Source organism: Zingiber officinale, chromosome 8A (genome assembly GCF_018446385.1).
Source record: "Zingiber officinale cultivar Zhangliang chromosome 8A, Zo_v1.1, whole genome shotgun sequence".
NCBI lineage: Eukaryota > Viridiplantae > Streptophyta > Magnoliopsida > Zingiberales > Zingiberaceae > Zingiber > Zingiber officinale.
In genome coordinates this window covers 135750475-135894653 of record NC_056000.1, presented here as the reverse complement: position 1 = coordinate 135894653, position 144179 = coordinate 135750475, and the positions used below count along the sequence as shown (strand labels likewise).

The following is a 144179-nucleotide window of genomic DNA, read 5'->3' as shown; positions in this document are numbered from 1 at the left end:
AGTAGGTGTTGCATTTGGGTATACATACCAATATCATTCCAAAAGTCTATACTAATTACCTTGGGATAGACTGTTGGAGCAATCCTAATGGTCTGTACGACCATATGTTTTGGTATTTGGGCAATGAGTTTAAGTTAGGTTCACCCTTGAATTTGATATGTGTATATGAGTGTACAAGTTTGTAGGATACACATATGACTCAGCTTGATGGCTTCGGGTCCAGTGAAGAATGGAGCATCCGAGGGATTGTGGACAAGGCAGCTGAGGGAAGTGACTTTGAGGCATACACGAATGATGACATTGGGAACGAGCCACGGGCTTGAATGGATTCGAGGGATGAGAGCCAAGAAAGTAGGCTTGAAGGCAAGAGGTCAAAGCTGCTAAGAAGAGTCAAGTGAGTCGTGAGCGTCCGAGTGTGAGAGAAATGTACTCGGGAAGGGAAACCCTAGGTTTAGGATTATGTCAATCGACTGGTACTGGGACCAGTCAATTGGGGGTGAGCACAGAGAGTTTCTGTGCTCGAACATTTTGTGCTTAAACAACATAGACTAGTCGACTGGTGCAAGGACCAGTCTACTGGTAAAGAGCCGTTGAGAGAGCCGTTGGCTAGGCACCAATCGACTGGTAACGGTAAACAGCCTTGTTGTTTCTTCCCAAGCTCTGTAAGATGGAGCTTAGGATAACTGGCTAAGGTGACAAAATTAATGGTGGTTAACCCTAATTAGTAATCAACAAGTGCTCAAGAGTTCTTTGTGTTTCAAGAGGTCTTGGTTGGAGTTGTGGTGAGGTTTCTCCACCTACAAGGAGACTTGAGCTAGCCGGAGTTCCGGAGCTTGATCTACCGAAGGATCATAAGGGTCGTCCATCTTACAAACAACCATGGAGTAGGAGCAAGTTATCTCCGAACCACGTAAACGAGCTTGTTAGTGGTTTACATTTCTTTTTTAGTCTTTGGCTTTCTTATTTATATTAGTTTATATTTCTGCTGCGCAAACTAATTGAATTGGGGGCAATGTCTATTCAACCTTCCTTCTAGTCGGTCATATAAGATCCTTCAACAAGTGGTATATCAGAGCTAAGGTCGCACTTCATCAGACTAACCGCCGAGAAGAGTAACGCTTAAGAAGATGGCCGACTTGATAGCACCGTCGAAGAATGAAGGAGGAAGCCTAGGGGACATCATATTTTGGATGATGGAGATGGAAGTCTTCTTCGATACTGATTGGGACACCATGATGGTGGTCAAGGAGCCGTTCGAAGTCCCAAAAGATCATAAATGGAAGAAACTCTAACCACGACATTAGACGGAAGAGTAAACCTCACAATCGGAGGCAAACTAAAAGGTAATATCAATCTTAATAGATATATTGCCATCTAAAATGATAAGTGGTGTAGGTGAATATGAGAACACCCACGATTTATGAAGCAAAGTGAAGATGGTTCTAGGGGAAGAACCTAAACCTATATAAGAAGAATAAAAACCTAAGGAGATGAGTTTAATTGCTCAAGTTGAGGAGGATCAAACGGAAATTGAGTCATACTCAACATCCGAAGAGGAGAAGGATGAAGAAATGTCATCCATAAGTGTGGATGAGGAAACATCCTCAAGGGTTAAATAAGAATCCAAGACAAGCGAAGAAGAAGTCTTAGAAGTCAACTTTGTGAGCACCTCCATTGAAGTTAAGTCAAAGGACCACATTATTTGCTTTGGGTGCAATGAGAAGGGACACTACAAGAGTAGGTGTCCATTGGGTAAGAAAGAGGTAACTCTTAAACTCAATTCAATTACTTTAGAATCTAATTTGAGTTGTATGAAGAAGAAGGAGAAGAAACACATTAAATGTTTCACGTGTAATGAAAGAGGGCACTACCACACCAAATGCCCAAGGAAGGGAGAGCTCAAGAAGTTGGAGCATTTGAAGAAATGAGAGAAGAAGTGTAATGTCTCTAATCTACTTTAATTCAAAACGCCTCTTCCTCTTTAGTATATGTCTTTTTATTTATTTATTTAATTTCTAATAATAGGAAGAAAAAAGGTACATGAATATCCCGAGAAAGCCGACTAAGTCATAAACAACTAGTAGTTCTTATAGAAAATTTACTGGACTAAATCTTTTATTACCTCATTTCAATTAAAAGCGGAAACATAAACTAGGGGGGTCCATGGGTTGTGTTGCCGTCATTCTGAGCTTACTTGATTGTCAAAGCCTCTTGTCTCATCGGTTCCGCCTCCTGTATTAAACAATATAATGAGTCTAAAGACCCAGTACATTCAAACCATAATAGCCAATAATCAGATCCACTAAATTAGGTTAGACAACGAAAGAGATGTACGTAGGTCGAAAGCTTGCATGCCATAAACATAAGGAAAAATATTCTAATAACAAAATTAACTTAAATGCTTCCATGACATAAATGTAACAGTTCTAGTAGAGTTTATTTCAATGAAAATGACCACGTAACATAACTGTTTGATCAAACATTTATCCTAGCGCTAGGTTGATAGGAATTCGAACCTCGGAACGAACCCACTATCCATACATAATTTGGCAACCTCCCCGAGCGTAGGTCCCCGGTTCATAACTCAACCCATACATAATTGGGTAAGATCTCCGAGCGTGGGTCCCCGGTTCATAACTCAACCCATACATAATTGGGTAAGCTCCCCGGGCGTAAGTCTCCAGTTCATAACTCAACCCATACATAAACATATATTGGCCACAGACAAATCACATTCCTCATAAGAAAACATGTTTTTTTTCTTAGTAACATCATATATACATGCATACATAATTCTCATAAATCTCTAACATGCATATTCACTAACACAAAACATGGCCGAAATAAACATGTTATAACTTAGCATGGATCCCATTTTCAATTTGCATGATATAATCATAGTAGGTACATCTCATCTTTATACCACGTTACACAATGTTTTGTAGAGGAAATTAAATACTGTGTACCTGCATGAACCTCCCTCCATATCCGTGGGGCCGGCACTAGGGGGCCGCTAAGGTAGCGGATCTACCTTTTTGTAGAGGAAATTAAATAGCCATATATGGGTGGGTTGACGCATGATGTATAGGAAGGAATTGAATTAATGCATCGCTTAACCCCACGTGTTTTATCTTTGATCACCTTCCAAATTTGCATGATATTTTCACCGTAGACACATTAATCGTTAAAGAGTTATATCATGGTAAGCAAGGTTCTATACAGGAATTTAAGTAGTCATATGGGAGGTTGATACATTAATATTCGACATACAATCAACCCTTAGAGCCTTACGTTCTTTTTTTTTAAAAGATAATTGGGTTCTAAGTTCTTGAGTCCCAAAAAAAACCATAACTAGGAATTGGTAACGACATTGCATGTATCAAAATATTAATGTAACGACTTTATCATATCAATAGAATTGGAATGTACAACATCAAAACAAAGGAACAAATTAAGGAAAGAAAGAAAATGGAAGTAAATTAAGAAACAACATATGATTTGTAATGCTTTTAAAAGTCAGACTTCAGGAAACCCACTCGACAATGAAGAAAAATCGACGCATCGAATCAAGAAAAATAAATAAAGAGGTATTGAACGTATTCTAACTAACGCATAAACAACATGGAGGGAAAATAATGCATACACATATTACAACATGGATTCGGCATAATTCGTAATCTGTTTGGATTATAAAAAAAATGATCAACCGTGGAGAAGAAACAAAGCATAACTTTCTTTTCAAACTAGTATTGAAACATCATAACCTTTATCTCCTTCCAGCAATCAATCAATCTAGAACTCTCTCTTTTGAACAACCTATTTTAATAGATTAATTGTTGAACTAAGATGGTAAGAACGTACTTTTTTTTTTCTTTTACGACTAAACTCCACGACACTCGACGGCTCTTCTCTCCCAATAGCGGCTATCTCACCCTCTTCCTCTCTCAGGGTTCTTTCTTTTATAATTGTTACCTATGACTTGGTCCAACCACTAAACCGTTTATTTCCAAATCAAATAATTCATTATCATATTTTTAAATATATTTATGGCTCAAAATGTTTGTCCATGAATTAAATCTACTTTTTATTTATCTCATGAATCAAATAATCCATTACCATATTTATTAAATCTATTTATCATTCAAAATGTTTATTCACAAATTAAATATTTTATCATCATATGTATACTAATTCTAAACTGTGCACTTCCTTAGCGATGTCATGTATATAATTAAATTGATTGCACATGCAAATATTAATTAAATTCTATTCATGAAATTAATTTGTCATGATATGGGTGTATTCAATTTAATTATTATTTTTATTTACTACCCTACCTTAACTGAATTATTAATCCCTTCCTTATCTATATCATTAATTATTTTAACTTAAAAATAGAAAATGAATTTCAGGTGCTACAAGAAGAGAAGCAAAAGTCAAGGGAGACCTTTAAGGGTAAGGGAGGTATATCGTAATTTGAATTATAACTCAAATGTTTATTCTTCCATGCATGCTAGAAATAATTTTTATTATTTACCCATATAAAATTTCAGATTTAAATATCATGATAGAAATATGATCAATATACATCATAACCCTAGAACATCTATGCATGATAAATCTAGAAATGATAGACCTAAGGAAAATCAAGACATTAATCCCAAGAAGGGAGACACATGCCTAGAATGGGTAGGTCTAGAAATGTCCAAGGTGGACATGTTGATTCTAGGTTTAAGGATCTAGAAAGAGAAAATTAAACTTTGAAGGTAAAGTTTGATCATTTGGAGAAAACCCTAGAGATATTCAATGTTGGATCTAAGGGGTTATTTATGGTGTTAGATAGTCAAAGATCCAACAATAGTAAATCAAATTTGGGATACCGATCTAAGGTCTCCAAGGCTAAAGGAAAACCTTATGCTAGTTGCATATGACTATAGCAAGAAGAAGTCAAGAAATGACAAGGGGAAGCCAAAGGTAAGGATAATTTAACCAAGGACAAAGTGTCTAAGGTTAAAAAGGTTAAGTTTGTAGGCCAAGTGTCACCGGAGGTGCACCGATGTAACCTAGCAATTATGGATGAGTCACCTAGGGAGGTAGCTAAGGTTAAGAGATCTAGGGGGAGCTCAAAGAGTCAATTTGGGACCCATAATCAATGGATCTCAAGTGAGTATTACTTGGGATTCTAGATGGGTCATGGAATGTGCCAAGGGATTTTGGAGACGGACTCGAGTCTCAAATCTAGGGATTTGACACAATTAGATTGTGGTTCATGCTTGAAAATATGATATTAGGGTCATATGACATGACAATTGATTTAGATGTATAGATGTCATATAAATCAATACTAGGGATGCATTGTGGTTTAATATGGGCAAATAAATCAAAATAAAGTCAAAACTAGGACTTTAGGTCAAGGTTCAATTGAACAATTTAGATAGTTCCGGGGTTTGTGTCAATCTTGGGATCCGAGATATGTACATTTTTAAATATATTTTTTCCAAATAGACTGTGAGACTTTCAAGCCATAAAAATCATTTTTTACGTTGCGGAAACCTCGAAGCTAGCCACGGATCCGTGTGAAGATAAATAAAAATTCATGTACATGTTTGTCTACACTAGATCTACCTTAGGTCTACATGAAAAAGAAGTATTACCCTTGTAGCGATGCCCTACGCTTATCCCGCTCGTCCAAATGGTTGCCGAATCCCGTAGAGTGTCAAGTGTGCACTCCTCTACACGTATCCACACGGACAAAAGGTGGAGAAACCCACTTAGAGTGTGCTAGCACTCTTGAGAGGTCTCGACAATGGAGTTGAAGGAGAGAAGAAGAAGAGAGGAAGAAGAAGAAGCCTTGAATTGCCTTGATTCAATGTGGCCGACCACTTATTAGAGCTCTTATATCTCCATGTAATACCAAGAGTCATGGCTCTTGGTCTTCCTCATGAGGTGGCACACAATGATGTAGCCTTGATGATGTGGAACATCATCATTGGACGACCCATACCAAGTCACAATGAAATGACATTTGGTCAAGTCAAACTTGACCTTTCATCTTCCCTCTCAAGTGAAGTCAAACTCGTAGGTCCACCTCGCCCTTCGTCAATGGCCTGCTATTTCTCAGGGCCTGCACATTAGTACAAATGTGAGAAGCACATCCGGTATCTAATGCCCACAATGAAGAAATAGAAAGATTAACTTCTATAACATATATACTTGAAGTAGAAATCTCATTTCTCTTATTCTTAAGATCTTCCAGGTATCCTTTGCACTTCCTCTTCCAGTGCCCGGTCTGACCGCAGTGGAAGCAGGTAGCATCCTTGGCAGCCCCTCCTTTAGGTTTCATTACCTTGCCTTTGCCCTTGGCTTGGAACTTTCCCTTACCTTTAGGCTTGCCCTTGCCTTTATGCTTTTGCACCATCAAAATGGAGTTGGGCTTTACCTTCTTAAGGTTGAGCTCAGCAGTTCGCAACATACTTAGCAGCTTAGGCAGTGACTTATCAATTTCGTTCATGTTGTAATTTATGACAAATTGACTGTAACTTTCTGGCAGGATTGCAAGATCAAGTTAGTGGTCAGTTCTTGGTCAAGTGGGAATCCCAACCTATGTAGGTTCTCTATGTACCCAATCATCTTGAGTACATATGGACCTACGGGAGTCTCATTTTACATCTTGCACTGAAACAGTGCCTTAGAGATCTCTAATCTTTCGTGCCTTATTTGTCCTTGATATAGTTGACGAAGATGTTCAACCATATCATAAGCAGTCATCAACTCGTGTTACTTCTGAAGCTTAGAGTTCATGGTTGCAAGCATGAGGCATGATACATCTAATGCATCATCTGGATGCTTCTTATAAGCATCTCGGTCGGCTCGCGTGGCAGTGGCAGGAGGTGCCTCCAGAATAGGCTGCTCCAAGACGTACAATTTTCTTTCTTGTGTGAGAACGATTCTCAGATTCCTGCACTAGTCCAGGAAATTAGCTCCATTGAGCTTGTCCTTGTCAAGGACAGAACGCAGGGAGAAAATGTTCATGTTCGTCGACATGGCAATCTACAACATAAATAAAACATAAAGTAAATATCATATTCCTCTTATCATTTAATTAGGCCTTTAGTTAAATGATGCTCCCACTGAATTATAGGGCTTTTGTAGAATCAAGTCATAGATGTGGTCAAACCACACTACTAGATTCATACCAATTAACTATAATTCTCGTGGGACAAGATCCACATCATACTACGCCTTGATTTAGTTTTGGCTAAATCGCCCAAGACTTAGTATGATCGGTAGATAACTAATTATCAATTACATCTTTATGCAACTCTTGTTTATAAGATCAAGATAAATGTGATCTTTATCCTATCTTCCCAACCGTTGGAAAATGCCTATAGTTTTACCCGATCCAATTGAGTTAACTAGTTATACTCAATCTAATTGAGTTTGTTCTCACTCAAGTTTTGATAAGCAGGACCAAGATTATCCCTCCACATTCTACTAAGATAATATGCGTTGCTCTGCTTTGGCAGATTCAACAACAACAAATGATCGAGGTAGTGATGGGTATCAAAACTTGGTAGGCATTTCGAGTTGACTTGATTAAGATATAATCTAATCATGAATGTGTATCATATACATATTAAGGCACTAATTACCCTACATTAGCATGCATCACACACACACACACACACACACACACACACACATATATATACATAAATATTGATTAATCAATTTATGATGAGGTCATTGCCCTACTACGATCTTCTGAAGCCAATGAAAAGATTGGACGGTCAACCTAGGGTCAACGGCTTCTTCAAGCGCCTCCTTTTGATCGTCATGTGTTGACAACACCCTCCTCGTAACTCCTTGAGTGGATCTTCCACCGCTTCATTTTGTACATTACAAATATGAAACTCGAGTTACATTCGAGTCTAAAATCTATTTACAATAGGAACATAATAAGGGAGGCACGATGCGCAGGTCGCATAACGTATACAACACGCACAATACAAAAAATGGCGTCAGGCCATATTATGAATTACAATACAATTTTAACCAATAACATTGGGATTTTTGGGCCATGCACATCACAATATCATACATAATTCTAAATTATATATTTTACATAAATTTTTATAATTTTACTACTGTTTTATCAATTTTATGAGTCACAACTTCTCGGCGGTCCTGTTTAGCGATTTTCGGGCGCGATCGCGAGACAATGCTCCTTGCGGGGTTCGGGCAGCCCCCCTTCTCGCGAAATGAATATTGCGAGTGTCCCAAACTGATCTAATAGTGCCTTAAGCTGCTGCCCCAAAAAAATAATTTTATTTGGGCGAAGCCTTGCCATTTCGAAAGGTTTTTCTTGGTATTTGAAGTCTACAAGTGTCCAAACACTTGTTACTTCGCCTCTACAAGAAAAACACTCACAAAATCTATAAATATAGAAAAATTACAGAAACTTACAAATCTGAAACCTTTTCATAATAACAAATACAAATATGTACAAGCTTCGCACGTGGCTCTGATACCACTGTGAGACTTTCAAGCCACAAAAACCACTTTTTGCGTTGCGGAAACCTCGAAGCTAGCCATGGATCCGTGCGAAGATAAATAAAAATTCATGTACATGTTTATCTACACTAGATCTACCTTAGGTCTACATGAAAAAAAAGTATTACCCTTGTAACGATGCCCTTCGCTTATCCCGCTCGTCCAAATGGTTGTCGGATCTCGTAGAGTGTCAAGTGTACACTCCTTTACACGTATCCACATGGACAAAAGGTGGAGAAAATCACTTAAAGTGTGCTAGCACTCTTGAGAGGTCTCGGCAATGGAGGAGAAGGAGAGAAGAAGAAGAGAGGAAGAAGAAGAAGCCTTGAATTGCCTTGATTTAATGTGGTCGACCACTTATTAGAGCTCTTATATCTCCATGTAATACCAAGAGTCATGGCTCTTGGTCTTCCTCATGAGGTGGCACACAATGATGTAGCCTTGATGATGTGGAACATCATCATTGGCCGACCCATGCCAAGTCACAATGAGGTGGCATTTGGTCAAGTCAAATTTGACCCTTCATCTTCCCTCTCAAGTAAAGTCAAACTTGATCTCTTATCTCCCATGGTTGATCAAATCTAACATTTGATTCAAATCAATTTAATTTAATGAATCTCTATTCATTGGTTTAAATTGATTCAATGAATCATAGTCTAAATTAGACTTATTCGACACATAAATCAAATTGAGTCCAACTCAATTAGTCTAATATGGATTACTCTTAATCTAATTTGGTTCATCACATGAACCTAATCCTCTTGGTCCATCATATGAACCCAATCTCCATCTAACTTCCCTTTGTGTGTGACCCTATAAGTTCTTGTAACGTTGACAATGCTCCTAAACCCATTTAGAAACATAAGTAATGAGCGGTATCTAGCAACACATCATTACTACCCAAGTTACAAGAATATTGAGATCCAACATCACCATTGTGACTACTAATTGTGACTCTCACAATATGTGATAATGTCATTCTATCCTTGACATCTAAATTGATCAATTGAGGCATAGACCGTGTCATCCTCTAATCAATTTATGTCTTGAACTCCAAGTAGACTCACTCTAATCAAATGAGCTCAATATCTCATATTGACCTATTTGGGCATGGCCATGCACTTAGTGGTCTCACTCTATCAAGAATCATGATGTCACTCCCGTCATATAGGAGGGATAGATCCCATCTACATCACTCACATCCCTTCGCATAATTTGTTATATACCCAGTAGTCACCTTTATAGTCCACCCATTTACGGGTGACGTTTAACGAAACTAAAGTATGCAACTCCTTATGTAGGGAACCATGGTGACTTCAGGTCCAAGGACTGATAGTCATACTAATAGTCACATGAGAAAGTATATGACACTCATATAACAATCCATGATACTTTCTCATGATGGATCATTCAGTATACATTCTCCAATGCATACCCATATGTCAACTTGATATCTAATATCCATAACTTGTGAGATCAAGTCATCGAGTTGACCTACATGCTAGTCTCATCGCATTAACATTGTCCCTGAATGTTAATATTTGACTAGGAATGATTAAGAGTAGTTATCTCTATATCATCTCATTATCAATTCAATCAATCGATTGATATAGATAAGAATCTTCTACTCAATGACGCTATTATACTCAGTTATTTGACACAAATACAAGTATAATAACCATAAAGAAATGTCTTTATAAATATATATAGGAATATGATACATCAAGTCCATACAACAATCATCACATGATCAGCTCTAGAGCTCTCACTAACATAGGCATGGGTAAAACAGACCTCTCCACAGAATTTGAGAATTTTTAGATGTCTGTAAAATTATTGGTGCATTTCTGAAATCAGGTTCAGAATGTAGTTTGGGCTGGAAAAGGGTACCATTCGACTATCTTAAGAGTGAGAAAGTTCAAGCCATATAACTTGTATTTGATTAATACTGTAAGACAAATAAAGAGTTTCACAACAAACACACATTAATTTCACAATTAAATAAATATTTTGTATTGCCAATAAATTAAAGATTAATAAATGGAGTTGATTAGTTGCTCATAAATTCATCAAAAAAGTATCTCAAGTTCACAAGCCATAACTTGTATATGATTAATTAATGATGCAAGACAAATCGAGAGTTCAAGAACAAACACACATTAATTTCACAAAATAAAAAATGAATAAGACATGATTCAAACAATACTCAATTAGGATGTTCTATTCTTCTTATGCCACAGCTCGAAGTCAACTGTTTCTTACAACATATCCAACGAATCATTTAATTTGGCGAAGAGAACTACTTGCATTGTTGTATTTGTTCTGTTGTTGTTTCTTTATTTCTTCATAGTTTGTCCGCCATCATTTCTCTTCTTCTTCTTTTTCTTCTTCTTCTTGCCGCCGGTGTTCCTCTTGTTTTTTTTCCAGGTATCGTGATAACTAGAATGATTATAAGCAATTATTAGCCATGCAATATAATTTGCCTTGATAACATTAATTGAGGATATAAATCTTGATTTGAGTTTTTTGTTTTTTTTTGGGTCATTTTCAACATTTGCAACTATACTTTGATGGTCAAAGTTCCAAATACAGTCAATTGATACCGATCTGAAACTATTTTTCAGTACTGATTTTGATTAAGTTAACTCGTTTAGGTATATAAGATCCATGAGGGATAAATACATGAGTTTATGGCCAGTTTGATAATTAAGTTTTCGATAATTGAGATATTGTTGAAAACTTTTTAATGTTAGGTAAAATGGGAGAAGTAAGATTTAGTTGGAAAAACTTTAAGTGTCTTTGTGTAGGAGGAGTTTTGTAATATGTTTTTAAATATCTCTGTGGTAAAATTCCTAACTTAATGGAGAGCTTAGGTGTAGGGGGAGCCTTGGGGCAGGTTCCAATGCTTGTTTGCATTTTTCATTCGGCGGTGTAAGTCCAAGTTGTGTAGCCTTTGCAACGTAAGTCCATTCGGCGATGTAAGTCCAAGTGTGTAGCTTTGGCAACATAAGTCTATTTTTAGTATATTGTTTTGCTATTATGTTTTCTCAAACTTAAGCGTATTGTCAAACATAAAAAAGGGAGAGATTGTTGAAGCAATCCTAATGGTCCGTGCGACCATGTGTTTTGGTGTTTGGGCAAAGGGTTTAAGTTAGGTTCACCCTTGTATTTGATATGTGTATATGAGTGTGTAAGTTTGTAAGATACACATATGACTCAACTTGATGACTTCGAGTTCAGTGAAGGATGGAGCATCTGAGGGACCGTGGACAATGCAGTAAGGACAAGGGCCGAGAGAAGTGACTTCGAGACATATGCGAAGGATGACATTGGGGACGAGTTGCGGGCTTGAATGCATTCGAGGGACGAGAGCCAAAGAAAGTAGTCTTGAAGACAAGAACTCAAAGTTGTCAAGAAGAGTCAAGTGAGTCGTGAGGGTCCGAGTGCGATAAAAATATACTCGGAAAGGGAAACCCTAAGTTTAGGGTTGTGCCAATCTACTGGTACTGGGACCAGTCGACTGGGGGTGAGCACAGAGAGTTTCTATGCTCAAACGGCAGTGACCAGTCGATTGGTGTAAGGACCAGTCCACTGATAAAGAGTCGTTGAGAGAGCTGTTGACCAAGCACCAGTCGACTAGTAATGGTAAACAACCTTGATGTTTCTTCCCAAGCTCTATAAGATGAAGTTTGGGATGACTGACCAAGGTGACGAAATTAGTGGCGGTTAACCCTAATTAATAGTCAACAAGTGCTCAAGAGTTCTTTGTATTCCAAGAGGTCATGGTTAGAGTTGTGGTGAGGTTTCTCCACCCATAAGGAGACTTGAGCTAGCCGAAGTTTCGAGGCTTGATCCACCAAAGGATCACAGGTATGGTCCACCTTACGGATAGCTGTGAAGTAGGAGCAAATTATCTCCGAACCACGTAAACGAACTTGTTAGCAGTTTGCATTTTTTCTTAGTCTTTAGCTTTTTTATTTATATTAGTTTGTATTTCTGTTGCGTAAACTAACATTGTCGAAGTAATTGAATTGGGGGCAACATATATTAAATCCCCCTCCTAGCTGGTCATACAAAATCCTCCAACATAGACCACCTTTATGTGTATCAACATTGAGATAAGAAGTGAATAATCTTTAGGGTGTTAAAAATCATTGTGCCAAAATCAAAATCTTAGAATTACTCCCTAAAGTTGATTTTCTCCTAAGACTCCTCTTTCTTTCTTAATTCATTTTATTTCTCTAACAATTCTCGTAATTTTGATTGTTCTAGATAGCCTATTTTATGATTTTAACTAGTACTCAATTTACAGTTCTTATAGGACAATCTAGTTACGAGTTCATCAAGAAATGAGATTGATGCCGATGGAAAAAGTTGGTGTAATGAAAACTCAACCTATGCAATTATGAGATCCCAAAAATTAGGTTCAACGGGACAACCTACTTACACTATCTAAGTCAATTACTCTAGGGGAAAACCTAATAGATCAATCAAAGGATGAAGGTTAAGCATATGACTTTTAATGATCTAGTGGAGTAATGTGGATTACTTTTGAGATATCCCTATGTGAGGAAGAAGTGGAGCTACTTCAAATATAATTAAAAGATATAATTCTTAGAACTTCTCATATAATCATGCACGTTTATAACTAAGAACGAATATATCCATGAGAACTGAGTTGTATTAGAAAATCTTAGGTGAAATATATCAATACTTACACAAACGACAGAACATTTCAAAGATATTACGTCCATTGTCAGCTAGTAAACAAACATGTCTTCAGAAGAAAAAGTTCAAAGGATAAAATATACTCATCCTATATTGGACTCAACAATGAATACTATCTTATACCCTATTTCCATTCATGTGAGATTGTTAGAAAAAATGAATGGAAAAGAGTGGTGGATGGAAGAGACTCCATTGTGAATGAGAACTTTAATTTCACATTGAGAGTTTTAAGGAATGATTACGATTTATATGAAATCACAAGCAATCAAGTTATGAAAATATGCATTGGCAAAGACTTTTTTTTCATGAGCACCTGTGTAGGAGAGTGCAAATTCAGGCCCAAATTGTGGTGAAGCAAATGTGACTCGTGTGCAAGCATTAACTACGCGCGTCGAATGTTGGACTGGTCAAGAAAAATTCTCAGACAGTAATGGCTGACCATTGATGGCCAATAATTGTCATGAATCCTCGGGCATTGAATAGTCATTACTTGACCATTTAACACAACCAAGGGTTAGCGCTCCTATATAAAGAGTTTGTGATCTTGAGTAAAAACAAGTGAAAGAGGCATAAGCAAAAGAGACAAAAAATCCATCCACTTCGGTCCCCTCTTCTTCTTTTTCTCTGCCATGTATTTCACTCGATGGAATTTTGGTGATAAAGTTCGAATACACACTCAGCTTATCACGAACAACTAGTACTTGGTTATATACATGCTCATCTTATTATATCTTGGAAAATATATGCCCATTGTTGTTAGGGTGCTTGATGCAGTATGTGCTTACACGTTTTGCAAAACATGCAGCATAAGCAAAAAGACGATAATAAAATTAATTTTATTACAAGACATACACCACACTCATGTAGGATACAACTCATACAGATATAATCGTAAAATAAAACTAAAGAATGACAATTATTTTAGGTGTACTTTATGGATAATGTGAAAGGAAAAGAGAATAAACTTAGTAACATCCATGGATCTCGCCTGTATTCATATCCACGCTAAGATCTTCAAGACAACTCTGATGATCAACAAGGTTAGCCTTTGATTGGTACTAGCCAAGTATGGAGGTGATGCGATCCAAGAGAAGGAAGAAGAAGCAAAAGCTTGAGGAAGAAAAATTCTTCCTTGATCTTTTTGTGAGCGCCGACAAAGAGAGGAGAGGATAGGAGAGAGAGGAGACTAGGTTTCAAAAACATAAACCAATGAATAATGAATTGGTTATTTTAATTTATCCCTTCTATATCAATATATAATTTCTCTTGATGAATTGGATTAAAAAGCTCAAACCCAGGCCCAACCCAAAATTCCTTAACCAAATTTTGGCTCATTGACCTCTTAGTTTGGTTCACAACCAAACCAACTTGGTTTAAATTAAACTAATTTGGTTCATTACTAAACCAAATAGGATCTAACTCTTCCATAAGAGATGAGACTCATACACACTTCTATTCCAATAAAATCTCTTCCATATCTGTTCTTCATGTGGTCTAACCAAACATCTTATTTCCTAATCTAAAAATCAAATTCTCAAAGTTGTTTTACGTCTTTTAGATACTCATAGTACGTGTGACCCAATAGGTTTCTGATTTATCTTAGCCACATATAATTAACTATTTAATAATGGATCGATCATGAGTGACATTGTTACGTGAAACCGTAAGCGTATGGTCGTCGTCAAGTAATAAAATTTATATAAATCGATCTCATAATGACTAAAGATTAAATGCTAATCAGTTTTGCACTTTGAATTTAACTAAACAAAATCGATAATTATTTGTATTGAGTTTTTAACTAAGATGTGAAACAAAAATAAAAGAAGGATAATTGAGGAAATCCTTAATTAAGAAGATATTCTAGGCCGTTAGTTTCATTGTAATGGTGGATATTGTGCAATGATTTCGTTCATTCTTAGTTCTCCACTTGTATGTTTACAGGATAGTCTAAATTACTACCGAATATCACATCGTGACAGTGTATCAGAGTACTTTCTCTTAGAGGTGGTAATTTTTGACCCGACACAAAAACACGACTCGAACCGAACACGAAAAATCAGGTTAGGGTTGGGTAGTTTCGGGTTCAGATCGAAATCGGGTCGACCCAATTGACCCAATTAATAAAACGGTCGGGTTCGGGTCAACCTGAAATGACTCAATTACAACCTGCGAACCCGTTTATAAATAATTATAAATTTAAACTAAAATTACAAATTTAAAAAAGTTAAAACTATAAACATAGAGATATGCTATTGATTGCAATGTTGCCATGGCTTATCATTTATGATATGGATTTTCAATTTGTGTAGATAAATATTATTTTAAAATTTTAATTTAATATACAAAATTTCTTTAATGAATTCAGGTCATGTTCGGATTAAACGGGTCAGGTTCGAGTCAAGTACAAATAAACAGATCAAGTTCAGATTGAATAATTTGACCCGAATTAATAATCAGGTCGGGTTCAGGTTGCCATTTGCCAACCCACCAACTTGCCAACCCGAACCCGTCAACCCAAACCCGAACCGAATTGCCACCCCTACTTTCTCTGCTAGTAACCAAGTATGCATCAAGTGAAGAAGTAACTTAGAGAGCCCGAGTTTACAGTAGAGAACCTCTTGTCACAAAGCTTCCCTCGGGTGTACGTCTCTAGATTACGTAGGTCACTTGCATAGTATATGGTTAGATAAAGCTCATTAGGTTAAGTGATAGACTTATCCATACATAGAATTGTTCTCCCTTAGGAGGTTACATTCCATATAAAAGGATAGTTGCCTTAGATACTCAACGTTAAACAAATATTCTAAGACTATGCCGAGCTATATCGGAGCACACACTCAAAAGAGACAACAATTTATGCATCAATTTAATGAAAATTCAAGTTCATGTCGAGACATAGACACACAACGATATATATAACTCAGAAATTAGATCTACGTATACAAAAATATAATCTAGATAGATAAATTCATGTTCATAAGGAAAGCTTACTTGCTAGCATTTCATCAAACAGAACAAGTGTCATACAAGTTTCATCAACACAAGGAAATTGGCAATTCAATAGAGTTTATAATATCCACACATTAAAATTACTTCTTACGTCATAGAACAATAGAAATCTACTCCATAATTAGAAGAACTATAATTCAAGAACTTAAATACATAAGAATTTTAAGAACCCTAAGGAAGGGAAGGAAAAACTTATCTCTGATGTCAAGTGAAACCCTTAGATGCAGATCTTAGAGTGCCAATGAGGATGGAGCAGTAGGACGGACTTAGATCTCCTAGATGATTCCTTCGAGTGCAAGGATTTGACCTAGATGATCCCTTCTTGCCTTGGATCCTCCTCCTTTAGTAAGGGGATAAAGTGCCCCTTTTATAGAGGTGAGGGCACGGGGTGGCCGTGCCTTGGAACATGGTCAAACCGCCCTTTAGCTTCTTGGTCGTACCATAAGGTATGGCCAGACCCAATTTGCATCTAAAATAACTTGACCACTCTAATCCTTGCTTTTCTCTCCTTGGGGTAGACAGGGTTGGGTCATGATCTTCTTCAATTGATCTTATTTTACATTTTTAGATTCCTTTTATGCTCTAAACTACTCCTGAAAGTGAAAGCAAACACCAAGCAAATATTTGGATGTAAAATAGTAATTATGTTGAAATTATCATGATAAATGGTGCAAAAGCATAGATCATAGACAATAAATATATAAAGTGATCCGGCGGTACAGACAGGGGACCCCCTTTGAGGGGAATCAATGCCATGTGGAGGGCAAAAGTCAAGGGCAGTATGAGGTTAAGCCGACCGGATAAGGGTTGGGTTAACCTGCCGAACGGATCAGTACAGAATCAAGGACAACCCGGCGGGGAATCGGGTCTCCGACGCTCAGAGTGAAGGCCGAGCGGGCTACCCGCTTGGCCACGACATAAAACAGCAATGTTGCGGACAATCTCAGCCGAGCCGAGCACGCAACCAGGCATCCCACCCGCTCGGACCGATAAGGTTCTTGCCGAGCGGGGGGTGCTCGACGCGGGTAAAAGAAGACAAGGACAAGGGGACATCGGGGAACATTTTTTGACAACAGGCATATTCAACAACCAAGTCATACGCAGAACCTTACGACAGAAGGTTCTGCCGTCCCATCAGAGAGGTGCTCGGACTGTAGCAGTATGGTGTCAGGCAAGCTCCTCTGACAAGCCCATACTGAGGTATGGTAAGACGACACATGTTCGCCTCGGTATGTGTGCATGAGCCTCTTCACAGCTCTATATAAGAGCCCTCAGACTTCGCCGGAGGTACGCAATCTCTGAGATTGGAAGCCACTTTATAGTTTTCTCTTGCCTGACTTGAGCGTCGGAGGGTCGTCGCAGGGAACCCCTTCCCGGCCCGACTTCTTTGCAGGTTCACCGGAACTCCATACGGCCGATCAGAGATCCACGTCATTGGTTCGGAGAGCGCCACGTGCCCAGTGTCCATCGATTCAGCGTTCGGACAGGATCAAATTGGCGCCGTCTGTGGGAGCACACCTGCATCCGAGCGGAAGAGATGGACGAAGCTGGACGACCGCACACCGTGATGCTCTCCCAGGAGGAGCTCGATGCTCTAATCGAGGCAAGAGCAGCTAAGCTCGTGGAGCAACAGAAACAGAAGGCGCAATCCGAGCGAATGGAGTAGCAAGCCACGTCAGCATCAGGAGGTCGAGCGGAAGCACCGCCTGCCACGGTTCCATTTCATCGGGCCCTATTCCGTACGCCTCCTGAAGTCACAACAGTTAACCGTGATCGAGGATCTTCATCCGATGAGGCGCCCAGGCGAGACAACAGAAAAGGCAAGGCTCCCCGAACGGACGCCTCCCCCGAGCGGATCAATCGACAATTTTCAGAGGTCGTCCTACGGGACCCCCTGCCAAAGCATTATGTTCCACCGGCGATCGGGGAATACAACGGAACCACCGACCCAGACGACCATCTGGGTAAGTTCGACAACACAGCTACACTACATCAATACACAGATAGAGTGAAATGCCGGGTGTTTCTTACCACCCTCTCGGAATCGGCGCAACGATGGTTCCGGAGGCTGCCGGACGGATCCATCACCAGCTTTAAAGAGTTCCGCGTCGCTTTTCTCCATCACCTTGCAAGCAGTCGGCGCTACCAGAAGATCAGTGTTAGCCTATTCACCATCAAGCAAGAGCCCAGGGAGCCTCTCAGAGCTTACATCCAGCGATTCAACCGAGTGGCCATAGATATTCCAACGGCCACCTCAGAAACGATGATGAATGCGTTCACGCAAGGCCTCGTGGACGGTGACTTCTTCTGCTCACTTATTCGAAAACCGCCCCGAGACTATGATCATATGTTACACCGGGCCAATGAGTATATTAATGTGGAGGAAGCCCAGACGACCCAAAGGAAAGAAGCTCCACCAGCCGCCCAGAGGACCGCGAGCTGAAGTAGCCCACCCTCAGCAACATGTAAGATCCCATGCCATCCAAGAGGTATCCGCCGAGCGGCCCAAACCAAAAAAGAAGGTATGGACCCCCATGTTTTGCTCGTTCCACCGGACCAACACGCATAATACAAGAGATTGCCGAAGCCTTCCCCTGATTGCCCACCCCGTTCCTTGGAGTGGCCGCCGTCGATTGCCATCATCCGACAGGAGACAGCGACACCGTGAAGCCGGTCGACGACAGTCTCCCGAGCGGTATATCCTCAGAGGCACGAGGACAATCCCCGGGTATCTAAGGTGCGGCCTAGGCCGTCCGCACGGGAGGAAGAAAATAGAAGCAACACGTCCAGCGGCGAAATCAACATCATCGCTGGCGGGCCGACCGGAGGTGACTCCAACAGAGCGAGAAAGGCAAGTGTCAGCCAGCTCCAGATCCATGCGGTCGGCTGCAGTCAAGAATGGGCGAGCGGGCCCGAAATCAGCTTCGGGCCCAAGGACCTTGAGGGAGTCGAAGTGCCACATGACGACGCCCTCATCATCAAAGCAGTAATAGCTAATTATATTATTCACCGCATTTTCATTGATACAGACAGCTCGGTCAACATTATATTTAAAAAGGCCTTCGACCAACTGCAAATTGATCGAGCCGAGTTGCTGCCCATGACAACCCCCCTCTACGGGTTTACGGGCAATGAAGTTCTATCGGTCGGACAAGTCAGACTGGTTATTTCATTGGGAGAAGAGCCGCTCAGAAGGACGCGGACCGTCAACTTCGTCGTGGTCGACTCTCCCTCAACATACAATGTTATCCTGGGGCGACCAGCGCTCAGTGAGTTCCGAGTGGTCGTCTCCACCTTCTACCAGAAAATCAAGTTCCCGGTTGAAGATAAAGTTGGAGAAGTGCGAGGAGACCAGCTGGCGGCTCGGCGATGCTACGTCAAAATGGTCCGAGCGGAATCTAATTCTGCGCGAAAGATGCCACGGATTGAGGTGAACGCCATAACCCAAAAACCATCCTCTTTGGTTTATGAAGAAAAAGAGGAGGTGCAGATCCACCCGACCCGATCAGAGGCCACCACATTCATTGCGACCGATCTGGAGGCGAGTCAGAAAAAGGAAGTGATCAAATGTCTCCAACGAAACTGCGACGTCTTCGTTTGGTCGACGCATGAGTTACCGGGAATTTCACCAAGTATAGCACAGCATGAGCTTCACGTCCGACCGGACGCTCGGCCAGTGAAGCAAAGGAAGAGGGACTTCAGCGTCGAACAAAATGCCATCATCCGAGCGGAGGTTGAGAAACTCCTGGAGGCCGGCCATATAAGGGAAGTCCAGTTCCCTAGTTGGCTCGCAAATGTGGTGCTAGTCTCCAAGCCGGGCAACAAGTGGAGGGTTTGCATCGATTTCTGGGATCTCAACAAAGAATGCCTAAAGGATTTCTACCCTCTACCCCAGATTGATCAACTTGTGGACTCCACTGCCGGGTGCGAGTTAATATGCATGCTGGACGCTTATCAAGGCTACCATCAGGTGCCGCTCGCCCGAGAGGATCAAGAGAAGGTTAGCTTCGTCACAGCCGACGGCACTTACTGCTACAATGTAATGTCGTTCGGATTGAAGAACGCAGGAGCAACTTACCAGCGCTTGATGAACAAAGTATTCAAGGAGCAGATCGGATGCAATTTAGAAGTGTACGTGGATGATATTCTCATCAAGTCCGTCCGAGCGGCTGATGTTTTTAAGGACATGGAGGAGACCTTCCGAACGCTGAGAAAGTATGGAGTCAAGCTGAACCCTTAGAAATGTTTGTTCGGAGCAAAAGGAGGGCATTTTTTGGGCCATATAGTGACCGAGCGGGGCATAGAGGCAAATCCCAGTAAGGTAAAAGCGTTGCAAGATATGCCACCCCCAAGAAATCTGAGGGAAGTACAATGCCTGACCGGTCGGATAACTGTATTGTCAAGATTCATCTCTAAGACTGCTGACCGGAGCCTCCCGTTTTTCAAGATCCTGCGCAAAGCTACTAAGTTCCATTGGGACGAGGAATGCGATCGGGTGTTTGAAGAACTGAAGACATACCTAAACTCTTTACCCTTGCTAGCCAAGCTAGTTGTAGGTGAGCCGCTCTGTATTTATTTATCTTCAACCGAGCAGGTAGTAGGCTCGGCATTAGTGAGGACGAGCGAAGAAGAACCCGTGTACTTCTTGAGCCATATTTTAAAAGACGCTGAATCTCGCAACACTAGGCTCGAGAAGCTGGCTTTTGCTTTGGTCCTCGCCACTCGGAGACTTCGTCCTTATTTCCTAGCACATACAATCATCGTCCGGACAAATAGCCCATTGGGAAGAGTGCTGCTGAACCCAGAAGCGTCCGGTCGGCTCATCAAATGGACAACGGAGTTGAGTGAATTTGATATTCAGTATCAACCCCGTTCGGCGATAAAAGCGCAGTCCTTAGCAGATTTTGTTACCAAAGTGCAAAATCCCGAGCCCGAAGCTATGTGGAAAATATTTGTGGATGGATCGTCCACTCGGCTCGGGAGCGGGATTGGTATGTTATTACTCTCTCCCCAAGGAGAAAGGATGCACCTATCCGTCCGGCTGGACTACAAAGCCACGAATAATGAAGCGGAGTATGAGGCGCTCATAGCCGGCTTGCAGGCCGCCCGGCATGTAGGGGCCGGTCGGGTGACACTCCATTCAGATTCTCAGCTGGCCGCCCAGCAGCTCTCGGGCACTTTTGAGATTAACAATGCTCGGCTCAAGCTTTACGTTGAGGCCTTTGAAAAGCTCAAGACCCACTTCAGAGAAGTCATCATCCAGAAGATACCCCGAGCAGAGAACCAGGCGGCAGATGAGTTAGCCAAACTCGCAAGTTTAATATCACTGGTTGTCATCCAGCAGCCAATCGAACAAGTATCCTTGGTGGCGCACATCGACCGGATGGAGGGCCTCACATTCCCGAGCGATTGGAGGACAGCCATCATGGAGTTTCTGCGCTCGGGTGCGACACCGTCCGACCGGGAGGAAGCCCATCTATTAAGAAGGAGAGCCGGCCGATTCACACTCGTTGGAGACCAACTCTACAAGAAGGCTTTCTCCCGCCCACTTCTGGAATGTGTGAGCTCGGAAGACGCAGCGTACATCCTCCAGGAAGTGCACCAAGGATCGTGCGGGGGACATCCGGGCGGACGATCGCTAGCTAGGAAGATCCTACTGGCTGGATACTTCTGGCCAACAATGCAAGAAGACACCGCTCGGACCGTCACAATGTGCCTCTCCTGCCAGAAGTACCACAACTTCTCCCACCGACCGGCAGAGGAGATGAAAGCGTCTACGGTATCCTGTCCGTTCGATCAGTGGGGATTGGATATCGTGGGTCCTTTCCCTATAGCGACCGATCAGGGGAAGTTTCTACTGGTGGCGGTCGACTACTTTTCCAAATGGGTAGAGGCCGAGCCGCTGGCGAAGATCACCGAGCAAATGGTCAAAAAGTTTATCTGGCAGCATATAATCTGTCGGTTCGACATTCCTCGCCGGCTCATATCTGATAACGGACGACAGTTCGTCGGGAAGCAGCTCGAAGAATGGTGCAAAAGTTATGGCATTGAACAACACTTCACTTCCGTGGCATATCCCCAGAGTAACGGCCAAGCGGAAGTAACCAACAGAGAAATACTCAGAATTCTTCGGGCTCGACTTGACCACATAGGAGGAAGTTGGGTGGATGAGCTGCCAGGCGTCTTATAGGCTATCCGCACGACCCCAAAGGAGGGAACGGGCGTCACGCCATTCCATTTAGTGTACGAAGGCGAAGCAGTTATCCCGATTGAAGTCGGCGTCGAGTCCGTACGGATCCAGAACTATGATGATGACAACGCTGAGCGGAGGAACCTGGAGTTGGACTTGATCGACGAAGACCGAGTCAAGGCGTCCGTCCGGCTGATGGCATACCGACAGAGGATGAAGCAAAACTACAACCGGCGCGTGATCCCCAGAACATTCCAGGTCAGCGACCTAGTGTGGAAGAAAGTAAAGCCGGTCGGGGACGTTGGCAAGTTGGAGGCTCCATGGGCGGGCCCCTTCAAAGTCATCGAAAAGCTCCGCTCGGGTGCCTATTATCTGGAGGATGAAGACGGACGTCAACTGGACGGACCATGGAGCGCGAACCACCTCCAGCCTTACCGGACGGGGTGAAAGGTGCGCCAATGTAATATATTCTGTATACTTTCCGTTCGGCTGTATATTTGAAATGCAGGAGTAAAAAATTGGAAAATTAGCGCAAGTATAAGGCATCGTCAGCCGAATCGGAAGACCGTCGAGCTCCGACGTTAAAAATCGAGAGTCGCGCCGGCGACTATAAACCCTCCGGCCGGAAGACCGTCGAGCTCCGACGTTAAAAATCGAGAGTCGCGCCGGCGACTATAAACCCTCCGGCCGGAAGACCGTCGAGCTCCGACGTTAAAAATCGAGAGTCGCGCCGACGACTATAAACCCTCCGGCCGGAAGATCGTCGAGAAAATTGAGAGTCGTACCGGTGACTATAAACCCTCCGTCCGGAACGAAAGACGTTTGAAGATAGGCGGCAAGGGAAAGTAGTGACAAGTCGAATGTCACCCACGCCCGCTCAGGAGGCCTAGTTGGCCAAGTTGTGTGTCATAGACTCCAACCAATCACCCGCAAGCATACAAATTAAAAATGAAGTTGCACAACGCAGATAAATTTTTCATTAAAAATCAAGGAATTAAGGCCGAGCGGCCTAATTACAAAAAAGGTAGTCTTTAGCCGAGCTGCCGAATTACATAAAAATTTCTATTCTAGATAATCGTAGAGGTCTTTCGGGATGGTGCCGAGGAGCGTCGCTTAGTCTTGGGCCGGGATGAGGACGGAGTCGGGAAGATGACCCTTGGACTTCAAATAAGTTGTGGTGGCCGTCATAGCGAGCTCAAAAGCAGTATACATCCGCTCGCATACTTTTTCGAATAATTCAATCGAACGGATGTAATTCAGCCTCAAGGCGGCGACCCGCTCTGGCTCAGCATCCTGGTATTCTTTGAGGGCCGCTCGGGAAGTATCGGCTGCTGCCTGATGTTCTTGCAAGGTAGCCTCAAGCTTCTTCACTTCATCCGATCGGGCCGCCTTCTCGCCGGCCAGCTGATCCATCAGCTCCTTAACCTTTTACTCCAGGCCCCGAGCCTCGACATTCTTCTTCTCCAGATCGGAGATAGCCGTTTTCTTCCGCTCGGTGGCCAGGCTTATTTTGCAATCCAGGGATTTGTTCCGGCGATCGAGTTCGGCCAGAGTGTGAGCCTGGTCGGCCGTCTTCTTCTGCTCAGCCGCCAACAAGTCTTGGGCCTTTTTGAGCTCTTTCTGCAGCTCGGCATATGATGGACCTTGGGAGCCGGACGGGCCACCCGGAGCCTTCAGCCTCTTTAATTCTTCGTCCACCATGGCCAGACGGTTGCATACGACGATCTCCTCCACCCAGCTCTGGCATAAACAGGATTGTTAATGGTCGATCGGAAAGAATACATAAAAAACTTCGAAAGAAAACGCACTTACCCCTGTGGCCTGCTGTATGTGGCTATTGGCCAGGTTGCTGAGCGGAATCATCGCGACGCGCGCCCGAGCGTCGACCCACATCTCGGCTAGGGGCCCCTTCATTGTGATCATATGCTCGGGCGCGGTTGGCCGATCGGATTCAGGCATCAACTCTTCGGTGGGGAGATGCAAAGAGACCCGGATGGTTCGGTGCCGACCAGGAGTCGTCTGGGCGGAAGCCGGGGAAGGATCAGAGGCCGGCGCAGAAAATTGGGACAAAATGGCCAAACGTTCGACTCGACGGGGAGCGGGCGGAAGGGCGCTGATTGGAATGACCTCGAGAGGGTCCGCCGACACATCCAGCTGGGATGGGGTCCGATCGGACGAAATCGCCTCGACCGCTGGAGCTTTGCCGCCAGAATCGGCGGTGGTCCGTTCGGTCGGCTGGACCGCGGAAGTGGCCGAGCGGAGTGGTGTCTCCGTTCGGCGTCTTTTTTGTTGAAGAGGGCGCTCTTCCTCCTGAGCGGAGCCTTCTTCTTGGACTGTTGGTCCCCCGCTGGGGGTGGCTCCTCTTGCCGCGTCCTGGGGAGAGGCCTGAGCGGCCGACTCCTCGTGAGTATCGCTCTCTCTCCTTCATGTGAGCCGACCGGCTCAATGCCAAGCGCCTCCATTTCTTTGGCAGCCGCGGCCTCGAGCGCCGTCGCTTTCCTTTTCAAAATGTCGGCCATCACGGACTCCATGATGATGTCCGCTGCAAAGAAAAAAGGAGAAAATCAGTTAGCAATCAAGGTAGATGTACGAGTAAAATTCTTACCGAAGCCGCTCGGGAGGGGGGTCATGATTGGACTCAAGCCGAATATGTACATTACCCCTTCTGGTAAGAACTTGTTGATGTCGACCCTCAGACCGGCTAGCATGTTGGCGGTGTGAAGATAGTCCGGTCGGGTCTTGAACCTTTTGAGCTCAGGGGAGACTGGCGGTCCGACCTGCCATTGGGTTCGGAAGGAGGCCCGTTCGAGAAGACGGAGGTAGAAATAATATTCTTTCCAATGCTTATTGGAAGAAGACAGTTTATTAAAGAAAACTAAACCGGGTCGAGCCTGGAACATGTAAGTGCCCAGCTCGGACTATTTAGGGTAGTAGAAATAGTAGAAGACCTCCGGTCGGAGGGGAATGTTGTGGATTTTGAACAGGACGACAACGCCGCACAGAAGACGGAAAGTGTTGGGGACTAGGCTTCCGAGCGGAATGCCGAAAAAATTGTAAACTTCAGCGATGAAGGGATGAATTGGAAATCGCAGATCGGCTGTGAACTGGTCGCGGAAAACACAAAAAGCTCCGCACGGCGATTTGTGTGGCCGAGCGGAAGGGGAGGGTAAGATAAGTTCAAAATCAGAAGAGATCTCAAAAGTGTCCATCAGAATATCGACATCGCGCCGATCGAAGCGCGACTCCATGGTAGTATACCATGGGCCGAGGGCTTGGTCTTGAGGTTGAGAAGAGCTAGCTATTGTCCGAACGGATGAAACAACGAAAGACAGAGGATAGAAGAAAGAAGATGGCAAACGAAACAGTGCCCCGAGGACCAAAACTCGGGAAAGAAACGCAAAGAAAACACAAGAACCAAAGATAGAACAGAAGAAGAACCTTACAGAGAAGAATGAGGATCGACGAGGAATGCGGAATCGCCGGAAAGAGAAGAAGCAGCAACGAGATCACTGGAGCAGGAACGACAAGGAAGCTTCTGGGCACGCGAGAGTAGAAATGCGGTGAAGGCGGAGAAAGCGAAGGCTTTATAGGGTTGAGCCCGAGCGGCCTCCACCATCGGATTCAGGTCGCAAGAACCGGAGCACGCATCGCACCGTCCATTTCAAACCGCCTCGGTCTCGTCACCCGCGGCGCCGCCGCCGTACGATGACGGTAGCAATGCCACGTGGCATTCCACCATGGGAGAGCATTTAATAAGCGCCTTAACGAGGCACAGAGCGTGTGCCTGGCCTTAATGTTGAATATTGGCGCAAATTCTGAAGAGATCCGAGGAATATTGTCGTTGATTGAACGCCGTAGCTACTCACATGGGGGTCGAGCGGAAGATAGTTTCACGGAGACGCTGCTCGGCGCAACTAACGGTCCAGTCAGTCGGACTAATCGCCTCCTTCGACTAGACTTGAAGGGGAGGCAAGTGATCCGGTGGTACAGATAGGGGACCCCCTTTGAGGGGAATCAACGCCACGTGGAGGGCAAAAGTCAAGGGCAGTATGAGGTTAAGCCGACCGGATAAGGGTCGGGTCAACCGGCCGAACGGATCAGTACAGAATCAAGGACAACCCGGCGGGGAGTCGGGTCTCCGACGCTCAGGGTGAAGGCCGAGCGGGCTACCCGCTTGGCCACGGCATAAAACAGCAATGCTGTGGACAGTCTCAGCCGAGCCGAGCACGCGACCAGGCATCCCACCCGCTCGGACCGATAAGGTTCTTGCCGAGCGGGGGGTGCTCGGTGCAGGTAAAAGAAGACAAGGACAAGGGGACATCGGGGAACATTTTCTGACAACAGGCATGTTCAACAACCAAGTCATACGCAAAACCTTACGACAGAAGGTTCTGCCGTCCCATCAGAGAGGTGCTCGGACTGTAGCAGTATGGTGTCAGGCATGCTCCTCTGACAAGCCCATATTGAGGTATGGTAAGAGGACACGTGTTCACCTCGGTATGTGTGCATGAGCCTCTTCACAGCTCTATATAAGAGCCCCCAGACTTCGCCGGAGGTACGCAATCTCTGAGATTGGAAGCCACTTCATAGTTTTCTCTTGCCTGACTTGAGCGTCGGAGGGTCGTCGTCAGGAACCCCTTACCAGCCCGACTTCTTTGCAGGTTCACCGGAGCTCCATACGGCCGGTCAGAGATCCACGTCATTGGTTCGAAGAGCACCACGTGCCCAGCGCCCATCGATTCAGCGTTCGAACAGGATCATAAATATATACATTAAACAATACAAAATAACATATATAATTTACGTACATAAGACACCTAGTAGTACATTATGATCCTTAATTAATAAAAAATTCACAGTTGATTCTAAAACTATTTCTGAACCATTCAGCAGCTACAGTGAATCATGCTTCGTTCCTTTCACTTGTCTTATACCCACTTGGTTCAAGACATGGTCTATGTGTCTATCCCTATTAGGCTGACTACATCACACTTAGCCCAAGTAATATTAACTTATCATGTGGATTCAAATTACTCCTACATATGTCTAAGAGTCCCATACCCTTAAGATGTGATACTTAGCAAAGACTTTAAGTAACAATCCTAACAAGTGGTTATAGGATATACGTCTCCTCGCAAGGAGCGGTGAATTCTCTGTGGGTTATCCAAACACCTTCTGATACTTTGACTTATACCTAATTATCTTGGGTTTACATCTCTAAGGAGATGCTTTGCTTATGATGTCAATGTATAATCGAAAAGAATTTAGATATCTCCACAATGATATGATATTGTTTACTTTGGGCCTAAGCTTCATGGTTTTGCTTTTGGACTCTACCCAAAAGGCCTCATACCAATGGAGATATATTTTCTTTTATAAACCCATGATCTTTCCCACGTGTTTTCAATGTGGGACTATGTTTGCAACCTTGCAACCCCAACAATCCCCCCTCAAATAAAGGACTACAGGCTTCCCACATTCGATCCTTGACCCATCAGGTCTTCCTGTCCCTCGATCCACCCGACCTACTAGGGCTTCCTTGCCTAGCCGTAACTAGGGCTTCCTGCCTAGTGTTTGGTCCTCTTAATCCGAACATAGGAGCCCCCACTTTCTTTATTCAAGGTCAATATTGTACCCACATGACTCAATCAGACCATAACTCTTGTGCACAGTCGGCGGTTAAATCTTCTGGCAGTCTAGACTCTGATACCAATTGTAGGATCGAAAAGAATTTATATATCTCCATAATGGTATGATATTGTCCACTTTGGGCCTAAACCCTTATGATTTTATTCTTGGGTTCTGTAGGACCGTTAGATTCGATAGAGGGGGGGTGAATATCGATTCGACAAACACGAGTATAAGCGCAGCGGAAAAGTAAAATAGGCACAGTTGTTTTACTTCGTTCGGAGCCTGTGACGACTCCTACTCGAAGGCCCGTGGTCCTTGACCACTTTCGTTGGGCAATCACTAGCAATTCGAAATAATGATTACAAAAGAATCGTACAGTGAATGCTAATGAAAACTAAAAACAAAATACCGACAAGAAGGGAAAAGAATGGAGCGTAGTGTCGGAGCTTTGTTGGCGTCGCACTGAACGTTGGCAAGATCGTGAGAAGAATTCTCACTTGATTGATTGATCGAAGCTCTGGGGCTTCTTTTATATCTTGTTAAAGGCGCTGGATTCCTTAGCGCACGGAATGTGGCTGCACAAACCGTGATGCTCCACGTGGAGCGACTCGGTGGATATAATTTGCATTCCGGCGCCGGATCCCTTCCGGCCGGACCTTGTTCGAAATCTCCTTTTCTGCAAAACAAAGTTAGTCAGGGCATATATATCCTGCAAAGCAGTTATTAGCACATTTGTAATAGTATGAATTAGCATAAGTTAGTATGACTTAGATTACGTCTTTCCGGAATCTAGTCATGATCTCGACTTAGACATCCGAAGTGGATCTAAGCCGGATCGACGCCTAATGTCCCCTTCCCGGGAACGCGTCCTCACAGTCACTCCCCTCCAGTGACTTACCTCACTTACCTGCCAGACGTCCGGTCAGCCCGTCGACCCGTCTGGACTTCTCGCCAAGCGTCCGGTCAGCCCGTCGACCCGCTTGGACTTCTCGCCAGCTATCCGGTCAGCCCGTCGACCTAGCTGGACTTCTCGCCAAGCGTCCGGTCAGCCCGTCGACCCGCTTGGACTTCTCGCCAGTTATCCGGTCAGCCCGTCGACCTGTCTGGACTTTTCCTGCACACTTGATCAAAGTGTCAGACAACAACAAAACTAACTTAACCTATTTGTCATTCATCAAAACCTGGGTTAGACCGTTAGTGCTACCCGCACCAACAATCTCTCCCTTTTTGATGGAATGACAACTTGGTTAAGTTAGTGAAAACATATGCAAGAAGCAACATGTATTTATGTGGTTTTTAAGTTAGTTTGCATTTTCAAATTGATTTAGCTAACTTAACCACCTAACCCTTCTCCCCCTTTGGCATTCATCAAAAAAACATGAACAAAGGTAAATAATCATAGTGAAGAGTTACTGTAACAGGTAATCAAATTTTGAAAGATATCTAAGTTTGGTTCAAAATTTGAACGATAAAAGTGCAATTTTTAACACCAAGTAAAAAAAATAGTCAAGTTGACTTGGGGGAGTTTAAAGTTTTGAAAACTTGTTTAAAGCATTAGCTTTTAGCTTTTAGAAAAATTGCTAAGTTTAGATAGTCTAATTTTCAAACATAAGTGTGTAAGGTCTAAATTTCAAGATCAAGTTTAAATTTTCAAAACAAGTTTCAACTTTGAAACGCTTTTCAAACATAAGTTTTCAAAACCAAAATTTCAAAACTAAGTTTGAAAAAATTTATTTTTCAAAACTAATTGAAAAATACTAGAAAAATTCAGTTTTCTAGAATACTAGAAAAGTACTAGTTTCAAAATCATGGTTTAAAATACTAGAAAAGTTCAGTTTTTAAGTACTAAGTAAAAAGGATAAAAAGTTTGTGATTTAAAACAAACAATTTTGAGTTGAAAAAAAATTTCACGATTTTAAGCAAGTTGATTTTGAAAATTGATTTTTAAACTTTGATTTTCAAAATTAAGGAAAATGATTTTGAGAAGCTTAGTTTGTAAACTTAAGTTTTGAAAAATCTAATTTCCATAATTTTCAAAACTAAGTTAAATCTAATTTTTAAAATCAATTTTCAATAAAAAGTAAAACCCAATTCTTAAAAACAACTTAGTTTTCTAAGAGTTAGTTTTCAAAAGTAGGTTTAAGAAATTTTTAAGAAAATATTTTTCAAACAAAATTTAAAATATTTTATATAAAGGAAAATTTTTAATTAATTCCTCCCCCTGAACCTGACACTTAACTTTAACCAACTGTCTAACCAATTAGATACTAATTAACTATCAGAAGATAGTAGCGTTCACTTGGTTAGTCAGATTAAGTTAATTACAACCAGTCAGTGTTTGACTTGACTGATGAACTTTAATCTGATTAATATCTGAGTTGTATTTAACGTCCAGACTTATGTTGATGCACTGAAATAAGCATCTTAAGTCCAGACAGTTGGCCTATGCATCTCACCCCTTTCTATGTTTGTCAAACACAAGCAAGGTAAACCTAGGGTGTTGGTGAGATGCTCAAAAACTAGTCCTATGGGTACATGCTTTCTAAGGATTCAAAACTAGTCTAAGGCCAAAACTGTTTTTGAAAATCTAAAAATGGAAAGTTTTGAAAACATACAGTTTTAACTTATGAGTTAAAAAAATTTATTTTAAAAATAGTTTTAAGACAATCCTAGTCTATTAGGCACATCCCTAATTTTCGTCGTAGGTTGCTAAATTCACTTTCAGGGAGTGATTTTGTAAAAATGTCAGCTAAATTTGATTTGGACTCAATGTACTTGAGTTCAATATCACCTTTAGTAACATGATCCCTGATGAAGTGGTGCCTAATTTCAATATGTTTGGTTCTTGAATGATGCACAGGATTCTTGGTTAAGTTAATTGAACTTATATTGTCAATTAATACTTTTACATTCGTGATGTTTAAATTGAAATCTTTTAGAGTATGCATCATCCATAATAATTGTGCAACACATTCGCCTATAGCTATGTATTCTGACTCAGTTGTAGATAGAGCAACACAATGTTGCTTTCTACTAAACCAGCTAACAAGTGATGAACCTAATAATTGGCATCCACCACTTGTGCTTTTACGGTCTAATTTGCATCCAGCATAATCTGAGTCAGAATACCCTATTAGTTCAAAATTATTTGTCCTAGGATACCAGATTCCTACATTTGTTGTTCCTTTAAGATATCTAAAAATTCTTTTAACTTGTGTCAAATGGGATTCCTTAGCACAAGTTTGGTATCTAGCACACATACTAACTGCAAATAAGATATCAGGTCGGCTTGCAGTTAAGTACAGTAGGCTATCTATTGCACTTCTATAGTATTTTAAATCAATTGGTTTTCCATTTGGGTCACTGTCTAAGATTGTGTTTACTGCCATAGGTGTTTTTATTTCTTTTGTATTTTTCATTCCGAATTTTTTAAGTAATTCTTTGGTGTATTTATGTTGATAAATATAATTTCCTTCATTTGTTTGTTTGATTTGTAATCCTAAGAAATAGGTTAATTTTCCTACTAAGCTCATTTCAAATTTTTTTTCCATTAGATTAATAAATTCTTCTAAAAATTCTGAATTTGTTGAGCCAAATATTATATCATCTACGTATATTTGTGCAATAAATATGTCTGTATTTAATGATTTAACAAACAAGGTTGGGTCAATTTGACCTTGTTTGAATCCTTTAGATGTTAAGTAAGATGTTAGCCTCTCATACCATGCCCTGGGAGCTTGTTTAAGTCCATATAGTGCTTTCTTTAATTTAAAAACATAATCAGGGTGTTCTAGACTTTCAAACCCAGGAGGCTGACCTACATAAACTTCTTCTTTAATTAGTCCATTGAGAAAGGCAGACTTAACGTCCATTTGGTATAGTTTGAGTCTCTTATGGGCTGCATAACCTAGTAACATTCTAATGGATTCTAATCTGGCTACTGGGGCATATGTTTCATCATAGTCAAGTCCTTCAACTTGACTAAATCCTTTGGCAACCAGCCTAGCCTTATTTCTAGTAATTTCCCCAGTTTCACTTAGTTTGTTTCTGAATACCCATTTTGTTTCTATTATTTTCTTGTTATTAGGTGGTGGAACTAGGTCCCAGACCTCATTATGCTCAAATTGGGCTAGTTCTTCTTGCATAGCTATGATTCAATCTGGGTCTAGTAGGGATTCATCCATAGTTTTGGGTTCAATTTTTGAAATTAATGAAATTTGACTTAGGTTTCTAAACGATGATATGGTTTGAACTCTTAATTCTGGGTCACCAATTATTTGATCAGTTGGATGATTTGGGTTAACCCTTATTGTTCTAGGAGGTTGATCCTCCTGATGTTGTTCCTCTTCTTCATGACTTAGAGTTTGGTTGGTTTCTGGAACAAACTCAGGTGTTTGTGTAGATCCTATGTCTTGTTTAGTTTCTTCAAATTTTACATTAGTAGTTTCTTCAATTTTTAAGGTAACCTTATTGTAAATTCTGTAGCCTCTACTATTTAGGGAATACCCTACAAAAATTCCATTTTCAATTTTAGAGGTGAATTTTCCTAAGTGTTCTCTTGTATTTAAGATGAAAACTGGGCACCCAAATACCTTAAAATATTTTATATTTGGTTGTTTATTATAAAACAATTCGAAGAACGTTTTGTTATGAGTTTTATTTATTGTTGTTCTGTTCTGTACGTAGCAGTTGACCAAAAGTATTTAGGTAGGTTATACTCATTTAACATTGTTCTAGAAGCTTCAAGTAAGGTTCTATTTTTTCTTTCTACAATTCCATTTTGTTGGGGGGTTTTAGGGCATGAGAACTCATGATGGTAACCGTTTTCTAGACAAAAACTGTTAAAGTGGTGATTTTTAAATTCTCCTCCGTTGTCACTCCTAATTCTTTTAATTTTAATATCTTTTTCGTTCTCAATCTGTTTGCAAAAATTTGTAAAAATTTCAAAAGTTTCATCTTTATGTTTTAAGAATTTTACCCAAGTAAACCTAGAATAGTCGTCTATAATTACTAAACAATATAAGTTTCCATTTATAGATTTGACTCCATGGGAGTCAAAAAGATCTAAATGTAGAAGTTCTAAGATTGAGTTAGTTTGTGGTTGATTTGTTTGTTTGTGGGCTGATTTAGTTTGTTTGCCTTGTTGACAAGCATTACATATGGTTGAATCTAAGTTAGGTAGCTTTGGTAAGCCTTTTACAAGTCCATTTAGTTTACTTATATTTTTAAAGTTGGTGTGAGACATCCTCCTATGCCATAACCAAGTTTCTTCTTTTTGTGTTAAATAACACTTAATGGGAGAAATGGTTAGGTTGATGGCATAGATGTTGTCTTTTCTAAAACCTTTTAAGCTTATGGTAGGATTATCTAGATGTTTGATTAAACATTCTGTAGTTAGAAATTTGACCTTATACCTAGTATCACACAATTGACTTATACTTAGAAGATTATATTTAAAATTGTCAACAAGTAAAACATTTGTAATTATAAAGTCTAATTTTAATTCAATATTACCTATACCAATTACCTTGAGTTTGCCGTTGTTTCCAAAGGCAACTGTTCCTAGGCTTTTGTAAGTGAGTTGAGTGAACTTGGTGTGATCTCCAGTCATATGTTTGGAGCAACCACTGTCCAAAATCCACTTGGTTTCCTACAGTAAGTAGGATTTAGAGTTAGTCTTTTGAGCATGCATTATTTAAGTGTAGAATTAATTTAAGTTTAAAATTTTGAAATTAATTTTTAAGTTTAAAATTAAAATTTTGAAATTTATTTTTAAGTTTAGAATTAAAATTTTCGAATTAATTTTTAAGTTTAAAATTAATATTTTGAAATTAATTTTTAAGTTTAAAATAAAATTTTGAAATTAATTTTTAAGTTTAAAGTTAAAATTTTGAAATTGATTTTTGAGTTTAAAATTAAAATTTTGAAATTTATTTTTAAGTTTAAAATTAAAATTTTGAAAATAATTTTTAAGTTTTAAAATTAAAATTTTGAAATTAATTTTTAAGTTTAAAATTAAAATTTTGAATAAAATTTTGAAATTAATTTTTAAGTTTAAAATAAAATTTTGAAATTAATTTTTAAGTTTAAAATTAAAATTTTGAAGATAATTTTTAAGTTTAAAATTAAAATTTTGAACATAATTTTTAAGTTTAAAATAAAATTTTGAAATTAATTTTTAAGTTTAAAATTAAAATTTTGAAATTTATTTTTAAGTTTATAATTAAAATTTTGAACATAATTTTTAAGTTTAAAATTAAAATTTTGAACATAATTTTTAAGTTTAAAATTAAAATTTTGAAATTAATTTTTAAGTTTAAAATTAATATTTTGAAATTAATTTTTAAGTTTAAGATTAAAATTTTGAACATAATTTTTAAGTTTAAAATTAAAATTTTGAAAATACTTTTAAAATTAAAATTTAAGCCTTATTCATCTCACCCGATCTATATTATCAATCAGGGAATCCTATGATTTTGTGAGATGAAATTAGTTTGATTACAGAGTTTTGTTTTAACTTATGTTAGATTCAGACTTAGCTTTGGTTTCCACAAATAGACATTCTTCGGATAAACTTCTAAGCTTAGTGAGTCACAAGGACATCATTAGAAGTAACCAACCTTTCGAGGTTTTCCGAATAGTCCTATCCACGGAACTTAGTACTAAATCTTGGTCTAACTGGTTAGGATTCGTTTAAGGGTAGCTTCGGTCAGTTCTACTTGGCCAAATGCACCAGATCGAAACCATATCTTTCTAGACATGCGATGCCCAAGTTTCCCTAACGTACTATCATCCAAAAATTTCACCAGTACCATGATTCAAGTTAAACTTGATCTCTAATTCTAATTGCCCTGCCGGGTTTGTTAGTTTTGGAGGTGCCAGCTATTCTGGAGCCTCCCCCTGAATTATTGGCCATTAATTTAAGTTTTGATTTTAGGCTTGTGTCGATTCTTTTTATAGTTATAGTTAACTTGGTGATAATTTTGTTGTTTTTTAAACTGTTTAGATTTTGAATTTGATTTAGGTTTGTATTTTGGATTTTGGTTTGGTTTATTTATATAATGTATTTTTTCTTTAGGTATATAATATTGATTAAGTCCTACTTGCGTGGTTAGACACGCTTTCGGAACCCAAGCTAGATTGGTTGACTTGTATTGGGTTAGTAATGATTTGAAGGTTTTATTTGAATTCGACTTATATCCTAGTCCGGTTTTATTATAACATGCTTTTTGATTATTTAGGATTAAGTCTAAATTTTTTGATCTTGTTGTGAATTTTTCTAACATCTCCTTTAAATTGTTTATTTCATTTTTTAATGATAAATTCTCCTTCTCAAGTGTTAGATCTTGAGTTGGATTTGAATTTTTTAATTGTTCCTTGAGGTTTTGATTTTCCTCAAGAAGTAATTTGTTTTCATTTTCTACTTTGGTTAATTTGCTATTTAAACAGGAAATAATTCTAAAATTTTTTTTGTTTAAATTAAGGTATACCTCATTCGGGCCTTCGGAAACGAGTACGGACTTGTGGCTTGTTTCGGGTTCAGACCCGTCTTCATCTTCCGACTCGTTATCTGTTTCGGCTTCGCGCGAGGTGGCTCTGATGTTTCTGCTCTTCTTCCTCCGATTCGTCCGAGGAGTCGTCCCACGTTGCTTTGAGTGCCTTCTTTTTGGTTGGTTTTGGTTTGTCGAACTTTAGTTTTGGACATTCGTTCTTGTAATGTCCTTTTTTGTTGCAGCCGTAGCAAGTCACGTTTTTTTGTTCTGAGGGAGAGCTGATCTTTTGAAGATCCTTTTTGCTGAAGCTCCTCTTTCTCCTGGTAAACATTTTTCTTACCAAGTTCACCAGGTGTTCTTCGTCTTCAGAATCTTGATCGGAGTCTTCTTCAAGTTCAGGCTTGCTTTTCTTTGAGGAACCTGCAAGTAAGGCTACACCTTTCTCGGCTCTAGCATTAGTTTGTTTATGCAATTCTAATTCACAGAAAAGCTCATCCAATTTTAATTTAGAAAGATTCTTAGAAATTTTGTAGGCATCCACTATTGATGCCCACAAACTATTACGTGGAAAGGCGTTTAATGCGTACCTTATCAAGTCTCTGTTCTCCATCTGGTGGCCTATCGCATGGAGCCCGTTGAGGATGTCCTTGATCCTCGCGTGGAGTTGATTCGCTGTTTCTCCTTCCTGCATTTTTATATTAAAAATTTTATTTAAAAGCAGGTCTCGTTTTGTTACCTTAGCGTCGCTCGTTCCCTCGTGCAGTTCGATCAGCTTGTCCCATAGCTCTTTAGCGTTTTTGTGTGGACCGACTCTGTTCAGTTCTTCTCTTGTCAATCTGCACTGTAGAGTGTTGATCGCTTTATTTTCTGTTGATGCTTTTTTCTTGAGATCTGCTGTCCAGTCTTCAGGATCCACTAGATTCCCGACGTTGTCCACTGGAATTTTGTAAGGTTTCGTAATGCTCATCCACTGGTCGAAGTCTGTTTTGAGGTAGACCTCTATGCGCTTCTTCCAGTAAGGGAAGTCGTCCCCGTTGAAGAGTGGAGGTCGCACTGTGCTGAATCCTTCTTGTTGGGACATTCTGTGCACAGGTAAATAACCAAAAAAATATCCCAAGACTTGGTCTTGGATTAGTAGTGCGGGAATAGAAAAAAAATCTAGATTCGTGTTGCACTAATTTAAATTGATTAGAGAAATATTAAGTTAACGAAACACCAGTTTTAAAATAAAAAAATGAAAAAAAATTCACCTCCTCGATTGGTGGTTGCACCAAAGCAGAGCGCTTGCTCGATACTAGTTGTAGGACCGTTAGATTCGATGGGGGTGAATATCGATTCGACAAACACGAGTATAAGCGCGGAAAAGTAAAATAGACAGTTGTTTTACTTCGTTCGCCTGTGACGACTCTACTCGAAGGCCGTGGTCCTTGACCACTTTCGTTGGGCAATCACTAGCAATTGAAATAATGATTACAAAAGAATCATGCAGTGAATGCTAATGAAAACTAAAACAAAATACCGACAAGAAGGGAAAAGAATGGGCGTAGTGTCGGAGCTTTGTTGGCGTCGCTTGAGCGTTGAGCGATAAGATCGGCGAGAAGAATTCTCGACTTGATTGATTGATCGAAGCTCCTGCAGGGCTTCTTTTATATCTTTTTCGGCGCTGGATTCCTTAGGCGCTGGAATGTGCCTGTTGTGATGCTCCACGTGGCGACGACTCTGCTGGATATAATTTGGGCGCCCGGACCACCTTGTTCCAGAAATCTCCTTTTTCCTGCAAAACAAAGTTAGTCCGAGGTAATATATATCCTGCAAAACAGATTATTAGCACATTTGTAATAGTATGAATTGGCATAAGTTAGTATGACTTAGATTCCGTCTTTCCTAGACCGGAATCTAGTCACGATCTCGACTTAGACATCCGAAATGGATCTAAGCCGGATCGACGCCTAATGTCCCCTTCCCGGGAACACGTCCTCACAGTCACTCCCCTCCAGTGACTTACCTCACTTACCTGCCAGACGTCCGGTTAGCCCGTCGACCCGTCTGGACTTCTCGCCAAGCATCCGGTCAGCCCGTCGACCCGCTTGGACTTCTCGCCAGCTATCCGGTCAGCCCGTCGACCTAGCTGGACTTCTCGCCAAGCGTCCGGTCAGCCCGTCGACCCGCTTGGACTTCTCGCCAGTTATCCGGTTAGCCCGTCGACCTGTCTGGACTTTTCCTGCACACTTGATCAAAGTGTCAGACAACAACAAAACTAACTTAACCTATTTGTCATTCATCAAAACCTGGGTTAGACCGTTAGTGCTACCCGCACCAACAGGTTCTACCCAAAAGGTCTCATACCAATAGAGATATCTTTTCTCTTATAAACCCATGATTTTTCCCATGTGTTTTTAATGTGGGACTATATTTACAATCTTGCAACCCCAACAGTCAAAGTATAAGCCTACATGACCAAGGTGACTTGAATACCTCAAGTCGAAGGGAACTTGTACTCGAGTTGTAATAAGAATTTCATAGACATATCCATATATGTAAAGAATCATATAAAACCTTACAACATGTCATTCCAATGAACTAGTTAACTAGCATCTACATTTAACTTTCGCCATCTTAATGTTTCCAGCTAGTGAATTACAGCTGCTTGATTAAATTAAGGAGTATCACCCGTGCTAGTTTTATAGAATTTATAATGTCTGATACATTAATTCATTGATTAGAAAATATTTCAATACTTTTATAATTACACATGTAGAGACACTCACTAGTTGAGATTCAATCACATGTTCTCTCATGTTATGAATTATATTGCAGACATCCAGTAAATGAGTTTAAGACCATTAAAATACATAGACAATGTCTAATCAAATAGTGAATATTTATTTATTAAAATAAATAGTACAAACTATGAGGCTATTGCCTTACGCCACCTCTCAAACATAACAATCATAACTTCGAAGCACCACTAAAGGAGACAAATTTATTTTAACGAAACTACGTTGAATGTAGATATTGACTTCTCTATTTTTGAGCACTTAGAAATCCACTCGGATTCAGGATTACTTCTCTAGCACTCTGCGTTGATTCTTGACCAGCTAGACATCCTCTAGAGTACTGCGACTCCATTCCCGAGCACTTGATACCCATTCGAAACTCGACCACTTCAGTATTTAGCATTTGCTAATCAAGCACTCGACGTCTTGACTCGGCAATCCACTTGGCTGGTTTAGCATCCTGACTAGATGCTCGACTCAATCAACATTAGCAGTCAGGTGACATCCTGACTTAGACTGGACTTCCCACTTGGACTCAAGAAGCAAACACTCAGGAGCACTCGTCGCTTAGCTTCCTACTCATGCCCGAGAAGCACTTGGCAATCAGCTAGCGACATCTCATTCATGCTCGGACAACCCGACAACTCATCTTTTCGACAAGTTTGAGATTATCAGTTTAAGCCATCTAACAGATAAATTTGAAATTGAATTTATTATAATTTTTAATTAAGAATATCCCTTATATCTCTAATAAATATTGTCCAACACTTAATACTTGGATGTTAGCGATGTAACCAAGTTTCCCTTTTCCTCCTATCACCAACAAGTCAAATTGAAACTATAAAGAAAGTTTTACAATCCAACTTATAACTTGTGATACGCATCATTTTCCAAAGGGACGTTGAAAGTGCTAAATGAAGATAAATTGTTACCATGCTAGTCTATGAGCTTATTATTGGAAGAGAAAGGAAGATAACGGGAAAAATAATGAGTGATATTTGTTTTATGACTTTGATAGATGAAATTGAGTAAAAAAAATAGGCATCTATATCTATATAGATATAGACACACACGTAAAAGAAAAAAAAAAGAAAATCATTAGGTAGGCAGACCATAATATTTAGCTAAAAAAAAGAATAAAGCAAAAATTATTTAAAATAAGAATAATAAAATAAAAAAGAAATAACTTCATCTTCTTCCAAAATAGAGTCAATGTTCTACTAAATATTCTGAATATTCTAACATGCCACGTGCTCTCTACGTGGCAGTAGCATAGCCTGACGACAACCTCATGCTTGCCTATTTACAGCAATCTTGTAAAGACCTTAAATTCATAATCATCGTGATTACTAGACTGCGATTGCAAGCTCGCATTGTCAATATATGCGACCACGCGTTTTAGCTTGACAGCGACGCTGCGAGAATTTAGTGGGTTGGGATTAGGATCAGAGATCACGTCTTTTTAAAGGATGAAAAATTTATTTGGCTTAATTTTGGATAAAAAAATATCAAAATAAATCCATTGAATACTGGTAGATAAATTATGGATGCATATTGAAATAAATAACTATGTAGGTACAAACTATGCCAACACGTGGCAACAAAAATAAATCCATTGCAGGTACTAAATATTTATCTTTCTTTGATTTTTTCACTAGGTAAAAAACAGAGAAATGACTTTATTATAGAGTAATTTATCTTTTCTCCAGTCAACACTAGCACTAACCGCCCGTCCCGTCCCGTCCCGTCCCGCCCACACGGTCCGAATTGAACGCTATTTTCATGTTCGTAGCGGTCAGAGGAAAGATCGGCAGGCGAGGACCGACCCTCCACAACCGGTCACCACTAACATTGAGCACGTGCTCCTCTCGTGCCGCGCCGACTCGATTTCCCTTTCCCTTCCTTTCTCCCTGCAGGGAAGACTCCACCGCAGGTCTTTCGACGCGACATCGCGAATCAGATCAGGCGGAGGAGGCGTCGATCGGAAGAAGGAAAAGCTCCTCCGTTTCTCTCACGATTCCTCTTCCACGCTTCCCCTTTCTTGTCTTCTCGCGATCGTATTCACGTGTCCTCCCTTCTCTGTTTCGTCCCGATTCCTCCATGGAGCAGCTCGTCAATTTCATCATAAGGCCCCCCAGGTGCGGAACTGTCTCACGGATGTCTAGTTCTTTATTCCTTGTATTTATTTCGTGCATGAATTGATTGGATAGGGCATCTATGCTTGATTTGTTGTCGAGATTTTTTGATACAGCATGTTGGAATCAATGATTCTCGATTAAATTTCACTCTGATTTTTTCTCCCCCTTTAAACCTACAATTTATACTGTGAAATATCAATTGCTTTGATGCAAACATATTCCTGATAATGAAGTCACCTAATCTGGATTAACCGATCGTATTATGAGATTAACCGTATTATGAGATTAACCGATCTTCTGCTGTCTAATCTGAACTGATTTAACTCAGACATGATGGGGAGATAAGGGGAGGGGCATCATTTCAACAGCTCCAATCCTTGACACGACAAATTTCCAAATGTTCCATACTGTCTCTGAGCACCCAAAAAGGTTCCATAACCCTACGCTAGCTCATCTATGTGTTTACTTATATTAAACACATTCCTTTTGGTATTCATTGTCTTTGTTCCTCGAGAGAATAAAGATGGTTTGTTCATTTGTTCTCAATAACTCAGGACATGTATTACCAATCCTAGTTTTATAATATCTTTTTTAACAAGGTCCTCTTAACTCAATAACTAATCAGATTGGACACTAGATTAAAAATCCAGCTTATCTGACATCTTTTTAGCACTGGATTAGGCAGTAATGTATCAAGTCTCATGTCATTGGATTAATGAAATTATGAGTGCATCCGCAATGTGCATAAATGAATAATTACTCAGAGTTAAAAAGGGTTAGAGATATCAACTAAACTTTATGCTTATCTTGTTAAGCCTTATTATTATTATTAATTTTTGCCTTTATTTGGATTAACACATATTATGCTACATCCACTTTGATGGAGGTTAGAGAGAAAGAAGAAGGTCCTAAGAAGGGATAGAAGTTAGGATAGAGGAGTGATAAAATATTGCCTACTTGGATGTGGTGGTAGACCCGACTCCGGTTCGGAACCTCCGGTTTGATGATTTAAAAAATGTCAACCCTTAACCTTCAAAGGTGCATACTGTTCATGGTTTGGAATTGCTAGTTATGATTCGTTTTATAATTCATGATGGTTCAAGATATATATATAATATTAAAAAAAGATGTAAACTTATTTAAGTTGTCTATCTATCCACTTAGAGTATATAAAGGAATTAAAACCATGTAGTTCGTTAGTTCATTTGGTGTCAAAATCTTCCATTTCATCCTTTGAAAATTGCATTCCTTTTATTCTGTTTATAGATTTTGTCCAATCATCAAATAGTGCTTGAGCTTCTAAAAAGTCTTGAGTCAAAGTAGATTGAGAAGAATATTATACTAAACCCTAAACCTTCTTTACTTTTGATACTAATGTTTTTTTTAATGTAACGTTAACATTATTATATTTTAGTGTGATGAGATATTATTTTTCATTAATTTTGTATGTTCGATGATAGTATTCAGTGTGTGTGTTTATATATATATATATATATATATATATATATATATATATATATATATATATATATATATATAATGTTATTGTTGAGCAAATTATATCCATTGACAAACTTATTATTGGATATATCGAACAAGTCAAATAGTCTCTATAAACGCAACGTTGAATGATTAAAAATAGAATAAGTCAAATGAGAAACCTATTAAGAGTTAAATGAGATTAATAAATTTAATGAGTTAAAGTCTCATATTAGAAAATTTAAGACAAATAGGTTGAAAAATTGGCTTCAATGGAAAGGTAAAATAATCCTACATTGAAAAATTTAAAGCAAATAAGTTAATTATATTGAACCACACCATTAATATCACTAAAATATTATAAATAGTATTAAATAAAAGGCTTTCAATTGAAAAATCTAAAACAAAATTTAAAGTTTTTAAAAATAAATACTAGTGAATTGGCAGTTAGCCGTTGGTCAGACCACTGGTTCACCTATTCACTTGGGGCCCGACCCTTGGTTTGTTTTGAGATGGATCGGCTAGCCTATTGACCGGTTCTGATTTCAAGCTACGTCTAGTCTAAATCGGACGCAGCTTGTGGTCAGGTTTATATAGAGGAGGTTGATGTGCAAAATTCGTAAGTGCACGATTGACATCAAGTAATAAAAAATTGAGAGAATTATAAGAGAAAGAAAACAAATTAAGAAAGCATGAAGAGTTGATGGGGAAAACCGATTTTGGGAAGCGATTATAGGACTTCGGTTTCACCACGATGATTGTTGACACCCTAAATATAGTTTACTCTTTTACCTCAGTGTTGAAATGCATAAGGTGGCCTATCCCGAGGTGCCTGATATCTTCTTTTGGAATGATACTAGTGTGCCTACCCAAACACGACGTCTACTTTCAAGGTAACCTTACTAAAGCAACTGCTTTATAGGGAGACTCGATGCCCCACGGTCCTCTAGGTGCTACCCCTACTTCGTGACTTCGAATCGGGGTAGACCCATTAACCTCTGTGATAGCCAATGGTGTCCTCGAGAGGTTTTAAACTACTTTATTGAACAAACCCTCTAACCTTGGTCTTTATGAGTTAGAGAATTAGGCTTACCTCTCGGTCCTTCCTCGCATCCCTATGGTATGAAAACACACGCGAGTATCGTAGTCATGTATGCATAATAAAACTAGATTAAGAATCAGCACATCATGCGATAAAAAGAGATAAACTAATAGAAAACGAATGTCAACAATGCATCGACTACTCCCTTATTCTAGAATAAAAAAAACTACTCCATGGAGATGGAGTTAGGACACAAAAACATGAAGGAAAACATTCTACAACTCAAATCAAAGAGAAAAGAGAGAAAACTTAGTTGTCGTGTGTGTCAGCATTTCCATATGAACTCCAAGCTATCAGAAGGACGAAATCTTAATGGCTTCTTGGAAACGACACTTTCCTAGGGTTCCTTGTCATAAAAAAAGCCCTTCTTTTCAACATGAGGCCCTTGGATTCTTTTAAAGCCTCCAAAGCCTTCCTAAGTCATGGAAACTTTTCAAAAATACTTGGGTATCACCACCGTACCATGGTCGTGTGAAAAAACATAGCCAGGTCGTGTTGGCTACTGGAAGTTACATCAACGAGCAATAGTCAGAACACAACCGTGCCTAAAAGCACAGTTAGTTCGTGCTTTCTTCTATAAATCCAATTGTTGTTCTGTTTCACGCCTAACTCTTCAAATGATGCACGATCGTGTCAGGGGACACGGTCAGACTATGCATCATGCTTGAAAATCATGTTTCAAGGCCCCTTGTCTCTATTTTAGCTCCGAATTCGCATCTTATCAATAAATACATGCAAAGAGCAAATATTTGAAAAAAATGATGAATACAATGCAAAGATAATCAATGCATGTCAAATATGCTCATGTGATAGAACAAATGCATGTAAAATAACATAAAAACATATGTATGGAACACACATTAAATACTCTCCGACTTAAACTTTTGTTTGTCCTCAAGCAAAATGTATAATCTAAATCCTATGTGTGTGAATAAAACATCCTAATCCCGGCGAATTTATCAAATCCTATCAAATGGTTTCACTAATGAGCATGGGCATATAAACCATTTTAATGTGGCCTAACATGAAAGTTCTACGTGCGCATTGCAATATGACTTGACTTTCAAGTATCGACTACCAATTATAGTCATTTCATCATGCCACTGTGTTCTCAAAGTCTCCGGCGCATGTCACTTACTTGACATGTGCAAGGATCGTCCCCAAATGTTTTGCATTCTCTACGCAAGGTCTTAAAGGAGTATTCGGTGTTGAGAGAAATTGACTGATATTTTCAAAGTAACCTTGGGATCCTAAAGGGTCACCTAATTTGTTTTTTTCCAAATCACTGTCTCAATGGGGTACCATGTTGTTTCCACTCACGAACAAACACATCTTTCATTAATATTTTTTTTTCTCACACTTTCAAGAGCACAATTTTTTTTCTAATGAGATTTACAACCCAAGTGTTCTTCAGTAACCAAAATGCAGTGGGGGTCACCTAAGAAACCAAGCTACTAGTCCAATTGTATGATTCCTAACTGTTTTCAGATATATCAACTATTGAGATCAAGTATAAGTGAAAAAAAAAGATAAAGATACAGGCAAGTAGGCCAACACAAAAATCTTTCGATAGTGCTCATGTCATGCTTAACATATATAAGAAAAAAACAAATCGCTAAAGATATGAGCATTTTTTTCATGAAAACATAGAGTTTTTCTTGCTAATGTTTTACTTAACAAACAAATAAGTGCATGATGGCATGACGAATATAATGACACGATGATATGAAAGAAAAAAACTAAGCACATGATGATCAAGCAAAAACTAAGTTAAAAACTAATCAAAACTAGGAAAATCTAACTATACTAACTAAAACCCCCCAGACTTGAATCTAGCATTATCCTCAATGATAAACAAAAATTAGGAATCCTATTAAAAACTTCCTGAAACTAAAAGGGGAGTTGGCCTCGAAAAATTGGGTCCAAGAAAGTTTTTGACTTCACGATTGTGTGGGAAAACATGGTTTGACCATGTTCTATTCGGGATATTTTTGTTGGCAACGTTCAAGGATTAACATGGCTGTGCTTTTAAACACGGCTTGCCGGCGTATCTTACTGTTAGTGGACATGGCCGTGCTTTAGTCGGGAATGTCTTCCATGCCTGTGATTTCTTGGCCTTGAAAACACATAAATCAAGAAGGAATAATAGAAAGAACAATCTATACTAAATACAAAAAGAAACTTTGTTGCCTCTGAAGAAGCATTTGTTTTAGGTCATTAATGAAATATCTGGTTCGAGGAAGTTTTGCTCTTCCTCTCTTTCCATAGACATGTTAATGAAATATCTCTGCAACCTTTCCCCGTTTACTTTGAAAGATCTTACAGTTGCATTCCATATATCCACAGCTCCGTACGGGTATACCCTCTGAACCTTAAAAGGTCTTGACCATCTTGATTTCAATTTCTTAGGGAAAAGTCTCAACCTAGAGTTGAAAAGCAACACGAGGTCCCCTTCATGAAATTATCTTAGTACAATGTGTTTGTCATGCCACAGTTTGGTTCTCTCCTTGTACGACTTGGCATACTCATAAGCATCAAGCCTTAATTTACCAAGTTCGTGAAATTGAAGCTTCCTCTTTTCTCCGATGGCTCTTAAATTAAAGTTTAACTGTTGAGTTGCCCAATTAGCCTCGTGTTCTAACTCTACCGGAAGATGACAATGTTCCCATAAACTAATTGAAATGTGGTCATACTGATGAGAGTTTTATACTCTCTTCGATATGCTCATAACGTGTCATCCAACTCCAACGACCAATCTTTTTTGGATATGGATACCATCTTCTCCAAAATGCTTTGGATCTCCTTGTTTGAAACCTCCACTTGTCTACTAGTTTGAGGGTGATATGGTATTGCAACCTTGTGATTTACTCTATACTTCTTGAGTGCATTCTTGAATTGCCTTTCAATGAAGCGAGAACCTCCATTGCTAATAATCGCCCTAGGACTCTAAATCTAGTGAATATTATTTTCTTGAAGAGCTTGATGACCGTCTTGGCATCACAGGTTGGGGATGATATGACCTCCACCCACTTTGATACATAATCCACGACCACCAAAATATAATTATTATCGGATGATGGGAACGGTCCCATGTAGTCAATCCCCCAAATGTAAAAAAGTTTGACCTCCAGAATGATATTTAATGACATCTCATGTTTTTTTGGAAATATTTCCGGTCTTCTGACAACGATCACAAGCCAACACATACTCCCGAGCGTCCTTGAATATGTGAGGCTAATAAAATCTAGCTTGTAAAAACTTTGGCCGCTGTCTTAGTTGCACTTGCATGCCCTCTATAAGATGAATAGTGATAATGGTAAAGTATGTCCTTAATTTCGTCTTCGGGAACACACCTCCTATAAATAGTATCAGCACACTTCCTGAAGAGTAGAGGCTCGTCCCAAACATAATACTTGACATCTACAAAGAACTTTTGTTGATAGCTAAGGTATGGTGGCAAAATTCCGCATGCATGATAGTTTACGAAGTCCGCATACCATTGAGTGCCCAACTTATCAAAAACTAGAAGATGTTCATCTGGAAACAAATTGTGGGTACCTCATCATCTTTGTCTACTTGTATATCTTGCCGTAATCTTGACAAATGATCCACAACAACGTCGTCAGAATTGTTTTTGTCCTTGATTTTCAAATCAAACTCTTGGAGTAAAAGGATCCAGCGGATGAGTCAAGGTTTATTTTCTTTTTTTTGCTCAATAGGTACCAAATAGCTGTATGATCTGTGTAAACAATTACCTTTGATCTGACTAAGTATGATCTAAATTTGTTGAAGGCAAAGACAACCACTAGCGACTCTTTCTCAGTTGTGACAGTTTATTTGAGCATCATCCAAAGTTTTACTAGCGTAGTGGATGACATATACTCTCTTGTCCTTCATTTGTCCTAAGATGGCTCCCACGACGTAGTTACTTGCATCACACATAGTTTCGAAAGGAAGACCTAACCAGGTGCTTGCATTATTGGAGCGGATATCCATGCCTCTTTTATCCTACAAAAAGCATCCAAACAATTTTTGGCAAAATTAAAATCAACATCTTTAATTAACAAATTTGTCAAGGTTTGGAAATCTTGGAGAAATCTTTTATGAAGAGTTGGTAAACACTCGCATGCCTTAGAAAACTCTTCACTCCTTTCATGTTTGTTGGTGGGGGTAATTTCTCAATCACCTCCACTTTAGCTTTATCGACCTCAATTCCCCACTCAAAAACCATGTGTCCCAATCTAATACCTTCTCTTACCATGAAATATGACCAAATTCACTTCTTCACATTTCTAAAAACTCTAGAAAGGTTAGCCAAGCATGTATCAAATCAATCCCATAAATAGAAAAATCATTAATAAAAACCTCCATTATATTTTCAATCAAATCCGAAAATATAACCATCATGCAACGTTGAAAAGTAGTAGATATATTACAAAGTCGGAGGACATTCTTCTATTGGCAAAAATACCATAGGGAATAAAAACCTGAATATTCATCTAAATAGCAAAAATCTGAATGCTTAGCTAGTCTCTCAAGCATTTGAAGGGAAGGGGAAAGTGGTTTTTCCTAGTTTCTATTCAACTTCCTATAATCAATACACATTCGCCAACCTGTAACAGTTCTAGCAGGGATTAATTCATTATTTTTGTTTTTCACCGAACCACATGTCCATGGCTTACCCACTGTCAGAAATAGGAAAAATCACCCTAGCATCTAACCATTTCAATATCTCCTTTCTGATGACTTCCTTCGTGTTGGGGTTTAGCATCCTTTGATGTTCACCGAAGATTTATGATTGTCCTCAAGCAAGATTCTATGCATGCACACGTAGAGGCTAATTCCTTTAATATCATCAATTTTGTAACCTATGACCCTCCTATGTGACCTAATTTTCCTAAGCAATTTCCTAGATTCAGTGGCATTCAAACTTGCATTGACAATAAGAGGATATGTAGAGTTAGGTCTAAGAAATTCATACCTGAGGGTTGAAGGAAGGGTTTTAAGTTCTACATGAGGAGGCTTGTCTTCTTCTGGCCTTTGGTCCGGGTTAAGCTTTCAATTCTTCTCTGTTTAGGGGAAACGTGGGGATTTTCATCCATGAGACGAGCATACTCGTTGACTCCATCATTCTTGTCCATAAGTTCTTCACTGGTAAGGCATACTTCCAAAGGATCATCCAACTAACGTTGAGGTGCTTCTTCTGCCATCACCTGTAGTAGATCCGCCTTGCAACAAACATTTCCATTAATCGTTTGTTTAAGAGTCTTAGACAAATCAAATTCAATTCTCTTTTCTCCAATTACTAAAGAAAGCTTATGATTTTTAACATTGATGATAGTTCCAGTTGTTACTAACTTCCTAAAATAATGGGGATCCGAGGATCCTCATCTATCTCCAATACCACAAAATCAGCCGGCACATGAAATTTCCAACCTTAACCGGAACGTCTTTTAAGATTCCCAATTGATACATAACTGAATGATCTGCGAGCTGCAAAGCCATTGTCGTTAGTTTCAAATCACCGAGACCCAATTTTTTACAAATAGAGGAAGACATAAGGCTTACACTCGCACCAATCTCACAAAATGCTCTATTGAAATTAGTTTCACCAATCATGCAAGGGGTTGAAAAACTACCTGGGTCTTTGAGCTTTTGAGGTAACCTATTTAGGATCAATGTGCTGCATTCTTTCGATATAAGGCCACAATTCCATATTCTTCCACCTTTCTTTTGGGTGATAGTATGTCCTTCAGTAATTTAGATTAAGTGGTCATTTGTTATAGTGCTTTAGTGAAGGGATATTGATGTAGAGTTTCTTTATCACCTCCAGAAACTTCCTGAATTGCTCACGCAACTTTGTCTTGGCTAATCGTTGAGGAAATGGTATCGACAGTCTATAAACCCTCTCCTAAATGACCCGGGGGGGGGGGGGGGGGGGGGATTCTTCTTGTTCTCCTCTGTCATTTGTTTCACTGGTGCCTCTTCCGTTCTTCTGAAGCTCTTCTAGGTTCCTACCACTAGATCTTGGTGGCAATACTCCTTGCTTTAACAACAAACACGACCTAGCTGTGTTTCTTGGCATGACCGTGTCATGTATTGCGGCAACTTCAAGAGAATCCTTATGTCTAAATCATCGTCGCTGACTGCCCTTGCATACTCTTCTGGTCTCTTGTGTAGGTATAATCCTTTTTCCGTCTAACTATTGATGAAGATTTAGTGCTATATTGTCAATAATGTCGTATGCTTCATCCAACCTCTTATTCATTAAGGAGCACCCTATAGTTGAATCTAATGAAGCTTTTCCCGACTATGCTACGCCAATGTAAAACGTGTGAATGATTAACCATTTTCCCAAACTGCTGCAGCAACCCTTTAAACTTGTCCCATGCTTCGAACAACGAATCTGTCTATGCAAAGCTCGTGATTTGATTTCTCAAATAAACTATCTCGCTAGGTGGAAAGTACTTGTTCAAGAAACGTTGCTCCAGCTTTTCCCATGTTGCGATGCTCCCCAATTGAAGAGAATGTAACCAAGTCTTAGCTTTGTCCTTTAGAGAGAGGGAATCCCCATAGCCTAATAACATCTATGGACACACCTTCAAACTTCAACGTATCACAATACTATATAAATTTCTCTAGGTGTAGATAGGGGCCATGCCTTCTAATTGTTTTTGTTGAATCATGAAAATTAATGCCGAGTTTAACTTGAAATTATCAGCATCAATCAGAGGTCTTATGATGTTGACCTTAAATCGCAATCAAACTAATATCAATTTGAAACAGTCCCGATAATGGCGCTAAAACTTAATGTGCAAAATCTGCAAGTGCATGACTATCACCAAGTAATAAAATATTGTCCATTGGGATCGTAAATTGAGTAACAATTCAAATTGCACAACAAACTATCTAAATCAATCATAATCAAGAGATTCGTGAGAAAGAACACGAACTAAGAATGTAAGAAGAATTGATGGAGGAAAACCGGTTTTGTGAATTGATTCTAGGACTTTGGTTTCACCGCGATAATCGTTGACATCCTAAATATAGTTTATTGTTTTGCCTCAATGTTGAAATGCATCAAGGTGGTCTATTCTGAGGTACTTGATATCTTCTTTTGGAATGATACCATGTGCCTACCCAAACGCGACGCCTACTTTCAAGGCAACCTTACTAAAAAGCGACTGCTTAGGAGGCTCTCATGATGGCTCATGGTCCTCTAGGTGCTATCCCCTACTTCATGATGTCGAATCGTGTAGACCCATTAAGCTCTGTGATAGCTAATGATGCTCTCGAGAGGTTTTAGACTACTTTCGTGAACAAACCCTCTAGTCTCAGCCTTTATGGGTTGGAGAAATAGGTTCTCGTCCTTCCCTGCATCCTTGTGGTCTGAAAATACATGCGAGTGACATAGTCATGTATGCATAATAAAGTCGGATTAAGAATCAAGATATACTAATAGAAAATGAATTTTAATAATACATCGGGCTACTCACTCATCTTAAAATCAAAAGAACTACTTCATCGAGATGTAGTTACAACACAAAGACATGAAGGAAAGCATTTTACAACTCAAATCAATGAGAAAAGAGAGCAAACTTGGTCGTCGTGTGTCTCGGTGTTTTCGGATGAATTTTAAACTCTCGAGAGGACGAAATCTCGACGGTGGCTTGGAAAGGACGTTCTCCTAAGGTTCCTTGTCACAAGAAAACTCACCCTTTTCATCATGATGCCCTTGGTCCTTTTAAAGCCTCCAAGCCTTCCAAATTTGTGGAAACCTTCCAAAAATGCCGGGGCGCAGCCATTGTACCACTGTTGTGTGGAAAAACATGACTGTCGGAAAGCAGTAGTGAGAAACACGATCATGTTTAAAAGAACGGTTAGCCTGTGTTTTTTTCTTGAAAGTCAATTGTCGTTCTGTTTGGCACCTAACTCTTCAAATGATGCATGACCGTATCAGGGGACATGGCTTGACCATGCATCATGCTGGAAAATCATGTTCCAAGCCCCCTTATCTCCATTTTAGCTCCAAATTCGCGTCCCGTTAATAAAAACATGCAAAGAACAATCTCCGAACAAAAAAGGATGCAAACAATGCAAAGGTAACAAATGTATGCCAAATATGCTCGTGCGATAGAACAAATGCATGCAAAATAGCATTGAAAACATATGCATAAAACACACACATTAGAGGTGAAGGAGGGGAAAGAGAGGAAATTTTTTAAAAAAATCATCTCTACAATTCATCATATTCGTCACTCTATTTGGAAAGTTGACAATGGTGGTTGATGTGATGTGGATCCAATAATAGTGTGTGGTGGTTCAACGATTGGATCTGACAATTATTGTGGTTCTACCATGGCTCGATGATGGTTTATAGTGGTTCTATCATCAACTTTGATGTGTGGTGATGATTTGATGGTAAAATTTGGTGTCTAATAATGGTTTGACGAAAGCCAGTGATGACCAATGATGGTGATGACTCAATCATATTTGGTGATGGTTTAATGGTGGCTGATAGTGATTGACGGTTAGTAATGAAGAGAGGATATATTGGTCTTTTTATCATTTTGCTCTTTCTCTTCATTCAATCCGTCCATATTTGTGTGGATTAATTTTTAATGTAAAGATAGGTCAAGGATCCTGTCTTAGCTTCCTTCTCTTTGTAGTTCCATCCAGGTGGACAACAACTCATCTTTTCCCTATCCCTCCCTCTTCATTTTGGCTCACACAACCTAAAAGACCATATATAATCAGCACCAATGAATGTACAAATAGGTCATTGAGAATATCTTGGACATTAGTTAAAGCCAACATAGTATTGGTTGGAATCGCCAGTTCTTCTGTCTATTAAAAAGCTTCACTCTGTAGACATATTATCAACACTGAATTCTTGTTTTGAGTCTTTTGACACCTTCAGTTACATAACTTCATTGGAGTGGGAAATCCTCAGCTACTACTAGCCTATACAATTAACCAATCTCTAATAGATGCAATTTATGGCCTTTTGCTAATGTCATTGCCTTATGCAATTGGCCAAATCTAAAATGTTCAGTACAGGTACAATACTTTATGACAATTTGCTGGACCAGCAGACCATGTGTGCCTTAGTTGGCATTATCAATAGCAATGTGTCTTGGGGATACCAAAAACTTATCTTTAACATGAGGAACACTATTATACCTCGTTGATATTATCTATGCTGCTTTTAGAGTTTTAATATCAATGTGCCTAATGCATTTCAGGGCTGATTACAATCCGCAAGATGATTTGTTAGACCAGGAGTTTATGCTGAGAGGGCGATGGTTTCAAAGGAAGGACCTGGAGGTAATAGAATTTGATGATTTTGAACACTTCATCGATGACATATTTCAAGTACAAAGTACTTTTTCTAGCATATCTCTTTGCAGTTTTAACAAGCTAGTAGAAACATCAGAGCATATGAAGCTTCATTGTTAGATTACCCAGCAGCCGCGTCGAAGCAGCGTGACCCAACGTCTGCGTCGGAGTCGTGTGACCCCCGGGGCCCCGCCGAATGGGTCAAGTGACCTCACGGCCGTGTCGGAGGGGTCGTGCGACCTTAGCTGTTGCGCGGGAGGGGTTGCGCTGGTTGGTTGTGCTTGGTCGGTTGCTTGCGAGGAGCATAATTATTTTAATTAAAATTGAAAACTTACCTTTGATTATCTCAATCAACTCTTAGGTATGATAGGGGTAATCTAAAGAGGGTTTAATAGCTGCCGCGCGGGAGGGATTGCGCTGGTCGGTTGCGTGCAAGGAGCAGAGATTTTTTTTTTTTAAAAATTAAAATTGAAAACTTACCTTTCATTATCTCAATTAACTCCTAGCTATGATAGGGGTAATCTAAAGAGTCTAAATTAAACCCTAAAGAAATTAATATTTTTTTAAAAATTTATTTATCTCTATATTTTTTTCTTTTTTAATTTTTTTAGTTAATATATTTTGTATTTAAAAAATATCAAAACCATATCGGCACAGTGCGATACGGTACCAAAATCGTATTGTTCCGGTCATAAACTGAAACTCCAGTATGTCTTGAGAATTTAAACCATAGTCTCAACTGTGACAACTTATTCCTCAACTTATCTTAGTTTGGCATTCTTCTCTGATCTCCAGTGAATCTTGAGCCACCGAGTCAATCAACTTGGCCGTGCTAAGTCTAGCTCTATGAGCTACTCCAATACCACCTTAATGCTTCTTGTTTTATGCTTACTTGGATGCCTCATGCAACCTTGTTTGAATTCCATCAAATCTTTAGGCTGTTGAGCATTTTCCCTTGGCTACGCCAAGGCTTCATCTACACTTGATCTTATTAAGTCACCAGCTCTGTGAGTTCTATTTGTATCTTGCCAAGTTCCTACCTAACTTAACACATATATTAAATACATATGCATACCTAACTTAATCCTTTCCCCAAACATTAAAAAACTGATGATTGAGCCCGATTGCTTAGGGCACAGTTGCACTGATAAATGATGCAACTTTTGAGTGTATATAGTTATAGTTTTTCATAGGTACGTGATTTTTTTAATATATTCATACATGACATGAAATCCATGGGCTTCCAAGACATCTGAATTGATGTTGCCTTTTTTTTTTTTTTATATTTAAATAGTTTCATTAAATTATCCTTAGGGATGGTACATCTCTACTGGGATCAGAAATGGAGATAATTGGTCATAAAATTCTCTGTCCATATTACTTTCATTCAATAATATGCTCACCAACCTTGTGCAAGCAAGATACTTGCAGTGGTGCTATTCTGCCTTGATTCTTGATTTCCTTTTTGTGAAAGATTGGTATAGCTTCACAAAAATTTATTTAACCATGACACCTTGTCTTGTTGAGTTGCCCACTACTTAGATTTTTCTTTAGCTTAAATACTATCTATATATATACACAGGGTATAGTATTTAAGCTAAAGAAATTAAAAAATAAATTTAAAAAATACATTAGGAGATTTTTATTAATATATACTTAAGTTTTACTGATAATCTATCTATAAATCGTAAAATGGAGGAATGAGAAATTTTCTCCTTTTTGCAGATTTTTAAACTAGATACACATGGTAATTTCAAATAGAAGCTGTCTTTGAGATAACTCCTTCACAGACGAATCTCTCCGTTCCACATATAGATCCAGCAGTTGCAACCTACACAATAATTTATTTATTTTTTTCACTATAGGGCTATTGTGGTTGTGACCTGCATTTTTGAGCTCTTGCATCATCTTAGTCAACTGTTCATTGTCAGTTTTCTACGTGAATAGGTTATTGAGGTGCTACCTTGCTGGAGGCTAGATCAGGCAGTGGAAAAGGGAGGAAAAGGTGATAAAAATGCAGTGATTGTGGAGAAGAATGGGAAGGAGAAGCTAGTGGTTTAGGAGATAAGGAGGACCATTAAAGTTGAGCTGAAGTTTGGCTCATTTTTGAATTTCTTGAGGGTAAGTCTGTCAACTTTTTGAAGATCCTTCTGCCCACACCTCTCCATTTTGAGTCCTAAACATGCAACTTGGTGTGGTACTGGTGGCATTCCCCTTTGATTCAACATGAATAATTATACTGTTTCTGTGAACTTATGACTTGCTTCTCGGGCATGATCTTTTGTTGGATCTTACTTCATCCGTTACCCATCTTGATGTTTACCCATAGTGATTACCCCTACTTCATCTACAACAATCAGGGAGGTGAGAGGAAGAAAGTGGTGAAGAGATTGTTGCAACCCAAAGAGACCACAAGGCCTTGCTCTTGTGAAACATTAAGGTGCTAATCATCAGATTAGGCAATCAAGATGTAGAGGTATTGATTGATGCAACAGAAAATGGATTTGATGTTTGATTGATTGAATGGGTGCAATCATTTATGGATTGCAACAATGAGAGAAAATGACATTCTGCTATACTAACTTACCTACGACCATTTTGGTCAGCATTTCTAACCAAATTATGCTAATTCATCAGCATCGAATCAACTATTTTCCTTTCCTTTTTTTTTGTTTGCTTTTTAAATGGAGAAAACATAGTCAATTAAGAGAGATGAAGTATAGTTAATAGTTGTTTAAATGAATCACGATGCTGATAAGAATCAAAGCCATGCTATTTGTAGTCAAGCATCCTTGCCATTCAAAATGGGAAAAAAAACTTTGTCCATAACAAAATTAAATTGAAAAAGATACGGTCAAACTATTGCCATTTTAGCAAGATACTAGGAGCAATACAAGTAACATGGAATTCTAGAGTTCATAAAGATGGATTGAAAAATTAATTAATATAATTCATTTTGAATCAATATTTTGTTTCATACTATGTAAATCAATAAACTTTTGTGTTATTTATTTATTATTATTATTTTACTTCTATGTTTTTTAAGACTATTTGCTTAGCAATTGTTTACCAATCTGAATTCATCTATAGCTATAAGCATTACGGAATATCCCATCTTTCAACCTGATAAATTATCAAATAAGAACAACACAAGTAGGGAGATTTTCAATTTCTAATCGCATTGCTGTTTCCTTGTTTTGAATGAGTTCATTCTATGGTTCAAGGTGTCGAGTTGCGCTAGTTAGCATGTGTGAAGTTTACCATTCTACCTGTTGACCTACATTGAGATACTTCGGCATCACACCGTCTTGCAGTAAAACAAAGAAAACATAGTGGCTCAATGGAAGCAAGGAGAGAGAATCTCAGTGGAAGTAAGGAGAGAAAATCTCAGTGGAGAGAATACATAGAGTATGGGAAGAGAAACGTAGATAGAATGGGCTAGAGAGGCAGAGGACCGAGTGTGGTGGTGCACAGTGAGCACAGTGGAGGACAATAGGTGTGGTTGTAGGTGGCTGCGACAATGGATCGGGAGAGGTGAATGGTTGCGAGAGAGAAGAGAGATTGGGAAGGAAATGATCGCGAGAGAAAAAGTAAATTAAATATGCTTCCTTATTTTTGAAAATCCCATTATAATTAAATACTAATGGACTAAACCTATCTCATATAAATTTAGTTTTATTTGTGTTAAACAAAATAAATTGAAATAAATTCCAGTTTGAACCTACTAAATCATAATCCCAATATATATTCGATGAGCTACACTTAACCCTAAATCAACTTTTACTCTATCTCAAAACTCAATATATTAATTTTATTTAACTTAATTAATAATAAAAACAAAACAAAAATTTAAACTCAAAAAAATGAAGAAGATAAAATTTGATATTTAACATGGTAAAAAGTTTTAGTTCTAACTTTTCTGATTTCAAAAAAGAGTGAGATTCTTTGATCAGGTTCTAGTTCAACGAGATTGAGCCAAACTTCTTTGTAACTTCATTAAGCTTTGGTTTAAATGTTTATGGATAACTAACATTAAATAAAAATTTATTTAATTAAGTTAACAAAATAATTTATTTATTTTACTAGTTTTAATTTATGTTACTATAATATTATAAAAAAAAATTAATTGTAATAGGTATACATTGATCATATCAGATTAATTTTTTTATAGAAAAAATACTATCCAATTTAACTTGAGAATACAAGTAAATTTAAAATTAAAATTTAATTTTATCTAAAAAATTTAAATCTATTTTTTTTTTTCAAATTTGATTGACTGCATCAAATTTTATATTTTCATTCTTTAAAATATTTATACTTGTAAAATTGAATAAATTTAATTATAAAATTTAAAATCAAATTTGAGCATGAAATATAGTATTTTAGATTCTAAAATTTAAAAAATAGGTCTTTGTATTATAGTTATGTGAGATAAAATTAAATCAAATTAAAATATTTTCAAGAGTTTTATATAGTCTTATAAAATAAAATCCAATAAACAAAGTGATATTTAATTTTCAATATTTTTTTTATCAAATACTCACGAATAAGTTTCAAATACAATTACATAATCCAATAAAAATATACATTCATTTGTTTACATCCTCAACAGTCAAAAGTTTCTAATTTGAGATTGCTTGAATGTTGTAGAATTCTAAAGCCAATTATGTCTCAATTTATGTTTCATTTATTTGTTGTTCATTTCAATGCTTTACCTTCAAAAATTGAATAAACTATAAATGTAAATCATTATGAAATGAAAAATGTCTACAATTTACAAATAACTAAAAGGAAAAAATTTAAACTTAATTGGTATTTTAATTCTAAAAATTGAAGCAATCAAATTAATTAACAATCTAATTAAATATCATATAACTAATTAATTACAGTATAAATTAATTAAAATGTTACAATTTAATATTAATTATGTTATTATTAATAATTTAATTAAATAACTATTGGTATCGTATCAATATGACACAATATGATATTGAAACTCCAACACGGTTCAAAATTTAAAATCAATTTTCTTCCTCAGATTTTATTATTTTCCATTGGATAATGTAGCATAGCTTCATACTCGATGATGAATGAGATCCATGTAACTGATTCCAAATAGTTTGGCTTCAAATAGATGATCTCCCCACTTATATAACAAGTAGACTGCTAAGAAAAACACAGTTGTAAAACTTTCTGATTTGCTTCTTGCCAACAGACCAATATGTTCAGTAAATCAGTTTTCTAGGATTCTCCATCTTTATCAATTATCTGTAAGGCTTTTTTGTGGTACTTATGTTTTAATTCATCTCAAAGTGTCTACAGTTCAATCAGTACAACTAACTGTTGAACCAGTTGCTGCAGTGCAATCCTCATACTCATCAGAGATTAACTTGATTCAGTTAAATGCAACTCATTAAACTCAGTAACCAATATGAATTGCCCTTGACATTGATGATTAATTTTAATGTAACAAGGAGATTTTTAATTTTTTTTAACACCAGTCAAGTTATTTTTTTTAAACATAATTCATTTTTGATAATTTGAATAAATATGGGTGGGGTGGTTCAGCTAAAAAGAAAAAAAGTTTTAAACTGTTTGCTCTACCTTGTCTATTCTGATATGGATATTACAAGTTCATGTTTCAGGTCGTAAATTGTCGTGGAAAGAAACTTCAGTGCAGCCACTACTTGCCCCTTGTAATTCCAGAAGGAGCAGCCTTACCTTGTGTGATATATTGTCATGGAAACAGGTAATGAAATAGATGAATGACTGACTTATGTTGATCACATCAACATTTTACATACCATTTCTTGTTCATAGAGGTAAATGTTTACTTTATTGCATGAATATACTATAGCTAGTTTAATGGATTCATTCATTGAATATTTGCCATAGTTTGAGACTGGCTGGCAACCTAATGCAACTCTCCTCTTTTATCCGGGCTTGGGACCGGCCATGACCGGTCGTCATGGGCGGAGTTATACTATAGTTGGTACTACAAATAAAATAGACCTATTCAAAAATCAAATCAATCAAAGAAAATAAATTGACACTCGAATAAATTTTTATTTTATTCTATTTTCAAAAAATAAAGTATTATCATATTTGTTTTTAAGAGGGCCACAAATGCTATTTTATTTTATCTCTACTTCTATCAGTTGTACTTAATCTATTTGCCAAGATCAGAGTGAGACTTGGGGATATAGCACTGTGAAATCTCACCTAAAGAAATATTTTTTTTAAAACTAAACTACATAATAGAATTACATGATGGACTGAGAACCTCTTTATTGATGAAGGACTAATTTTCGTAAGAGTGAGGTAAATTTTATCTTAGTTATAAAACACCTAGTAAAAACATAATAACTATTTTTTTCATAACTTTTATAACAACCTTTTTCCCACCAAAACCTTTACTACATCAAATTGAGTTAAAAAGATGATCATTAAGCTTTGCGATGCATTACATAACTACAAAGCAAGCAATTAAGAGGTGCCTGTGGAGAAGATGGGTTTAAAGTAGATTGTACTGAAGTTGATAGCATGAAGGATAAGTAGGCATGGAACTTTTGCAACACAATGCAATGCATAGTCAAATCCACAAATAAAGAATAAGACTTAAATGTCTATCTCTATGATCTTGTCATCTTCATTGAAAATTGAACTTATATTTACAACGTTATTATAAAACATTATCAACTTCATTAGCATAAAATTTTAAATTGATAATTATAACATGTATTGATGTGCATGAAAATAAAATGTTAATAATAGTGGAAGTCAATGACATGGTTTAAAGTTTTAGTGCCAAAATCAATTTTGTCCTAGCCTAAGATGATTCGATGTTGGTGCTGTTTTGTTAGCACACATGTTATGAGTTGTTCACACACGCTAATTGGTGTTCACACATGTCTTTGTTTGGTCCCGACTCTTGTATGCCATTGCATGTCTATCTTACATAAGTACTACTCCAATAGTGGTGTTAGAGTCATTAGTGTTAACTTGGAACTCATTTCATAGTTAGGAAGCTTGAGCACTGATTTCTCCATAATGCTTTCTTCAAAGTCTTCAAAAGCTTCTATTTTCTATGATGACTAATGCCAAATTTTATCTTATTTTTTTGAAAGATTAGTGAAGGCTTGAGAGTAAGCTATGATGAATCATTGGTAGTAATTCATAAGACTAAAAGATTTAAGCTCTACCTTAGTAGGGATCAAAGTTGGGATCAACCAGTTTGAGATTGCCAAAACATTTACCTTGTCCATCATGATCGTGGCTCCATTGTTACGATGTCCCAACAAAATGATCTTTGAATAAAATAACACTTTTATCCTTTCACATACAAAGAATTTCTTTGAGAATTTAAAGGGTAATCTTTTAGTGTCAAGAGGTGGTCCTCTTGTTAGTGCAATTGTACCCCAAGTGGTCAGATTTGTGAGTAAATAGTTTAAGGTAAACATTGCTTGTGTGTTTTATAAAGCTTGCAGAGCTTGTGACTCAATGAAGTCAAGTGTAGATGATGACTTGCACATCTAAGACAACATGCTCAATGCATTAAATGTTTGATGGAGTTTGGAGAAAGTTATACGAGGCATCCAAGGAATCACGGGACGAGAAGCATTGAGGTGGTGTTGGAGTAGCTCATGGAGCTTGACTTGGAGCAACTAGTTGGTTTACTTGGTGCTTAAGGTTTGCTATTTGGGAGTTCAGAGGAAGATGCTTTTGGACATTCGAAGGACCACAAGACGAGGAGTATCAAGACACAACGTTGATAGGAGATGGAATAAGGCGAACTACATAGGTGAAACATGAAGGATGCTTGTGGAGTGAGTTGAGAGTTCTCCAGACAAACTATATAGGTGAAGTATGAAGGTAAATGGAGCGAGCTGAGGGCTGGTTGCATCCAAGGAATGAGTAATTTAGCAAGAGACGACCTTGGTGGCAAAGTAAACCTATGAAATGTAAGCTTTTGTTGTGAGCTAAGAAATTTGTATCCTTGGGAGAGAGTAAGTTTCAAATTAGGTGAAGATTCGATCATTAGGATGATTGTAATAAGGGGGGCTGTGATTGATTGCAGTTGGTTCTAATCAACTAGTGAACTGAGTTGACTAAGGAGCCGACTCAAGTTTGGTGGCACATGAACAAATATTTTTGTTCAGAGCCATGTTGACTAGGTAATCGACTGAATGAGTTTAGTCGACTAAGGGTGGATGACTTGCAAGAAAGTTGAAATGAACTATGGATCTGACATTCAGGAGTTGTAATGGTCAAATGGCCTAGGGCCTATAGTGGATCATTCAACTCAGTCTTAGGGTAGCCATTGATGGATTGAAGATGAAAATGATCAGGAATAGTTGATTGATGTTTGATCCTACCAACTAATTGACGAGAGAACAATGAAATAGGAAGTGAAGTTGAAGAAGGTTTAAGGAAATAAAAGGAGAATCAAGAGGAGCATTCAAAAGTTAGTGATTTTTTTGTAAATCTTTTGACCTTTCCTTGTATCCTAAATCTTTAACTTTTCTTTCTAAAGGTTGTTGTGAAGATAATTGATTTTGAGAGTGGTTCACCATAGCATTGTGGTATGCTTTGACTCATGTTTTTTACTGTTGCTAATCTTGTTTGTGTAATCTCTCTAAGGCATTTACAATAATAAAAGATTCAATTACTATTCATGGTCTCTAGCCATCCTAACACTTCTATGAATTGGTTGTAGACTGACATCCAAGAACACCACTATAAATTTATCGAGATGATCATGAAACAACTTGTCAATCAAAGTAATAAATGTAGGGAGTGCTTTACTGAGCCTAATCAACATACTAGAAATTCGAAAGCATAGTGAGGTACACACGTGGTTTTGCCTCCATTCCATTTTTCAATTGATACTTATTAATATCCAGACTCAATTTTCTTTAAGAAATACTTTTCCCTGGCTAACTAATTGAAGAAGGCCATAATGGGACTACTGTGATACTTGTTCTTAATGGTGACCTTGTTGTGGACTCAGTAATCTTTGCAAAAGCTTAGAGTTCTATCTCGCTTCTTTTGGATGAGTATGAGAGCTCCAAAAGGGCCCTTAGAAATTTAGTACAAATGGTCTTTGACGAGCTCATCTAATTGCTTGTGCAATGCTACCATTTCAGGTGGAGACATTCTATAGGATCCTTGGGTAAGTTGTCTTGCACCTTGATCTAAATCCATTTAGTGATCTTCTTCCCTCTATTGAAGTATTAGGTTAGGTGACATCTCATTTTAAACTCTTTGAGGACTCATACAATTAAAGGTTCTCGTCCAACTTTGGAAGTGGATCTGTTGATCTCATAGCTATCACTATAGTTAGCTCATCTTTTCTTACCACCTTAACTGCAAAGTTGAAATCATCTGTATTTCATTTGAGTCCCTATTGGTTAGGACCACACATGGTGCTTGACCTCTCATCATGCACAATATGTTAAGGGATGACATGACTATATATGCTGATTTGAGGAATAGAGACATAATTCACGATGCCGAAGATGCCTTGGTTTTTTAAATTTAGAACCATATTTGATTTTAGCTATTAACAAGCTTAAGGTTGAATCCCTTTTCCTCACCAACTGCAATAAAGATGTATATGACACTATAGTCCACTATTGCTCGAGTAGTGCATTGATTGCGGAACACATTCATATATGCCAACTCATGGAGGGATGCTTGGTTCTTTAATTTATACATTGAATCTTCAACATGAGCCTTTAGTGCATTTGACCAAATGTAGGACCACCATGCAAGAAGCATAAGAGGGCCTTGATTCTTTTGTTTTTATCTTCTAGATTATATTGTCTCAAAGAGTTCTTTGGAGAATTTTAAAATAAACAAGGTCAAGTCACAATAAGCCTAATTTTCAAATAAACAAGGTCAGATTCATGATAAGCCTAGAACTTTTTTGTTTAGCTTGAAACTTTTCTTCTTGCCTTTTGTTTTGCTTCTCCTTGTGCATATGACCTTTTTCCAAAGAAGGTGATCTAGGTTTCTAAGAAATGGTTTTATTAGCAGTAAATATTAGTTGGCATGTCTAGCACAATTGAAGGGTTGTCTAATCTGTTTCACTATTGGTTCACTATATGAAATGCTCGTTACAAAGAGGACTCGGTGTTTAGACTCTTTATTGTTTGGTGGAAGAAAGATAAAAGGGAAGTAAATTGATGAAACCATGGCTAGAAATCTCATACCATACTAGGCAATATGATTGAAATATATGGTTCCAATATATTATTGAATAGCGATTCTACTCGGCACAAATAACCTCTTTTGTGCCATTGTGTCAAGCATATTGATGATTATCATGTCATATCAACATTTGACACCTCTTGGCATGCTACATGACTAAATGAACAGAGACTATGCAATATTTTTCAGCTTGTCCATGGAACATAATGGCAAAACTGTACCATTGTAGATAAAACACAAAGACCGAAGCAAAGGATATAATTGCCTTATTTTTTTTCATCTTTTTTTCTCTTTTTACCTCTAATTTGCCACTGACACCATAATTAAAATAGAACGTTGTCATGGTACTGAAAAATATGTTTTAATCAAATATCAAAATTTTGACATGATTTGAGATTTTCAACCTTAAGTGAAACAAGTGAGGGACATGCACACATGACCTGCTGTGGTAGTGCAATAATATCCTATGTTGTCCCACCTGCGCTGTTGTTTCTCTTTATCTTATTCCCTTTTCTCCACCAAGTAATCAAACTAGTGACGACTATTGCTATGACTATGTAGGATGCAACATGGAGTGGACCATGGATTGAAATATCAAGCCGTGCCATCGAAATGGGCAGTATTTATTGTTTCGATGTGGGATCAACGCTGATACCTACCAACACCGTGATTGCAAAGCCATCTCGACAACCTCATGAGGTTGTGAAGGGTGTTGTGACATCTGTGGGGGTGCTGATCCCGCTGCAACCTTCGCAGGTCGCAGCGGGGACGCCTGCGTGATGTCAAAACAAAAAAATTAAACTTGAACTTAGCTTAATAATTTCAATTAACTCGTAGCTCTAAATAGGATAACCTAAATAGGCTTAATCAAAGCCTAATAAAATTATTCCTTAATTTAATATATATTTTATTTGTTTATTTTAATTTCAAAAATATATAATATAATTTTTATTTATTTATTTATTTTCCATATAGAGGCGTAATGATTTTGTATTGTTTTAAACATGATTTTTTAAAATTTTAATATTTAGATTTTTTTAATTATTATATTTATATTTAAAGAATATTGAAATTATATCAGCATGCTATGATACGGTACAAAATAATATCGTTCTAGTCATAAATCGAAACTTGAAACCATGGAGTAGATCAAACACACACATACAACTAGAGGCAACGTGAAAGGTAATCAATCTCACTTAAAGAAATAAAGGATTTTGCATGGAATAAAAAGCTACAATGAGATTTTAATAGGAGGGAAATGTGGTTTCTTTTAAAGACCAATTGGAATACAATTAGAAATAAAGTAAAAATTATTCATGTAAAAAGGTAATCCTTTGCCTAAAAAGATGCAGTAATGTAGGAAATAAACTAAATTACAAACTACAAGACTAACCAAATTAAAAAATTTACCAAAACTTTCCTACAATACCAAATAAGATCATTTCCAACTTGGAGACTTCTTATAAGGGCATTCTCCTAAAGAGGAACTTACCAAAATAAACTCTTATAAATCTAAGAACTTTTAAATTAAATTTATAGTTTGACTGAACTTTTTACATCTTTTATCATTTGTCATGCTACAAGATATTCGTTAGCTTCAATTTTTTGCAGACTATACATGTAATCTGGACTCTATGTTAGATCATATAGCTAAGTGCTTACGTTAAATCTAAAGCTGTGGTAAAGTTTTTGTTTTTTTTGTAAAATCTGAAATTGAGGTTGAGAATTGGGATTGAGCATCGTACTTAATATAGAAAGATAAATTGTATCTTGAACTCCTTGAAATTCAGGTAGGGATAATAGTATATTATTGAGGTAGCTCAGACCATTTAGAGACTACTAATTTGATTACTACTACTTGCTGGCAAGATTGGAGTATAGTGTTACAGTCAATAATTCCTATGACAATACATTTTCACTGTTGTAGTAGAATACATAGGGCTTCAATAAGGCTCGCTTACTGAAGTCCATATCAAATTTTGCTACTAATACCTATCTTTCAAATTGTGGTACACAAGCCAATTCATGCATCTTTTGCTAAATTCCTGAACCTTCTACCTTTATGGGGTATGCATGCTTTGTAGAATCTTTGGTTCTTTATCTGATACGGAAGCGCTTCCAGCAACATATCCATTGTGGTTTGTGGTGTCTGGTATATGTAGACTTTGTGTTGTTACATTCTTATGATCACTTACATAGAATTGACTTTACTTTTAAAAAGTTTATGGTGAGTGGTGACAATGTTCACAGCTTGATGTGATGAATGATGATGTTGACATGATAAATTACAGATGACTAATGAGCAAACTGGAAGGCGAAACACTGATGGAAAAGTGAAAATGAACTTTTCTCCCACAATAAACTAGATGACTAAACTGTAATTTCCCATAAATTTTTTAGTTGAAAGTTTCATTGGGGAGATTTTGCTGACACCCTGGCTGGTTCAGTTATCAAAGGATCCAAATAATTATGCACTTCTTTTTTTATTCTATTGTAGACTCGTCAAGGTTATAAATGTTCTTACATATTGCAATTTTGCTTGCAACAGTGGTTGCCGAGCTGATGCTAGTGAAGCTGCTATTGTTTTGCTTCCATCAAACATCTCTGTGTTTACACTCGACTTTTCAGGGTCTGGACTCTCTGAAGGCGAACATGTCACACTAGGATGGAACGAAGTAAGTTCTATGTCACAGAATACCAACAATTAATTTAATCAAATTCACCCTAAAAGGAAAAATAAGAAGGTTATTGCAAACAAACAGTCTAAATTTCTAGTTTCTGGTTTTCTAGGCCCTTCACCTTCTCCATTCTTAGATATGACATTTTCTAGATCTACAAAAGAGCCATGTGGTAACTTGCATCAATTTTGATTTGAGTAGGTTTTATAGTTGTCGAATGTTTTTACTATTGAAAATTTGGATAATTTTGAATCTCTCCTTAATCGCTCTTGATTTTTTTTTTGTCATATGATGACTTTTTCAGTTAGTATTCATTTCGATAAATCTATAATGTGCAATTCTGCATGGAAGACGTACTTTTATGTGCAAAGATTTTTGTATTTCATCACCTTGAAATTGAAGGAAGTGTAAGAGAGCCGTGGATATGTTTAGTATGAGCACAATTCCATATTATTTCCAACCCTTTTCAGCTATTAGATTTAATTTATTAGATAGCTTCACTGGAATTGAGATGAGCATAGGTCTGTTCATTAGTCTGGCCTAATGTCAGAAACGTGTGGAATTTCCTTCCAGAAAGATGATCTCAAGGCTGTGGTGGATTATTTGAGGACCGATGGAAATGTTTCTTGTATTGGTTTATGGGGACGCTCAATGGGTGCAGTTTCCAGGTTTTTTTTTCACTTTGAGCTATGATGTAATACTTCTAAATATTTAAGAATAAACTACTCTCTTATTTGGAAGACTTGAAATAGTTGTACTTTTATAGTTTGGCTGGAAAATTATTTCACAGCTACTGTCTTATCGCTCTTTCTTCTTGTAATTAAGTTTTGTTTCCATAGACAAGTGATCATTTGCCAATACTTTTGATAATAATATTTTGTTTCTTTCTTTGGGGAAGATCAATCATCCCCCGTTTAAAAAATAAAAATGTTCTATTTTGTTTTAATTTTCTAGAACATGAAAATGGGAAACAGAAAATTGTGAAGCTGTTTTAGTAAACAAATAGCTGTATGGATTACTCTTAAATCATTACTAGTATTCGTGTATTTCAAACCTAGAATCATGTTCTATCTTGCTAGTTACCTGAATGTGTACACAATCAACATCTTCCAACTTAAACTTATTATTCAACAAAGCGAAACTAAAATTTGGAACTATTATATGAGTTTCTTGAGCCATATTTCAGAGGCATATGGATGACCATTTGAATTAAGTGATCACTTATCAAAAAATCTGAAATTGTTAGATGGATAATTTATACTGTTTATTTTTTAATATCAGAGTAAATTAGCAGGTACATGTCCTAAGACATGGATATTCTTAATTTAAGCTGAGTTTCTTGCAGGTTCTGGTGTCTCATTTATTTATACTTGATTGAACATACATGATGTCAAAATTTTAAACAATATTCATTTGTAATATAGTGTAATGGTGACTTGCCATAAACAAATGCGAGTACGTGCAAAAGATGTGTCCAAATTGCTATGCTTGCAAAGACCATTGATTCTGTCAAATCTTCTGCATAATATTTAAATTTATAAATTTTTAAACTCCATCGAATGGTGCCTATTGATTGCAGTGCTTCATGTTGGAACACTGTGTCATGTATTTTCTTGTTTGATTTGAATATTTACTACAGATAATACGCATCTTTCTACAGCTTGATGTATGGAGCTGAAGACCCATCCATTGCAGGAATGGTTCTTGATAGCCCTTTTTCCAATTTGGTGGATCTGATGATGGAACTTGTCGATACATACAAGTATCCAGTACCCAAATTCACTGTGTGTATCTTTTAATCTTTAGTATGCTCATCATGGATGTTTCTGGAAATCTTTTTGTATTGTTCTTGGTGCACTATTTTGTTGCTATGGCCTATATCTGTCTGTTTATTGGTGCCTTTTGATATGCATTTCCTTTTTTTTATGCACATCATTTTTTAGCGAAATATATGAAGATATGCTAGTTGATGTCAAGTTATGCATTACAGATTATTAGTGGAGGATATCCATGTTTATGAGTCATAAAATGATATATTTGATCGAGGCAAAGACCTACTTTCAGTGGTCCATAATGATATATCTGATCGAGGTAAAGACCTACTTTCAGTGGTCCTCGTACTTTAGTTGTTGATACAACAACAGGAAGAAAACTTAACCTAAACTCCAAATCATATTTTATTAAGCAGAAGATGAGTAAACATGATAGATTGGGATCTCTTTTGAAGTCTCCAACATGACCTAAATTGGAAGCAAATAACTTACTCTCAAATTATCTAATTGAATACATCTTCGTCTAAACAAGATTTAAACTTAGTTTAATACTATTAAAAAAAATGAAATCTTACAAGTTCTTAAAATTTAAAAGTGGAATTTATAATATCCTAATTAATGAGTGCATCAATTGTCCTTTCATATGTAAAGATGGAGGATATTCATTAATTATATTCATTTTTGTAAAGGGGACTTAGTTTAATACTAGGTAGTCAATTGCTGAATGTTGCATATACATTCAACTCTTCTAGGCTTCTATAATTATATCTTGTAATTATCTATTCATCGATTGGTTCATAACACCCATAACATTCCTCTCAAGGTAGTTTGAATATATTATAAAAATTTAACTTGTTACACAGGCACTAATCTCTAAGTTGTTTTAGAGATTTAGTTAATAAGTCCATTAATCAAACATTGGACATGTTAAATAATAAAGTGATGATCTCATTTAATTGCACTTTCTTTATGATAAGTGACAATCAATTTCTATATGGTTTATTTTATTAAATTTTAAAGTTACGTGCATAGTATATTGCCGTGATATAATTTTATTATTTTCGCAGAGGCATATTCTGTTTGATCATTAGTTGTTTATCCTAGCTGAGCTCACATGTAGGTGAAGACCTGATTCTGTTTCTGCATCTAATATTGCTATAATTTCTTATTCCTCTAAGAAACAAGTTTACCTTCTAAGTGGATAATAGCTAAATGTAGATCTTTTATTTATAAGAGAGCCTACCTACTAGAGGGCCCCACTTTATTCGAGGACCCCACTATTTGATCATGAATAGCTTTCCCCATAGCACTCTTAAGGTATTATACAATCCTTGTAGCTGCTATCCAATGGTTATGACATTAAAAACACTACTACTAGATAAAAAAATGATTGAAAACATACTCTAGTATTGTCATTGCATAAAAATTTAAAAGAGATTGAAATTGATTTTTAATTTTAGCATAAAAATTGAAGAGATATTGAAGAAGTTTCACTAGAAAATGTTTAACCATTTGAAAATAATTGCTGAAGGTAACAAAACACTAAACTAAAAGTAAAATCGAGTCAACTTAAACTCTAAACATCCAAATTAACTAAATGTAGAGGTGCAAAACCCCACTTTTGAATGTTGTTGGAGAAGGACCTTAAATGTTATTTAAGGACCTACTATGTTTATCAAACATATTTCACATTCAAGAGCAAGAAGATTGAATAGCTTCAAGTAGAGTTTTAGAGAGAGGGATAAGACAAGAGAGCATGAACAAAGACATCTTAGAATCTAGAGGGATGAAGATTAAGTCAAGAGAGTATAAGACAATAGAGATATATAAGGCCCATGAGGCTCAAGCTCAAATCTAATTATGTTACCAATCCTAGAATCCTAAACAAGGATTGGGGGATTATTTTTAATTAAGTCTAGGTATTCTTCTAATACCTTACATATATATTATTGATAATGGTATTACACAAGGTTTAATTGAGTCATAACAAAGTTTTGGCCTTTAATTGGAATGACACTGTTTCTATATGATGTTTAACATTTCGATAAATGGCGCGAGTGACAGATTGAAGGTTGAAGGAGGAAAGAGATAAACATTAGAAGGAGACATTGTTTATGCCAAGTGTTATTGAATTTCGATAATTTACTATAACCATATATTACTATTTTGCTAGGCATGGTATAGATTTGAAACCATGGTATTACAATAACACCATTGTAGAGTTAAAGTTTAAAATTTTGAGTCATATTGGAGTTTCGATTTATGACTGGAACAATACTATTTCAGTACCATATCATGCCATTCCGATACGGTTTGGTACTTTTTCAATATAAAATATATTAATTAAACGTATTTTTATTAATATTTGATTGCAATAGTTACTTACTATTGAGCTAGATTTGATATTATTTCTTAAAATGTTTGATGCTTATGGAGTAAAAGTCAATTTAAGGTTAATCGAAATTCACTAAGTAAATATGACATATTAAGTAGGTTTAAATTAGATTTTATTTGAATTTATTTTGATCAATTTAAAAGTAAACTAAATTTATATATAAAAGAATTTAATTCATTATTATTAGTAGTATATTTTATGAAGTGGAGTTGTGGTGCAATGATAAAGTTATTGCTGTGTGATCTTGTGGTCACAGGTTCAAGTCATGGCTCTTGCAATGCAAGGTCAAATTGCATACAAGAAACCCAATGTGATTTAATCCTTTGGCGGGAGTTTCGTGCACTTGGCTACAGTCATGAGTTCGAATTGTTGAAACAACCTTGTGCAATGTATAGGTAAAACTGTATACAATAGACTTAATGTGGTCCGATCCTTTTTTGGGACCCACATACATTGATGGGAGCTTAGTGCATTGAGTTGTCCCTTTTTAGTAGTAGTATATTTTATAAAGTTAGAAATTAAATTATATCCAATATTTTTATGAGTCCTAATAATATGTTTCTTTTATCCATAAAGAAACTTTTTTTTACTCTTAGACGCATGAGTTAATTATAAATGGATGGAGGAATAAAGTTATATTTTTTATTTTATGGATGGATGAATGAAAAAAAATTAATAGACAAAAAATAAATTAATAGGCAAAAAAGAATTATTTGCAAAAATAATAAAAAAAACATGGAACAAGGAAAAAAAGAAAAAAAAAAGGATAAAAAACAACGATCGTCGGGACTTCGCGAGGTCTCCGCGACCTCGCGGTTATGAGCTTAATGCCATGTCAGTCGGTTTGTAGAATGATAAATTTTCGTGCCAACTGGTAAGGCTCGAAATCTTATAACTTGCATAGAGTTATATTTTTTACACATGGATTGAAACTGCCTTACTATAGAAACCTAACGTGTTATAAAGATATTAATCTTAGGTCCTTTTAATTATTTAGAATATAAATTTGCTAATTGATCATTAGAACTGATAAAGAAAGTGATAATCTCAATAGATTAATTACCTCAATTATAAAAGTTGTTTTACTCAAATGAATTCGCATGTTACTAAGACCATTATTTCAATTACTTTTATTTGAGTAAAGCTATATTGTTTCTTTGAATTCAATCTTGCTAGAATTTATACATCATGCTCTTCGAGGATAAGTTTAACTCCGAACACAATAATTAGAATTATAAATAAAATTTCTATCTATGAGAGATTCTACCCCGTCTACATCTGTGTATCCTATGGTCTTGTAATAACATTGGTCACGAAACAAATGGATTTTTTTCTAGAGCACTCTTAAGATAATGTAGAATTCTTATAGTTGCTTTTCAATGATGAGAACAGATCAAACTAATAAAGAGGTGTCAATTTATTTTTTCTGTATTTCCTTAGGAAGAGAGATAGAAAGATTTATTAAGATTGCAAGGTCATCCCTAGAGAAAGCTTAATCACCCAACATAGGTTAGTATTGGATATACGTCTCAATCATAGTATTAATAGAAGAAAAATATATACTACTCCTGAATAAGCAGTGAAAGTTGAAGGATGAGAAATAAAATATATTTAAGGATAAGGTGAGAGTACAAACATTAGGGGAAATATATGGTGACTCTAATACGATATGAAATAAGATGATATAAAAATTTAAAATAGTAGCCAATAGTGTACTTGGTAAGTCAAAGGGGTATGCATCACCAAGTAAGGAATCTGGGTGGTGGAACAAGAAAGTATATGAGAATGAAGGAAAAACGAACAACCTACAAGGAATTATATATTTGTAAGAATGAGAAAAATTTAAAAAATTATGCAATAGTCATGAAAGAGACTAAGAAAATAATGAATAAAGTAAAGAATGATACTTTTGAACAGTTATATTAAAAATTGGATACAAAAGGAAAAAGAGGCATTTATATAATAACTAAAATGAGAAAGAGGAAGACCAGAGATCTTATCCAAATAAGATGTATTAAAGATAAATGCAATAAGTACTAGTAAATGACGGAGAAATAAAAGAGCGGTGGTGGAGATATTTTCATCAATTTTTTAATAAGTTTAAGTGACCAACTTAACTAAGGTAATTTAAGTAGATCAAATGAGTATAGAAACTTAAATTTTTATCGTAGAATTTAAACTTTAGAAGTAAACAAGCTTTCAATGGGATGTAAAATGAAAAAATCGTTGAACCAGATGATATTCTCATATAGGTTTGGAGCGCCTAGAAAAATAAGTATTGAATGACTTACAAAATTATTTAACATGATATTAAAATGCAAAAAGTTTGATTAATAGAGGGTACGTACTTTAGTTCCCTTATATAAGAACAAGGGAGATGTATAAAATTATACAATCTATAGAGGAATTAAAATAATGAGTCATACCATGAAACTTTGGGAAAGAGCAATAGAAAAAAGATTAAGGAAGGAGACACGGTGATCGAAAATTAATTTGAGTTCATGTCGGGAAGGTCGACAATAGAAGCTATACATCTTCTCATGTAATTAATTGAAAAGTATCGAGAGCAAAAACAAGATCTACACATGGTATTCAAACTTAGAAAAAACTTATAATAGAGTTAGAAATTATATGAAGAATTCTAGAAAAGAGAGGTGTTAGCGTATCATATATTGAATTAATTAAGGGTATGTATGAGGATATAACGATCAGAGTGAAGACTTCAAGTGGATTAACTGAAGAATTTTCAATAAAGATAGGGATACATGATCAACTCTAAGTCCATATCTTTTTATACTAATCATGGACGAACTCCACCACAGTGCATGTTGTTTGTAGATATTGTTTTCGTAGATGAGATACTTGAAGGAATAAATAGAGATGACGAGTTATCCGGAACTGAGAGCTTTAACTATTTAAAGTTATTTTTACAAAACGATAGAGGAATTGAGAGAGATGTCTTATATAAAATACAAGCAAATGATTGAAATGAAGATGAGCGTCGGGTGTTTTATTTGATCGTAGTACCTCCAAAAACTTAAAGGGAAGTTTTACAAAATGACAGTTAGACCCGCTATGTTCTATGACGTTGAATGTTGGGCTATGACTCAAGTACATGAGCAGAAGATAAAAGTTGCAGAGATGAGGATGTTAAGGTGGATGTGTGGATATACGAGGATGGACAGAAGAAGAAATGAGAGCATTAGAGAAAAAACCGGAGTTGCATCTATTGAGGGAAAACACTTAGAGACACGTTTAAGATGGTAAGGATGTGTATTTAGACGACCAATAAATATTCCAGTTAAGCGATGTGAAACTATGATAAATATGCACATCAAACGAGGAAGTGGAAGACCAAAAAAAGACTTAGTTAATAGTAATAAAACAAGATAAAGTTTATTTAAGTAGAGATGATGATATAGTAGGGGGGATAGAGCCCAATGGCGTAGAAGAATCTATATAGTCGATCCCACCTAGTGGGATAAGATTTGGTGGTGGTTGTTGTTGTTTTGTATTTCCTTAAATTAGCCAATACATCCTCTATCTTTGTACAAATCTTATATTAGAATTATTGGTTTGGCCTACAATATGGCTGCATTTCAATATGTCAATCTCAAGCATCATTTAGTACATCAATTAAATGTGGATCTATTCTTTTGAATTTGAGGATCCACATATCCATAGTCTGGAATTGCAAATGAAGATATGAGTAATGATAATGTTTTGTATATACACAATCAATAATCACCATGATACACTTCTCCGACTGAGAGACAAAATAAAAGAATGAATGGTTTATAACACTTTTTTTAATGCCATTCTGAAGGAGAGATGAGTTAAACATATCAAACCATAGATTTGGAGATTCTTTTGGTTTGCACAATGACTTTAGTTTATAGGCAAGGTTAATTTCCCCATGAGCAACAAATCCAGCGGTTGCTTCATATAATCTGTCATAATGATTACTATAAATGTCAATGAAATGACTAATGGAAAGTTGCTAAGGATATAAACATACAAATAGAACTTATTTTGGCTATTGAAGAAAGTGATCTAGATAATCAACTACATAAATCTATGCACTCTTTTGCCACCAAATGAGCTTTGAGGCGATCTATAGAACCATTTAAGGTACACTTACCTATGAAGATCTATTAGTGCCCTAGAGTTGATTTCTTAGGGGAAGGGGTATTAATTTCTAAGTGATGGAATGGAGTGCATTCATTTCATCAACCATAGTGTTCTCCAATCAGGATCGAGAGAGCCTTAAAGACATTGCAACAACAATAATAACTAAGTCTTTGTCTCACTAAATAAGGTCAGCTATATGGATCGTCCTACGCTATAGAGTTCGATTCCTTACTATATTCTCATCTGTATTTAAATAAATTTTATTCTATTTTATTGTTACTAACTAAGTATTCTTTAGTTTCTTTCTTCCTCGATTAATGTGTTTTTTGTCATAGTCTCACATTGACTAACTGGGCATTTTTTTGGTTGTCTAAGTTCATGTACATACATTTTTTTTTGTCTTTCAGGGTTTTTTCTCAATAGGTGCAACATTGACTTTCTCTCTAATGGTCGCATTTCTTATCTCGTATGCCCGCATATCAACCTTAACATTCCCATCTTTGCGACTCTCATCTTCTACTCGTGTACTCACTTCATAATTCAACACTCAACCTTGTCTAACATAGTAGGTCTAACCATGATTTTATAAAACTTTTTCCTTTTAACTTTAGATGTACCTTGTGATCACAAAAACACTTAATACCCTTTTCCATTTCAAGTATCTTGCGTATATCTTATGCAAAGAATCATTATCAATCCCTTCATCTTTTTACAAAAACGATCATAGATAATTTGACATTTTCTATCTTAACAATTATCTTATTACGTCTAATATTACTAAACTTAAATTCCATATATTGTCTTTATTAAGCCTAAAACCTCCAATGTCTTCCTCCAAGATTTGATTTAACATTTACTCATTTACTTGTCTCATTGATCAAAACAATGTCATCTGTAAACAATATGCACCATGGTAGTCTCTAAAACATTACAAAGAATAAATTTTGAGGATAGGTAGAAAGCCAGAGTGGCTAAGCATAGGATAATAAATTAAAGGGGGGAATGCAAAATAAATTATGAGTACTTTTGTGAGAGTGATGATAAGATTCAAATCAGAGGGGGGTCGCAGAAAAAAGCAAGTGAGAAAGGTATGGCAAAGTTTCGATGAGGTGCTGGAGTATGTTCACTATGCCATCTTTGGCAATATAACCCATAAAATAGGTGATGGCAGAGCCTTAACAACTAAAAGTGTTGAAATATCCATAGAAATGATAATGTAGGAATAAAAAAGAACATCCTCTATATTAGTTGACAGAGATAACCTGGAGAAAAAAGTAGTCTGTCACATCAGTAAAGATAAGGGCTCAACTTGATTAGAGATTTCATACCTTGGGGACTATTGATGAACAAAACAAGTGCAACCAAATATTCTCAATTGAATAAAGTATGTAGCCTTATGTAGAATGAGAATTTTATAAGGAATCTATGGAGAGTGAACAATGACATATAGTTAATAGGATAACTAGTAAGGAAAAGGGAAACATGCATGTGTAGTAGGAGTATTCAGGTAGTCTCAACTAGATGCTCGTTGTATCATTCTGTTATATTTTTTTGCTGAGGGATATGTGGTTTAAAGATTGATGATACCCTTACTTTAAAGGAATAATTGGAATGAGTGTCAGATGTATTTCTTAGCATTATCATTATGTAAAGCTTTGTCAGATGTTCCAAATGTTGGTTGCTACTCGGAAAACCTAGAGGTTCACTGTACAAAATTTTTGTACAAAGGTCTGAACTTTTTCCTAGCTACCATGTGTTCTTTTAAATTAAATTTTGGATCGCCTGCGGAACTTAACACTTTTGATCCAAAACTTAATCTATACCCAAAAACCTTTAATTTCAAAATAACTTTTAAAATCAGAAAGAAAAAAAGAACAATTGAAAACACAATAGTATTTATTAAATAACTAATAGAGAACTTGATCTTTAACGACATAGGGAACCAACTTGTTCATTGAGGCCCCACCACCAGAAAACTCTTTGAGACGAGCTCAGGACCCCCTAATCGTAATAAAATTTAATTAAAATTAAAATTTTATTTAATTAAAAAAATCAAATTTAATAATTAAAACTTCATTTATAAAATTTAATAATTTTTGTTAATAATTTATAAATTAAATATTTCATGGATAAAAGTTATCTCAAATTAAAATATCAATCAAAAAAATCTTCTTAATAAACTTATAGAGAATATTTAAAACTAATATTTTTTTTAAAACCTCTCAAAGATTTGATTAAAAAAATAATTTCTTTTATAAATTTTAAAAATATTATTATCTAATTATAATAAACAACATACTATAATTTATAAGGTATTGATAACATGATCTTCTGTGTGTGACACCACACACCATGTTATCTACAATATAAATTAATTGAACAACTACATTTATCATAAATGTAGACATTTGACCAATGTGATTCTTATTTCTAGATAAATGTTTATACCAAAAGCTAGGCTTTTAGTATACACTCTAACACCAAATTGCTTGTGAACTCCAAAACAACTAATGAACTCACACACACATTTACTTGATAAAATCCGTAAGATATATTCTATTTCAATATAAATTCTAGTAGACAAATTGAACGCAAGTGAACGGGTAACATCACCAATGTTCTTTAACAGAAATTGAAAATTATAGTAATTCAAAACTTATCCAATATATGAGATTTTAACCCTTTTTTATAGATTGATAACAATACTTTCTAGAAAAACTATTTTTTATGGAAACTAACTACACTATCATGTCACATAATTTATGAAATCGTGATCATATCATTTATGGAATACTTCAAGTCTAATTTTTTAGGGTATACATGTTTTTCCACACTTCTCAGACTGGAATACTTCAAGTCTAATGAACTCACATGCACATTTACTTGATAAAATCCGTAAGACATTCTATTTCAATATAAAATCTAGTAGACAAGTTGAATGCAAGTGAAAGGGTAACATCGCCAATGTTCTAACAGAAATTGAAATATGTAGTAATTCAAAACTTATCCAATATATGAGATTTTGACCCATTTTTATAGATTGATAACGATTCTTTCTAGAAAAACTAATTTTTTATGGAAACTAACTATGCTATCATGTCGCATAATTTATGAAATCATGATCATATCATTAATGGAATATTTCAAGTCTAATTTTTTAGGGTATACATGTTTTTCCACACTTCTCAGGCTGGTGAATGGGGGTGTTCATCATTCCCAACTTAGATACAATACTTTGAAATGCTAAACTACTTAATCCTTTAGTAACTATATGTACAAGTTGTCAATGTGTAGATACACAAGAGTTATAAATCAATTCACTCACTAGTTTCTTCATGATGAAGTCTTTGTCAATTTTAATGTGATTCATTACTGGATTGTGAGCTATAATAATCACAGATTTATTATCATACTATTGTCTTCTTGGGCCATCCTACTTGATCATCAAGTCTTCTTCTTTATCTTCTTATTATCATACATACCTTGAGCTGTTTGGAATTTTGCCTCTGTACTAGACTGTACTACCACATTCTCTTGCTCCTACATGTCATCAAATTGACATAAAAAATGTGTAGTATCCGATGGCTGACATTTGTTAACCATTGACCCAACATAATCAACATTTGTATATGCCTCTAGTGCCAAATCTCTATTTCTTTTATTTTAAATAGAATACCTTTTTCCTAGTGTTCCGAGATGTTGTAATACTCGGTTAGCGGCTTGCATTTCTCTAAGGAGATTTGTACATATTTCTATTGGGAGAAAAAAATTACTTGCTTAGCATAAGCCACCTTAATCTCAAGAAAGGATTTCAACTTTGCTAATACTTTAATTTCAAATTCTTTTGCCAAACACTAACCTAGAAGTTGTCTCTTCTTATTATCAGTTTTTGTGACTATTATGAGTATTGTGACTCCCCCTGAAAGAGTGTTGTAACTCATGAAGAAGAAATGTATGATCCCCTGAACTTTGGTTATTCCCCATAACAATCATAAGGCACACAATTTGCTAAACTATGCCTGTGGTGATTGTTTAATTCTCTATAAGGCTTTCTTCAATTTATATTAAGTATGAGCATCCAAATTATTTTTATATCTTAGTGCAATCCAATCTCCGAAGGGAAGCTTTGGCGCAACGGTAAAGTTGTTGCCATGTGATCACAAGGTCATGGGTTCGAATCCTAGAAACAACCTTTTACAAAAAGCAGGATAAGACTACCTGCAATGGATCCTTCCCCGGGACCCCGTATGGCAGGAGCTTCGTGCACCGGACTGCCCTTTTTTTTTAGTGCAATCCAATCTCCGTAGAAATTTCTTCCTCTAGTTTTCCATGCAAAAATACATTCTTGATATCAAAAGCATTCTCATCATTCTCAAGATTAGGGTTGGATTTTTGACTTGCATTGTTCAGGATAGTCATGTGCCTTACATTCTCAAGAGTTAGGTTTCTTGCACAGGTTTAGACATGGGTTTTAGTGGTAGCTTCGAACACAATTGGACATGGACGTTGATTTGAACTTATTCATTTGAAGTAATGATATATTAAAAAATCCTTGTCCTTATTTTTTAATATAAACCTTGAAGATAAAGTGTGAAGGAAGACACTTGTTCATTGAAAGCATGTTTTGAAAATTCGTACCGTGCCGGTTGAATGGTTGAAACGTATCATTATGGTAAATTATTGAAACTCGATACCATTCAACACAGATAATGTCTCCTTCATCTACTTTATCTTCTTCCTCCTTCAACCTCTAATTTGTCGCCAGTACTATGCATCGAAACATTGGTATGATATCAAAACACTATTAGTCCCGTCAAAGACCGAAAGTTCGGTGCCTGAAGATTTTGAACCTTGTTGGTACGTGACCAATAAGAGATCTCAACCTCTAGGGGTGGAACCAGAAAAAAAAAAATTTAGGGGGGCTGAATTGCACAGATATTTTTTTTTGCGACTAAATAAAAATATTTAATAATTAAAGTTTTACATCAACTCTTGCATAATATATGATGCTGTAGAAACTATACACATGAAGTCTGAAATCTAACGGACAAAGAAGTTAAGCTTTAGTCTATTAATTTCCAGTGTGCTGATCCCTCCAAGGCTCAAACTCTTGCATAATATACGTTGCTGCAGAAACTGCAGCCAAATAAACATGAACGTCACTCACATAAATCATAATATGCACGAAATTCTCATGACAGATAGTGTAGAACAGAGCAAAAAAAAAAGAGGTTCAGAATTTTAAGGAATCAACGATGAACAAAGAACACTTTAATAGCAAATGTTTCTGTCAATACAGAAGCAAGAAGAAATAGTTGTACATCTCATTTTGCAACCCACTTGATGACTAATAACATAAAACACTCTCCATGCAAAAGCTATTAGCCTATTAAGTTAATCACAACCAATTGATCTTATTGAACACTTAGGATTCTCATTTAAACCATATAACAGACTGCAATACTAATACTTATAATATGTGATTAAAATGATATTGTTAGAGTTTACCAAGAGTCGAAGAGACTAGAACTCAAGAGCCTTTCCCTTGTCCCACTTAATACTCGACCGAATCTCCGTAACTTGATAAATTAACATTGAGAACATTTGATCTAACTTCCAAAACTAGAAGTTTAGGAAAGATTAGTCTACTTTTCTTCCATAAGTGAGCTTTATTTCCCGGTTGGCACAGATGTCTGCGACGACCGACGAGTCGGTACAAGAGGAGACAATTTGATTCTACGAGACTGCATTTGTTGAAAATGTTGTAATATTTGCTCATTTTCAATTGTTGAAAAAATATCCTTTTCAATGTATACAACTAGACTGTTATTCATCCATTCATCTCCCATTCTATTGCGTAAATCAGTCTTCACAGTCTTCATTGCAGAAAAAACTCGTTCAACCGAAGCAGTTGCAACTAGTAAAACTAATACCAACTCTACCATACGATAAACCAATGGGAACACCAAATGTTTTTCAGTCTCAACCAATCTTTGAGCAAGAATTCCCAAGTCATCAATTGAAGAAAAGTAAGGATCATCGCAGATTATAAAAGTAACTCATAAGTTGTTCCAAAATTAAATTATCAGAAGTCCTCGGGATAAAATTCAACAAGATGGATGAGTTTGTGAACATCAAATTGAGAGAAAGAATTTCTTGGATGAAGACATGATATGCAACCAAGCAATTCCGTGCTAACTTTTGAAAAACGATTATTCATCTCTTGTATAATTAAATCAACAACTTTGCATTCAAATTTGCAACCATGATAACATTAATAATCAATGAAATCTCTTTAACAAAAAAAATAGATTTTTAGAAATAATACCTGACAAAAAAATCTCCACACGATAATGATGAAAATTGGTGATGAGTTGCCCTCTACGCCTGCCATGACCACGAGTTAGCATGTTGCCCTCCATATCAACTATTGGAATCATATTCAATTCACAAAATGTGTTAACTTGTTCCAAAATTATCTGCCATCTATTTTCCCTGAAGTCTTGTAGTCGACATTTCACACTTCTAACCAAGGACATGCCTTGAACAATATTTTGATCCCCTTGTTGGAGGGAAAGTGATAACTCATTTGTAATTCCTAATATATACTTCATCAAATGTAACACAAAAACAAATTGATAACTCTCCATCTTCTCAATTAAACTGTGGCAACACCTTTATTCACAGAATAAGAGGTGTCATCATGTACATTTCCTAACACTTCTATCACTGAAGACCACATTGAGCATAAACGAAGTAATGTTAAGTAGTGTGATCCCCAACGAGTATCTCCTGGTCTTGCTAAACTAGTTTTTTGATTTTTTTCTTTTCCACTAGTAATTTCTCCACTTTCTAATTCAGCAATTATCTTATCATGTTGAATCTTTCTAAGTTGATCTCTCCTCTTACAAGATGCTCTAGATATATTCACAATCATGGTGATATACCCAAAAAAATTCACTCACAGTAAAATTGTTATGGGCAACAACAACAAGAACTAATTGGAGCTGGTGAGAGAAACAGTGAACATACATTGCAAATGGATTTTCTTGTAGTTTCAAAGATTTCAATCCATTGAACTCACCATCATATTTGAAGTTCCATTATATCCTTGGCCTCTCAATCTAGATAATGATAAACTATGTTGCACAAATAAAGCATCAATAGCCATTTTCGAAGAATGAGAACTAGTGTCAGGCACATGCACAACTGTAAGAAATCGTTCAATCACACATCCTTCTTTATTCACATACTTCAAGACAACTCCCATATGCTCATTCACTGAACTGCCCCGAGCCTCATCAACCATCAAAGAAAAGAATTTATCTCCTGACATCATGATTATAGCAAGTGTGATCTCTGAAGCACAAGCACGCGTTAAATCAATTTTTGGAGGAGTCAATTGATTGTTTGCAGGAGCATTTTGTTATTTAACTTTGGAAACCTCTTCATTTAGTTGACTATATCATTCAAGCAACTCAAGAAAATTACCTCTATTTGAAGAACTAGTTGACTCATGTCCTCGAAAAGGCAACCCTTGTTTCAATAGAAAGCGTGTCACATCCAACATTGCTGTTAAACGAGTGCGATAATCAATTTCCATATCGCGACTATGTACTCGTAAAATATTCCCCACTATGCCTTTGATCTTAAAAAGCCGCAAATTGTATTCTAGCTTCATTGTGACAACTATTCACAGTCCCTATATGATGATTGAATCTTTCTAATGTCTTTTTCTAATTGTTGTATCCATCTTTTATAAAGGCATTATCTACATTTCTTTATTTAACGGTTTGAAAAGATAACACCAAAAACAAAACGCAGCATCTTTTGATATGCTATACTCTAGCCACGAATATTTTTTTATACCAAGTTCCTTGAAAAATTCTTTCTTGATTACCAAAAGTTATTTTCGGATACACATGACCATTTGGTTGACAAGGCCTTCGGAGCGTATACTCTCTTCGAGCTTGATCTCGAATAGTAATATCAAATTCTTCAATTGGTTTTCGTAATCCCGAATCACTAACAATATCATCCAAATTTAATTCTACACGGGATTGATTTTCCACTTGTTCAATGACATTCGGCTCATTAGAGGAGCCAGAGCCGGAACTACGAGTTTATTTAAAAAAATCTCTCCATATCCTACACAAATAAATAACTAAAAATAAATTATGTAATGGACAACTACAAATGTAATGAAAAAATATATGTTGAACTAAAACTTTAATAAACTACCACAGTACCACTACCAATCTAATAGAATACTCATGGAAAACTAAACTACAAATGTAATTATGTACATTTTACAAAAAAAAAAAAATCAAATAATAATGGAAAACTACCAATTTAATAGAAAACTAAACTACAATGGTAATATGGTATTTTGTACATTTCCAAAAAAAATCAAATAATAAAAAAATTTAAAACACAACAAATCTAAGTTCTAAATGGAGAAATGGTGTTGGAGCTTGGAGCCTTAGAGTTAGAGACTCGGTTACCGGTTGGAGAAATGGTGGTGAAGCCTCCCTGTCCAGGTGTGGGAGGCTAAAGCCTCCTCATCCTCTTGTGCAGAAAATTTCTCGCGGTCGGTGATGTCCAGTGGACAGCAGCCAGGCTGGCCCTCCCCAGTCGGTCCGCCATTGTCAACCTCTCAACCTCTTTTAATTGTGCTGTAGCTATTATTTCTACAACTTTTGACATTTTTACAAGTTAAAACTTATTGAAATATTGTGACCTATAGAGAAAAATTGGCAATGAAAGTCGAACAATAGGGAAAAATATATGAAGGTTAGTAAAATGAAGGCTGAACAATAAAGATAGATTGCCAATGATGAAGACCACAAAAACGAATGTAGCTATGAAGGCTAGTAAAAGGAAACATAGAAAATTGTTAATGAAGGCCAAACAACAAAGATATATTGCCAATAATGAAGACTAGAGAAAGGAATTCTTATATGAAAACTGGTAAAAGGAATACAAGAAGTATTTTAGTTTGTCTTTAAAAATAGAGCAAAACTGGACAAAAAGAAGGAAACTGAAAGCAATGTAGAATTAAGATTCAAGAATGGATGTGAATAGAGAATTAATGATGGTGATGAAACAAAATGTTGAAAGGTAGAGATGATAGCAGATGTGCGAAGGATGCGGTGGAGAAATCATGTGTGATGATGAGAAGAGATGGAAATCACAATACAAGGTTATGAAAACAAAAATGTAAACAACCAGAGTAGGACTTTGACAAAGGCACATTATCTTGCCTTGTCATCTATGATTCATTATGTATGGAGGGCCCAAAATAGTAGTTTCTTTAGCAAGGGATAGTTAAATGTTGAGAGGTTATACACAAATGTACAACTCCATGTATACAAGACTTTAGGTGTCTACTCTTATCAGATCAAACATGAGTAACTTCTAAAGGACCATTTTGTATATTTTGATACATTCTATATAATTTTACTTGTCAAAAAATAAGAATTACGGTTGCACTGAAGCTTGAGGATGATAGAGAATGGGAAGAGTAACTTGTATCTAGGTTGAACCACCAGGTTTTGACTTTGATACCAATCAACACAACATCAAACTGGAACCCTCAAAGAAAAGTAGAAACTCACCCATAAGAAAATTCTCACTAAAAAAAAAAAAATCAAAGAGAAAGTTACTAATTAAAATCTGTCTAAATTTTCACCCTTTATAATAAAATTCATTATTCATAAATATAACGAGTCGAACAATGTTTAAAAATTCTCAAACTTTTTTTCTTAGAACGATAACAAACTATTGAGAATATGACTTCGTCAGTTTTAATTTTTAACAATTTGGAATAGGATTTGAAAGTCCTAGCTGCGGTAAGAAATTTTGTCCGACTCTATATCGTTGTTATAAAACATAGCTGACCCGATGATTGATTATGATGATCAATTACTATTATTTTTCCTTTTGGCTCTGGTAGAAAGTTGATTAACTTAAGGGAATATCATATACCTTAATGAACAAATGGAAGGAAAAACTAAAACCTTGTGTATACAAACTTAACACTTTGTTGGACCTTTATATGGTACCGTGCAGCTTACTTTTTTTATATAGATCCATATTCCTTTTATGGAAAGGATGGAAGCGTAACTTATGAATGTATTAGTGTTAATGTTTTGCTTTACATGAATGTTACTTTCTTCAGCAGGATTTATTGTTTATAATTGCATATTTTTCATTTATATAAGAAAATATCTTGGGAGGATGGAAGTGAAATTTTTAATGCAGTAACTTGTTAAATGTTTATTAACTATGTTGATGTTCTTAATGGTTATATTTGCATTACTATTCATTTACTTGTGCAATGCGTCCTTATAGGTAAAACTGGCAATTCAGCATATGCGCAAGGTTATCAAGAAGAAAGCAAACTTTGATATCTTGGATCTAGATACAATTCCTGTAAGTTTCTCAGGGTTGAGAAATTTGTTTTATGAAATAAATGAAGAAATTATGTTATCTAGAAATTGACATCTTGAGTGGCTATTTTCAACTTCCTTTATGATATAAATCTTAAATTGTACGGCATATTATAATTTGCTTAGTTATCTACTAGCCAAGACTAAACTTATTTTCTTCTTTGTTTTTTTAATGATTACCCATAATGGGGTTCCGAATAACTCATGCTGGGTTGAAAATAGAATTTTTGTTCAAATCTTTGATTACCCATTTGAGAGTTCCAAGTTAGCTATAGAAAATAGTTCATGAGTGTCATGCATGTGATATGTGTCGATTCTAAATGAAGTGAAAGAGAATGAAAATAGAATTTTTGGTCCTTTCTTTTGGGCTTGGAATGATATCAATTGTAAAAAAAAAAAGTTCAAAACTGATGTGTAAATGAAGCTTTACTTGGGTGGAAAAATGATATTTGAATCCCTCGAATTCATCTCACATTCTCTTTGATAGTATTAAGTTGTAATCAATTAACTTAGTGCAAACATATTGCAATTAATATTATACCAAGCATGGTCTAAGTGTGGCATTTAAACTGTAAAGTAACTACTCATTTACACATCATATCTTTTTATCTCTAGAGATGTATTTCCTATTCCTTTTCTTGAAATTAATTAAACTTTGTAGCTGCAAAAATTAATTTACTAGTTATTGATTTATATATAATAATAGTATCAGGCATGCAATCTGAATTTTATATTATTAATTTTAAAGATATGCGTTACTAGTTCAATATTAATTACCTAAAAAATATGTTTTTTATTTTATAATTATAATTTATTAATACTCATAAAATCAGTCAATTGGAAATTAATCTTAGGATACTTTAAATTGACTGTAGCTTAATTTGAATTATTTTGAAATTTATTTTTATAATTATAATTTAGTAGTATGTTTTAATTAGTTAATTTTAATTTAATCTTATATGTTTGGCAATTACTTATATATTTACATTCAAGAATATTTACTTCTTAATATCAAGGATGATATATATATTTTTTTGTATTTTTCATTTAGTTTATAAAAAAGCTAAAATGCAAATGAACATACATAAAAAAGAGGAAACCTTGATCAAATGGAAGGAAATTGAAGGAGTAAATCTCATCTCATCCAAAGCCTTGATATGTTTGAAGGTTATCAAGTGCCATATGATGAATTAGTTTGCCTTTTAGAAATTGAGGATAACATTCCTGATACAGTGTGGCCGTGGAAACTTCCAAGGTAAATTAAAGGCAAGCCATCATATAAGAATGGGGGCATTTGGGTATTGAAGACAACTACATTCCATATAATTAGGTTCTTAGCATTTCAATAATGTGCTAGCTACGAGACTGCAATACATAGATATGGAGTTATTGACATAATCAATCTTAAGAGGAGTTGGTGTAACTTATATATGATATAGACGAAGGATAGGAAACTTTATGCAGCTTTCATGCCATTATCAATGGGCTGGCTTCAGTTGATGAGGAAATATTAGATGGTGACTTGGTATAAACTTTGATCACATAACTGTTTTTTTTTTTAATTTGGTTCATATATTTATAGTGACACTCCTAATTAGTAGAAAAGACTGAAAAAGAGGGAAAGAGAAAATTTCACTGAGGTGAGGATCTTAGCTACATAAATTTTTATTCAAACCCATGTCACTAGTAGATCTTAATACTTCAAATTTAGTCACCTAGAAAGAGATAGAATGAGTAAAAGGCAGATGCTTAAGGAAATTTGCAGATAGTTGAGGCTTTAGATGTTATGCTTGCCATTTGAGAGGAAGGGAATACACCTTATGTATTTGGATTTCATTTTTGTAATGCATATTTACAATAAAAAATGTTTTGTGTTCAATGCAAGTACAAACAAGATCTTGAGTCTGGAAAAACCATTGGTAAATGTCTATGTTATCAAATTTATCAAACTCAGTTTTCTTGGAGGTTTACAACAAATCTTTTGGCAAGGGGCGTATATCCTAAAAATGTGAAAGAATCTGATTTCAGTAAGATAGAAAATGTTCCAGTACAGGGAAGTTAATATAGTTCTAGGGTGGCTTGTGAGAGTCAAATCCACGTGAAAAGAATGTTTGGCAAAGGACTATTAGAGAAATACATGGAACTTAGCAAAATACAAGTGTAAAGGGTGTCTCAATATATTAGATAGGAAACATGTAGATATTCAAGTTATTTGAGGGCAGTGGGATCTAAAGGATCTCACTCCATGCTCGAGGATTCGGGTTTGGTTATATCAGCTGCAAATAGCCTGATCAAGGTGGAATCTGGTGCATGGACTGTAACACTTCTGCTTGTGTAGTGTTCGACAAGATGAGAGGACAGGACTGCTTTGGAGCATCAAGAGTTCCAGATGGAGTTGTGGACTTGTTGAAATGGAAATTTGATGAGATGGGCCTTGTTATGCTGCACATAGCTTACCGACTTAATTGCAATCTGCTTTTCAATTTAGTAAATTTGTAGAAATTTTTAAATATACAATCAGATTTTCTTAATTAATCAAGCCCAGAATCACTTATAAAACCTTATTAATGCTCCATTTTGTTTAGGATCTATCTATAACAGTAGAGAAAAGGCCCTGTAGAGAGTACCAAGTGAAGCCTTTGGGTTTAGAGTGTGAAGAAGAGTGCTCTTGTCTTGGGTGAGTACTATTGGTGATCTAAGTTTGTTGTATTAGATTTATTCTTGTAGTTCTTCTCATGGTTTCAACTTCAGAGGGAATCTTGGGAGGTTGAAAGAATTTTGAATATGGTGTTTGCATCTACTTGTACAGGTTGATTCCCTCTACTTATGATCTCATATCATGTTTTTGTGCTTGTCACATTGTGGTGTTCGAGGAACTTATTCTCATTTGCACACCAGATGTTTGATGTATGTATATCATGGGAGATTAAAGTTGCCACTTTGTGATCAACAATTGCTTGGTTCAGTGGCAAGTAAGCTTGATCCAAAAGGCTTTCCAATCAAATTTGTATAATATGTTGTTGGGAGGTACTAATCCTGTCACTCCCACTGTGAACAGGGAGTAGTCTCACATCCAATGTGGTATAGGGAGACCTCATAGTCAAGACCATGAAAAAGTTGTCATTCCAGAACTTCATAGTGGTTGACACACATTTTAGGTGCACTAATACCTACTTTGGGAGTATGCTTTGAGGTGGTTGATTAGGACATCTATTTAATTGGGATTTATTCTTAATGATTATTTCACAATAGTATTAATCTCAATTGGCATTGTCAAAGTTGGCTCATTCCCATCAATTGTTACCACTATATCTCCACTTACTGTCACCCATATCCACCAGAGCAGAAATACTCCTTGAATTGGGGAGTACAAGGGTCAAAGAGCTTGGAAGAAAACTTCTTTGCCAAAGGTTAGATGGATCATCCTGACGTTGGTGAAAAACAATTGTGTGGTGCATGTGCTCCTACTCTCAGAACTTCTCTATTTTAAGATCTATAGGTTAAGTCGTGTCAGCAAGGGTGTTGTTGCTAGGAATTAGGTTCCTTGGAGGCACCATTTTAGTGCAACATGAGAAAGTTTGAAGAGTTTCAAGTATTTTAAGCAATGAAGACGAGGTTGTAGACGGGATTAGAGAGTCAATGTTGAGTTGATACCAAAGGTGAGTAGGCATTCCAACTTGTTTAGTGATGGAAGGACAAGCCAATAAGGTTGTTGAAAGATGACAAAACTGAGATAGGCTAGCAAGACAATTGATAGTTGGATTGAGTCATAATCAGTTGTGCAAGAGGTTCAGAGCTTGAGGGGGAAGACTAGCAGGTGGTGGGCATTGGGACTAAGGAGGTGTTCCCTTGGATAGTTTAAGAAGGTTTGATAACGACAGGTTATAGTTAAGGTGGCTTGTAGATTATCAAGGGAAAGTTTCTAAAAAATGAGGTGTGTGATCTGGATTCTACATATCAAATTTAACAACATATGAAGACAATCCTCATCATTTTGGACTATATTAAAGCATTAACCTAATTAATAAAGCAACACAGGTTTAGCTAATTGAAAATTACAACAGTACGTCACACTTTGTATACTTGTGGATATATAGTTGAATGAAATTCTTTCTAAAACAGTGATGTTACCATACTCATGACAAGCCATCACAAGGTGCTACGCTGCATGGTATCATATCATCATTGAGTTGAATTTGGTTGGCAGCACAGATCCTAATTATCATTTGCATATATACAACTTATAGATCTCCAAGTGTTTCTGGTAATACATGACTTCGTGTTATCATTGTGTGCTATCTCTGAAAATTCTCTCATCTTATAGGTGGCAAGACGGTGTTTTGTCCCAGTCTTGCTTGGACATGCCATTGATGATGATTTTATACATCCTCACCATTCAGATCACATTTTTGATGCCTACAATGTAATGGTTTTCTTTTTTTTATCTATTTTATTATGTTTTCTTTTTTCTTTTTCATTATCTGTTATGGTGGAGAATTCACTGGCAAAATTTCTCAATCCAAGTTTTTCTTCTCGATATCATTGAATTAACTTGTTTGATTTTTGAACATCTCCAAGATATTTTTTTATTTTATTTATTTATTTTTTTAATAGTGAACATTTTTGCAGGAACCATGAAAAATCAAACTCTTTGGATAAATTTAGATCAGGGACTAGAGTGACAAGAAAAAGAATAGTTATTCTTATGAAATGGAATAGAGTAAGAATGGAGTAGGAATTAACATTCCTTCATTTGGTTCATGAAATAGCAATTATGAGAATCATTGTTCCATGCTCCTTTTACCACCAAATGCAAGATTAATTTTCTGACAAAATTCATCTGGAACAGCTATTCATGTGAACAAAACATGAGCTTTTTCTTCTAAGTTACTTCAACACTGAATTATATTTACTTTAATTTTTCGTTTTAGGGTTAGAACGAATCAGTTTTTTATATTGAGATATCTTGATCTTCTAAGTGACTTCAACACCGAATTATATTTATGGTTCTTTTTCTGTTTATCGGGTTAGAATGAATGAGTTTTTTATATTGAGATATCTCGATCTATTTCAAGTGTAGATCATGTCTGATGTGAGAGATTGTCCCAGCATACTTTCTTGGATGATAGGTTTATCTCCAAAATTATTTTCCATGCTCTAGGATAGTTGGGTGCACAATTTTTTTTTCATCTTGTGTGAGTTCTATAGTGATATGTGGCCATCAAACACTTTTTGATTGCTTGTGTGATGAAGATACACAACTAGATGAAACTCAATTTTGAAGAGCTGTATCTTACTATTCTATTATTATTTTGGGAATGATCAAACTGGTTAAAATATTACATGGATTCATCTAATTTGAAAATTGCAGGGAGACAAAAATATCATCAAATTTGATGGAGATCACAATTCACCACGTCCTCAATTTTACTTTGATTCTATAACTATTTTCTTCCACAATGTTCTAGCCCCTCCAAGTTCCATCTCTGATGAGCGTTACTTTCACAGAATGCATGATTTTGTTGGTCCAGTAAGTATAGTCTGATTATTTGTGGATCGATAAATTGCTTGTATTTGTTTGTTATATCAATGAACCCATCTATAGGCTAATTTGGATAGAATTCATGAACATCAGAATCAAAATGCAGCTGAACCAGCTCAAGGTAAGCTTCATCACTCTGATGAACCATTTGAATTTGAATTTCTTCCTGAAACATATAGATGACTTTATTGGGTTCGTTGATTGATGTTTTAATGTTCATTCAATAATTTTGTTTTTGATGAACTAGAACTTGCACCTAGCAGTACAGAAGATGCTATTGCTCAATTGCGTTCCAGAAGACCTATGAGTCGGACGGAGGTCAGTTAGTCTTGGAGATGTTACTTTGAAGTTCTTTATGAAGCTTTGTGCCATATTCTTTCCTTGAGTGCATACTTCTAATTTATTCTGTCCGTAACACTGAATTTCTTGAGCTGCAATTTTACTTTATCAGATAAAATACATAAATATGCAGAGAAAAATAGAAGTTTAAAGAGATAAATATTCAATATCTTGCTATACTAGTGGTTTATTTTTCAATAGCCTATGTGGACACAAATCCAGTGTTATGGATGACCTGAAATTTGACTTCTCTTTTCCGTGCAATTAAGCTGACTAATTTCTCCTCGAGTGTTGCTCTCTTCACAATATGTAGATCTTTTAGATTTTTAATTTGTTTGGAGTTTCTGTAAATAAAATTCCTTGACCTGTGTTGTTTTCTTAAGTAAATACATGTTAAATGCAGGGAAAGAAGAATTTGGAAGCACATGGTACTTTTCTGATAGATATTAATGAGTGTTTTCTTATACTAATCTCTGAGATACATGATTTACTTTCATCATGAGACCTAGGATCCTGAATATGCAACACACTCTAAATATTTCCAATTCTAAATTCCATGCAGACTATTTAATGCGGTTTTGCTTTCTCTATTAAATGCATGCAGATAAAGTAGAATCTAGAAGCAAACCGTGTTTAGGATGCTTGGTGATAATGGATAGCTTTCGTTGATGGTCTATGCAAATACAACTGAAAAACCATCTGTGTTGCAATGAACAGTAAATTTAGTTTCTTTTTCTATGTATATGAGATACTAAATACCGTTCCATTGATTTTATTTAGAAAGTAGAGATCTTTAGTGCTATAACTTTGTTAGGTTCTCTTGTGCTTTTATAGTGTATTTTGCATTTCTTTGTTGTGGCTGCAACTAAGAACGTGTAATGTTATAGAAAAAGCAACTACTTGAATATGTGTAGTTAAGCTTGTAAACCTACCCTGGATAATCTTGCAGGTACCCCGTGATATTTCCTCTCAACAGAATGACAATGAAGACCAGGTATCATCTAATTTCTTGTTACTACAACCATTCTATTCTGTGCACTGAACTGATCTATCATGGACTGTGTTACATTATACAATGTTAATTTAGTAACTCTCTAGATTAAGACTAGCTATTACTTAAAGAATTTTTTTTAACGTTTTGATGATATTAAATTTCATTCTTTGCATGTGTCGCAACCAATTATCTCATGAGTTATGTCCCTGAAGAGGTTGTGCAAATAGTAGCTTTATTATTGGGGTGAATGTTCAAAACTATTTTAGGGTTCTCTTTCTTTTTTTTTTGTTTTCCTTTTTTTGTTTTATAAATCTGATCTCCTAATATATTTTAAATTTAACTCGATTTGTTAGAAATTAAAATTATAAATGATAAAATATTCTTATTTTCAATCTAAATATCATATTTTATGGATCCGTTTAAAAAGTTTAACTTTTGTTCTTTTTATTGCATCAATTAGTTGTTTATTTTGAAATCAATGGTGAATTATAGCTATGTTGGCACAGGACTTTTAACTTCAAGATATGTTTCTTTTTTGCATATGATATTATTCATTTGCGAACCAGTCATGGTCGGTCTCAAGCCCGGATAAAGGAGGAGGGTTGCGTTAGGTTGTCAGTTAGCGTTAAAACAAATATTGAATGAATGAATCCATTAAATTATTGTGCTAATGCTAGGTTACTCCCTGGAAGGAACGCGTTATGTGGTACGACTGTAACGTCTCGGCAAGGACCGCTACATCTTTAGAACTCGGGTGTAGTGCATATTCGGCAAGAACCGCTACATCTCCATGAGAATTTGGGTGTAGTGTTAAATAGACAAGAGTTCTCACATCATAGGTTGGATAAGAACAAATATGATAGAAAAACTAACAGTATAAGATTTAGAACATGAAACATGGGTACCCTCACTAGTAAATCAATGGAGGTAGTAGATACGATGATTAGGAGAAGAATTAATATTATGTGTACAAGAGACAAAATGGATAGACGAGAAGACAAAGATGATAGAGAACTCGGGTTTTAAGTTATGATACACAGGAAAGAGTAAAGCAAGAAATATAGTGGGTATTGTTATAAATAGTTCGTTAAAGGATGAAATTCTAGGAGTAGTTAGAAAAGGGGATAGAATTATAGCCCTTAAGATACTAGTGGTGAAATAAACTATGAACATAATTAGCGTATATACACCGCAAGTAGGATTAGATGAAACTATCAAATCAAGGTTTTGGGATGACTTAGATAAAGTATTACAAAATATTCTTTCAAATGAAATGATTTTAATAGGAGGCAATCTAAAGGGGTATGTCAAAGTGAAAAATGAGGAGTATGAGAGGGTACATGAGGTTATGGGTTTGAAACGAGAAATGAAGAAGGGAAAACTATATTAGATTTTACGATAACATATGAGCTTATATTAGCTAATATATTTTTTTTAAGAAAAGAGAACACTTAGTTACGTTTAAAAGTGAGAATAATAAATCACAAATTGTTAGGAAGAAGGATAGGAAGATTTATAAAGATTGCAAAGTCATTCCTAGAGAAAGCTTAACTACCCAGCATAGGTTAGTAGTGTTGGATTTACTCCTCAAGCATAATATTAATAGAAAGAAAATATATACGTCTTCTAGAATTAAGTGGTAGAAGTTAAAAGATGGGAAGCAAAATATATTTAAGGAAAAGGTAGAAATACAAATATTAGGTGAAATATACGGTGACTCTAATACGATATGTGATAAAATAGTATCAAAGTTGAAAATAGTAGCTATGAGCATACTCAGTGAGTCAAAAGGATATGCACTACTAAGTAAAAAATCTTGGTGGTGGAATGAGAAAGTACAAGAGAAAGTGAAGGAAAAACGAACAACTTATAAGGAATTATATATTTGTAAGAACGAGGAAACGTAAAAAAATATACACTAGCCAAGAAAGAGCTTAAGAAAATAGTGAATGAAGCAAAGAATAAAACTTTTGAACGATTGTATCAAAAATTGGATACAAAAGAATGAGAAAAAGATATTTATCGAATAGCTAAAGTGAGTGAAAAGGAAGATAAGAGATCTTATCTAAATAAAAGATATTAAAAATGAATGTAATAGGGTACTAGTAAACGATGGAGAAATAAAAGAGTGGCGGAAGAGATATTTTCATCAACTTTTTAATAAAAATATAGGTGACAAATTTAAATTAGGTAATTTAAGTAGGTCAAATGCGTATAGAAATTTAAATTTTTACTGTAAAATTCAAACTTCAAAAGTAGAACAAGCTTTTAATGGGATGCACAATGGAAAAGCCGTTGGACCAGATGATATTCTGATAAAGGTATGAAAGTGCCTAGGGAAACATGTATTGAATGACTTATAAAATTATTTAACATGATATTGAAAACGAAAAAAATATCTAATTAATGGAGGGTAAGTACTCTAGTTCCCTTATATAAGAATAAGGGAGACGTATAAAATTGTGCAAACATACATGAAACTTTAGGAAAAAGTAATAGAAAAAAGATTAAGCAAGGAGACCACGGTGATTGAAAATTAATTTGGGTGCATGCTTGGAAGGCCGACAATAGAAGCTATACATCTTATTAGGTAACTAATTGAAAAATATCAGAGCAAAAACAAGATCTACACATGGTATTATTGACTTAGAAAAAGTGCATGATGACGTCCCAAGAGAAATTATATGGAGAAATCTAGAAAAGAAAGTTGTTAGCGTAACATATATTGAACTAATTAAGGATATGTATAGGATGTAACGACCAGAGTAAAGACTTCAGGCAGAGTAACTGAAGAATTTCTAATAAAGATAGGGTTACATTAAGGATCATTTGTAAGTCTTTATCTTTTTACTAATTATGGATTGACTCATTGCACCGTAGTGCATGTTGTTTGTACATGATATTGTTTTGGTAAATGAAACACGTGAAGGAGTAAATGTTAAACTAGAATCTTGGTGGGAAACGCTAGAAGGGAAAAGTTTTAGGCTTAGTAGAATAAAGATAGAATATATGGAATTTAAGTTTAACAATATTAGACGTAATAAGACAATTATTAAGATAGGAGATGATGAGTTGCTAGAAACCGAGAGGTTTAAATATTTAGGATCAATTTTGTAAAACGATGGAGGGATTGGGAGAGATGTCTTATCTAGAATACAAGCAGGATGGTTGAAATGGAGGAGAGCGTCGGGTGTTTTATGTGATCGTAAAATACTTTTAAAACTTAAAAGGAAGTTTTATAAAATCGCAGTTAGACATGCTATGTTATATGGAGCTGAATGTTTGGCTATGACTCGAGTACATGTGCAGAAGATGCGACTTGCAGATATGAGAATGTTAAGGTGGATGTGTGGACATACGAGGATGAACAAAATAAGAAATGAGAATATTAGAGAGAAAGTCGGGGTTGTATCTATTGAGGGAAAACTTCGAGAGATACGTTTAAGATGGTATGAGCATGTACTTAGACGACCAATAAATGCTCTAGTTAGGTTATGCGAAACTATGACAAACACACATATCAAATGAGGAAAAGAAAGACCAAAAAGGACATGGTTATCAACAATAAAACAAGATAAAATTTATTTAAGTATAGACGATGATATAATAGGAGATAGAACTCAATGACGTAAAAGGATCTATATTGTCGACCCCATCAAATGGGATAAGACTTGGTGGTTGTTGTTGTTGGACTCTATTATGAAAAATAATTTACAGGAAGGAATCATAAATTCACAATAGGCTCACACCCATCCATAAAGGATATTCACAATTATGTTCAGTGGTGAAGCCATAGTGAATGTGAGGTCTTGTGACTTCACGTGACATTGGATATTAGAGAATTTAATAATTGTAACAACATTAATGTTTCCTTTATTAATTAATTATGTTAAAAAATAGTATATGTTCTATATTTTTTAAAATATAGTTTTCCACTCATTTTTGTAATAGTAATTAGTTCTGTAAGTGCTCGAGACTATTGTTTCTAAATTTCTTTTACCCATGGTCAAAATGAGTTGTCGGGTATCAACTCGAAGTATTCCAGTCCGACTTGGATACAAAAGAGTCCCAACCATCAGAGTATAAAACTAGAACTAAGTAAAAGAAAAGAAATTTTACACAACTATTCCAAACATCCAACTCTATGCATTTCTTTATTTTGAAAAGAAAAAATATATGAGTGTATTCAACTTGCTTACACTATTCAAAAAACTTTTTTATTAATCTATTCAATAACTCTTCAATATTGAGTGACGTCATTTGGATTCCAACGTTAGATTATTTCAGCTTTCCAGTATTCTATCAGCTATATCCTGGGACAGCACAAAACAGCTGCATAACATCTCTGTAAAATGAAAAAATTGCAGCAAGAATCTCCACACAGCTCATATAGAATCCAACTAATATTTTTTAACCAGAATTACACAGGTTACCAAACAATTCTCGGTCAGTTATTATTGTTGGTTTTATCTTCAACTCTGCTGCCAAACTTAGCTTCAGCATCAAGTCTACCATTATGCACCAAAATTCCACATTATTGCACTATTTTATGAATTTTCTATTGTTTCTTCACATCCAAATGTGATAAATAGAAGCAACAAAGGTCTTACTATTGCCAGATTATTTTCCGAGTGACAACCAGCAAATTATGTAAATATCTTTCTATCTTGAAAATCGATCAGACCATTTTTCCACCTTTTTTTCCATGACTAAACTGTATTCCTGCAGCTAAAAATACTTCAAGAAGTAAATCACTGCTTGCAATGGGGACTTGACTTCACCCTCTAATTCTTTTCTGCTGCCACAATTTTATAGTGATTTTCCACTATCCCTTTTTTTTGATGTGTGGCTCGTTTAGATTAGGATATGTATGGGCAATAAATCTACAAACAGTAGTTTAGGCTATTCACCCTTTTAGACTATTCACCTTTTTTATCTAGAGAACACACAAGGAAAAAAAAAATCTAATTTGCTAGTCAAGGTAGTATTCACCCCTGCAGCTCTCCGGTCAACATCATTGATTCTCAACAGATATCTCCTTTTGAGGTTGAAGGTTGATAAATGCCAGATGCTAATAAGTGGAAGTTGGCAGGATGAGAAAAGTGCAAGAATTCCTACTTTATGAAGTGGATACACAGTTGTAATTGGAAAAAAATCATTAATAAAGAATAAACTAAAACAATAACATTATATGCTATCATGGTTTGAAATATTGTACCTTGTCGAGTGGTAAGGTTGAAATATATTATTTTTGTAAATTATTAAAACTTGATATTTATCAACGTAAGCATTCCCTTTCATGCCATGTATGCCAATCATGTCGAGGAGTATAGTGTTGTGTTGACACTCCGGTACATATTGGCATGAGTGTAGATGAATTCGAGTAATATTTTTTTTGTGTGCATCTCATTTCTCCAATATTTTAATTCAATTGATCATCTAATTCATATAGTTGTTTTGTTGTAAAATAAACTAGATAAAATTTTTTTAAAAAAGTTATACAAGTAAAAATTTATAAGCATTCATTTTGACATGTATTTTAGTAAAAATGAGTCAAATCATTTTTAATCCAATTAATAATTAATCTATTCTTAATAAAAGTGGAAAAATTAAGTGAATAGGGATGACATGACTAAAACCCATATGAATTTACTTTGATATGCTTTAGCGAAAATCGAGTTGGTATATGAAAAAATTTAATCAATTGGCTATTTAACTATTGTAGTTTTGTATTTATAAGGAAATAAACTAAGTAAAAAGATATTAAATTTAATAAACTTATCTAAATTCATCTTTAAATTCACGCCAAAGTGTGTTAAATGCTTTCACAATTCAGTGTTAAGATCATACCACCGGTTAGGCGATCAAAACTGAATGATAACCCCTAGATATGTACCTATCTTTTCTTTCTTTCATCTGTAGGTCCTACCTTTTTTTGATTGTATAGTATATGTGGAAGAATATGACTTGGTTGACTGACATTGAACAAGTTTTTGTGGTAAAAGACGATTGGTTGGTGCTACTAAAAACATTGTCAGATCATTTTTTAGAAATAGTCTGTTTCTGCTACATACTTTGAGGACTAACTCTATACCTAATAAATGGGAAGCAATAAATTCTTGTTTGTGACTACACAACTAGTTTGAAGAATTGCTGAAGTTTTCTGTATTGCTTTAGAATGTTACATTTTCCCACCAGATAGTATTAATTTTGAGAGTGATCAGTCCATTCTACTTTTGAGCATAGTATCTTTGAGCCAAATGTTTACATCTTGGAGCCTTAAAGAGTAGAGGCTTGTCCCTGTTGCCCCCATATGCATAATTCATGATCTGCTATGCATCCTTAAGAGAGTAGGAAACTTTATAGTTCTAAACAACAGATTAGGTGGTTTTAGAAGAAATAAAAGGGACTATGTCTACCTTAAAAAAAGAAAAATGATAATTTCAGTTAGCCTGATTAACTATCCCTAGGGTGACCGGCCGGATCTCACGGAAGTTTTCCACCGGTCACCAGGGTAAATCGGGAAGCACGACGACGGCCAGCCCAGAAGCCAAGCATCCTTTGGCAGCTATTTCAAATCATCTCTTCCTAGACGGTGCAAGTGGCCTACCTAAGCGGCCCAAGTGGTTCAAATAGCCAATCCAGATAGGTTCATTAAAAAATAATTTATTTATATAATTAGTTTACTTGAATAAAATCCTAATTATACATACATCCTCACTACATCTCTCCTTCATTGTATTATATGTTTATCTTATTGCATCATGTGGTTTCTTCGTTAGTTTTGATGTCGTTATGTGGTTACTATTAACTAGCACTTGGGTGCTTGTGCTTAGAAACTTGTTTGATTGATTGATTCAGTTTGTTCATGTACGTGATATATCTGAAGTTTCATACAACTAAGAAATTATTGTAGACGTGTTGAAGTCTACAACATATCGTAGGCATTAGCCATAATACACTTCTAGTTTTGCTCTCACTATATTTACAACACATTTATGATAAAAAAAAATTTAATTCAATAGAGTACTTGTTGATATATGCCAGTTTATTTTAATGTTAACTGTTTAGGCACCTCACCTTGTTCTGGCAGCCACTATTGCTTAGGTGATGTGCCTTTGGAGGATCGCCTCCTGCTTGAGGCCTATTTTCAAAATGTTGGAAAACTCCCTCCATGGGTGGTTTGGCCCAATCTGCTGCTCTACAAAATGAATTACTCACCCACTTTACTTCCGAATGGGTTGGTTATTTGTGACCATATCGCAATAGTACAAGGGTTAGACTGAACTGATTACATGATGAATAATATCACAGTAGAATTGCTTTTATTGTCACAATGGGGGGTGATAGAACATCTTGATGTCTAAATTGTGCCCTTGCCATTGAGCAAGATTTAACCACTTGAGAAACATAAATTGATGATGTCGATTGATCCTTTTGTTGAATATGAGGAATCATCTGAGTAACATGGCAGTGATATTGTTCATCAAAATGTTATGGACCCCAATGTGGTTTTATATATTTTGTTTCTCTATTGCACTCGATGGTACATTAAACTGCACTCATACTTTCTCTATCTATTTGCCAGTCATTCAATTTCAACATTTGATAGGTGTCTTGATACTCATCCTAAACTTGCTGAACAATTTATTCACTGATCTCACAATTTTAACACGTTGTAGCATATTAAACTTAATTCACACAAAAATATAAGTCAACTCAGCCTCTTTAATGCAAATATTTTTTTTAAAGGAAAAACATGTTTTGAGTCAACTCTACTTACTTTTGAATTTGAATAATTTAGACTCAATAAAGGTTTGAATTAGGTAAATTTCATCCGCCTCAACTTTCTTGTTGCGTACTTTGCACATATTGCATTTTCTCACCTGCAAGCATATATTGCATTTGCACATATTTGCTATGTGAACTAAATTTTATCTGGCATATTGCAGGAACATGGACTCACAAGCAATGTTGGTCCATCTTCTACCTTACCACACGATAACATGCCCAATGGTGACTCATATGGTTGGCTTACCCCAACTTCACAAGGAAATGAATATCTCGAGTATTCATTTGATAGCTTTTCCGATATGCCTTGCAGCATTGAAGATGAAGAAAGGGTATATCTGAGATAGCTTCTTCTTTTCTCATTCTTTCATAATTTTACATCTTTAGTTGGTATTAGTGGCCAAAACGCAGCCTGACAATATCATGTGTTTTCTTTATCTGTAATAGTGACTAAAAAGTGATGCAACAATGTCTTGTTTCTTTGTCTACATGTGGCCTTTTTCTCTTAAAATTTCCCTGGGTCAAGTTGAGGATTCTTAGAAAAAGAGAAAAAAATTCTAGTTATATTGATCCACTAGTTTAGTGTATCAGATTTTGGAAGCTACAAAATGTGGCACCCGAGTGTATGAAATTGCTGCCTTCTACCTGGTGCATTAATCTTTCAATTATACTAATTTCTAGAAATTTCTTCCTTCTACTTTGTGCATTAACCTTGCAACTATAACTAATTTCTACTCCCTGTTGGATACCTTTTCTTTTTATTTGGTTACTTTTGCCTCATTCTCTGTCCCAACGAGAAACAATCATTTGGGAAGTGGGAAAGAGCAAAAGTCTCCCTTGCTTCTTTTGGTGAGGGTGGTGGTGGGAAGCATTGCACAACAATGCAATGTTCCATGTATTCAGGTTGAGCATTTCCCCACCGAAGTAATCACTTTGTTTTTTATTTGCTTCTGGTACAGATGATCATGGAGGCAATGATAGAATCACTCAAGGACATGGAGATGAGGCACCAACAAGATGATCACTTCAGTGTTGATACTGGGACATCAAAATCAGCATGTGACACCGAATCCTCCACAGTTGAGCTTAATGGGGCAGATGACAGCACTGAAAAATCCATCTCATCAAGCACCAGTTGCTCAACCATGAATCCTCAACCAAATCAAGAGTCTCAAGAAATTGAAGCATCTTTAAAAAAGTCGGTCAGTCCAGAATTTAGTGCTGACAGTAGTGAAGTTAGCCAAACCAACTCAGTGCAGGATCCTAATGCAGATGGTACACGAGCCACACTGGTTGTTCAGAAGAGCTCGACAAGCCACATCATGGAGGGATTAACACGGAGATGGGGTCTTAACTTCTTTAAGGGAAACCAATAAGACTTGAAGGTGATGCCCGACAGATATCTCTGATATATGGTGGTTGCTATGTTGTAACAAAGTAAATATGCACTTTAGCAGAAGTGCTCTGTTTTCATCTCTTCACACATTGGTTCATTTGTTGTAGAGATAAAAGGAAAGTAAACATAAACTATTTGGAGAAATGGTACTCGATGGTTGTGTTTTGTGAATATGCACGCCCACAGGGCTGGCAGTCAGTTGTGTTGGCAGAATACACATTTTTCTAGTGATTGTAAAATAGATTTACACCTTTTGCTCCATTTGTAGCTTCCAGTCCATGATATCAACTCGTTATTGGTCTGTGAACACCTATAGTATTGTTTTGTTTGTACTTGAAGTGTCTTCAAACGTTCATGCAATGCCTTCAAACTTTTTGAGTATGGTCTTCGATCAAGTGTTTGATATTTGAAAGATCAAATTATTTGGAAAATTATTGGTACAATTACACCTGAGTTATCAATATCCATTAAGAAGTTTTGATATTCGACAAAAAGTTTATGTTTAAGTTAGGATAATATGATTTATTAAGTAGGTTAAGGTTGGTTGGATTATTGAGAATTAGAGAAGTCGAAAGTGTTAGTGATAGTTTTAAGTCCCGAGTAATGTTTGAGACGAGATGAACTTAGTAGTAGTAGGTAAAGGTTAATTAGATGCAGGTTAAAATTGTAGATGTTTGACAAGTAAGAGTCTTGATAGGTAAAATATTGATTAGATAATAGGTACATGTGTCAAATTTGGAGTCTAGGTCTCTTGGCAAAGGTATTCTTGAAGCTCTGGCCTCTTGGCACTATGATGTTCTTGAACTGTGACCGAGATGGGGTGATGATTAACAAGATAAGGAAGTGAGATAAGAGTCTACATGTGATCGTATGCTTAATAAGTGCAAGTTCAGGCAAACAACTTAAATTCGACCACATGCTTAACTAGTGGAAGTCTTCTTGATAGGTCAAGATTATTTAGATACCAAATAGATGTACAAGATTGGGAGGCAAGGCCTCTTAGCAAAGGAATTTACAAAGGCAAGGCCTCTTGGTAATACAACGAAGTCTAGACAAGAAAGTTCTAAAGATAAGAGTCCACGAGTAATTTGGATTTTAGGTACACTTTAATTTAGATGATGACTCAACCATAAACCTCACACTAGCAAATGTTGTCAAGTCATCTCCATATGAAATCCTCTAAATCCTGCAAGACTCAAATGCACACACTAAAACTAAAGACACATGTAACTTAAACTCTTTGCCTACACATTAAAACCTATGGTCATTTTTTTATCACCAAGGAGGCTGATTGCCCTAATAATTTCTTCTTTTTTATGTGTAACATTATGTTTAAGTAAAACAAAATGAAATTTTGGAATCTAAACTAAGCTTCCCTATGCTCTCAAATATGAAAACTTTATAATTTCAATTTTGTCATCAAGGTGAGAATTCTATGTTTTTATCTTAAACCTTATCATTTCTCCCTCTTTTACGACATAAAAAAAAATTGCATCATTCAAATTTTTCTTCATAAAATTTTACCAAATTCATGAAAAATACTTTAAATTTGCATGTCATAAGAATTCTAATGATGTAACATGAAATCACAAATTTATCTCATTAAAAATATCTTGAAAATTTGAAACAAATGCTTATGCCCTGACCTAGTTAACTCAAACATGTTCTAGTCGACTGCTCATAATCCTAGTTGATTGATAACTAAAGTAGTAAAGTTCTTATTGAACTGTACTCTAGTGCTAAATTCAAAAATGCATTAAAATTCCATACAAAATTGAAAAATCATAAAATTTGACAAACACATTTGTTTTAAGTCAACTTATTATGGAAAATGGTTTTTGCTGACAAATCTTCTTAATTTTGGATATTGACCATAAACTTAAAATTCCCCAAAACATACAATTAGGTATAACTTTCAAAGCTTTTGTTTTGATACCTTATGTTTGAAAATAGTAACCCTTAGTTTTAAAAATGTTAAATTGTATTTTTCAAAATAAAATGTCCAACCATGATCTTAGAACCAATTGTACATTACAAATACATATGTCTTCCCTATGATTGATCAATCATCACTAAATTTCATATTATCTATGGTTCATCAAGATGACTCAAGCAATGTGAACTATTAGTATCATCCTAACATTTCATATGGTACCTAATTCCCGATACAAAGATCATGTTATACCTATATCTTTGTTGTGAGTGTAAATGAGGTATGTGTTCATGTACATCATTCTACCCATGCTAACTATAGAGTTAACCATTTCTTAAATGATGTGAATTAAATTTTACTATGCTTGACTATCCTAAGATACTTTAAGGAGTAAGAATCTATTTAGGCATCCAAAATAGGTTACACCCAACCAAATTCACCAAATACTTTTCTTGAAATCCATTTCGTAGCTACCATTCTTGCCCTTTGATTGCCCCCTAGCACTTAGACAATGGTAGGATCACTTAGTTCATTTTTTTTTATAATTCACCTTTTCACTCCCTATAATCATTCAAGATTTTTCACAAAAAATCATGGATTTTCCTTAGTCATAGATAGCTTTCTTTATCTTCTTGAAAGGCCATATATTATAGGTTTTTGAGAAATATTTTATTTCAAAGTGTTTTTCATCCTTTTTCAAAAGTATTTCCAAAATTTATTTGTAAAGATATTTTGAGAAATCTTTTTCAAAAATAACTTTCAAGATATTTCAAAAACATACATTTTCAAAGTATTTTTCAAACATATTTTAAATTTTTATTTTGAAAAGATCTAAAATATATTTTCAAAATAATTTTATCAAAAATAATTTTGACAATATTTTTATCAAAAATAATTTTGAAAATATTTTTATCAAAAATAATTTTGAAAATATTTTTATCAAAAATAATTTTGAAAATATTTTCTAAAAATATTTTGAAACTGATCCGGTGGTAAGGATCGGGGGCCCACATAGGAAGGGGTCAACGACACGGGAGAGGCAAAGTCCTGGTTGAGCGGGGTGGGGAAGTCGCTTGGTCGACCGGCCGGAGTAAATCCCGGGCTAGCGCGTGGTAGCTCGACTAGGGGTCGAGCTTCTGACGTTCACAAGCTCCCTTATAGAGAACCGTCGTGCCGAGCGTCCGATCCACTCGACCGAACCGCAGATCAACCAGATCATACTCCCGTTCGAGTATTTGACCGAGCGGCCTTCTCGCCCGGTCTGATGAGCATACGCACCCAAGCACCCTAGAGGACGCGCGTGCATCCCGTCCGGCCCAGTAAGAGACAAAAGACTTAGAGGAGGACAAAAAGGGGCAGCTAGTGATATCCTTCTCGAGACATCTGCCGCCGACAAACAACATTGTCTGCGGTTGGGCTGTACCGAGAATCGTACGGTGGAAGTTTCCACTGTCATGGTAGAGATATGCTCGGATAGTTGCGGTATGGCGTCAGACACGGTTTTCTGACACAACCATTCTAAGGTATGCTTTGAGGAACGTGCACACCTCGGGAAGCGTGCACGCACCTCTCCGGGGTCCTATATAAAGACCTCCGGACTTCGACGGAGGTATGTTTTTCTCATCTACTATAGCCACAGTCTCGTTATTTTGCCTCTGCTTCATCTCGCCGTTGTCTGACTTGAGCGTTGGAGGGTCATCGCCGGGAATCCCTTCCCGGCCCAGCTTTGTTGCAGGTTCACCGGAGGTCCACGTCAGCGCGGAGATCACCCGAAGGTAGCAGAGAGCGCCACATCCCCAGTTTTCGTCGACTCAATGCTCGGACAGGATCAAATTGGCGCTGTATGTGGGAACGCACCTGAATCTGAGCAGAGAAGATGAAAGAAGCTGGACGTCGACTCATGGTGACGCTCTCTCCCGAGGAGCTCGACGCACTCATCCAAGCGCGAGCTGCGAAGATGGTCGAGCAACAACAGAAGACCCAAGCCGAGCGGATAGCACAACAGGCCACCTCAGTTTCTGGGGGTCGAGTGACAATGGAGGATCGACCGGAACAGTACTCTACCTGGGCACAGAATAAGGGGCAGACTGACACACCAGGAGACGTGCCACCTGCCCCTATTCCGTTCCATAGGGCACTGTTCCAGACTCCGTCAGAGCTGACCCTAGCCAACCAGGGGTCGTCCGATGAAGCACCCATGCGGGACGCCAGGAAGGGGAAGGCGCCGCGTGTAGAGTCATCCCCCGGGCGGGTCAATCGCCAGTTCTCCGAGGCGATCTTACAAGACCCTCTCCCAAAGCATTACGTTCCCATATCGATCGGAGAGTATAGCGGTACAACCGATCCGAACGACCATCTCGGTAAGTTCGATAATGCTGCTACTCTTCATCAATACACCGACGGAATCAAATGCAGAGTCTTCCTCACTACATTGTCCATTTCGGCACAATGCTGGTTCCGAAGGTTGTCAGACGGATCCATTAAGAGCTTCAGAGATTTCCGAACGACATTCCTTCATCACTTTGCCAGCAGTCGATGCTATCAGAAGACCAACGTCAGCCTCTTTTCCATGAAGCAAGGGCCAAGAGAAACTCTCTGAGCCTACATCCAACGCTTCAATCAAGCAGCTATGGACATCCCCGCGGTCTTGTCTGAGACAATGATGCATGCTTTTACACAAGGCTTAGTCGACGGGGACTTCTTTCGCTCGCTCATCAGGAAGCTGCCGCGCGACTACGACCACATGCTAAAAAAAGCAAGTGAGTATATTAACGTGGAGGAAGCGCAAGCGGCCCGAAAGAAGGAAGCGCCAAGCGAGCCCTCAGCCCAAGCCAAACGGAGAACGCACACCAACCAGCAACCACCGAGAGGACCATGTGCCGAGGGAATGAGGCCACCTCAAGATTCCAGGTCGCCCGCCGTGCAGCACATTGCGGCCGAGTAGCCTAGACAAAAAGGCAGGGTATGGATGCCCATGTTTTGCAAAATCCATCAATCAGCCACTCATAACACTCAAGACTGTCGGAGTCTCCCCTCGGTCAGCCAACCAGAGCCGAGGAACTATCGCTGCCGATCACCTTCATTGGACAGACGAGCTCATCATCAGCACGCCGAGCAACTAATAGTTAGTTGTTCACCCGAGCAGCACCACCATCAGCAGCAACATCACCAGCCAAGGGCCAACCCTCGAGTCTCCCATGAGCGAGCCAGACCATCTGCTCGGGAGGAAGAAAATAGAAGTAATACCGCTGGGGGGGAAATCAATATCATCGCTGGTGGACCAATAGGGGGTGACTCCAACCGAGCCCGCAAGTCGTACGCCCGACGACTGGAAATTCATGCTGTGGGATGCAACCAAGAGAAGGCGAACGGGCCGACGATCAGCTTTGGTCCGGGCGACCTCGAGGGAGTCGAAGTGTCGCACGATGACACCCTCATCATTCGAGCGGTAATAGCAAATTATACTATTCATCACATCTTTATTGACACAGGGAGTTCAGTCAACATCATCTTCAAGAAGGCGTTCGACCAGCTCCAGATCAACAAGGCGGAGCTGCTACCAATGACCACACCCTTGTTCGGATTCATTGGTAACGAGGTTCAACCAGTCGGTCAGATGAGGTTGGCCATTTCGCCCCGGGAAGAGCCACTCAGGAGGACGCGGACCACTAACTTCATCATTGTGGACGCTCCCTCGGCATACAACGCCATTTTGGGCCGACCGGTCCTCAACGAGTTCCGGGCTGTCGTCTCAACTTTCCATCAGAAGATCAAGTTCCCTGTGGAAAATCAAGTGGGAGAAGTTAGAGGTGATTAGTTGGCAGCACAGCGTTGCTATGTGGAGATGGTGCGAGCCGAGTCGAGGTCCGCTCGGAAGGCCCCCTGCATCGAGGTAAACGCTATAACCGAAAAACCATCTACTTTTGTTTATGAAGAAAAGGAGGAGGTGCAGATCCACCCGGGCCGAGCGGAGGCCACGACGTTCATAGCCTCCGACCTGGAGTCAAGCCAGAAGGAGGAGCTGACCAGATGTCTCCAACAAAACCACGACGTCTTCACGTGGTCGACGCACGAGCTGCCAGGAATCTCGCCAAGCATCGCGCAACATGAGCTACACGTCCGGCCGGACGCTCATCCAGTTAAGCAAAGGAAGCGGGACTTTAGTGCCGAGCAGAACGTCATCATACGGGTGGAAGTCGAGAAACTCCTGGAGGTCGGCCACATACGCGAGGTACATTTCCCAAGCTGGCTCACAAATATGGTGCTAGTCTCCAAGCTCGACAACAAATGGAGAGTCTACATCGACTTCCGTGACCTGAACAAGGTGTGCACGAAGGATTTCTACCCACTGTCCCGGATTGACCAAATGGTGGACTCAACCGCCGGGTGCGAACTGATATGCATGCTGGATGCTTATCAGGGTTACCACCAAGTGTCGTTCGCCCGAAAAGACAAAGAAAAAGTCAGTTTCATTACGGCGGACGACACCTACTGCTACAACGTGATACTGTTCGGACTAAAGAATGCCGGAGGGACATACCAGCGGCTCATGAACAAGGTGTTCCGAAAGCAGATCGGGCGGAACTTAGAGGTATACGTAGATGACATACTCATTAAATCACTTCGAGCGGTCGATCTGTGTGCAGATATAGAAGAAACCTTCCGGACGCTGAGAACGTACGGAATCAAGCTGAACCCCCAGAAGTGTCTGTTCGGAGCCAAAGGTGGATGCTTCTTGGGATACATCGTCACCGAGCATGGCATTGAGGCGAACCCTAGCAGGGTGAAGGCATTGCAGGATATGCCGCCACCCAGAAATCTTAAGGAAGTTCAGCATCTCACCGGTCGGATAACAGCATTATCGCGATTCATCTCCTAGACGACCGACCGAGCCTTGCCCTTCTTCAAGATTCTGCGCCGAGCTACTAAATTCCAGTGGGATGAAGAATGTGACCGGGCGTTCGAAGCTTTGAAGGTTTATCTGAACTCTCTGCCTGTATTAGCCAAGCCAATTATCGGCGAGCCGCTCCGCGTCTATTTATCATCGACCGAGCATGCTGTTGGCTCGGCGTTGGTACGACCGGACGGTGAAGAACAGCTGGTATATTTTCTGAGTCACATTCTGATGGATGTGGAATCCCACTACACTAGTCTCGAGAAGCTTGCTTTTGCGTTGGTCCTCACTGCTCGGAGGCTCCGGCCTTACTTCTTGGCACACACGATAATCGTTATGATGAACAGTCCTCTAGGGAGAGTCCTCCTCAACCTAGAGGCGTCCAGACGGCTTATCAAATGGATAACCGAGCTCAGTGAATTCGACATCCAGTACTAGTCTCGAACGGCAGTTAAGGCGCAGTCCTTAGCAGATTTCATAACTGAAGTACGGAACCCTGAGCCAACAGCTTTATGGAAAATATTTGTGGATGGATCGTCCACTCGGCTCGGAAGTGTTGGGACCGAAAAGTAGCTAGAGGGGGGGGGGGTGAATAGCTCGTCACGTGCTCGTGTGCTTCGTTGCTTGTTTCTTCAAGGATGTGCAGCGGAAATACAAAGAAACAAAAGCATACACCGCTAACAAATGGATTTTACTTGGTATCCACCTCACAAGAGGTGACTAGTCCAAGGATCCACGCACACACACACCCTCCACTATGAATAACACTCCTTTATTTTAACTACCAAAGGCGGAGAAGCCCTACAACACTCTCAATACAATAAGAAGGAAAGGGAAACAAAATACAAGCAAAACTTACACGTTATGCAATGAAAACCCTAACCCTAACTTCTTGTTGTTGCCCGCCTCTTGATCTTGGATCACTAGCAAACCTTGCTCCAAGAACTCTTCAAGAACTGGTGGTAGAGTGGAGAAGAAGTGTGGAGAGCTGCTGGAGAGGATCGGAGATGAATCGTAAAGTCTCTTTTTAAGGAATCGAACACCTGTAGCTTTTATCGACGCTAACGGTCGGATCCCGATCGTTTGGATTGCTCCCAATCGATCGGGGAGGCTTTGGATCGATCGGCTGATCGATCCAGAGCACCTCTATGCTCTCGGTAAAATGCTTGGATCGATCAGCTGATCGATCTAGGGCTTATCGTGCGAAATCGCAGCTCCCAATCGATCCACTGATCGATTGGGATACCTGGATCGATCGACCGATCGATTCAGCTCTGTTCTGTGCAATCGCACACTTGTCCCAATCGATCCACTGATCGATTGGGAGGAGGTTGTCGCGAAGACTCGCCCAATCGATCGGCCGATCAATTGGGCATGAGCCAATCGATCGGCTGATCGATCCAGCTCATGATTTCTCCCTAAAATCAAGTCTCATGCCTCCTCAACCAACATCTGGTCAACCATGACCTGTTGATTCATCGTGCCTAGCATCCGGTCACCCTTAACCTGCTAGAACTCGCTCACCAAGTGTCCGGTCAATCCCTTGACCCACTTGGACTTTTCTCCTCGTGCCAAGTATCCGGTAAATCCCTTGACTTACTTGGACTTTCACCAAATGTCTGGTCAACCTTGACCCATCTTAATTTTCCCTGTGCCTGGCTTCACTCACCAGGACTTTCACTTGGTTTCACTCACCAGGATTTTTTCTCTACCTAGCTTCACTCACTAGGTCTTTCACCTAGCTTCACTCACCATGATTTTTTCTCTGCCTAGCTTCACTCACTAGGTCTTTCACCTGGCTTCACTCACCAAGATTTCCTTCTGCCTAGCTTCACTCACTAGGACTTTCCTTCTGCCTAGCTTCCCAGTTAGGACTTTCACCTGGCTTCACTCACCAGGGTTTTCTCATCAAGTATCCAGTCCACCTTGACCTACTTGACTCTTCTTCACAATCTCCCCACATGAACAATCGCCCCTGCAATCTCCATGTGTTATCTATATATATTGTCAAACATCGAAACCATGACCAAGACTCAAGCTTGGTCAACCAGGTCAACCTTGACCTAAGGAATATTGCTCCAACAATCTCCCCCTTTTTGATGTTTGACAATACCTTTAAGTTAGGCTAGTCTCATAGCCTCAACTTCTTTCTCATGCCATTAGCTAATGAGGGTGTAAGTTACAACCTTCATTCTCCCTCTAAGAAGGCAGACTCACTCTTAGATAATGGAGGCCTAACTTAAACCCTACATTTCTCCCCCTATTGGCACACATCAACAAATTCACTTGTTAAAAAAAACACTTTTTGTTGAAAACTCTCCCTCTGAAGAGTTGCTCATCGTTGTTCACAACTTCACTCGTTGTGATCAACACGATAATGAAGGTCCCATACCCTTCATTTATCCTTAACCCTACATTCTCCCCCAATGTAGATAAATGCCCAACCTTGAGCAGTTATAACTTAAACAATGAAGATATCCACTCTCCATTGTAATCCAATGCTCAACCTTGAGCATTTTTACTAATGAAGGTTAACCACCCTCCACGGTGTATGAAAAATAATTTTCATGTCCTTAAAGAGTACCTCCCCCTAAAGACATGGTCGTGAACTTCTATCATTGCACCAACAATGACTTGGAATCCCTAAACCTTTAGGAAACCCAAATTTTGAAGTTTTGAGGTTCATCAATTCAATAATGAAACCAAACCTCAACCTAAACTTCAATTTAGTCTTCCTTAACCAATCCATCCTTGTTTTAACATGAAAATACCCTTTTTATGTATACAAATATATTTTGAGGGGTTTGGAATGGTTACCTAGACTAAAATAGGTTCAAAATGCTGAAAATAAGCTTTCCCAGCCAAAATCAGCATCTTCGATCGATTGGAGTTTGGTTCCAATCGATTGAACCTGCTTGAATCGATCCACTGATCGATTCAGGAGGGCTGGATCGATCGGTGGATCGATCCAGAAGACTTCTGTTCACGAGAAGCCTGCTCTCAATCGATCGCCCGATCGATTGAGACCCTTCAATCGATCGGGTGATCGATTGAAGTCTGATAGTTGTTGAAATTTCTTTTCAGTCAACTTCAGAAACCCCTAGAAAATTCTACAAAATTTCAAAAATCATGAAAATCATTGTAGACATTATTTAGGGCATATATTATCATGGAAAAATAGTTTTATATGAAAATACATCATATTTTCAAAGATTGACACAAACTTGAAAACTCGCAAAAACTTTAGTGTTTTCTTCAAGTTTGTGTCCAATTATTCAATGGTAATTACTATCAACAGATAGCCTTCACCAAGGTTTTCCAAAATCATTTTAGAAACATTTTCAAAACCAATATCCCACCATGTTCTTTGGGCTTAATGCACATGACTTGTACATTAGCTTTCCCAATGATGGGAAAACACATAGCTATGTGTTTTGATGAACTTAAAACTCAAAAGAATGCACTAAATCAACATCTTGAGTTTTGTTCATCATCCCAACATCTTACTTGTATCTAATGTGCACTGAAACACATACAAGTCACCTTATGGGTCTTTGTGAGATGTAAAATTTGATTTTTGCCCTAATCTAGGGATCATGCATTTCTATCTAGGCATTTTGTGGATATTGAACATCCACCTAGGATGTAACTTGTTGATAAATGCTATTTGTCCTTAATTTTAAGGAAATAAACATAATGCATGATAATGTTATGGCATACATCAAAAAGAAATAATTTTCAAAAGAAAATTTTCTATAACTACATGATGTATGTATGTCATGACATGGTATTTTTTGTGTTTTTCATCATAGGTATGAATGAAAAAATAATCATGATGTCATGGCATGTAATGGGCAAACAAAGCATGGTAAATTATCATGAATAAAATACCTAGATTACCTATTTAAGTATCCTTAACTTTTAGCTAAGTTAACAATAACCTTGAAAATGCTCCTTGAGTGTCAATTTCTTCAAAGTTGGGTTAACTACCCTTCTTCTTAGAGTTGACACTCTCTAACCCATCTATGGGGTAGAGAAAATGCTACTAGGAACCCAAAACCTATTGGTGCTCCTTGGATACTCTAGGTATTCACTAGGGATAACTTCCTAGATACCTTGAAAGGTGCGCCAATGTAATCATTTAGGCATGTTTTCGTTCTCCTGTACCCTTTAGCTGCAGGAATGGAATCACGAAACATAAGAGTATACCAATTTCCACCGAACGACCATCTCTGTCAAATCGTCGAGCGGCGACGTTAAATCCCAGAGTCGGACCGACGACTATAAAAATCCCGGCTTAAAGACCGTCAAGCGGCGACGTTAAATCCCAGAGTCGGACCGACGACTATAAAAATCCCGGCTTGAAGACCGTCGAGCGGCGACGTTAAATCCCAGAATCGGACCGACAACTATAAAAACCCCTGTTTGAAGATCGTCGAGCGGCGATGTTAAATCCCAGAGTCGGACCGGCGACTATTACCCCCCCCCCCGCCCGAAGACCGTCGAGCGGTGACGTTAAATCCTAGAGTCGGACCGGTGACTATAAAAACCTTGGCTTGAAAATCATCGAGCGACGACTTTAAATCCCACAGTCGGACCGGCGACTATAAACCCCCCGCCCCGAAGACCGTCGAGCGGCGACGTTAAATCCCAGAGTCGGACTGGCGACTATAAAAACCCCGGCTTGAAGACCGTCGAGCGGTGACGTCAAATCCTAGAGTTGGACCGGCGACTATAAAAACCCCGGCTTGAAGACCATCGAGCGAAGACGTTAAATCTCAGAGTCGGACTGACGACTATAAAAACCCCGGCTTGAAGACCGTCGAGCGGCGATGTTAAATCCCAGAGTTGGACCGGCGACTATAAATCCCCCGACCCAAAGACCGTCGAGCGGCGACGTTAAATCCCAGAGTCGGACCAGAGACTATAAAAATCCCGGCTTGAAGACCGTCAAGCAACGACATTAAATCCAAGAGCCGGACCGACAACTATAAACCCCCCGGCCCGAAGACCATCGAGCGACGACGTTAAATCCCAGAGTCGGACCGGCGACTATAAACCCTCCGGCCCGAAGACCGTCGAGCGACGACGTTAAATCCCATAGTCGGATCGGCAACTATAAAAGCCCTGGCCCGAAGACCGTCAAGCGGCGACGTTAAATCCCAAAGTCGGACCAACGACTATAAACCCTTCGGCCCGAAGACTGCCGAATGTCGCTCGAAAGGAATGCGTTCAAAGAAATAAATAAGAACAGAATTGAAAGGTTATATTGACTCGTCGCATGGCCAATACATAGACAAAAGGCGGATAAAAGTAAGATAAGAGTCAGATAAATGTGGATAGTATTAACTCGCTGAACGACGAGTATACAGATGAAACTTCAAAATTTAAAGGCGCTCCTCACTCTAGAACATCAAAGATGGGCTCGGGGATGGTTTCCAGCAGTCCGGCCAGGTCACTGGGGGGGATAGACGTCGTCTCCGGAAGATGATCCTTAGCCTTCAGATAAACAGTTGTGGCTTTGATGGCTTCCTCAAAGGCTAGGACTAGCCGATCACTGAACTTCTCGCCGAACTCGTCCGAGCGAAAATAGTTCTGCCTTATCATCGCGAAACACCCTGATTCGCCATCTTGGTACTCCTTGAAGGCAGCTCGGGCAGCTTCAAGGGTGTCCTGGAGATCCTTCTTGTCTCGTTGAAACTTAGCTTCATCAGTCGAGCGGCTTTCTCGCTCGGTGGACAGCAGGCTGGTTAATTCTTGGACGCGTTGCTCTAGCGCTAGGGCCTGCACATTCTTTGCCTCTAAATCAGAAACGACCTTATTCTTCCTGTTGGTCGCCAGCTTAATCTCCTAGTAGTGAGACTTAACCTGGGCTTCAAGCCCAGCTACCCTGGTCTCCATGCCAGAAGATTTGTGCCGCTCGGCCGCTAGCAGTTTCTCCGTTTTGTTCAGCTCGGTTCGAAGCGTGGCGTATGAGGGCCCCTGAGCCGACGCCCCTCCAGAAATCTGAAATTTCTTCAACTCTTCCTCCAGCGCCGCCAGGCGGTTGTTGACCGCGATGTTCTCCACCTAGTTCTGCGCTCAGATAAAATAATATCATGAACCAAGCAAAATAATTATATAGGAGTTTGAGGGGCATACCCCGGTAGCCTGCTGCAAATGGTTGTCACCGAGCTGACCGAGAGTCATTAAGGCAACACGGACCCTCGCATCCTCCCATACTTTGACAAGTGGCCCGCGGATGGTGATCTGATGTTCGGGGCTTGTCGACCGATCAGTCGCCAGAAGGAACTCTTCCGTTGGGAGATGAAGTATAGCCTTAATCACTCGACGGCCGCTCGGATCAGACTAGGCTGAAGTTGAGCGACCTGACGACTCGCCGAGTGGAGCGGAGATTATGCTCGAGCGCCTAAGCTGACGAGGGGCTCGGGGAAGAGAACTAACGGGCTGTGCTTCGAGGGAGGCTGCTGGAAGATCGAGTTGTGAGGGAGTTCGATCCGAGGAAATGGCCTCGACCAAAACGGGGGCTGGGTCGATTGCTGCAGAAGGAGCGCCGACCTGCTCTGACGCCGAATGGGCAGGAGGGTCCGTCCGGCGCCGCTTACGTGTAATCAATGGAGTGTCGTCGGCTGAGGGCCCACCGTCCTCCGACGTAGGATGTCCAGCGGACGAAGTAGCATCGCCTACCGCCTCGACTGCAAGTTCCTAAACGGCCGACTCTCCGACGGCAGGTGGATCTTCTTCACTCTCACCCTCGTGTGAGCCGACTGGCTCAATGCCCCGGTCGACCATCTCCTTAGCTGTCGTCGCCTCTATCTCGGCGGCCCTCAACTTTATTCGGTCAGTGGCCTTGGCGCGCCACATGATGTCGACTGCATAAAAGAAGAATAAATCAGTTAGATCAAAAGGAAAGGGGGAGAGGAAAACGCTTACCCATGCTGCTCGGAAGCTTCGTTCGGATCGGACTTAATCCGAATATGTACAGCACGCCCTCACAAAGCAGCTTATGAATGTTGAATTTCTGCCCGGCCAGTTGGTTGGCTGCATGGAGGTAGGCCGGCTGACTCTTGTATTTACCAAGGTCCAGCGGGGCTGACACAACGGTCTGCCATTTGGTTCGGAAAGCTGGCAGCTCGGGAAGACGAAGGTAAAAGTAATACTCCTTCCAATGTTTATTCGAGGTTAGCATTTTGTCGAAGAAAACAAGGCCGATCCACGATTGGAAGAGGAAGGTTCCCCACTCGGATTGTTCGGGATAGTAGAAATAGTGGAAAATCTTGGGGACTAAGGGAATTCCGAGCAGCCTAAAGATGACGACCACTCCACACAACAACCTAAATGAATTCGGGATGAGTTGGCCGAGCGGGAGGCGAAAATAATTACAAACTTCAAGGATAAATGGGTGTAGAGGAAAACGTAGATCGGCTACTGTTAGTTAGAGCCCTAGAGCCAATCATTTGATGATTGTATGGACTCATATATATCATATTCTTGTATATATATTAAGGCATTTGGTTTTTGGTTATTATGCTTATTTGTATTAGTGCCAGATAAAATAAGTATAGTAACGTCCTTGAGTAGAAGGTTCTTACCTATATCAATCGATTGGTTGAATCGATAGTGAGATGATATAGGGAACACTACTCTAAATCATTCCTAGTCGAGTATTAATATTCAGGGACAATGTTAATACAATAAGACTAGCATGTAGGTCAACTCGATGACTTGATCTCACAAGTCATGGATATAGAGATATCAAGCTGACACATGGGTATGCATTAGAGAATGTATACTGAATGACCCGCCATGAGAAAGTATCATGGATCGTTATATGAGTGTCATATACTTTCTCATGTGGCTATTAGTATGACTATTAGTCCTTAGACCTGAAGTCACCATGGATCCCTACATAAGGAGTTATGTACTTTGGTTTCGTCAAACGTCACCCGTAACAGGGTGGACTATAAAGGCGATTACTGGGTATGTAACAAATTATGCAGAGGGATGTGAGTGATGTAGATGGGATCTATCCCTCCCATATGACGGGAGCGACATCAATATTCTTGATAGAGTTAGACCACGAAGTGCATGGCCATGCCCAAATGAGTCAACATTAGATGTTGAGCTCATTTGATCGAGTGAGTCTACTTGGAGTTCAAGATTTAGATTGATTAGAGGATGACACGGTCTATGCCTCATATTGATTAATCTAGATGTCTAGGATAGAAGGACAATGATATATTTTGTGAGGAGTCACAATTGGTAGTCACAAGGTGATGTCGGATCTCGACATTCTTGTAACTTGGGTAGTAATGATGTGTTGCTAGATACCGCTCATTACTTATGCTCCTAAATGGGTTTAGGGCATTGCCAACGTTACAAGAACCTATAGGGTCACACACTAAGGACAATTAGATGGAGATTTGGTTCATATGATGAACTAAGAGGATTAGATTCATTTGATGAATCATATTGGATTAAGAGTAATCCAAATTGGGCTAATTGAGTTGGACTCAAGTTGATTCATGTATTCAATGAGTCTAATTTAGATTATGACTCATTAAATCAACTTAATTTAATGAATTAGATTCATTATATTAAGTTGGCTTGAATCATATGGTTGGATTAGATCAACCATGAGAGAGATTTGATCAAGTTTGACTTGATTTGAGAGGAAGAGAAAAGTCATGTTTGACTTGACTTTTGCCACATCACTAGTGAGTTGGCAAGATGTGGACCAATAGGATTGCTCCACATCATCAATGTGTGCCACCTCATGGAGGTTACAAGCCTCCATAGCATTTAATGTGGCCGGCCCACATTAAATGAGGAGGTTACACTTGTTGCCATGTCATTTAGTGAGATGGCAAGATGTAGACCAATAGTGTTGATCCACATCATCCTAGAGTGCCACCTCATGGGGGTTACAACTCTTAATGGTCTCCACATTAATTGGAATTAATGTGGGGGTTACACCTCCTAGAGTGGCCGGCCACTTGATGGCTAAGGGGTTGTTTGAATTTCCTCTCATTGATTTCATTCACTCTTCTTCTCCCTTGCGTGCTCTCTCTTCTCCTTCTCCCATTCCTTGGCCGAACACTCCATTGGTGCTAGCACACCTTGTGTTTTGGTCATCTCCTTCTACTTGTGCCCGTGTGGATACATATAGAGGTTGTCTACTTTGACAACTAGAGATCCGGCGACATCTTGGACAAACAGGAACGCGAAGGGCTTCGCTACAAGGGTAATGATTTTAACTTTAGTGTAGATCTAAAGTTTTTTACAAACTCGTACAAGAAAAAGGTTTTTCGATAATTTTGTTTACGAATCTTTGCACGAGATCCATGGCTTTGGGTGACTCGGGGTTTCCGTGATGCGAAAAAGCGGTTTTCGCAGCCCGAAGAACCCAACAGCTACAAACTGGTCTCAGAAGAAACAAGTAGTGCTGGGCGGCGGGTCGTGTGGCCGGTCGGAGGGGGTAGCTAATATCAATCTATAGGCAGAGGGGAGTTCGAAGTCGCGGACGAAGTTCGTCGCGTCACCCTCATCAAACCGGCTCTCCATGGTCGTATACCAGAGGCCGGGAGAGGGATTAGACGGTTGCGAGGTGCTCGCCATCGCCGGAACAGTAGAGAAAGCAAGAACCAGAGAACAAAGGGATAGATGAAAGAGAAGGTCGGAACAGTGCAGAACTAACACAGATGTCGCTAAAAATACTAAAGAAAGCACAAAGAAGAAGATAAAGGGCAGGGATTCCTTACAGGAAGGGATGGCGGAGGCAAGGGATTGCCGGAACGCTAAAAAGCAAGGTCGCCGGAGCACTGAGCAAGATGGAACAGAAGCCTTCAGATGTGAGCACGTGATAACGCGAAGCGGCTGGGGAAGAAGAGATATCCTTATAAACGTTGGGCTCGATCGACCGGAGCCGTCCGATCCAGGTCACGAGATCCAAGGCACAAATCTGACCGTCGAATTCAAAAAGCCAAATGTCACATCAGCCTTGACAGCTCGAGCGAGCGGTGACTGCAGCGCGACCACGTGTCACCCGCTCACGGGTTGCATTTAATGAGCACCATTACGCAGGCGTGGTCGAGTGCTCAGCCTTAATGGCAAGGATTTACACGAATTCCGAGGAGATCCTAAGGACATCAGCATTGACCAATGTCGGAGCGGTGGGACAACCGCTGGCAAATAAAACTTTCCAAGTGCCAGTAGGGGTCTCACCGAGCGGCATCGCCCCCTTCCGCAGTTCCCGATCGGATAGACACCAACATCGGTAACTGAGCGGCAGAGGTATCACCAAGTCAATAGTCCAGTCAGTCAGACTTGCAGCCTCCTTCGACTAGACTTGAAGGGAAGGCACGTGATCCGGTGGTAAGGATCGGGGGCCCACATAGGAAGGGGTCAACGACACGGGAGAGTCAAAGTCCTGGCTAAGCGGGGTGGGGAAGTCACTTGGCCGACCGGCCGGAGTAAATCCAGGGTTGGCGCGTGATAGCTCGACCAGGGGTCGAGCTTCCGACATTCACAAGCTCCCTTATAGAGAAACTGTCGTTCCGAGTGGTCGATCCGCTCGGCCGAACCGTAGATCAACCAGATCGTACTCTCGTTCGAGTATTTGACCGAGCGACCTTCTCGCCCGGTCTGATGAGCATACGCACCCAAGCGCCCTAGAGGACGCGCGTGCATCCCGTCCGGCCCAGTAAGAGACAAAAGACTTAGAGGAGGACAAAAAGAGGCAGCTAGTAATATCCTTCTCGAGACATCTGCCGCCGACAAATAGCATGGTCTGCGGTCGGGCCGTACCAAGAATCGTACGGTGGAAGTTTCCACTGTCATGGCAGAGATATGCTCAGATAGTTGCGGTATGACGTCAGACACGCTTTTCTGACACAACCATTCTGAGGTATGCTTTGAGGAACGTGCATGCCTCGGGAAGCGTGCACGCGCCTCTCTAGGGTCCTATATAAAGACCTCCGGACTTCGACGGAGGTATGTTTTTCTCATATACTGTAGCCACAATCTCATTATTTTGCCTCTGCTTCATCTCGCCGTTGCCTGACTTGAGCATCGGAGGGTCGTCGCCGGGAACCCCTTCCCGGCCCGGCTTTGTTGCAGGTTCACCGGAGGTCCACGTCAGCACGAAGATGTTAGGATGTATACTAAAAGCCTAGCTTTTGGTATAAACATTTATCTAGAAATAAGAATCACATTGGTTAAATGTCTACATTTATGATAAATGTAGTTGTTCAATTAATTTATATTGTAGATAACATGGTGTGTGGTGTCACACACAGAAGATCATGTTATCAGTACCTTATAAATTATAAACAGTAGCTCACGATCAAGATGGAAAGGAACAAACCATTGGAAGGACGTAGTGTAATTAGGTATTAGTTTATCTTAACTATATAATTACACTAGTACACTTAGAGTGTATTGAGTATGACCATTAGAGGTCGTTTCTTTTATACTGACTTTATAAAGGAACAAAGACCTTAGTTATTATGGAAGTGTATGCTCTTAATCCTAATATAATAATAAGCACATATATTTGATATTTATTTCTTTAATTTATCAATGGGTGAGATTTAGTTCGATAAATCAATAAGCCCGATAAGTTGGGAAATGATATCACTTATAGTGTGTGTTGTTGATTATAGAAGGAAATTGTGTCCTAGTAATTTAGGTTGAGAATGTTCCTAAGAGGAGCTCATAAGGATTGTCATGTTAAACCCTGCAGGTGGACTTAGTCTGATATGACGATAAGGTTGAGTGGTACTACTCTTGGACTTAGATATTAATTAAGTGAGTTGTTAGTAACTTACTTAATTAGTGGACATTTGTCATCTTAAACACAGGGAGACTAACACACTCATAATAAGAAGGAGCCCAAAAATATAATTTGGGATTGGTGCGGTAGTTCAATAATAGTTCTTTAGTGGAATGAATTATTATTGATGAAATTAAGTTATGTGTTCGGGGCGAACACGGGATGCTTAATTTCATCGGGAGACCAAAACCAATTCCTCCTCTCGGTCCCTATCGTAGCCTCTTATATATAGAGATTTATACCCACCATATACCCACCTTCTTGTCCATCCTAATGGGGCCGACCAAGATAGCTTGGAACCCAAACTAGGGCCGGCCAAGACCAAGTGGATGAACCAAGTTGGTGGCCGGCCAAAGCTTGGGTCCCAAGCTTAGGTGGCCGACCACTAGAATATTAAAAAGGATTTTTATTAAAATTATTTCTTATGTGGATATCATGGTTTTAAAAGAGAGCTTAAAATTTAAATTTTTCCTTTTATAGCTTTCTACAAAAGATTAAAAAAAGATTTGAAATCTTTCCTTATTTGTAGATTGAAAGGATATTTTAATTTTGAGAAAACTTTCCTTTTTAATCATGATCATAATTTAAAAGAGAGTTTTAAAAATTAAATATTCTTTTTTATTAGTTTCTACAAAAGATTAAGAAAAGATTTGATATCTTTCCTTATTTGTAGATTGAAAAGAGATTTTAATTTTTAGAGATAACTTTCCTTTTTGGAAATTATCCACATGTTTAAAAGAAAGATTTTAATTTATAAAATTTCCTTTTTATAACCCACAATGAAGGGAAAAATTATTGGAGAAATTTTTTATAAATTTCCGGAGACAAATTAGGAAGTTTTAATTCTTGTGTTAATTAAAACTCTCCTTGTTTTGTTTTTAATAATGGCCGGCCATTACAAATTGAGAAGAGACAATTGTTTTTAATTAAATAAATTTTTCCTTTTCATGGCATAAGAATTAAGGAAGTTTTTATTTAAATTTCCTTATTTGCCAAGACCAATGATTATAAAAGAGGGGGTAGAGGTGCTTTCATGGCTAACGACTCTATTCTATTTTCTTCCTCTTTTCTTCCTTGGTGTGGCCGGCCCTTCTCCTTTTCTCTCTTCCTCTTGTGTGGCCGAAATCCTTTATCTCTTGGAGCTTGGAGGAGGTGGCTGGATCTAGCTTGAGGAAGAAGAAGAGAAAGCTTGCATCCCTTGGAGCTTGGTTGGTGAAAAAAGATCTTCATCCTTTAGAAGATATGCTTGGCTGAAACTTGAAGGAAGGAAGAAGAAGGTGCCTTGGTGGTTCTCGTCTCGGAAGATCATTGCCCACGCAACGTCCGGGATTAGAAGAGGAATACGGTAGAAGACCTAGAGGTTTTTGTTTGCAAAAGAAAAGGTATACTAGTATTTAATTTCCGCATCATACTAGTTTATTTCTTTGTAAAAATACCAAATACTAGAGGCATGCGATTCTAGTATTTCGAATTAGTTTTCGATGTTGTGTTCTTTTATTTTTCTTTTCCTTGTGATTTGATTGTTCTTTTTTGTTGACCTAAAGTTATTTAAGGAAATTAAATATTAGCTTTCCTTAAAAGGTTTTGTCTAGGCGGTGGTGGTTGTTTCTATATCCAAGAAGGTCATGTGCCTCGCCATGCAGTCCTGGAAGCCAATTTTGGAAATTAATATTTAATGGAATTAATAACCTAGGTGATTTGGATCGAACGTGTTAAGTTCCGCAGGAGATCCAAGTCTAAACCTAAAAGAACAAATAAATTAAACTTTGGATCAAACGTGTTAAGTTCCGCAGGCGATCCAAGTTTAATTTAAAAGAACACATGGTAGCTAGGAAAAGGTTCAGACCTTTGTACAAAATTTTTGTACAGTGGAACCGGTACGTTTTCCTAGGACTAACCAACAATTGGTATCAGAGCTAGGGTTTTGCCTCTGTGTATTTGGTATTAGTTTAATTATGCACATGTCATACATAATTTAGGCAGGATAATAGTAGGATGTGCTAACTTTGTGGATGCAGGATCCAACTATTATGACTTATAGATATTGTGTGTGTGATTGGACCCTTGGATATGTCAAGGGCATTTTATTGTGTGTGCATGCTTGTATTATAAAATACAGCAGGAGCTGTATTTAGTTTTATTAGGATTTTATTTTTTTGATCTAGTTACATGTACATTCCTTTTATGGAATATAGGATCGATGGATGTAAATTTTATTTTATGTTCGATCTAGTTTACATGTACATTCCTTCGAGGAATATAGGATCGAAAAATATAAAATTCTATTTATGTTGCAGATCGAATCTTGTAAAGCGTGGAACCTTTTGAGGACCAGAGGAGCAGCGGAACAAGGAGCAAGATGGATGCGACAACTAGACCCGGTGGCGGTGGCCAAAGATGGCAGCAGCTAGGGTTGGTGACACACGGAGGACAGCAATAGATAAAAGCCATAATAGTTGAAAATTAGTTTTTCTATTTATTACTTTTTATGCTGTGCTATGTGTGCTTGTCAGTATGTATGTTAAGTAGGCTAGCATAATCAAAATTCCTCACTTTAAATAACTAAGTGGGAGAGAGATTTATTTTTTAAATAAATTCCACGGTCTCCATTATTGGTTTATAAGTGATGCAACAAGCTTGCGCGTTGGCTCTGAGTGCCTTCCTCCATATCGGATGAGCTTGTTTGTGGATCACTAGATTAAACTTCCATTTTGGATTACTATAGGAAGTTAATTAAGAGCGTGTGATCTTTCCCATCGGAAGGGGCACAATCTTATTAATGGACTTAGTGTCAAGTAATGGTATACAATTAGGCACGTCTAATAGTATCCTCCCCATCGGAGTCACTGCTATTATTTTTGTGACCGAAGAAAACCAACTATTAATTTGTCAAATAAATAGGTTGACAAAATAATAAAATTAAAAACTCCTCTTACAAATGTTTGATTTTGTATACGTCCACACTATCGTGGCATACAAAATTCACGGTGTTTGAGGTAATTTTATTTTGTCATAAAGATTTATTGATAAGATAATTAATGGGTAAAACCCTCCTCTTACAAATGTTTAAATTTTGTATACGTCCACACTATCGTGGCATGCAAAATTCACGGTGTTTGAGGTGTTGGTGAATTTAAATAATATTGTTTGAGGAATCAATGTTATTTTAAATTCAAAAGTTTTGGCCAAATATTTGATCAAAGACAGATCAACTATTAATTTTATTCGTCATAAAGTAAAGTTGACAAGATAATAAAATGGATAAAATCTCCTCTTTAATTTTGTATACGTCCACACTATCGTGGCATACAAAATTCATGGGAATTTTAAGGAGTTGATCTTGACCAAATATTTTTGTGACTCTTAGGATTCAAAATATTTGTCAAACCTATAGTTGTTATACTATAGAAAAGACTTAGTAGTCCCAATTGTAATGATTGGAAATAGGACTTGGACATTAAGGTAGACTATCTTCTTAGAACTAAGAACAATATAGGTGTATTTAATTCATTAGTTGAAACATGTCTAGTGGTGTTGTCTACCAGAACCTGGAGTATAGATACAGATGTCATTAATCATGTCTGCAATTCATTGCAGGGTTCCAGGAAACTCGATAACTAAATGAAAATAAAAACACCGTCCACATGGGCACTACTGCAAAAATAGTAGCTGTTGCAGTGGGAGAGGTTTATTCTCTAATAGGAATAAAATATGGATTATTAAAAATTATCTTTACATACTAAGTTTAGAAAAAAATCTGATTTCAGTTTCTAAACTATTATAGAATAGATATTGTGTCTATTTTGATAACAAAGTTGTTATCAAGAAAAATAGGGAAGTTATCTATTCTGGTATGTTAGTTGACAATTTATAATCCAATAACTCCCACGATGCAACAAATGGAAATTAGTAACACATCTTCTAACTTTAAGAGAAAGCAACCTTCGGAAAAGAACCAATTATATCTTTGGCATCTAAGGCTAGGTTATATTAACTTGAGTAGATTCATTGGTAGCTGATGAACTTTTGGGTTCATTAGTAGTGGAAATTTTTCCAACCTGCGAGTCTTACTTGGAAGGAAAAATAACCAAGAAGCTTTTAAGTCTAAGGGGTATGGAGCCAAAGATATGTTGGAATTGGTTCATTCTGATTTGTGTGATCCTATGACTATCTAGGCAAGAGGTAGTATCGAATATTTCGTCTATTTTATAGACAACTATTCAAGACTAAGTACGTTTACTTAATGTGCCGCAAGACTAAGTACTTTGATTAGTTCAAAGAGTACAAGGCTGATGCGGAGAAACGTTAAAGTAAAAGTATCAAGTCACTATGGTAAGATCGTAGTGGCAAGTACCTCTTGGGACAATTAAGGAGTTACTTATCAAAAGTAGGGATTCAATCCCAACTAACTGCACTTGGTACACCCCAACAGAATGGTGTAGTAGAAAGAAGGTATAACGCTCTTATGGAATAATTAGATCGATGATGAGTTATTACCAAATTTGTTTTAAGGATATACACTGAAAATGGAAGTGAACATAGTACCTTCTAAGTCAGAACTCTCTACTCCCATAGAATTGCATATTGAGTGTAAGTCTAATCTGAAGCATATTCGGATTTGGGTGGTCTAGCACATGAGAGACACTGATAAAGTTGGACAGGAATTCACTTGTTTATGGGTTATCCTAGAGAAATGAAAGTAGGTTTATAGTCTTAAAAATCAGAAGGTCATTGTTAGCATCAATGACTGATTTTTAGAAAAGGACTATGTAATAAACCACGTGCCCATAAGTAAATTTGTTCTTAAGGAAATAATAAAGGACATGTCTAATCTAGTACCAACTGTACAAGATGAAATATCACAAGAAACTGCAACACGTATCATAAATGATACACAATTACAGACAGTGTCTCATCGTAGTGGGAGGGTTGTCAAACAACCTAAAAGATTCATGTTTTGGGAGAGTCTTTTGGACTTAATCCCAAATGAACATGAGTCTGATCCCGGACATATGATGAAGCACTCCAAGATAAAGATGCAGCATCTTAGCAAAGAGCAATGAATACAGAATTAGAATATATGTATTCTAATAAAATCTGGAAGCTTGTAGAACCACCAGATGGCGTAAAAGCCATTGGGTAAAAATAGGTCTACAATAGGAAAAGATGGATAGACAGGAAGGTGGAAACTTTCAAAGCAAGTCTTGATGAAAAAGGAAACTTTTTCACTGGTAACCATGCTTAAGTCTATCTGGATTCTTTTATCTATTTGGCAAGTGGATGTCAAGACAGAATTCCTTAATGGAAGTCTTGAAGAAAGCATCCATATAGAGTAACTAGAAGAGTTCATTGCAAAGGGCAAAGAGCATCTTGTGTGTAAGCTCAATCAGTCTATGGATTGAGACAAAGCTTCAAGGTCTTGGAACATCCGGCTTATCAAAATAATCCAGACCTATGGATTTATTTAGTAACCGGATAAGTCTTGTGTATACAAAAAGTGTGATGGAAACGTGGTGGTATTTCTTGTACTATACGTAGATAACATTTTTGTTAGTTGGAAACAATATCAAAATGTTGTCAGAAGTAAGAGTATGGTTGTCCAAACAATTCGATATGAAGGACTTGGGATAATATATATATTCTTGGGATCAAAGTAATAAGGGATCGCAAGAAAAGAATATTTTACTTATCCCAAGCTTCATATATCGAAAAAAATCCTTGCTCGTTTTAAGCATGCAGAACTCCAAGAAAGGTTTCTTACCTTTTGGGCTTGGAGTAGCTTTATCTAAAGAGATGTCTCCGAAGATGTAACGCCCGAAAATTCTCAAGACTATTTTAGGAATATTCTATGATTTTTCTGGAATTATTAGATATTTTTCCGAAATTTTCCGAGTAGCGGAAGTAGCAAAAATTATTAGAAAAGTAAAATGGCTTAAGCGGGAATCGAACCCGGGACCTCTCAGGTCCACTAAACCTTTAGTTAGCCTTAGTAACCGGTGAACCCAGCAGGACCGTGCTGAAAGGAAAGGGAATCAATTATATTTATAATTGGTTTGGCCGAATTAATTACTTAGTATAAATAGGAAATTTAAGTTGGGGTTTGGTTTATTTTTAGAACTTGGTTCGGCAACTCCTCTCCAAAACCCTCACGCCGACGCCAACCCTCTCCCCTCTCCTTCTCTCGGCGCCACAACAAGGGAAGAACTAGGGTTCCATCCCTAGGGTCCCAAGGTCACTTTCCGGCGACGATTTCAGCACAAGGACGTTCCCCTCAGCGAGTAGAGCACGTGGACGCGAGCGAATCGTCGAGAAGTCGTCTCCACCGGAATTTCTAGCGATTAGATTTGTAAGAAATCTAGCACACAAGGTAAGAAACCCCTCACCTGCAATATAAGTAGCTCTCGCGTGTTGTCTTTTATGCATTAAATTAGTTTTATTGAATTTTGTCAGCATATAGTGTGTATTTTAACTCTTCTCACAAATTTAGGGATTAGTGAGCATCTCTAGATGGGCCGAGCATGTGTATCCTCTGTAGATAGGGGTTTAGACGCTGCTGGGTGCCTAGAGGTGGTCTCCCCGATCGAGAGGAGAGTTAGAGAGCCCCAAATGCTCGACAAAATGCCTAGCACAACTTTATGATATAGTGGGCATTTAGTTAAATGCCATAGAACATGTTAATTAGCATGATCAGTTTTATTTCAGCTTTTATGAGACTAGATGTCCAAATGGGTGGGCTCTCACAGTCGCCTCTAGGTTCAGACAACCTAGTTCTAGGTTCAGATAATCTAGATTCAGCAAAATAGTATTAGCTATTTCAGTATTTTACTTTTCAGTGGCACTGTACTGGATTAGATATCCATTGGGTTAGGCTCCCATAGTCGTCCCTAGGTTTAGCTAACCTAGTAAACCCTACTAGATTCGGAACTTGCAATCCCAGGTCTAGTTAGGGATGCGCGCGCAGCAAGTACAGTTGTCAGGGCCCATCAGCAGCATGTTTAGTATTTTTACTTACTATATGTATATGGTTTTCAACCTTTCACAAATTAGTTCGTGAATTCAGGACAGTCCTAGCAGTAGCTTAGGTTTAGTATCAGCTTAGTTCTTCATTGATACCATGTGATTGATATCATGTTCAACTTTAGATATGCCATGATTGTATGCTTATATGTCATGCCATGTTTAGTTTATTCAGTATACTTAGCATATCCTTTCAAACAGCATGATTTAAAATCATATTTGTATCGTATGCATGTTTTAGTGAGGTAGATGATTTCTTACTAAGCTTTTTAGCTTACAGATACTATTTTCCTTATACTGCAGATACAGGTAAAAGGAAAATGGACTAGCAGTGGAGGCTGGAGGTCAATGCAGATCAAGATGTGTGTGGAAGGAACTGGAATAAAGATCCTAGGGATCTAGTTTTATTTTATTATGCATTAGAACGTGTTCAGTATGCATTAGTACTTATAGTAAGCATTATCTTATGTTTCTGTTAGTTAGCAAGAGAACAGTTTAAAACCTTGTTAGTTTTGGTTCCCATATGTTTACATGCCATGAATTTGGATTCTATGCCTTAATCATGTTTAGTATGTTAGCCATTACCTAGTAGAATGTTTCTCTTAGCTTTTATAGTGTTGTGTAATGACTTTTGCACGCATCGGTCGATATCGGGGCTGACACGAATCGAAACCCACGATCGGTCGTAGACCGATCGTGACTTTCGACGAAGCTTTGTTGTTCACGATCGATCCGTGGATCGATCGGAGCTGATTCAAACTTTCTCGCGTCGCGCGAGAATTCCAGCCACCGATCGATCGATCGATCGTGAAGTAATTGGATCGAGTACGTACCTGAGAGAGGATTGCAGCGTAGTTTATGGATCGGTCGGTTGAACGATCCGGAGTTTCCTACCGTGCCAGTATCAGTAGATCGGTCTGTGGATCGATCCAAAGTTTATTATCAGTTGTAAACACCTCCCCTAGCATGTGTACAACTCCTAGGTACACCCAGAACACTAAGTTAAACTTTACAGCATTTAGTTCAGTAAAATTTTAAATTAGCCAGTTTTCATTCCGCATTAATAGTCCAGCATAGCATAATGTAGCGATCGGCTTCGCAGCCTAGCTAGTAGGAGGCGGGTCGTTACAGAAGACATCAAAGGAGATAAAGGAAATGAAGGCAGTTCTTTATGCTTCGGTTGTCGGAAGCCTAATGTATGCTATGCACGAGATCAGAAATCTATTTTTCCAAGGGCATTGTTAGCAGATATCAAAGTAACCCTTGACAAGGACATTGCACTGCAGTAAAGCATATATTGAAGTACCTTAGAGGCACTAGAAATTATATGCTAGCTTACAAGGCAGTTGATTTGGTCCCTGTGGGTTGCACGGATTTTGACTTCCAATCGGATAGGGACAATAGTAAGTCAACTTCGGGGTTTTGTGTTTACTTTAGGAGGTAAAGTCATAACTATGGAAGAGTGATAAGCATATGTGTTTTTCTGGACTTCACCATAGAAGCTGAGTATATGGCAAGCCTCTGAGGTAGCCATAAAAGCTGAATGACTCAATAACCTCAAGATAGACTAAGATATGATTTCTGGTTTGTCCAAAGATTATTACAATTTATTGTAATAATAGTGGTGCAGTAGCAAACTCAAAGAAACCATGAGTCTATAAGGTAAGTAAACACAATAGAGCGCAAGTACCACCCAATACGAGAAATCGTATAAATGAGGAGAAGTTGTTGCTACCTAGATTGCATCAGATGATGACCTATAGATCTTTTCACTAAGGCCCTTAAGGCAAAAGCTTTTGATGGACATGTTGAAGGGTTGGGAATCAGATGTATGGCAGCAGATGTGGCAGCTTAGTCTTTTAGTATAAGTGGGAGATTGTTAGGATGTATACTAAAAGCCTAGTTTTTGGTATAAACATTTATCTAGAAATAAGAATCACATTGGTCAAATGTCTACATTTATGATAAATGTAGTTGTTCAATTAATTTATATTGTAGATAACATGGTGTGTGGTGTCACACACAGAAGATTATGTTATCAGTTCCTTATAAATTATAAAAAGTAGCTCACGACCAAGATGGAAAGGAACAAACCATTGGAAGGTCGTAGTGTAATTAGGTATTAGTTTATCTTAACTATATAATTACACTAGTACACTTAGAGTGTATTGAGTATGACCATTAGAGGTCGTTTCTTTTATACTGACTTTATAAAGGAACAAAGACCTCAGTTATTATGGAAGTGTGTGCTCTTAATCCTAATATAATAATAAGCACATATATTTGATATTTATTTTTTTAATTTATCAATGGGTGAGATTTAGTTCGATAAATCAATAAGCCCGATAAGTTGGGAAATGATATCACTTATAGTGTGTGTTGTTGATTATAGAAGGAAACTGTGTCCTAGTAATCTAGGTTGAGAATGTTCCCAAGAGGAGCTCATAAGGATTGTCATGTTAAACCCTGCAGGTGGACTTAGTCCGACATGACGATAAGGTTGAGTGGTACTACTCTTGGACTTAGATATTAATTAAGTGAGTTGTTAGTAACTTACTTAATTAGTGGACATTTGTCATCTTAAACACAGGGAGACTAACACACTCATAATAAGAAGGAGCCCAAAAATGTAATTTGAGATTGGTGCGGTAGTTCAATAATAGTTCTTTAGTGGAATGAATTATTATTAATGAAATTAAGTTATGTGTTCGGGGCGAACACGGGATGCTTAATTTCATCGGGAGATCAAAACCAATTCCTCCTCTCGGTCCCTATCGTAGCCTCTTATATATAGATATTTATACCCACCACATACCCACCTTCTTGTCCATCCTAATGGGGCCGACCAAGCTAGCTTGGAACCCAAACTAGGGCCGGCCAAGACCAAGTGGATGAACCAAGTTGGTGGCCGGCCAAAGCTTGGGTCCCAAGCTTAGGTGGCCGGCCACTAGAATATTAAAAAGGATTTTTATTAAAATTATTTCTTATGTGGATATCATGGTTTTAAAAGATAGTTTAAAATTTAAAATTTTCCTTTTATATCTTTCTACAAAAGATTAAAAAAAGATTTGAAATCTTTCCTTATTTGTAGATTGAAAGGATATTTTAATTTTGAGAAAACTTTCCTTTTTAATCATGATCATAATTTAAAAGAGAGTTTTAAAAATTAAATATTCTTTTTTATTAGTTTCTACAAAAGATTAAGAAAAGATTTGATATCTTTCCTTATTTGTAGATTGAAAAGAGATTTTAATTTTTAGAGATAACTTTCCTCTTTGGAAATTATCCATATGTTTAAAAGAAAGATTTTAATTTATAAAATTTCCTTTTTATAACCCACCATGAATGGAAAAATTATTGGAGAAATTTTTTATAAATTTCCGGAGACAAATTAGGAAGTTTTAATTCTTGTGTTAATTAAAACTCTCCTTGTTTTGTTTTTAATAATGGCCGACCATTACAAATTGAGAAGAGAAAATTGTTTTTAATTAAATAAATTTTTCCTTTTCATGGCATAAGAATTAAGGAAGTTTTTATTTAAATTTCCTTATTTGCCAAGACCAATGATTATAAAAGAGGGGGTAGAGGTGCCTTCATGGCTAACGACTCTATTCTATTTTCTTCCTCTTTTCTTCCTTGGTGTGGCCGGCCCTTCTCCTTTTCTCTCTTCCTCTTGTGTGGCCGAAATCCTTTATCTCTTGGAGCTTGGAGGAGGTGGCCGGATCTAGCTTGAGGAAGAAGGAGAGAAAGTTTGCATCCCTTGGAGCTTGGTTGGTGAAAAAAGATCTTCATCCTTTAGAAGATATGCTTGGCCGAAACTTGAAGGAAGGAAGAAGAAGGTGCCTTGGTGGTTCTTGTCTCGGAAGATCGTTGCCCACACAACGTCCGGGATTAGAAGAGGAATACGGTAGAAGACCTAGAGGTTTTTGTTTGCAAAAGAAAAGGTATACTAGTATTTAATTTCCGCATCATACTAGTTTATTTCTTTGTAAAAATACCAAATACAAGAGGCATGCGATTCTAGTATTTCGAATTAGTTTTCGATGTTGTGTTCTTTTATTTTTCTTTTCCTTGTGATTTGATTATTATTTTTGGTTGACCTAAAGTTATTTAAGGAAATTAAATATTAGCTTTCCTTAAAAGGCTTTGTCTAGACGATGGTGGTTGTTCCCATATCCAAGAAGGCCATGTGCCTCGCCATGCAGTCCTGGAAGCCAATTTTGGAAATTAATATTTAATGGAATTAATAACCTAGTTGATTTGGATCGAACGTGTTAAGTTCCGCAGGAGATCCAAGTCTAAACCTAAAAGAACAAATAAATTAAACTTTGGATCAAACGTGTTAAGTTCCGCAGGCGATCCAAGTTTAATTTAAAAGAACACATGGTAGCTAGGAAAAGGTTCAGACCTTTGTACAAAATTTTTGTACAGTGGAATCATTAGGTTTTCCGAGTAGCAACCAACAGAAGATCACCCGAAGGTAGCAGAGAACGCCACATCCCCAGTTTTCGTCAACTCAACGCTCGGACAGGATCAGAAACCTTTGTTAAAGAAATTTAAAAGATATTTTCAAAATACAACTTCTTTCTTTTTCAAAATCATTGAAGATATTTTGAAAATCAAATAAATTTTGAAAAATTCCTTTTAAAATATTGATATGTCAATAGGTCTCCCCTTTAACCCGACATTCTCTTAGGACATCCTTGTTTACCACAAGGAAAATATACCTAAGTGTTTTGGGGTTTAAGAACTTATTGGTTGACCCAAGGATGTTATAAATTTAGGTGTTTGGTCAACAACTATCTTTTTAAATTATATAAGTTTTGAAAAGATATATATAAAAACACTCAATCAATTATAAAATATCATTAAACATTATTATGTAAATCACTATTTCAAAAATAATTTTTTAAAAAATAATCCTATAGGTTTTTGAAAACTTTTTTAAAAAAAAAATTTCAATTTATCTTTCCTAGCATCTCACTCATTTTATGTGTTTTAGTACACATAATACATGCTAACTTATAAGTGTTGTGAGATGGAAATTGTTCAACTTTAATTAATTTGTTTTTTTTTTCTAAGACAATTTGGTCTTGGGTTAGATTTAAACTTAGTTTTGGGTCACCAAGCCAATGTTTTTAGAATAAACTTCCAAACTGTGACGAATCCTAAGTAGACATCATTAAAATAATCATATGTCTTAGACAAAGCTTTTCTAAAGCATTTAGCCCTAGGTACTTAATACTAAGTCGTAGTCTAGCTAGTTTAGAGTGGGGTGAGTTAACTTCAATTAGCTTCACTTGTAACTAATAGCAAGGTTAGAAATTACCAACAATAACCAAACTCTAAAAACAAGCTCCCCTAATTTACTATCAGCTCAACCCACCTTGAACTATGTTATCAAGACCAAAATTCATTTGCCATATATATCCATTCTAAGATAAGCATGGAATAACATGAATAAGATGCATAACATGACATAATTAAGCATGACATGATAATTAATTGCAAATATGCATGAACATGACAAACATGAAATATGTCAGACAAGTCAATCAAATAAAATAATTAAAAATTAATTTTTAATAATGTATCAAATTCTACCTTTCGTGTTAACCCTCGAACAACCCACTTTAACACATTTTCATTTTTATTAGGTTTGTTGTTTTCTTGGGTATGATTTTATTTATGAGTTCCATAATCAAAGGTACTTAATTATAATTTAGTTTAAGAATTTTAGATTCTTGATTTGTGTTTGACTTAGATTTGTAATCCAAGTATATATTTTGAAGATTTGTAAAATTATTAATAATATTTTCTAATTTGTTAATTTTCTAAAATTTATATTTTCTAAATTTTTAAAAGTTGAAATTTTAATTAAAAAATTCAAAGATTTACCTTCTAAATATTTGAAATTCAAATTTTGATTTTAAAAATTTAAATTAAGTTTAAAATTCAATTAAGATTTTTAAACTTTGAAAAATTGTTTTCTTTATTTTTAAAAGTCTTAAAATTTGAAAATTTATTTTTGAAAATTAATTTCTGATTTTTCAAAATTTTAGATTTTGAAAATGTTTTTCTTGATTTTTAAAATTCTTATCATCTTCAAGTAAAGGTATATTATTATTAATTAATTTTAGTTTATTTAAAATTTTCTTTAGATTTGAATTTGAATTAACTAATTTAAAGTTATCTTGATTAATTGAAGTATTCTTTTAATTAGTCAAGTCTAAGTTTTGATCAATCTAATCCAGATCAAGGTTATGATTATGTAGATGATCACTTTTTTTTTTTTTTTTTTTTGATAATTTAGGTATCTAGCTCTTGCAATTCGATTAATCCCGGAGGCGATCGATCTAGTCCCATGAAAATTTCCCACTAATCATCAAGATAAATCTAGAAAGCATAGATGACTCCTGATGTGGCATCACAATAGTTTAAGTTTCGCGGACATGCGTCGCATGAGAATCAAACTCCTATTGCTTGGGAGAGCGTCATTCCTCTTACCACCACACCGTGCCTTGGGAGACAAGGTGTAAATTAACTAGATCATCACTTTGATTGATCTGATTAGGTGTTAATTGAACTGATCAAGGTTTTGATTGATTTAATCAAAACTTTGATCGACTTAACCAAAGTGTTGAGTGACTTCATCATAGACTTGATTAAATAGATTATTTTTCTGATTAGAATTTAAATTACTTATATTAATCTTATCAATTTTAATCAAATTTGAATTAATTAATTTTTTATTAATAAATTTATTTGAATTAATCAAATTATTATAATTATCATGAATATCTGGGCCAATTATTATAATTATTTAAATTACTTTAAAAAGTTAGTAAGTGAATCCAATCAAGTCAAGGTTGACAAATGCTTGAAAGTGAGTAGTCCAATTAGGCCACTTCAGCTACCTAATGTTGATCCTTGGTCACGTCAACTTTTTAAAGCTTATATGGAATCATTTCAGCATCTTTCTGCCAACTCAACTATTTGGTCGACTAAACATACTAGTTTGATCGACCGGATCTTTCAGTTGACTGAAACCTTTGTTCGGTCGACTAAACCTCTTCGCTTGGATTTCAATCTTTCAATACTTCTCTTGACAAGTATTCAGTCACTTTTGATTTGTTTGGACTTTTCTTTTGTCAAGCATCTGGTCATTCTTGACCAGCTTGGACTTTCCCTTTACCAGATATTTAGACAACCTTGTGCTGTCTGAAATTTTCTCTTGACAAGCATCCAGTTACCCTTGATCTACTTAGATTTTCCCTTTAGAAAATATCTAGTCAATCTTAACTTGTTTGGATTTTCCCTTTGCCAGTCATCCAGTCAACTTTAACCTGACTGGATTTTTCCTTTGCTTAGGACAATCTTGACCTGTCAAGACTTCTTACTTTATTACCAAGCATCTAGTCAACATTGATCTACTTGGACTTCTCACTTACTCACTTTCAAGCATTTGTCAACCTAGACTTGATTGGATTCTCTCACTAACTTGGTCAGCCTTGACCAACTCCTTTAAACATATTGCTCAAATAAATATCAAAACTCTAAAGGTTGATTGTACCAATAACATTTGCTTCTCTCTCTCTCTATTTTCATATTTCTCACACTTTTTTTCGATGAATCTCTTAACTCGAGTATTTCTCTAGTAACCAAAATTCAGTGGAGTGCCCAAGGAAACTTAAGTACTATTCAAGTGTAGTAAATAATAACTCTTCTTAGACACTTCAACTCTCGAAGTCAAGTTTATGTGAAAAGAGATCCTTATTAAGCAAACAATGAAACTTTCTGACGCAACAACACTTGGATCATACTACTACAAATAAAAAGAAAATGAATTGCAAAATATAAGAGAACTTATTCAAACATGTGAAAATGTCTACGTGCTAATATCATGTTATAAAAACAAATATAAAAATGATAAGGTGGGAAATAAAGGAAAAAAAATAAAAAGACACGATGATTATAAAATACTATAACTAATTCCCCAAACTTAAAATATGCATTCCCCTCAGTGTAAAAGGTAGTAAGGTATATATATAGAGAGAATTGTTATCCTACGGACTTATTGCTATGGAATGCTACGGACTTATTGATGTGGCAAAATAGTGTCATTTTTTTTTTCTAAAAATATCTGCATCATTTTTCCCCTTTCTCCTCCCTCCTCCCTCCTCCGATGTCGCCGTCCTCTGCCGCTACCTCCCACCTGACTCCACCCGTGGCACCGGTATTCGCCTCTTCCGCCCCTCACCATCTTTGCCTCCCACCAGATCCAAGCTCCTGGTCATCATCTACATCCACGGTGGCGGATTCATCATCTTCCGTGTTGCTTCCTCGCCCTTCCATGGCCTCTGCTCCCTCCTCGCAGTTGCCCTTCCATGGCCTCTGCTCCCTCCCGCTGCTGCCTCATGGGCGACAATCCGATTCATGTCGGGGCCGAAGCAACCCAACAACAATACATGATGAATGGAAACAACAATTGTTGCTATTCGAAGGCAAAGACTTCGCTGCCGGCAAGCGGCACTAAGTCTAGCGAGGGCTGAGTTTCAGCAGCAACAACTGCTGGGCGGGACAGGGCTGTTCGACGGCCATTAACTCAGCAGGAATAGAACTTCCAGCAACACAGCAGCATGGCTAGGCAGAGCAACCCATCACCGGTGGCACAGCTCATCTACGGAGGTTCAGTAACCTTGTACTAGCAGCAAATACTCTTGGCTGGAACGCAAAGCTTGGGCGGCACAGCCCCTTGGGTGGAATAATTTCTGCCGGAGGGAGCAGCAACGCAAAGCTTCCACCAGCGAGAGCAGCACCTTGAATGGAGGCAGCAACCTGGATAGCGGAAGCAGCCTCAGACAGTGACAGCAACAATTGCTGGCGTCGATAGCAGCCTTAGGTGATGGCCCTTCATCGAAGGAGGGAGGAGAAAGGGGGAATTTAGAAAAAAAAATGACACGATTTTGCCACATCAACAAGTCCGTAGCATTCCGCAGAAATAAGTCCGTAGGATAACAATTCTATATATATATATATATATATATATATATATATATATATATAGAGGTGGAGGGAAAATACCTTGAAAAAGTCAGTTATATATGACCTCCATCATGGTGCACTGCTCCTCCATCATGCGACACTGCTCGACTTGTTCGTCTTGAATAACATCAAGGGATGTGCAGATCCTCGAGAAAGCATCCTCTCATGGCCTACAGAACCAACAAACAAACTTGTTAGTGTTGGTGCGGGGAGCATCCGACAATCGAACCTGAGTTTTGATAATGGCAAAGGATTCAAAGTTAAGGTTTGTGGTGATCTAACGTGTTGAATAAGTGTTTCAGGAAAGTCCTAGCTGCGGTTAGACAAAGGGAAAATCCTAAGGGGTGGTAACCTTAGGTCCTAGGGGGCGGTAACTCTAGGTGGAGGAAAACCCTAAGGGGCGGCAACCTTAGGTCCTAGGGGGCGGTAACCCTAGGTGGAGGAAAACCCTAAGGGGCGGCAACCTTAGGTCCTAGGGGGTGGTAACCCTAGGTGGAGAAAAACCCTAGGGGGCGGTAACCCTAGGTCCTAGGGGGTGGTAACCCTAGGCGGAAAGTCCAGTCGGTCTGGAGGACCGGACTGGCATCAGGTAATCTCTCCTGAGGGGAGTAGGTGAGGACACGTTCCCCGTAGAGGGAACAGTAGGCGTCGAGTCGACCTAGGGTTTCCGGTTGGGAATCCGAAGTCAGACTCGGATAGTCCGAAGACTGTCAGTTCTTCTTTACTATGTTTTATCAGATTCTAACACTGTCTTGCAGGGTATTTGCTCGGACTAACCTTGTTTTGCAGGAGAGGAACCTACTGGAAAAAGGTGGTCCGGGCGCCAGGGATGGATCCGGGAGCCCGGAACAGGTCCGGGCGCCCGGGACCAAGTTTTATCCTTGCCGCGACTTCGCCACGTGGAGCATCTGGTTGGTTGGCCACGTCACACTCCAGGCGCCCAGAATGTCATATAAAAAGAGGGTCGAGGGAGCAGCTAAAACACAACAACAAATTCTAAGCTTTCTTCTGTGAAGTGCTGCCAACGAGACGACCTTGAAGTGCTACTACTTGACGTCGACGACCCGAAGCTCAGACTCTTCGATCTTTTGTTGTCGGTATCAGTTTACTTATTGCATTAATTGTAATTCAAATTGTAATCTTTCCGATATTATAGTTGTTGTCCACCGAAAGCGGTCAAGGACCGCGGGCCTTCGAGTAGGAGTCGTCATAGGCTCCGAACGAAGTAAAACATCTGCGTCGTTCTATGATTGCTTTACTTTTTCCGCTGCGTTACTTAATTTTACGATTCCGATATTTCGAAAAACGAAATAGCCACGAGCGCTATTCACCCCCCCTCTAGCGCTTTCGATCCATCAATTGGTATCAGAGTGGGATCGCTTTGAACTGGTGCAACCACCATTCAAGCATTTTTCGTGGCTTTGTCGTTTGTATAGGGTAAAAATAAAACCTTACGCCTTTCATTTTTTTTCCTCCAAAATTATTTTTGAAAAATTCATTTTTATCCTTTCACGGTTTATTAGTATTGATAAAATATTGAATTTGGAAAATTTTGAAATAATATTTTTTAAATATTTTTTAATAATATTTTTTTATTATTTTTTCTCGAAACTGGTGAACTTCTATTTCTATCCTTCCATACCGCACTGCTAATCCAGGATCAAGTCCTGGTACATTTTTTTGCTATTTTTTGTGTGCAAGGTTCTTTTAAAATGGCATTCCAAGAAGGATTCTGCACCGTCCGACCGCCGCTCTTTTCTGGCAAGGACTTTGGATACTAGAAGAATCGGATGGAATACCACCTCAAGACGCAAGTCGAGATGTGGATCATCATCCAGACCGGACTCGAACTTCCACGTGACGACACCGGAGAACTTATCTCATGCATCAACTGGGATCCTATCACAATGAAAAAAGTTGAAGCCGATGCCAAAGCAACCTGCATGCTACAATGTGGCCTAACCAATGAAGAACTGAACCGCATCGGCCCTTTCGCAAGTGCAAAAGAGTTGTGGCAAAAGTTGATGAAACTACACGAGGGCACTTCCGACGCTCAAGTAAGTAAGTATAATTTAATAAATGATTTATTTGAATTAGATGAGCAGAATAATACTACTTCGGCCGAGGAAGGTATTACGATGGTTGCAGGTACAAGTAAGACAGAGGAAAAGATATGGTCCGAGTTTTCAGATGAATCCGGGTCCGACGAAGAAGAACCGACGAACTTCCTCGCTCTACTAGTATAAGCAACCGTGGTGGAAACTGAGTTCGAGTATGAGTCAGAAACCGAGAGCAAATCCGAGACTGAGTCTGATCGAAGCCACGAATCCGCATTCGTTTCCGAAGGACCAAAACCCACTGTAAGTTCACTACTCGCAGAATTTCAATTAGATAACTTGCATGAATTATTACCTTACTTAGTAAAAAAGTTGGCTAAATCCAACGTCCGAGTTAAGTCGCTCCAAAAGGAGGTAACAGCCCTTAAGGAAGCGACTGACTCGAGCTCTTTAACTGAGTCAGTTCAAATTGGAAGTTCAACTCAAGTTCAACAACTTGAGGAAGAAAATTCCAATTTGAAAGCTCAAATTAAAGAACTCAAGGACACGTTGGAACGGTTCACCTTGGGCTCCAAGAATCTGGATCTGATTCTTGGAAAACAGCGAGCCATTTACAACAAAACTGGACTTGGATTTAAAACTAAAATAAAATACAAATCATATTTATCGCTAGTTAATAGAAATAATAGAAAAATTGTCCAAGCATGGGTGCCAAAATCCAACTTGGTTAATCAAGTTGGAAATGGTCACTATTGGGTCCCCAAGGATCAAGTCTATTACCTTGATAGACCATATCGAGGCTATGATCCAGGGGGAGCTAATAGAAAAATAATATTAAGAACATAATTCAAATTAATATTCAAATTAAATTCAAAATTAAATTCAAAATTCAATTAAAAATTTAAAATTAAATTCAAAATTCAATTAAAAATTCAAAATTTAATTAAAAATTTGAAATTAAATTCAATTCGAAATTAATTCAAATTAAAAGTAAATTTCAACTTAAGTTAAATAAAAATAGATGGAGGATCCAGACTCGCTGGCACCCCCAACTGAACTACCCGACAGGGTAACTGAACCTAATCTACCCGAAATGGGTAAAACAAGAGTAGATTACCCGGCAGGGTAATTAAGGTTAGATCAAAATGGGCTAGGTTTAACTTGGCCCACAGTACTGGTAAAGTTTTTGGATGATAGTACGTTAGGGAAGCTTGGACATCGCATGTCTAGGAAGATATGGCTTCGACCTGGTGCATTTGGCCAAGTGGAACTGACCGAAGCTACCCTTAAATGGATCCTAATTAGTTAGACCAAGGTTTAGTATTAAGCTCAATGGGTAGGACTATTTGGGAAACCTCGAAGGCATGGTTACTTTAATGAGTACCTTGTGACTCACCATAGCACAGAAGTTTATCCAAAGAATGCTTACTTGTTGAACCCAAAGCTAAACCTGAATCTAACACAAAGTTAAACCAGACCCTTAAATTCAACCATAATTCATCTCACAACAATTATAGGATTCCCTGATTGAAAATTTAGATGGGTGAGATGACTAAGGAATTTTAAAAATTCAAACTGATAGTTATTCAAATTCTTTTAAAAATTATTTGAAAAATCTTTTCAAAATCAGTTCAAAATCTTTTAAAACTTCATTTCAAAATTATTTGAAAAATCTTTTCAAAATTATTTCAAAATCTTTTAAAATTCTTTTAAAATTTATTTGAGAAATCTTTTCAAAATCATTTCAAAATCTTTTAAAATTCTTTTAAAATTTATTTGAGAAATCATTTCAAAATCTTTAAAACTTAATTTCAAAATTCTTTTAAAAATTATTTGAAAAATCTTTTCAAAATTAGTTCAAAATCTTTAAAACTTAATTTCAAAATTCTTTTAAAAATTACTTGAAAAATCTTTTCAAAATCTTTGAAAACTTCATTTCAAAATTATTTGAAAAATCTTTTCAAAATCATTTCAAAATCTTTTAAAATTCTTTCAAAATTATTTGAAAAATCTTTTCAAAATCTTTTAAAATTCTTTCAAAATTATTTGAAAAATCTTTTCAAAATCATTTCAAAATTATTTTAAAACTTAATTTCAAAACTTAATCATTTCAAAATTATTTTAAAACTTAATTTGAAAAATGATCATTTCAAAATCTTTTGAAAAATCATTTGAAAAATCCCTTGAAAAATTAATTTCAAAATTATTTCAAAAATTATTTGAAAAATCATTTGAAATATCCTCTGAAAAATTAATTTCAAAACCTTTTTCAGAAGTTATTAAATTCTTTGAAATTCTAAACTCAATTAATTTTTAAATCTTCAAAATAATGGTCACCTATTTGGAATTCTAACTGATATTTTCAATGTTGTAAATTAAAGTAAACTCCATCTCACACTCACTCATATGCTAAACATGCTTGTTAATCTAGAATGAGTGAGATGGAAAATTAGGAGCTTCTCCTTTGCCTTAAGTATCTTTGAAATTCATTTCTCTTAAGCAGCTTTTCAAAAAACTTTTTCAAACTTAAAACCTTCAAGTCTCTTCTATTTGAAAATTTTTTTTGGAATTTTGTTAGAAAATTATTTAAGTTGAAACTTTTTCGAAAATTCGTTAAGTTGAAATTTTTTTTTACCTTTTCTTGAAATTATATTGTCCACAATTCGTTAAGTCTCCTCTAGCAAAATCAATAGTTTAAAGTTCTTTTTGCACTTAAACTATTCTCCTTGTTGCTTTTCACTTACCTTTTTTTTTGCCTCTTGCCTAAGTTAAGATTTTTAAACAAATTCTGCTAAGTTTTGTCTTGAAAAGTTAAGTTTTTTTCAAAACTAGCTTATTTTTGATATATGGCAAAGGGGGAGAGTAGAGAAATTCAAAAGAGAACAAAAATCCAAAGGGGAGGTTATATTAAGGGGGAGTTTGTAATGCCATTTTTTTTCTCGTACTTATACCTTACTGCATATTACTACTTAACTTTGAATTTCGATTGCCATAATCAAAAAGGGGGAGATTGTTGGTGCGGGGAGCATCCGACGATCGAACCTGAGTTTTGATAATGGTAAAGGATTCAAAGTTAAGGTTTGTGGTGATCTAACGTGTTGAATAAGTGTTTCAGGAAAGTCCTAGCTGCGGTTAGGCAAAGGGAAAATCCTAAGGGGTGGTAACCTTAGGTCCTAGGGGGCGGTAACCCTAGGTGGAGGAAAACCCTAAGGGGCGGCAACCTTAGGTCCTAGGGGGCGGTAACCCTAGGTGGAGGAAAACCCTAAGGGGCGGCAACCTTAGGTCCTAGGGGGTGGTAACCCTAGGTGGAGAAAAACCCTAGGGGGCGGTAACCCTAGGTCCTAGGGGGTGGTAACCCTAGGCGGAAAGTCCAGTCGGTCTGGAGGACCGGACTGGCATCAGGTAATCTCTCCTGAGGGGAGTAGGTGAGGACGCGTTCCCCGTAGAGGGAACAGTAGGCGTCGGGTCGACCTAGGGTTTCCGGTTGGGAATCCGAAGTCAGACTCGGACAGTCCGAAGACTGTCAGTTCTTCTTTACTATGTTTTATCAGATTCTAACACTGTCTTGCAGGGTATTTGCTCGGACTAACCTTGTTTTGCAGGAGAGGAACCTGCTGGAAAAAGGTGGTCCGGGCGCCCGGGATGGATCCGGGCGCCCGGAGGTCCAGGCGCCCGGAACAGGTCCGGGCGCCCGGGACCAAGTTTTATCCCTGCCGCGACTTCGCCACGTGGAGCATCCTGGTTGGTTGGCCACGTCACACTCCAGGCGCCCGGAAGGGATCCAGGCGCCCGGAATGTCATATAAAAAGAGGGTCGAGGGAGCAGCTAAAACACAACAACAAATTCTAAGCTTTCTTCTGTGAAGTGCTGCCAACGAGACGACCTTGAAGTGCTACTACTTGACGTCGATGACCCGAAGCTCAGACTCTTCGATCTTTTGTTGTCGGTATCAGTTTACTTATTGCATTAATTGTAATTCAAATTGTAATCTTTCCGATATTATAGTTGTTGCCCACCGAAAGCGGTCAAGGACCGCGGGCCTTCGAGTAGGAGTCGCCATAGGCTCCGAACGAAGTAAAACATCTGCGTCGTTCTGTGCTTGCTTTACTTTTTCCACTGCGTTACTTAATTTTACGATTCCGATATTTCGAAAAATGAAATAGCCACGAGCGCTATTCACCCCCCCCCTCTAGCGCTTTCGATCCATCAGTTAGAGGTGGTCTGGAAGCCCTGAATGTCGAGCACTCTATAGGACATGATTGTACGATAGAGGGAGGGTGCTAAATATCGCGCTTTTTAAAATCTTTTTTCTTTTGAAAACCAAACAAAGATATGTAATGGAAAACTAGAACAAGATAAAAACTCGGGCAATTACTTGGTTCACAGTCTAGCGACTACTACTCTAAGGCTCATGATCCCTTGGGCCATTTCTGTATGGACAATTTACTAATATTCTCCTCTCTGCAAAAACTTTTGGAGAAGGAAGAAAGCATACAAAAGATGAAGGAGATAGTAACAAGATATTATCCCTTTTAATGTAAATGTAAGTAAAAGTATACCGACAACTTAAAGATAGAGCTTCATCGTAGGTTATCAGAGAGCCTCTCAGCATAATAGTAGTAGTACATGCATGAAGAGAATAGCAGAGAAAAAGAGAGCGTTGATAGAATTAGATTGAAGTACTGAGCCTCAGATCCTGAGGTTTCTTTTATAGGCTTCATTCGATCGACTGAATCAATCAATCAACTGAATCCTTTCAGTTGACTAAACCATCTATCAGGCGATTAGTTTCTCTTCTTTCCTTGATTACTCCGATCGAATCAAATTAATTCGGTGAAATCCACTTTTTCGGTCTACTGAATGCCTATTCAAGTGAGTGGATTCCAGAATTTCCTTTATTGTTTAATCTGATCATATCCAATCGGCGCTTTCCATACTTGTTTGGCCGACTGATACGCCTTATCAGTCGACTGGACTATGTTTCCTTCTTTGCATGGATACATATCTGTCTATGCTTATCTATCTGGATTGGTCTACTGAACCAACTTGTTCAGTCAATCGAACCCTCTGGTCAACTTGATTCTCTTGTTTTGTAAAACAAAGTTAACATAATAAGAATAACACTAATAGACCTGTGAAATAGAGTTAGATATATATAAGTATGCATGAATCAATCTTGACAGTTAAGACTATCTGATCTTGGCTTAGAAAATATTATTGGTTTCTTCAGACGGATTAATGCCTATGGTTGTCCCAACCATGACACGTCCGCACTACCTTCCAGAATGAAAGGCCTCTAGAGGACTTACTTTACATACCTGCCAAATATCTGGTCTAACTGACTTGTTTGAACTTCTTCTTCTGCTTTGCGTCTGATCGACCCATCAGGACCTTCCTTACTTGATGTCTAGTCTAGCTGACTCATCAAGTGCTTTGTTTGATCACTTAGTGTTTGGTTTTTCTGATCCAATAAGACTCCCTTGCCTAGTGTCCAGTTCTCCTGATCCATTAGGTCTTTTTGTTTCATAATGTCCAGTCTTCCTGACCCATTATGTCAAGTGACCTACATACTTAACTCGCATATTAAATACGTAATGTCTAACTTTAAACCCTTTGTCGAACATCAAAATATAAGTTTGATTATCGATGCTGATTACACCAACAATCTATTCCTTTTTTATGTTTGACAATACAGTTTAAAGTTAGAGAAAAATACACTTTCTCTAACAAAGTTAATTAACTTGCTTTCTATAGAATTTCAAACTCAATCTACATTAGTTAAACTTGAATCAAGATAAAAAAAGATTAACATATGCTTTTAACCAAAGTTTAACATGCTTTTTAGCAAAACTTAACTTTAGCAATTAAACTTAAATCTAGATCATAGAGATTAACTAACTCAAACTTAGATCATAGTGTTATGTTTAAGTTAAACTAAATCAAGATTTGATAACTCTAACAACTTATCCTTTAGCAAAAATGGTAAGTAATCAGTTCATTCTTTAAGTTAAAATTTTAATCAAACTTGGTATAACTAACTTACACTTAATTTCAATCTAAGTTCAAGTTCAATTTTCTAAGTTTTCTCTCAGCTCACTTTAAACTTATCTCTCCCCCTTTGACACACATCAAAATAGGGATCAATGCACACCTTTTAAAGAAAAACTTGAAACAACTTTGTCAAAATAATGTATTTTTCAAGACAATAATGCATTTTATTTTTTTTTTCAAATATGTATCAAAAATATTTTTCAATACAATAATTCATTTTCAAAACATTAAGGCAAATTTTCAAAGTAATTTTATTTCAAAATAATAATTCATCTAAAATTTTCCTTAGTCAAAATGTCTAATTTATTTTTTGTTTAAGCCCCTTGATTCATGTTGATGTACCTGTCTACATATGGAATTAGGGGTCGATCCTAACATCTCACGCCTATCTATATGGCTCAATACACAAACATATTAATCCTAATGTTGTGAGATGCAAAGGTTGCTTAAATGTACAGGCTCATGATTTTTAAGTTAGGGCCTAGGGTAATTCCATTTGTATATAATAAAATATCAAGTATAACAAAAATATATCAAGTATAATAGATAAGAATCCTATTCTACTAAACACATTTTTAATTGTATTCTTAAGGTGTTGAACTCAACCTTAGGTAGAGGTTTGGTAAATGTGTCATTAGGTTTGATTTTAACTCAACATAGTTGAGTTCAATATTTTCTTTAACTATATGATCTTTAACAAAGTGATATTTAACTTCTATATATTTTATTCTTAAATGATGCACAGGATTTTTGATTAAGTTTATTGAACTTATATTATCAATAAATGTTTTGACAATTTTGTAGTTTAATTCAAAATCTTTTAAAGTATGCATCATCCATAAAAGTTATGCTACACATTCACCATTGCAATATATTATGTTTCAGTTATTGATGATGCAATATAATATTACTTTTTGCTAAACCAGCTGACTAATGATAGTCTCAAAAATTGGCAGTCACCACTTATACTTTTTCTATCTAATTTATAGCCACCACTTGAAATTGGGATTTGGATTTTGGGTTATAAACCTAAGGAATAAAAAGCAATACGAATAATTAAAATCTAAACTACAATTGCAAGAGAATTAAAAGAAACAGAAGCATTAAATGAAATATAATTTAACCTAACATACTTGCATCTACCTAAATGACAAGAACTTAAATCATTAAATGAAACAATCATGCAAGTATTAAATGAATTGAAAT

At 37.4% G+C, this 144179-nt stretch overlaps 1 protein-coding gene across 1 annotated transcript; it reads left to right on the top strand.

Annotated features, from left to right (window-relative positions):
- Positions 1-40284: 40284 nt before the first annotated feature.
- LOC122010369 lies at positions 40285-100404 on the top strand. The gene is made up of 14 exons (XM_042566877.1): positions 40285-40519; positions 52346-52427; positions 58085-58188; positions 65203-65329; positions 65906-66000; positions 66993-67116; positions 83984-84064; positions 88406-88504; positions 89453-89611; positions 89687-89744; positions 89871-89941; positions 90912-90956; positions 98909-99079; positions 99707-100404. The coding sequence occupies exons 1-14, from the start codon at positions 40482-40484 to the stop codon at positions 100121-100123; spliced, it is 1671 nt and encodes a 556-aa protein (XP_042422811.1). The 5' UTR covers positions 40285-40481; the 3' UTR covers positions 100124-100404.
- The last annotated feature ends 43775 nt before the right edge of the window (positions 100405-144179 follow it).

Bases quoted from the DNA above. Each gene is read 5' to 3' on its own strand.
- LOC122010369 (XM_042566877.1), top strand. From the start codon at position 40,482: ATGGAGCAGCTCGTCAATTTCATCATAAGGCCCCCCAG. The intron at 58,189-65,202 runs GTAATGAAATAG...TGCTTGCAACAG, and splicing joins ATATATTGTCATGGAAACAG to TGGTTGCCGAGCTGATGCTA. The intron at 88,505-89,452 runs GTAATGGTTTTC...TGAAAATTGCAG, and splicing joins ACATTTTTGATGCCTACAAT to GGAGACAAAAATATCATCAA.